General features: G+C 33.9%; 1 protein-coding gene and 1 long non-coding RNA gene across 5 annotated transcripts; both read right to left on the bottom strand.

Annotated features, from left to right (window-relative positions):
* Positions 1–25,970: 25,970 nt before the first annotated feature.
* Positions 25,971–30,458, bottom strand: LOC145284819 (uncharacterized). The gene is made up of 2 exons (XR_013868895.1): positions 29,821–30,458; positions 25,971–29,779 (listed from the first exon to the last, which is right to left on the bottom strand). It is a non-coding gene; the product is annotated as an uncharacterized LOC145284819 (long non-coding RNA).
* A 1,332-nt stretch (positions 30,459–31,790) lies between these two features.
* Positions 31,791–132,973, bottom strand: LOC145284817 (organic cation transporter protein-like). 4 transcript variants are annotated; one of them, XM_080133780.1, is made up of 11 exons: positions 132,836–132,973; positions 81,284–81,356; positions 76,067–76,378; positions 70,705–70,935; positions 64,125–64,321; positions 57,722–58,228; positions 49,878–50,012; positions 46,527–46,609; positions 45,363–45,480; positions 37,932–38,004; positions 31,791–35,457 (listed from the first exon to the last, which is right to left on the bottom strand). In XM_080133780.1, exons 1-11 carry the CDS (start codon positions 132,850–132,852, stop codon positions 35,323–35,325), a joined length of 1,881 nt encoding a protein of 626 aa, XP_079989906.1. In that variant the 5' UTR covers positions 132,853–132,973; the 3' UTR covers positions 31,791–35,322. The 4 variants fall into 4 exon arrangements, with proteins under 4 accessions (XP_079989906.1, XP_079989907.1, XP_079989908.1 ...); XM_080133781.1 differs by lacking the exon at positions 132,836–132,973 and adding an exon at positions 103,303–103,542; XM_080133782.1 differs by lacking the exon at positions 132,836–132,973 and adding an exon at positions 103,053–103,231.
* Between the last annotated feature and the right edge of the window lie 11,206 nt (positions 132,974–144,179).

Below are 144,179 nucleotides of genomic sequence, written 5' to 3'. Positions count from 1 at the left end.
TTTAAGTCAACAAGTAAACTGATTGAGCTTGGTTGTCAGACTTGGAGATGCACGTTGTGAGGGGCTTTTTATAGATAATGCCAGTTTGTCCCTGTTGACATTCCTCGTCTATTACAATTTTGGAAGCACGGATACAAACAACCTTGCTTAACGTGTAAATCATACAATTTCCTTTCATTTTATGAATGGCTTGACAGTATTTTATGGCTATTTTTAATTATACAAACATCTTTCGAATTTCTCTCTCTCTCTCTCTCTCTCTCTCTCTCTCTCTCTCTCTCTCTCTCTCCTACCCCCCCCCCCCAACAAAAAAGAAAAATGTTGGTAACCCTTTTCTTTTTTTGCTGTGAGCATTGCTAATTAAATAGTTCCATAAATCAAAGGCTACATGTTTATAAATATTTTGGTTAGATTGTATCTCTATTAACATTTTTAAATATCTTTTTCTTTTATTTAAGAAAAAAAAAAAAGCTGTGATAAATCTGGTTGGTTTGTGACCAATTAATTATGCAATACCATTTTTTTTTTTTTTTTTTTTTTTTTTTTTTTTTTTTAACTCATTTACATTCGATCTTAGAAGTTAAATTCTTTATGCAACTCTTAGATTTTTGCATCGAAACTAAATTTTAGAAATTCAAAGAACAAACTTTAAAAATCAGAAGAGAAAATAGTTATTTTAATTTGTTTCTTCTTTTTTCCTCTCTTAATAGAAAAAATGTGTGGTGTATACTGAATGCAGCCCGAATGTTGTCTTTTAAAAGTTTCTTAATAGTAAGTAATTTAATAAAAGACAAATATGTAGCAAAAAAGGAAAACGAGCTTTCAAGGATGGAAGTTTACGATCCTGAACTGCTCCAATTCGAGGTATGCTCTCTTGAAAGATTCTACAAACTTTATTTGTTCATTAATACATTTTTCTTTTTAACAGTCAAGGGAAATAGTTGTGTTTGTCTTAAAAATAAATTAATCCTTCCCATTATACAATAATTTTTTTGGTACTTGTACAGTTTAATCAAGACATTAAAAATGAAAATATCGAAAAAAAAAAAAAAAATTTATATTGTACATATCTGTTATGGAATGAAGTTCTCCATAAAAAAATTCACTTAATTTCATTAAGTAGGTTTTTTTTTTTTTTTTACAGCAAAAAAAAATACAATTTGTTATGATATTGAGCAAAAGGTTTGATTTTTAGGAAGAAAAGCTAGTATTAAAGATGGGGAGGGAGTGTCGACGCTTTAAATTGAGTTATCTCCCCGTGGCGTGTTCTAAAAATCCAAACAAAAATGAAAACATTCAAAAATGTCTACCTTCAATGTACTGTCATAAAAACGTGTTTTTCCGTTCTAAAAAAAAAAAAAAAAAATTTTAAACTACTCAATCAAATTAAATGAAAGTTGTTTTTCAGAGATCTTCAGTTCAAAACATGTACAATATAACCTTTTTTCAATATTTTCATTTTTTAGTGTCTTGATTAAACTGTGCAAGTACTTTTTTTTTTTTTTTTTTTTTTTTTTCGTAAAAAAATATTGTAAAGATTTTTTTATAAAAAGACAAATATCAGTAATAAGTTACACTTCAGGCTTATAAGATACATCTCATTTTTTTTTTTTTTTTTTAATTTTATAGCATAATCTAATCATAGATCATAATTTGTGGTATATCTTATATATTTATACATGACTCCTTTTCGTAAAAATTTCTCCAAATTTAAAACATAGGGATTTTTAAGACTCCACAACCACTTACTGTGTTTTATCACTAAAACTAAAATGGAAGAGCCCTTGGTTAGTCTTTCACTAATAACTAAATAATTTTAATATATTTTTTTAATTAGTTTCTTTTTCATATCTAATTTGTATACTGTAAATTAATATTAGAGTGCTTTTAAAACTTACCGTTTATCTCAAGATATCAAAAGAAATGTAGGTTTATTTCTCTCTAAATTTGTAAGACTATAAGAAGGTTATTGCAATGTAGGGAACAAGGATGCAGAAGTGATGTAACATGTGGACAAAAATAAACAAACAAATGAAGGTCTTGTAGGTATTTTTTCTTTTCCTTTTTTTTTTTAAATCTTCATATATCTATTTATTTTCCAAAACAGATATACGAAGATATAAAAAAAAAAAAAAAAAAAAATACCTACAGGGTCTTCATTCATTTATAGATTATTTTTTTTCATGTGTCACCTCACTCCAGCACCCGACAGTTCCCTGCATTACTATAACCTTCTTGTCCTTCAAGCAAACTATCTTTCCCTTTACCAGTATTCACCGAACCTTTCTAGTTTGCTATTTGTATGTCACAATACTACTTTGCAGACATTCATTTAGATAGCCGTCCCTGAAGATTTTAGTTTCACCTCACCTGTCTACTTAAAATCAGAAATAATGTTTGTAGAAATCAATATATTGGTATGGAGAGATCGATTTCTGATTGAAAAAGAAAAAAAAAAAATTTTTTATAGCTATGGTAACAATTTAATATTGTAAAGAAAAATGTAGTTCTAAATCTTGTTTCCATCCATTAAGAATTATTTTATGTACAGATCTGATTCTCATACATGTTTTTTTTTTTGGGGGGGGGGTTTAACTCAGGAAGATTTTCGTTTTTGTTATTTGAAAACTAATCACTGACAAGATTCTTATAATTAAATCTTAAGAAATTAATAATTCAAGTTAACCATATTTTTTTTTTTTTTAAACGTTTTCTTAGAAGGCTAGTTGTCTCATGTCTTTGACCTGAACATTTACAATCGGTTTAAATAGGTCTAGTACAAATCTAGAATTTAACCTAAATAAAAATACAGAAAAATCTTCGTATGTACTTGTTGTGGAACGAAAACATTATATTCCAAAAAACCACATAAATTGATCAATATTTTCTTAGTAATACTAAGAAAATCCAATTTTATGGGTAAGCAAAAAGTGACTTCCTTGCATTGCTATCTTGAAATAAACAAGAGCACAATAATTCAAACTTGTCAGCTCAGCCTTGTAATGCTCACAGTTTTGCAATTTAAAAGTGATTTTTTGATTATATTTTTGTTTCCTGACAAAGATTTTTCTGTATTTTAAAAAAAAAAAAAAAAATGTTTTAATTATGGAGAAGAACCATACTCATTACTTAAATCTTTATTCCTTGATAACTAAAATATATATTTATATATTTTTTTTTTTTTTTTATAAACTTTTTTCTAAAGTTTGAAGAAATATTTTTAAGGCCGATCGGCAAATACATAATTGCCTTGTCATGTGATCGGCATTTTATCTATTAGTAAAGTTTTATTAGTACTATAGATTTCTAGTGTACAAATGTTTAGTGATCTATTTTTTATAGTTATTCACAACAGTTTAAGATCCCCTAGCTGTCATATTTGGTATAATGATTAGTGTTTGCTAGCAGACTAGGGTTCAATTCTTGGTAGAGTCATATGAAAGACTTTTTAAAAAAAATAGTTGTACTTGATGCCCTCTTGCTAAACATTCATTGTTATAAGCTGAGAATCAAGGTCAAGTGAAGCAATCATGAGAAAGGGGTGGTGCTCTCTCCTAGATTTTAGTATAGTAGCCAATGAAAAGAGTCTTTTCGGTCAACCTCTATTATGGCCGGCTTTTTTTTTTTTTTTTTCTTTTTTTTTTTTTTTAAGATCTCCTATGCAATATTACATTATAATCTTATACTTTAAAATTTAACTTGTATAATATTTTATTGTAATCTTTTTTTTTTTTTAATCTTTACAACTTAATTAGTTAAAAAAAAAAAAAATTAATATGATTAGAAAACTCATTTGTTTATGCTTTTTTTGTCATTGCTAAAGTGTGAAAGGGCATGCCAGAAATCGAGTTGTCATAAAAGTCAACAAATTGCTTTCTCTCATGCTATTTTATGGACTTGAAAAAAAAAAATTTTCCCGAGACATTGTGCCTATTTCCCTGTAAGCCTTCTAGTTAACATCTGGATTTTTTTTTTTTTTTTTTTTTTTCCCCCCTCAAAAAAGTTGTGCATGGTCTTCGAGCAGTGTCAAGTAGTGCTAAATATACACATCTATTTCCAGATGCTATTTGTTAGCCAGCATTTATAAAGTTTCATGATGCTTGGATTCTTCAAACTACTGTTATTTTTCCCAATGTTTCTGTCAATGTATCCCTCAGACCTTCAAATGTATCTTGTCAAACTCTAAAATCTGCACGGAATTTTGAATGGAACTGTTTATTTAATCTATGGGGGTACCTTGCTCTCGTTCTCTATGCCATGACTGGGTGAGAAGTCCAAAGTAATTCGCAGTTGTATTTTTGAGTGTCGCCCGCACTGAGAATTGAACCTTCAACCTCCAGAAGTGTAATTTACAACTGAATTTACCAAGTATTTTATCCACTACACCATTCGTCCTTGCAACTGGAGCGAGAACATGCTACTCCCATGGATTAAAAAAAAAGTTTAGTGCAGATTCCAGAGTTTGACGAGATACACCTGAAAGTCTGAGATTACATTGACTGAAACATAACACTCAACATGAGAACAGTAGTCCAAAGAAAACAAATAATCAATCTTCATCTCAAAAGTTCAGAAATATTTATAAATTTATTTCAGTGATTATTATGCAAATTAGACACTTAGAAAAGCATCAGTGTAGGGCACAAATAATTCGAAAGTGTGTTTGGGGGGGGGGGTCTAATTTATAAATTCTCTTCATTGATAAGAACAGTTCCCAATTTTGACTGACAAAAACCTGCCTCTAAACCATGTGTTGCTGCTGCTGGCTGATATAACAGCAATGCTACATGTGTATGATGCTATATATCACCCAAAGTAAAAATAACCCTATTCGTAAAAAAGGGTCTTAAACTTTAGTTAATGACTAGTTTCTATTAATTTAAGCTAGAAAACCCATCACTCAACCCAAATGAATTGAAAACTTAAACCAATAGGCTTTTTTTTTTCTTTTTTTTTTTTTAACTTATCTAGATTTTGTACATAGGATTTTTATATCCATGCAAAGTATTTGCTATAAATACTCTGTTTTACAACAAGCAGTCGATAGACTTTTAAGCTTTGTATATATTGTGTATAAATTAAATTTTAAAAAAAAAAAAGAAATGGCTGGGGCCAAGGGTGGGATGGTAGGGACATGAAAAGTTTTTTTACTTTATAAAAAATGAAAACTATTTCTCATGTTTTAATGAGTTGCGTCTTTTAAAAAAAGGATTTTTTTTTTTTTTTTTTTTAATTTAACCGTTTACAGTTTTCAACTGTGGCGTGTTTTTTCTTTTTGTTTTTTTGTTTTTTTTTTTAAGAAAATTTTGCTTTGTGGATCCACTCCAACTCCCACCCACACACCCTTTTTCTTTCTTTTTTTTTTTTTTTTTGCTTTTCTTTTTATCTTATCTTTTTTCTTTATCATTTTCTTTTTTCTTTATCATTTTATCTTTTTTCTTTATCATTTTATCTTTTTCTTTATCATTTTCTTTATCATTTTATCTTTTTCTTTATTGTTTTATCTTTTTCTTTATTTTCTTTTTTCTTTATCATTTTATCTTTTTTCTTTATCATTTTCTTTTTTCTTTATTTTATCTTTTTCTTTATCATTTTATCTTTTTCTTTATCATTTTCTTTTTTCTTTATCATTTTCTTTTTTCTTTATCATTTTATCTTTTTCTTTATCATTTTCTTTTTTCTTTATCGTTTTCTTTTTTCTTTATTGTTTTATCTTTTTCTTTATTTTCTTTTTTCTTTATCATTTTATCTTTTTCTTTATCATTTTATCTTTTTCTTTATCGTTTTATCTTTTTCTTTATCATTTTATCTTTTTCTTTATCATTTTATCTTTTTCTTTATCATTTTGTCTTTTTTCATTTTTTTGTCTTTTTCATTTTTTTCTTTCTTTTTTCTTAAACCTCAAATCTGACTTGTGTATAAAATGTGGATGCTCATACATATCACTTACCATCTGGCTATCTGCAGTTTTTTTTCTCTACCTAGAGACAAAATTGACCCTTACCACATTCCTTTTTTTTTTTTTTTTTTTTTTTTTAAAGAATGACCTCCAAGAGGTATTTATCAGATTTAAGCCAGAGATTGTTTTTTAGCTTCCACAAACCACCTTGTACAAACCTACAGTAGTGGTAATTAATGGACATATGACATCTACTACCAACACAACTAGTCATGGCAAGTGAATGCAGTTAGCTTTCTCTCTATTTTTTTTTTTTTTTTTTTTTTTTTTAATCTCTCCCTAATCCTGACCCCTGTTTCATGCAGTGTCTTGCTTGTATTCTAATTCATCTGCGCTGATTACTGCGTAAGATTAAAAAGAAAATTTTCTTGTAGGTTTAAAGGAATTAAAGTTTGCTAACTTGCACCATCTCTGAATATGGTAAAAAAAAAATCTCTTTTCAACCAAAAGCCTTTATTATTGTACTTAAAGTGTAGTTGACAAAAAAGAGGTACATTTTTAATTATTAAATGACTTGCTGTACACTAGTGTGTATAATATTACATGGTTAGACATAAACCAGATATCTCTACTTTTAATTAGTTTATCCTCCTACTTGTCTTCTTTTATACTGCTGCTGATATTATTCCCACCATTCAACATACAATTAAACAAAAGCAGGCAGAAGTCCGACCAGAATCTTCAAAAGAAGTTGGACTGTTAAATAAAGTTTAATTTCAAATCTTTTGATTTCATTTTTCTTTGTTTGTAATAAAAATAAAATAAAATAAAATAAAAAAAAAAAAAAATGTAAAATAATCATCCTACCTTGGGATGGCATTTCATAACTTTACTCATCATTAAAATAACCTTTAGCCCAAACTGAAAATTCAAACACCAACAGTATCTCAAACTTTATTGAAAAAAAGTGAACTGTTCCAGAAAATTTCCTTACAAAAAAAAAAGTATATCAACAAATTTTTTTTTTTTTTTTTTTTTAATAATAATTGTCCCACCTATACAAATCCATCTTGTAACTCGTCAGCATTAAATGACCTGTTGATGTTGATATGCCATAAACCAAACTTGATGAATTGAAATATTTTGGAAGGCAATTTTATTATTTAAAAAAAAAAAAAAAAAAGTGAACCTACTTTTTATTGACTATTTTAGAAATGTTTTACTTTAAAAAAAAATACTTTGCTGATGCCATGTCCCCCCCCCCCGGTCTCCTCAACCTTAAGTGCCTCATGATTTGCTTCTTCTATTGAGATCTATTTGCTGAGAGCACTTCCAATTTATCATGCAGTCTTAGGGTTTTTGTTTTTTGCCATTCTACCAGATAGACATTTTGACTTCTAGATTGACGATTGAATCCTAAGTAATTCGCTAAAATGATAACTTTCTTCCTACATGACTAAAGTTGACGATGATTGAATTGTATAAGAGATGGTATACGCCCCCTTTTTTTTTCTTTTTTTCCCCCCTCTTCTCTCTCTCTTTCTCTCTCTTTCTCAGCCCCCTCCCTCTCACTTCCCTCTTCCTACCCCAAAAGAAAATTGAAGAGAAATGTTTTTGCTTTGATACTTAAGATAATTTTCATTTCATCATCTCTTCAATTTATTTTCACTCAGGCTCTCCATCCCCCCCTCCTCCTCCTCCAACGATGTTTGGTTTCCCCATTGGTTGGATTGTTTCCTCAGCAATCAGGATAATTTTTCTTGGTGAATGCCAAGTTAGATTTAGTGTGTGCATAAGAAAATTGCCCAAGTTTGTCTCTCTCTCTCTCTCTCTCTCTCTCTCTCGCTAAATATCTTTCTCCCCCCCCCCCCAGATAAACTTTTTTTTTTTTTTTTGATTGATTGTAAGAATGTCAATACATGAACAATAAAAGTTTACCAAAGAACACCCTCTACTCTCCCTCTCCCCACCCCCAGTACCTCTGTTGGTTTGGCTGCCACCTGCCTGTGTAATGGTAGTCAGATGTAAGCATGTTACAAAAAGGGAAGAAAGCAAAAAAAAATATTTTTGTATTAACTAAAAAAAAAAAACAAAAAAAAACTTGTATATGAAATACTTTAAAGTATTGTCTTTGTACTTTTTACATACTCAATAAAACTAAAAAAAAAAAAATTGCTTTGCTTCGTTTTTGTTTTTTTTAGTAAATACTTTTGTTTTATATTAAAAGTTTTTAACTTTTTCAAAATATGCACAGGTGGCTGAAGTCGTCTACTATATCTGTCCACAAGAAACTGTATGCTTCGTCATTCACATTTTCAAAATTATCCCTGTAAAAAGGATTGAAGGCGGTGATTATTAATTTAACATCTACCTATCTCAGGCACTAGGAGGCATTGTAAACTGAAGAAGACTTTGCTTGAGTGTATAAGAAACAATAGGATTGCATGAAACATGAATGATAACAATTTGATAGATCGGACTGTATGAATAGAAAGAGATGTTGCTTGCCATGGAGCCCGCAACTCATAGCGCACTAAATATCAAAATCAGATGTATTCTCAGGGTTCACACAGGCTTGAAAAGGGCATTGAATTTCAAGTTTTGTTTTGAAAACTTGAATTTTATCTGGAGAAGACCTTGAAAGTCGAAATTGAAGATCTGAACTCTTGAGTCTGTTTTGATGACTGCTTTTGGATCACTTTTTTTTTTTTTTTTTCACACAGTCTCTATTCACGATCTGTGAGAAGAGAGATGAAAAAAATGTGAAAGACATTGGTTTGTGTGGATGTGCCGTGCAGATAATGCTATGAGCTCCATTCAATTCTTATCACAGCAGTATTGGAGAAAGAAAATATCCTTTGAATTAAACAGATACATTTTTTTTTTCCCCTCAAAAAAAAAAAGGTGCAGTCCATTAAAACTGATCTAGTGATTTTAGACAATACAAAATATTACATTTTAGTGAAGACCAATCTATAGATAGAAAAATAACTATAAACTGATCATACCAAATTTTTACCTCTGCTAAGGAAGCTGTTTTTGGTTAAAGTTTGTTAGTCTGTCACTGTATGCAACCTAGTGTCCATATTTGCTTGACCGATTGTAACCAAACTGTATTAAATGCAAAAAAATTGGAAAAGAAACTAATTGTCTCAGTCTCGAAGGATTTCTGTTTCATGCAGTACTGATTATAATTTTTTTTTTTTTTAAGTTAACAATATCAGCGCCACTTGTAATATCAACAAATGAATAAATATTATTTGTTTATAAATTTGGCTTGTTTTTATTTTTGAGGGAAAATTCCTTTGCTGCAGGGTTGACTTGATCAGACAACTTTGGATTGGCACAGCGGGTGAGACGATCACGGCCAGTGAACACTCAGAGGCATGTTCGTAAGCAATCCTATCACAACATGAACGAAATTAGTTCGCTGAACAATTTTGCTCCACTTTTATGTGTGTCACTTACGTGTACTACTAATATGTACGACTATTGCCACTGCCGCTGATTAAAGCGACTTCGATGCAAGCAATCAACGAGGTCTTTCAGCGTAAAATATAAAACAATAAAACAAATTTACTCAGAAATTTCGAGACGTTATTTTTGGCAAATATTTTTTTAAGTTCATTCCTAAGAATGGATTTACTACAAAGAACTTGGTTTTTATTAAATATTCCTTCTTACATGGGCGATCTACTAAATCCGTTAGTGCAAAATATGTTAGTAAAATAAACAATGACACTTTAGTTATAGTTGCGATTATTTTTGGCAATTCTTAAAGACTGAGACTTTTTATTCAACTTAGTGTGCCACTTTATTTTATTTTATTTTTTTTTTTTTTGTAAAATAAATAAGTGTACAAGTTTATTTCTTTATTATTGAAATAAAAACAAAACGAATTTAGTTGGTTACAACTTTCAGCAAATTTTTTTTTTTTTTTTTTTTGTGAATGTTGTGACATAATAACGTAACACTAGAAAATCTTTGTAAAAAGTAGAATCCGTTTAGTCTTCATCCAAAATAAACAAATTTTATTTTCATTTTATTTTTTACTAGCATTTTAGTCCGGCGTTGCCCAGGTGTTTGGAGGTGTATGTTGGGGGAAAAAAAAAAAAAAGCGGTCAATTTTTTAAAAACTTTGACCCGTATTATGACCCCTTAAAATTTATTGTTTTAGGCTTAAATCAAGTTATTAAGTTAGATCCATGTCCAAGGAACCTATATCTAAAATTTCACGTGTTTAGACCCAAAATTGTCGGAGGAGTTTGGTATAGTTCTCAAAGGTCAAATCGTTGAACTTTGACCCCTTAACAGCCAAATTTCTGGCCAAAAACCGATCACATCGATTTTCCCAAATCTCAGTACCCTGTATATCAAATTTCGAGTCTGTAGACTTAAAAATGACAGTGTTATTATGTAGGGAAATGTACACAGACACACACATTCACTTTTATAGATATACTAGCATTTCAGCCGAATGTTGCCCGGGTGTTTGGATGTGTATGTTGAGCAAAAAAAAAAAAAAAAGATGGTAGTAGGAAGGCAGGCTCGAACCCGTACTGCGAAGGGGGGAAAAAAACTGACTTCTTTGCGGTTACGATCACCGCCAAACTTGAAGTGACTCCTGTTTAAATCAGGGCTAGACAATCGAAAGGAGAGGATAGCTTTCAAAAATATTGGCGAAAAAAGCGACCCCCGAAGGTGAAGATATTAATGTTTTTAGCCAATTTTTCGATATTTGTCGTATGAAAGGTCGAACTTTAAAACGATACTGATCTTGGTAAAATCCGTCGCCTTTGTCGGAAGTCTTAGGCACACATGCAAACATACATTTATATATTGGTAACTGAAAATTTTCGACTCAAACCGATGAAAAGGCTTGCCCTATCTCTGAATACCTTTTATGTAAAATTTCAAATGTTTAGACCAGAAATTGTCTGAGTAATTTGGTACAGACCGCAGACAACAAATTTTTTTTTAACTTTGACCCCTATTATGACCCCTTAAAATTTATTGTTTTGGGCTCAAATTAAGTTATTAAGTTAGATCCATGTCCAAGGAACCTATATCTAAAATTTCAAGTGTTTAGACCCAAAATTGTCAAAGTTTGGTAGAGTTCTCAAAAGTCAAACCGTTAAACTTTGACCCCTTAACAGCCAACTTTCTGTCCGAAAACCGATCACAAAGATTTTCCCAAATCTCAGTACCCTGTATATCAAATTTTGAATCTTTAGACTTAAAATTGACAAAGTTATTACGTAGGGAAATGTACAGACACACACAGATACAGACACGTTCACTTTTATAGATTTTTTTTTTTTTTTTATACAGTGGTCACCACTTATCAAGGCCCGGAAGCCACTCAAGGATAAGGGTTATTGCAAGTACATTACGTTAGTGTGGAGATTTGATGAAGTGTTTTACTTAAGGGGGCGGTTCATTAGGAATTTGTTAACATTGGACTTGAACACATCCAAGTTGTAGTCAGGTGGGAAGCAGGCAGACGGAACAGATATATAGATAGATTACTAGCTTGGATGCCCGGGTGTTTGTAGTTGTGTGTTAAGCAAAAAAAAAATGTTGTAGTTGGCAGGAAGGCTCGAACTCATAGCACAAAGGAGGAAAAGAAAGTGAAAAAAAAAAATGATGCGTTAGCTGTTATGCCTATCGCCAAACCGGAAGTGACGTAGGTTTAAGTTAAGGCTAGACAAGCAAAAAGAGGAGATGACTTTTGAAAAAAGAGACCCCTCCCTGTAGAAAAATGTCTAGTTGAGAGTGAAGGAATTAATGCTTTTGGCCAATTTTTCGATATTTGTCGTCTGAAGGATTTATTTCAAAATGATACCGATCTTGTGAAAATCTGTTGCCTCTGTTGAAAGTTTTAGACAGACATACATTTAAACAGACAGGTGGGATTCATATTATAGCTTAGGGGAATTTTTTTTTTTTTTTAAGTTCCTTTAAGTTAAAAGAAAAAATACTTGATTACTTTTTTAAATAATAAATGTTATTTTTTATAACAAGTATTATTTTTGTGTTTTTCTTTCAGGTTTATAAAATTCAAGTGTTTATTTTTGACATATCTTTTGGAAGTTTTGCCAAAATAAAGCTCAATTTCGTATAATTTTAATGGTTAAATATTGCCAAACATCATTAATAAAATGAATAGTTATTTTACTAACAGAACAGAGTTAAACACAAAGTCCGTTTTAGATGTGTGGAAAATCAAGTTCTCCCATAAATGGCACACTGGATTGGGAAAAAATGTTTGTCTTTAAGAATTTCAATCTATCTATCTATAAAAGTGAACGTGTGTGTCTGTATATTTCCCTACACAATAAATCTGTCAATTTTCAGTCTAAAGACTCGAAATTTGATATACAGGGTACTGAGATTTGGGAAAATCTTTGTAATCTGTTTTCGGCCAAAAATTCGGCTGTTAAGGGGTCAAAGTTCAACGATTTGACCTTTGAGAACTCTACCAAACTCCTCCGACAATTTTGGGTCTAAACACTTGAATTTTAGATATAAGTTCCTTGGACATGGATTTAACTTAATAACTTGATTTGAGCCCAAAACAATAAATTTTAAGGGGTCGAAGTTTAAAAAAATTAACCTTTTTTTTTTTTTTTTTTTTTTTTTTTTTTTTTTTGCTCAACATACACCTCCAAACCCCCGGGCAACGCTGGGCTGATTTCTATTTATTTTGTTTGGTATTTTTTTGCATTAGATCGACATGTACAGGTTTTTGACTATGTTGAATAAGAAAATCTCATTTAAATTTTGCAGAGTCAAAAAAAAGAAAAATGATTTTTCGAGATATAAAGACCTGTATTATGCACTGAAATATACTGCCGGCCGTTTGTACATGTGTATGATAAACAAATCTACTTCTCTGCGACCGACACTGCCACCTAGTGGAAACAAAACCAAGAAATGAGTAATGTGCATGCGTCTAAAACAAAACAATTATGACTTTTTTCACTTCCTTGAGTAATTTCATGTTAAGAACGGCTTTCAGAATAACCCTCCCCCCCCCAACCTCCCCATGTTACGAACAGCTTTCGGAATAAATACCCCATGGAGAGGGAGGGGGGTATTTGTCCCAAATTTAACTGTGATATTCGTTGTTAGCATACCTGAAAACCTATAAAAGTTGACATTTCGAAGGTGAACAGTGAGTTGGCATACACTTACAAACATGGCAACCAGGGAATTATAGTGCATAATACAAGCCATTATATCTTGAAAACTACTTATCTCTGCAAAATTTTCTTATTCAGCATAGTCAAAAACTTATAAAAGTCGTCATTTTAAAAAGATTTGTGGAAGTGGACCTTATGTAAAAAAAAAAAAAAATATATATCTTTTGTTTACTTTCTAGCTTAAGAGAGGATATTAAAAAAAAAAAAAAAAAAATTATTTTTTGCAAATATCTTTCGGTATAAAGCTAAAAAGATATTTGCCAAAAATAATCTTGACTGAAACTTGAGTAAATTCGTTTTATTGTTTATTTTTATAATACAAGATTTTTTTCGCGCTCACGAAAATCACCCGTATTGAAGTTGCTTTGACTAATTAAACCCTTAACGACTGATGAAATTATTTTATTTTCCAATACAGTGTGCCAAATAATTGTTTCAGGCTTTAATTAGACATCCATAAAATCGTGTTTAATTTTTAGTCGTGCATAATTAGTAAAATCAAGGCACAACTAATCAAAAAAAAATAAACGTGTTTATTTTTTTTTTTTACAAAGGTTTTTAAAAGAAAAGAGAAAAAAAAAACAGAAAAAAGTGCCACATCGAATTGGAAAAAATAATATTGAAAAAAAAAAATTTTGTAAATAATTTTTATATTAATTTAAAAAATGCCAACAATAACCACGATTGAAATTTGTGAGTAAATTCATTTTATTGTTTATTTTAATAATTCCACAACAGATTTTTACGATATTTTGCACAGTAACTTATATGTGTAAAAGTTGCTTTAATAGCAAATCAGCAGCAGGAGCAAATAATCGTACATTATTTAAACCGTATAATTTTTAGTAAACAGTCTTATCTACGTCAAAATCCGGCACGACTAAATGCCTGATTCGGCTCCTGCTGATTCAAGCAACTTTACACATTGCCTCTATAGGACAAACAGCAGGAGCAGTCAGTTGTACATATTTAGTAAAGTCGTGTTCTTTACAAAGATTAATATTAAAATATGATTCTAAACCTTATGTCTAAAATCCTTATTCAAATTTTGATCAAGATCTATCACATGATTTTAATTTTAGAAAATTTCTAAAATCTGAGCTTAAAGGCTTTCACAAACTTTTGCTGAATTATTATCTAATGACTACGGATCAAATTTAATGTAAATCTGAAATATTCAATTAAATTATTCATACCTCCTAAAATCATTTTAATATACTCCAAAGAAACTGAAATTCGGGGAATATTCATTTATTGATTTGTGAGGAGACCCGGTGTTGTCTGGAATTGAATGAGGATCAACAAATCTCCCATTTTTCAATCAAATCGATTGATTGCCTGTTCTGGTCAGAGACCCATCGCAATGTACAGGGAGGATGCTTCCTTTTACTGAATTTCTCCACAATACATTGTAGTCTACATTGCACTGTAGAGAACCTAATGTCGATTTTATAAAATTTTTATACAATAGCTTGAATTAAAGTTTAAAATGAAAAAGACAGAAGACAGGTATCATGGTTCATTTGTGCTCTCTAAACAGAAACATTCATTTCAAACGCACTCCTGTTTTTTAAAGAACCTACTGCTGATTGTATACATTGGGTCTTTCTGCTTGTGCAATGATAACACTTCTCTAATGCAATTGTGAGGTTAGCCTGTATAAGGTGTTAACTTAGGTCAAAATCAGATTTTTTAGATTTTCGATACTTATCGGAGGCATTCTAATACAAAACCTATGTAAGAACACTTCCAGACACATCAAGTACATTTGTGTGAAATTTCAAAAAAATCATTCCAGTCATTTCGTAGTGCATAGGGAACGAACTCACACACAGAAGAAATGCCTTTGATATATAAGTAGATATAGATGTCTAATATGTATCGTTTAAAATTAAGAAAAATCAAAGGCATCTGAATTTTCAAAGAACTTCAACCTATGACGCTATGGTGTCATGAATGCATGCAGTGAGGTGCATATTGCGGTGAGAGGGGGTGTTTGATCAGACAGGATAGGGTGGAGGAGTACAGAGAAATGCAAAACCTTAACTAGGAAAATAGGACCAACCGCCAATATATCATTATGGGCCTGTTACAGGCAAAGCAGATGGTATATTGTCTAAAAAATGGCAACAGATTTGGAGTTATCTCCGATATGTCAACGGAGATGGTTGTATTAGAAGTGACATTAGATAAGGACCACACACACTGCTGGGTGAAAGAAACCCATGGAGCTGCCAATAGATATCAGCGCGAGCAACCCCCCTCTCAGGAAAGGGAGAGAGAGAGAGGTGTTGAGTGGATGAGACAAGGAGAGGAAGAGAGAAAGAATGTTTTTAACCATTCTCCGAAGGAGAGATGGGGAAAAAGGGTTGGATTCAGAAAAAGGAATTCTAAAATGACTAGAGTCGTAGCCAGCAAACTGAATGGCTGGGCTAGTCAAGCGCTCCTGATTTGGGGGCTCTTGGGGCCTGATATTATGATGTTAACTAGCTTGTGTTAATGGGAAACCTGTGACTTTCCTTATCTGGTCGTACATCGTTCACTACTATAGTCAGTCACCTCATTTTAGACAGTAGCTGTTATGAAGTAATGAAATTAATAAATAGTTTGTTATTGTTATAAACCAGAGTTCTGTTTGTTTGTGGTGAGGACTCTCTTTCATTTTGCAGTGAACTGCAAGGATCAGCGAAGTGATTGATGTACCCGGAGATTCGGTCAAGAGGCAAAGCGCCCCACCATGAAAACACAGCATGTGAAGACGATCAACGGGCCAACTTGTGACGGGATAACGTACGATTGAAAGAACACCTGTCATATCGGGTGCAGTCCGGCGAGGTTAGAGACACCCGGTGTGGTTGGTGCAGTGTCGGTCCTGTTATAAACCTGTGTTTTACCCCATTTGCATAAATATTTATTTGCATAAAGCTAAATTAAATTAAAATACAACCCACATTTGGACCCTTTACTGGATTCTAATTGTCGCATTGCATAAATGTTCCCATTTGCGACACATTAACCATTTTTTTTGGAGGGGGGGGGGTTATAAAAATGAAACACAATGCACCTTTTGTATTCTGCTCTTGGCCGTGTCCTCACATGGTTGATGTCCTGCTGTTTGTTGCATCTGGAACAAAAGTTCTTGCAATGCATAGCAACAGATGCAAGTCTCATTTCTTTCTAGACAAATGAGTTTTATTCAGTCACAATGGTTTTCTAAGATCAAAGTTGCATCACTGTTTCTCATTCTTAGGAGAGTGGGGGTCTCTATTTTGCTATGATTTTAGCCGCCATTTATTTTTATTTGGTCACCTACATGTGGTATCTGCTATCAATTCTCTTAAGCAATCAAAGACAAGCTTTTTCCCATCTGCTCTCCTTCTTTGACTCCTCAAAACACTCCCACAAAGTTGCGTTCCACAAATCATTCCATGTCAACAACCGTTCTGCCCATTCAACTCATCTCTCTAATTTTGTTATGACACTTTTTTTTATAAACAAATGACTTGACTGTGCTAATAACTTCTAATCTAAACTTCCTTTGCTAGGAACAAAGTGTAGTATCTGCTCTGATACTACACTTCACCTTTTCTTTCTCAGCCAGTGGAAGAGAAATCCTTCATGACTGAGACAATTTTTTTTATTTTTGTCCCTATCCAGAGTGCCCTTTTTTGGGAAGCTGAATTTTCCCCACATTAAAAATCGACCTTGTGTCTAACTCTGCCCTTGTGGAGAGGCAAGTAAATAGGAACTTCTAATCTAAAATAATGAACTCCAATGTGTAGTTCTATATATTGCACTGACCGCAACTGCCAGTTCCTCTACAGTTGGCTTATTGTACAACACAATATTCATAATGATCGGTTAATTAGTTTAGGAGTACATAAGAATGAGGAGTTTGAATGAAAAATGGCAACAATTGCAATTTTCAAAATTCGATAAGGCTCAATTTATTAAAACGTGTTGCATTTCAAAGCTCAATTTATTAAAACGTGTTGCATTTCAAAGCTCAATTTATTAAAACGTGTTGCATTTCAAAGCTCAATTTATTAAAACGTGTTGCATTTCAAAGCTCAATTTATTAAAACGTGTTGCATTTCAACACTCTACCAAACCTGAAAACCATTGTTTACATAATATCATATCTGCATAATTTTTCTTTCTTTTCTAATAAGCTTTTAATCAAAGTCTACAAATAATATGTTCACCCTTTTTTCTTTTGTTTATTTTAATCTACAGTGGATTAAATTATATGGTTTCTATTCAAAATTTCATGCATATTCCCAAGTTTGACAAGGTACACTTGAAGAAGGCCGGAGGTTACATTGGCTGAAATGTAGGAACAGTATTCTCAAGATGAGAACAGTATTCTGAATAACACAATTATTGATGATCTAAAAATCCCATCTTCTTATGTCTGCAATATCATAAAAAACTTCTATGATGTGACCATTCCCCACTATTGGGAGGCCAAGACTCCCGAAGTACTGGAGAAAGCAGGGCAGATATGATTTTTTTTATTCTTTAATTATTATCGGTGTGCCCAGGCGACAGCGAAAAACCCTGCTGAGAGAAAAGATTAGGTTTGTGATTTTCATTGTTATAAAAATCGACAACAATGTCAATTTTTTAAAATTGTACTCCAAAACTGGAATGACTCAGGATTCTAGACTAAGGATGTTTATAATTTAAGTGCAGTGCGCCAACCCAGAGGGTCACGGGGATGACCTCACAGGGCCATGGAAACGTTTGCAGATCCACAGGTGCACTCGTGGGAGGGAGAACCTCCCCCTGGGGTGACATAATTGGGTATGATTGGTCCAGGGAACAACCCCGGTTTCACTCCTCCCCTGAGTATATAAACGGAGCACACAGTCGAAACCGTCAGTTGGAGTTAGTCAGTTAATGAGACAGAACAACTTGTAGAGAATTGCCACACGCTCTTCCCTCTTCCCACATCAACCTCACCGCTATATTGAAGAGAGAAGTGAAATCTACTCATAGACTCAGTGGAGTCTGACAGTCGAACCCTGAACTGTAAGACAATTGTACCTAATTATATATTGTATACCATTTTTCTGGAATTTAATCAGTAGAATAAAGCACTGCGTTATTTTTACTTTGTGTGCATGAAATTGCTTTCCTTCTAGAGCAACAGAACACTGAGGCGACAGCATATGAACCAAATTCATTCAACAGGGTTTTGTCGCACGAAGAAGTTACATTTAGTCACTGACGACCGGGAAACAACTCTTACGTGACCAGGGATCCCTTGGCAAGGGATCCTATCACACCTTCCATGCATGTAGGCCTAATCTCATCCCTGCTATACTAATTAAGAAATGCTCAGTTGAGCTAGCCCCTGTATTTTCCAAACTCTATAAAACAAGCCTTGCTGAATCTTGCTTCCATAATAGCTGGAAAACTGCCTCTGTGGTATCGGTGTACAAGAATTCTGGTGAAAGAACTGTCCTATTAGTCCCCCCCCCCCGCCTTCTTTTGCTAAAGTTTTTGAGTCATTCAATCAAGCACGAGCCCACTACCTCACAAAAGCTAATCTTCACTCTGACCTACAGTATAGATTTAAGCAATACTATTCTACTGTAGATATTTTAACAATTATCTCTGACCGCATTTAGCATGCACTGGATAAGGCAGAGGAAACCAGTGCTGTAGCGTTTGATAAAGTCAGGCATGAAGGGCTCCTAATGAAAATTAAATCATACGGTATCATTGGACAAATCCATATAAATAAAACAGTAGATGCATGCGTCTGTTTGTGTATAAATATTTAACCGCTAAACTCTTAAACTACTGGTCACATGACATTGAAATTAACAGAAAATGCTAATCATACATCAAGGATGGTTTATAATGAATAAAATCGTTATTTGGATTGATGAATAATGCATATAAACATATTAGCCTGGGTGCCCGGTATTGCCCGGGTGTTTGTAGTGTGTGTTGAGCAAAAAAAAAAAAAAAAAAGTTGTAGTAGGCAGGCAGGCTCGAAAGGCAGAAAAGAAAGTGTGTGTGTGTGGGGGGGGTGTAAGGGTGTTGGTTGAGAAAAAAAAAAAAGTAAAATTGCGAGCGCAAAAAAAAAAAAAAAAAAAAAAAAAAAAAAGTGGTAGTATGCAGGCAGGCTCGAACCCGTACCACGAAGGAGGAAAAGAAAGTGAGAAAAAACAAAAAAACAAAACGTGACGCGTTAGCTGTTACGTCCATCGCCAAACCGGAAGTGATGTAGGTTTAAATTAAGGCTAGACAATCGAAAAGAGGTGATGATTTTCGAAAATATCGGCGAAGAAAGCAACCCTTCCTTGTAGAAAAAGTGCCCAGTTGAGGGTGAAGGAATTAATGTTTTTGGCCAATTTTTCAATATTTGTCATTCGAAGAGTCGAGCTTCAAAAATCATACCGATCTCATGGAAATCCGTCGCCTCTATCGAGTTTTTGCAAGATATACAAACATACATACATACATACATACATTTAAACAGACAGGTGAGATTTATATTATAGATAACGACAAGTTGAAATGCAAACTGTTCATTTCAATTTTCCAACATATTTTTACCTCTTTTTGCGCATGCCCAGATTGAATTCATTTCTTCAAGTCGTTTTATATTGAGTCTTACTTACCTATCTCTTGATAGCTGGTAGAGGATGTGGCTGGAGCGCTGAATGTTTTAGTTTTGATTCTAGCCGATGACACTCAAGTCATTGTTTTTGTTTTAACTTTTGAAATCAGTACTATATATTAGGTACAATATAATATTCAATAGAGAATTAGCTCTGTAATGATAAATACAAAATCTGCATGAATATATTTAAGTATATTTTACAACCTTGCAAAACCGGGTGCTCCCCCCTCCGCCAGTAGTGCTAAATATAATTAGATCCTTCTTAGACAAGAGGAGAATCCAGGTTGTCCTTGATGGATGTATATCCAAACAGCATAATATTAATGTAGGGGTGCTTCATGGGTCAATCCTTTGACCTCTATAATTTCTGATATTCATAAACGACCTCCCTGATAACATTGTGTCTAAGATGGGTATATTTGCCAATGATACAACGCTCTATAATAGACATGAGGGATAAATGGATGTACACATATCTAAGGCAATGATAGAATCCCCCCCCCCATTTTGTAATCGAATGGAGCCATAAATGGCTGTTAACCTTTAATGCTACTAAGACTAAGCTTCTTTCCTCTAACAATTATAAGAAGCCCTTTCAACCACTGGTTGCCATGACTAATAATGCTTTACCTGAGAGCTCTTCCTTCAAACTCCTCGGCTTAACATTCATAGGCAACATGAACTGGAACAAATACATTGAGGACATTGCAAAAACTGCTGCAAAGAAGGTGGGTTCCCTTTACCGTATTAGAAAATTACTGACACCTGAGAGTATCCTGTATCTCTACAAAGCCATCATTCGCCCATGCATGGAGTATGGTTGCCACATCTGGGCTGATTCATCTACTACTAGTCTCTCCCTTTCGGACAGGGTCCAAAGAAGAGTACCCAATCTAATAGGTCCCGTATTGTCAACTACACTGCGTGCCAGAATTCTATGCAAATCGATTTTTTTGTTTTAACTCCAATAGTTTTTAATAAAAAGCTGTTAGTGTTGCCATATAACGTGCCAAGTTGATTAATTTTTATTAAACAAAGAACAAAAAATTCGATTTGCATAGAATTCTGACATGCAGTGTAAGCTCCAACCTCTGTCCCATCTCTGTGCTTGTTTTACAAGTACATTAATGGAATGTGCCCGCATGAACTCATCACACTTGTGCCCCCTTGACGTGTATACCCTGACAAACCCGTTTAGCAACAAAGTCACACCCCTTCACTGTTGATATCTATAGATGCCGGAAAGTCTTCTACTCTAACGGCTTTTTTTTCTCCAACTGCTAGACTTTGGAATTCTCTCCCAGTCACACGCTTCTCTGGCTGTACTAACATGCAGAAGTCTAAATGTAATGTAAACTAACATCTTGCTCCTCTAAACATGATCCCAAATAGTAACCACTTAAATCTAAGTGGCAATATGTGAACGTGATTAAAAAACAAACAAACAAATAATACAAATAAAACAAAAAATAAAAAAAACTTTCTTTTTTTTTACACAGTGATCACCACTTATCAAGGCCCGGAAGCCACTCAGGGATAAGGGTTATTGCAAGTACATTACGTTAGTGTGGAGATTTGATGAAGTGTTTACTTAAGGGGGCGGTTCATTAGGAATTTGTTAACATTGGACTTGAAGACATCCAAGTTGTAATCCGGTGGGAAGCAGGCAGACGGAACAGAGTTCCACAGGCGTGCAGTTCTAAGAAAGAAGCTTTGTTCATGGAATCCGCGTTTTGATTTAGGCACAGATATAGAGTGGGGGAAATTTTTCACAGTGGATTCAGCTAGACGGGTGTTTTTCGTGCAAGATTGGCGAGGGGGGGACCAGAGATTGGAGTTCAGACGAGCACCTGCCATGGAAATAACGATAAAACAAGGATAGGCTCTTCTGTGGGAGAGAGGTTGCAGGGTAGAGAAAAGGGCATCCCCCACTAAGCCACGAAGTCTATTTTGTACTCTGTCAAGGCAGGATAGGCTGTTTTTAGCAGCTCCTGCCCAGATATGGCAACAGTATTCCATCCTTGGACGTACTTGGCTTTTTTATTTTTAATAATACAAATAAAACAAAAAAAAATTTATTTTTAATATAAATAAATTTTATTTTTAATAATACAAATAAAACAAAAAAAAAAACAAATAATACAAATAAAAACAAATACAAATAAAAAAAACAAATAATACAAACAAAAAAAAACAAATAATACAAACAAAAAAAAACAAATAATACAAATAAAAAAACAAATAATACAAATTAAAAAAAAATAATACAAACAAAAAACAACAAATAATACAAACAAAAAAAAATAATACAGACAAAAAAAAATAATACAAACAAAAAAAAACAAATAATACAAACAAAAAAACAAATAATACAAACAAAAAACAACAAATAATACAAACAAAAAAAAAACAAATAATACAAACAAAAAAAATAATACAAACAAAAAAAACAAATAATACAAACAAAAAAACAAATAATACAAACAAAAAAAAACAAATAATACAAACAAAAAAAACAAATAATACAAACAAAAAAAAAAAAATAATACAAATAAAAAAAATACAAATCCCAGATAATATTTTAACAGATTAACAACAAAATTAAGAATTTCAATTCAACCACTGAAAAAAATAAAATCTATTCTCAATAGATACAAGTTTTTTTGTTTTTTTTTACAAAGGATCCACCACTTATCCAGGCCCGGAAGCCACTTGAGGATAAAGGTTAAATGGGTATACATAAGTAGTGGAAATTTTGTAAATTGGGTTACTTAGGAGGGGGGTCATCAAGAACTTGTTTATGTTGGACTTGAAGACAATCAAATTGTAATCAGCTGGAAAGCAAGCAATCGGAAGAGAGTTCCACAGTCGTGCAGTTCTAAAAAAGAAGCTTTGTTCATGGAATCTACGTTTAGGTTTAGGCACAGATAAAGAGTGGGAGAAATTATTGATAGTGGTTTCAGAGAGACGGTTGTTTTTAATGAAAGTTTGACGAAGGGGGAACCATAGATTGAAGCTCAGATGAGCACTTGCCATAAAAATAATGATAAAGTAGAGACAGGCTCACAACGTCTCTCCTGTGGGAAAGAGGTTGCAGAGAAGAGAAAGGGCATCCCCAACTAAGCTCTGTGAAGGCAGTATAAGCGGTCAAGGGGAACATGTCAGTCATTGTTAGTAGTAGAAATTTAGTAGATTTGATTACTTGGATTACTTCAAGAATTTGTTCACATTGGACTTGAAGACAACCATATTGTAGTCAGTTGGAAAGCAGGAAAACGGAACAGAGTTCCACAGGCGTGCAGCTCTAAGAAAGAAGCTTTGGTTGATTTAAAGAAAGACAATTTTGCATTTATTTTTGAAAAAAATAAATGCAAAAAAAAAGAGAAAAAAAAAGACAAAAAAAAAAAAAGAAAAAGAAAAAGACAAGCAAATGTTATAACCCATCAACTTAGTGCTTCATACCAAATTGATAATTGAATATTCTTCAACTTGTGCTCATTCTTATTAATCCCTAACTTCACATGGAATGGATACCATAATACTTAGTTCTCAATACCTTATCAAAATAAAGCTATTTCAGCCAAAATGACTCAGTAGTTTCCAATAAAAAGTAGAGTGTACAGACAGACAAACAATAAGAGAAATCTATCTATAAATTCGTTTTTCCTTTGTGTGTATCGATATTCATATTAAAGACCCTCTTTTCTATTTATTGTATTTATTTGCTTCCCCACCAAAGCAAATCAGGCACAAGGCCGTTTTTAATGTGGGGTAAAAACCAGTTCCCTTAAAAGTAAGCAAAAAAGGGGGCACTCTGGTTACCAAAAATAATAATTGTCCCAGTATAGAGGGTTTCCCCTCCATTGACTGGGACAAATTATCTTAAGTGCAGCATCTGCAGAATAGATACTACACTTTGATCCCGGTCCGAAGGCCAAGAACAACAGAAAAAAAGGCAAGGTATTTATTTGCTCCCCCACTGAGCAAATTAGGCACAAGGCCGATTTTTAAAGTGAGGAGTGAAGGGGAAATGGGGATCAACTCCCCGGGGAGTAGGGGAGCTGGATAGTGACAATTGGTATGAAGGGTTGCCCCTACATTGACCAAGGTCTTATATGTGGGGTTTCCCCCACATATGGTCTTTGCTTGCAGTATCTGTTCCGGCAGATACTACACTTTGAGATATTAAATCTTTTATTCAGGCAAAAAAAAAAGAACATGAACAAAAAACTTAGGGACAAGGCCAACTCAAAAGGGGGGGAGCAGATGGGGGTTGTTGGTCATCCTTGTCACTCTAGAACTAAACAAAAGTTTCTCTTAGCTAGAATCTTCTTTCACCATAATACCGCATTCGCCCTTGGGGACGTCCTACTTGGCACCCAATTGTTTAAAACATTTTTTATTTTCATGTAAAGACAAAAAAGATAACAATGATGATACGATAATTCATTTGTGCCGAGGGCGGGGGGGGGGGGGGGAAGGGTGGTTAGTAGGACCCTCCCAACCTCGTCTAGTTAATAGACCGTCTGTTTCACATGGTTTGTAAAGGAACCTGAGCTCCTGCAGGCCGGTCTCTAAGCGGGGATGCTCTATAGATGGGACGAAATGGAGAAAAGAAAATTTTGTGGGTGAGGGATGGGGAGTTAGTGACTGATTTCTTTCTCTCCAAGATGGGTGAAATTTAGAGTGAGGGGTAAGAAGAAAAAAAATTGCAGATAGGAGGGGATGGGGATCTTGGAGGCTTCCTACTTGAGGATGGATAAAGCATTTACTCGGCTAGCTAAGAGGCTGAAAATGGATTATGCTTGACGGAACTGCGCGTTCCACACCTAGGCAGGGAACACCTATTCAAACTTGGCTCCTTTTCGTACACACAAACTTTCTCATGTATCCATCTTCTGTCAAATGCCGCACGATGTAGCCTTCTTCTATCACATCTGATCTTCACCTGTAGTTGGTGTTTAAAGAAAGCGATCAGGTCCTGATCAGAAAAAGGCAACACACCCCGGCCACCCTGCAGACGCGACGTCCAAATCACCATTCTCGCCACGGCCAGGATTGTAATGTAGACCATTTGTCTTTCCCGGTCCCACGACGGTCTCACATTGTCAACGACATTGGATACGGTAATTGGGCGAGGATGCTCGGGATCGATGCGAGCCGTCACCTCGCTGACATACGACCAGTACTGGCGGAGTTCACGGCAATCGAAGAAAGCGTGATCACTCGTTTCTACGGCCGTTGTCCCGCAACGGGGACAAGCAGGTGACTCCAAAAACCCAGAACTGCATTGTATGTTGTTAAGTGGAAGTGCATTTCAGGCCAATCGCCAGGTCAGAGAGAACTCCGAATTGTTCAGATGACTCGAATCTGGCGCCCAACTCCACGTGGAGCGGATCTTACTCTGCTGTCAACCCAAATGCGCACATAGCGGGTCGGCGGCGGCCCTCCTTACTAGATCCCTGTGGAGTTCCCTATGGATAGCAGTCACAAGGTCGCTGGACCTCGGTAGTCGTTTTAGCACGGCTCAGCACTCTTTCAGGAAGGCTGAGTCTCCTCGCGGCCTGCGACGACTCTCGATAGCGGGGTCGAGAATAAGGTCGGGGAAGGTGGCAGTAATCGCGGGGTGCCATAGTTGATCTTCTTGAAGGTGGTTGCTCAGGAAGGCCAGCCTCTCGGTGCCTCAATGACACTTCAAGTCTGGCATTCCCAAACCTCCCTCACACCAACATTAGAAGCAGACCTGTCTGCTCACCCAGTGTCTTCCTCTGTCCCAAAGGAGGGAGGACAAGAGTTCTTAGGTGTTGTGCAGGCAGGGGAAGTACGGCCAGTCGGTAAAGGATGAGAGGGAAGACGTATGTAGCGCACGCCTCAGCTCTAACCTTTAAGGAAAGTTTCCTAGGAAGCCACGCATTTCTTCACCCTCAACTGGGCATTTTTCAAAAGGGGGTGGAGTCGCTTTTTTTACCAATATTTTCGAAAGTCATCCCCTATTTTCGATTGTCTAGCCTTAATTTAAACCTATGTCACTTCCGGTTTGACGGTGGTTGTAACAGCAATGACGTCACGTTTTTTTTTTGTTCTTTTCCGCGGTACAGGTTCAAGCTTGCCTTCCTACTACCACATTTTTTATTTTTTTGCTTAACACACAGCTCCAAACACCCGGGCAACGCTAGCCACCCATGCTAGTATATATAAGTTTTAAAATAAAAACAAAGGTCATAAATGTTGTTTTTAACAAGATTCGATTTATTACATCAAATGAAATGTACATTTATGCTAAAAAAATAAAATATTTTATTTTGAAAACGAGTTTGGTCATCAAATTAATTAAAAATTGATTATTCCAATAAAAATTGATTTTATTAATGACTTTTTAGAATGGCATTTCTCAACTGGTGTTCCTTGGAACCTTGAAGCTGTGCATAGTTTTGTAGGTACAGATATGGCAGCAGTTAACACAACTAAGAAAAAGCTCATTTTCTTTAACAATTGTAAGAAACATTTTCAACCTTAATTAAAAAAACAAAAACAAAAAAAAAAAAACTCACATCTCATTGCTTTGGTTATAAGCACCTTACCTGAGAGTCCATCATTCAAAACTTCTCAGCCTAACATTCATAGATAACATGAATTGGAACAAATATACAGAAGACATTGACAAGGCTGCTGCAAAGAAGATGCACTCCCCCTACTAAGCTAGAAAATGTGCCAGTATCCTATATTTCTACGAATCCACTGTTCGCCTATGCATGGAGTATTCAAGGCCTGGAGGCAACTCGAGGATGAGATTTAATGAGTGTACAGTAGTCAATGAGACAATATCTTAGTAATCATTAGTAGTAGAAGTTTGGTAAATTGGATTATTTAAGGGAATGGCTCATCAAGAACTTGTTTACATTGGACTTGAAGATGACCATATTGTAATCAGCTGGAAAGCAGGGAAATGGAACAGTTCCACAGGCACGCAGTTCTAAAAAAGAAGCTTTGTTCATGGAATCTATGTTTAGGTTTAGGCACAGATGAAAAGTGGGAGAAATTAATGATAATGGTTTCAGATTGATGAGTGTTTTTCATGAAAGTTTGGCAAGGCAGGACGATAGATTGGAACTCAGATGAGCATTTGCTATGAAAATAACCATAGAGCAGACACAGGCTTGTGACATCTCTTCTGTGGAAAGAGGTTGCAGAGAAAAGAAAAGGGTATTTCCTACTAGGTTACGAAGTCTAATTTGAACTCTGTCAAGGCAGGATAAGATGCTCTGAGCAGCTCCTGCCCAAATGTGGCAACAGTACTCCATCCTAGGATGTACTTGGCTCTTATACAGGTAAAGAATTGCATCAGCAGTGAGATATCTACTCAAGCAGTAGAATGATCCCACCATTTTTCCAGCGATGTTGGCAACGAATTTGATGTACATGTTCCATTTCAGATGAAGAATAAAGGTCAAACACAGAAGCTTCTTAAAACATGGAGTCTCCCCAAGACGAGATTATTTTTGTTTACTAACCAAATAGAAAAGTTACTAGCCAAACCCACATGATTCTTGGAATATGACACATTTGGGCTGGTGCACCAGCCACTAGCTTTTCCCTTTTGAACAGGGTGCAGAAGGAGTCTCTAATCTAATATGTCAGTAATAGTCAGCTAATGTACTTCCTAACTTCCGGTGTGGCTGCTACCGAAAGCAGTTATTGTGCTTCAGTATTTCTATTGTGAAGTGATTTATTGAAATAAAATATAAGAAAAGGACATTATTGAAAAATACAACATAAAAATGAACAAAATTATAAAAAGATAAAAATAACTCAATTAGCCTATTCGTACTTTTAATAACAAAATTTAAAAAAGTAAGTTTATATTTTGTTTGAAATTTCATAAGAAATATATGTTTATCTAATATATAAAAGGCTATATGTCATTCTGTCTGTCTCCATATTTTCAAACTATCTCCTCCGAAACTAAAAGTCACAGAGTGGTGCTAGGGATGTCAAATGATTGGAATTTTTATGGACCGTTCTTTTATGGATCTTTAGATGGTTAAAAATAGATTTTAAGGGGGTCAAAAATGGCTTATAATTGAAAAAAATCGTTATAGATTTTGTACATTTATCTTAGTTTATTTTTAATCAGTTCATATGCTTGTTACGTTGATACATGGTAACGTGGTAACATCACCAGCTTTGAATGCTCCAGTTTTGGTTTCGATTCTAGCTGATGACACCTAAATATCTTTTTTGTTTTTAAATTTTGAAATCACGACTATAATAATATATACGAAATCTGAACAAATTGAAATTTATTTAAGCATATTTTATAACCATCGGGTTATATGCCGGAGGGGTGGGGGGGTGGGGGACTACTAGTTCATGATAAAAATAGAAGATTTGTATTTCTTTAGAAAAATTATTTCATTTGTCTAGCATTGATATTTTTTGCCATAAAATTTGAAAATTAATTTAACAGATGTGAAAGAATATTGCATATAACACATCTGATTAAAAATATTACGCAGAATCCTAAATGCAATTTGAAACCACCATTATTGACTTTAGATAATGTTATGAATTGTTAATATGCAGTTACTTGCCCTTGGATTTTTCACAACATTTAAACACGCAGAATTTTTTACGTGTACAATTATAACAAACTGAAAATTCTCACTGAAAAAATGTACATTTACTTTAAAAACCAGATTTTATTGAACTATTTTTAAAAATAAAATTTTATCTATTTTTAAATAAAATTAACAATAAAAAATGAATAGATTGATCGTAGTTAAGGGTAGGCTGAAGACTCCCTTTTTCATTGGCTATTAAACCAAGATGTAGGGAGGATGCTACTACAGAGTGGCCCACTTAAAAGTAGCCCAGAAAATGTAGTAAAGAGGAGAAACATTCTTTTATTGCTTAAATTACCCGCAATGTTATAAAAGATGCTGCAAGTGCTCCCCGTTGACATCTATTCATTTCTGGGCACGTTTGACAACGTTTACAGATACTGTATGTAGACCTCTGATGGATCATTCTCCTGACAGCGTTGGTAATGTTCTCCTTTAGTTGGTCTTGATTGTGAGGATTATTTGCACAAACTTTTTGTTTTAAAGTCCCCCAAAGATAAAAATCGCATGTCTGGGGAACGTGGTGGCCATAACTCTTTGCTTATTGTTCTCTCATCTGCAAATATAACAAACTCGTGTCAGTGATCTGTGAGACATGTGGCGCCATCTTGTGGGAAAAAGAATTTCATTTTGTCTTGTGGTGTCAGTTGGCCATTAAACTGTTCCAAGATGCATAGATAAACGTCAGTGTTCACAGTTGATAAAAAAAAAAAAAAAAAAAAAAAAAAAAAAAAAATTGGGCCGACTATCTTACAAATTCATTAGAGAAAGATTAGAGAGATTGGGCTACTTTTAAGTGGGTCACCCTGTACTTTTCGTGGGTTGGATCACTTACCAATGTATTCTCAGCTTATAATGCTGAATGTTTACCAAGAAATCATTAAATGTGATTTTATTTTATTTTTTTTTTTCTTAAGTCATTGATATGATTTGACCTAAGATTGAACCTCAGTCTTCCAGCCCATTAGTGGACACTAATATGCCATTTAAACTGGTAAAATTAAAAGCTTCAATATTTTGGATCATCTATAATAAAAATACCACCTGTCTGTTTAAATGCATGTATGTATGTTTGCCTAAAACTTTCAACAGAGGCAACGAATTTTCACAAGATCAGTATTGTTTTGAAGCTTGGCACTTCAGATCACAAATATCGAAAAATTGACCAAAAACATTAATTCCTTCACCCTGAACTGGGCACTTTTCTACAGGGAGCGGTCGCTTTTTTTTTTTTTTTTTTTTTTTTTTCGATATTTTCGATTGTCTAGCCTTAATTTAAACCTATGTCACTTCCGGTTTGACGATGGACTCAACAGCAAGCACGTCATGTTTTTTTTCACATTCTTTTCCGCCTTCGGTGTATGGGTTCGAGCCTCCCTGCCTACTAACACTTGATTTTTTTTGCTCAACACACCTCCAAACATGGGGGGGGGGGCAACACACACACACACACACCTCCAAACATAGGGGGGGGGCAACACACACACACCCCTCCAAACATAGGGGGGCAACACACACACACCCCTCCAAACATAGGGGGGCAACACCCCCCCCCTCCAAACATAGGGGGGCAACACACACACACCCCTCCAAACATAGGGGGGCAACACACACACACACACACACACACACACACACACACACCCCTCCAAACATAAGGGGGCAACACACACACCTCCAAACATAGGGGGGCAACGCCGAGCACTCAGACTAGTATGAAATAAGCAATGATTAGATTGACATTTTTCAGTAACAGCCAATTTTTAAAAACTTACTTTCAGTCGATTTGAATACACACTTGTTTTTCAGATTTTTACATATTTGAATTTTTTAGATGACAGATTATTGTTTATGTTATTTGAATTAATCAGACTAACATTCTCATCTTGAGTGTTATTTGCACAACGTTTCAGTCTATGTAATCTCCGACCTTCTTCAGGTCGATAAACATGGCGACTTGCACACCTGAAGAAAATCAGAGATTACATCGACTGAAATGTTGAACAAAGAGGAGAACATTAATTCGATTGATCCAAATAATAAAAACAGATTTTTATTAAGAAAAAAATGTTTTATTTAAAAAAAAAAAAAAAAAAAAAAAAAAAAAAAAAGGGCGTTTATTTACAAAAGTTCTGTCAAAAATGACAAATGTGTGAATTAAAAAAAACAACAAAAAAAAAAAGTTTTAAGCACATTTTATCATGCACATATTTTTAATTAAAAAACAAACTTTTTATGAATAAAACTTTAAATAACTCAACTTAATCAGAAGTTCAAAAATCGAGTATTACTGATAAAAAAAAGAAAAGAAAAAAAGTGATAAATATATTTGTAAAAATTCTATTGGTGTAAATACATATATATATATATATATATATATATATATATATATTTATCACATTTTGTTTCACAATTTTTGAAATGAGGATTGATAATTTGTAATATTCAGACTACTATTCTCATCTTGAGTGTTATTTTCACAACATTTCAAGCGACCTTCAGGTACATTATTTTGAACTCGGAAATCTTTGTACCAAACTCCAGAATCTTTATGGAATTTTGAATATAACCCTTTATTTAATCCACAAGGGGTATTTTCCTCTTGTCCATCAGCTATGATCATATAGAAGTCTTACGAACCTCTGGTCTAACGGATATATAAGTGCTAAGTAATAATCAGTTCTAAGTTCTGGAGGTTGGCGGTTTGAGCTTCAGTGTGAGCAATACAATTACAAATTACTACACTCTTATACTTTGTCACCGCTGATGGAATGAGAGCAAGTTATTCTTGTAGATTCAATAAAGAGTTCCATTTAAAATTCTGTAAAAATTCTTGAGTTCAACAGAAAGATCGTCAAGTCTGACACGAAGCATCTAAAGAAAGTCAGAGGTGATAACGGCTGAAACATTAAAATAATATTATAGATAAGAACAGTAGTCTGAATAATCCAAACAATACAATTAGTATATATTAATATAGTACACGTTATAATATCAGATTTTACATCTGTATGGAGACTTCCTTTCCTTAGTTGGCAACTATATCATTAAGATATTGACTGTGTTTATAATACATCAATTTGTATTATGAAAGTCACTGTGCGTGTGTGTGTGTGTAAGTTCCTTCCTCATAAGTTCCAAAATGGCTGAGTTCATCTTTTGCAAATTTTACACAAAGTTAATTTATATGTCTGGCAGTGTTCTTAGATATGTTTTGTACAGAAATCCACCCGATAAGTATCAAAAATCGAAAAAAGAAATCGAATCTTGAAAATAGTCTTTCTCTTATAGATAAAAAAGAATTTTTACAGAGGGAATATTCTTTTTATCTATAACAGAAGAAAAGACTATTTTTAAGATCGTCAAGTTCAAATATCAGCTGACATGATATTGTAAACAAACACAGACAGAATTTGATAAACGACATTATTTTATTTATTTTTTTTTTTTTTTGTGAATTAGTCCACCGGGCAAATTATTCCTTGTAATATATAATAATCACTACAGGATTGCTTCTATAATAATTCATATGTAATCTGCATAAATTAAAATGTCAGGTGTGAGCGTATTGTATGACCGGGTAAGGAGCTAGATTATATATATATGACGATGATGATGACAGCAAATTCGTTTTTGAATATTGCCATTACTTGATATAGTACACATAAAAAAAATATATATACAGAAACATGAAAACAAATCAGTGGTGGGCTGCACAAAAGGTGGCTTTTAAGCCCTGCCAAACTGGCATTCTTTGGCACACATTGTGCAGACATGTGCGCCACTAGCAGCACGTTCTTGATGGTCACTACTATGTATATTCAAATGCCGCTTTAGACCACCTGCTGTTTTTCACGTCCGCCCGCAGTTGACACAGGTTATCTGGCAACATGAGACTGTTTTGTGGCCCACTGCGCTGATGTATATCGTATGTGATTATATATATATATATATATATACACACACACATCCATATGCTTATAATTAATAAATTGTTTAATAAAATAATTCACTTCGTATAGATACCATTATGCATTTGTGAAGACTTTAAAACTTCAAGCAACTTACATCAGTCGAAAAATACACTGAAGATAAATTTGTCAATGTTTAATTTTTTTTTTTTCATAAAATTCAACTCAAATCAAGAATAAAGTTTCCATAAAATACATTTTATTTTTAATGCAAAATTTAAAATGTTTATTTTATTTATACATTTTTCAAAAGATCTTGTATAATTAAAGAAAAAAAAAAAAAAACTAACATGCATATTTTACATAACTAAAAAATATGGTCTGGTACAATAAACTAAATGAATGCCCAAAACGAGTTTAAAAAAATAAAATAATCCAAATTCAAAGCAAATAACAAATTTTTGGTCAACATTTCTTTTTTTTTTCATTTCCTCATCAATCTATTATATTAATAAAATGAAGTCGTTTTTCCCTCTTTACATTCACTCATTATTCGACTATAAACACAATTGCAGCAGATAACTCACCGGTACTTTTCTTTTATTGGATAAATTTTTCATCTCAGTCTGTCATTAATTTTTGGTGCTTCTGCATTTACTGACCCACAATTTCCACAAAATTGGTTCAGGTTTGCTCGGCAGTGGCCGAAAATAACTGGGAAATGCCGGCCAAATGTTCCTCAATTTTTAACGAACGCATCATCTGTTTTTAACTAATACGAATCTATGAAGGCTGTTTTTTTTTTATAAATTAAAAGAAATAAAAAATTTATTTTAATCACGTGGGTTAGGATTAATCACGTGGGTTAGGATTACATGTTTGTAATTTTGGGTTAGGATTAATCACGTGGGTTAGGATTAATCACGTGGGTTAGGATTACATGTTTGTAATTTTGGGTTAGGATTAATCACGTGGGTTAGGATTAATCACGTGGGTTAGGATTACATGTTTGTAATTTTATTCATCGTATTTCCATGTTTTTCCTTTTTATCATTATAGCTTTTTCATAGCAGTCTAATGTTTTGTGATCGACCGCTTCCAGATTTTTCTTTATTTTTGTTTTTTAATATAGAGAGAATTCTGGTTGATTGGTTGTTTTTGTTTTACGGCATATCAACCCTTTTCGGGTTATTTAATGCCGAATCCAAAGATTTTGAAGAAAAATTTTTTAGTAGAATATATTTGTTGTTTTCAAGTCGGTTTCTATTTAACCCATAGTTGGAACCCTAACAGGTACTACCACTCCGGGTCAGAGTGGACCTGGGAGCAATGGTAATTAAAGGGTGGCTCCACACTCCCCAAAGCCCACAAGCTGGGGCCTCACCACTGGATATAGTTTAAGGTCATATCCAGGACCCCCATTGAGGGACTTTTACCCTCTGCAGGGAGGCAGTCGGTGTATTCTAATGCCCCACCGACAGGGACAGAGAATTCTGGATAAGCACCAAACATTCTAATCTAAGTATTCTGGTTAATGTAATTTCATAAATTATTTGATTATGGAGATTTATCTCCAAAACAATTGTAGGAATTTGTGACATGAACACTTGGCGTGAGTGGAGACCCCACATTATTATTATATGTTTGGACAGAAGAAAAATTACACTACAATTCTATCCCCAAGGCAAGTCCATTTTAGTTAAGGTTTTCATGTCCGAAATGATAATGACATCATAATGAAATCTAAAAAATTACCTTTTTTTTTTGTATTGTATCTTGTGTTGAAACAATTAATCAGAATCGGGAATTAGAAAAATTAAAACTTTTTGGGTATCGGAATCTGTATTGAAACAATTTGTGCCTATTTTCTGATGCCATAAACGATTCCTAGATCTTTCACTGCTTGGAGTAATAATGCAACAAGAAATATTTATTGATTTTAAACTACCAGTAAAACTAAAATCAATAGATCACCCCCCCCCTCTCCACAAGTGTAGTTTTACATTTGAGAAAATATCTGCACATTTAACTTTGTTTTTTTTACGGTAATCGGGAAGCGGCGGTGTGGGGGGGGGGGGGCATAGCCCTATAGTTAAATATTTAGAGATTTATAAGAATCAAAATCGGTAGTTGTATCTGAATCTAAAAAAAAAATGTTGGAATCATCCCATCATTAATTGCATCTTCAGCGATTAGGGGATTCCATTTAAAAAAAAAAAAAAAAAAAAAAAAAAAAAAAAAAAATGAAGGGCGATAACGAATGTCATCATATTTGGATTAGCATCCGTTTTACTTGCTGGCATGTGTTGGATGGTGAACATGGAATTACCATAATGTGTTATATATTTATTTTTTTGTACTTGAGAAGGGGGGGGGTACTACTTACTAAGGCCTAGAAGCCACTTGAGGATAAGGATTAATGAGTGCTAGGTAGATGGTGAGACAACACCATGATGGTAATGGTGAAAAATGGGTAGAGTTTAATTGTTTAAGATGATGGCTCAGAATTTATTTACATTAGATTTGTTATAGTCAGCTGGGAAGCAGTCCCACAGCATTGTGTTGCGCAGACAGACCAGTTCCAGAAAAGAAAACTTTGTTGATGGAATTTTTGTTGACTTTTAGGCACAGATAGAAAGGAAACTTGTTGACAATTGTCATGATTAGACGAGTATTTTCTGCAAATGTTTTAGGGGGTGGGGGAGATTGAAATTCAGTTGATCACCTGCCATAAAAATAATGATAAAACATAAAAACTCTTAATATCTCGTCTGCAAGAATGATTCTACCTTTTAAAAAAGAATTTTTCATTATTATATTCAGTTTAATGTTGGACGGTAATTCCTTTTAATATTGTGAAATAAATTTATAAGATCCAAATTTTATGTAGAAAAATATAAACTTTAAAACTCCGCACTTATTAAATTTTAATAATAAAATCCAAATTCAGTGAAAATTTTCATAGTTTGTAATAATTCCTTGGGACTCTAACTAGTGAATTATGGGGAAAAAAAATGCAAGGGCAAGAATGGAGCATGCTGGTCCGTTACCAACTTTCCACTTGTTTCACGCTGCTTGGTAATGGCTTTAAATGAGTCTCTGGCAGCACCAAAACTAATAAAGCTCCAATCAACGTTAATACCCCAAATATGATAAGAGGAACCATGGTATCATTTTTGGCCTGAAAAAAAGAAAAAAAGGGGAAAAATATTTTTGAAATTCATCCCGAATAACAAAAAAAAAATATATAATAAAAATAAAAAATAAGAAAGAATAGTTTAAAAACGGTTACACAGAGGTTCTTATTTAATTGTTGGATGCTAATTTCAGATATGATATTCATTTTCAATTATCATGCAATACATATATAATTCAATATTTCTACATTAAAGAGAAAATGTTAATGAAAATGTAAGAAATCATTTAGAACTAAATACAATGCTAACAATTTTTTTTATTTGTTCAGTAAATGCAAACAATATTAGTAATTAGTTTGTTGAAGCCCCTTTGTGGTGGTCTCCATTTGTTGGGGAGACTGACTCCATATCAGAATAAAGATAGAATTTATCGAATACATTTAAGCAAGAACATTTAAAAGGATAGTGTAAGAGTCGAGTTACATCTATAATATAAATCTCACCTGTCTGTATGAATGTATGTATGTTTGTAGGTCTCGCAAAAATGTTTGACAAAGGTGACGGATTTTCACAAGATCGGTATCATTTTGAAGCTCGCCCCCTTCAGACAACAAATATCAAAAAATTGGCCAAAAACATTAATTCCTTCACCCTCAACCGGGCACTTTTCTACAGGGAGGGGCTGCTTTTTTCGTCGATATTTTGGAAGACATTGCCTCTTTTCGATTGTCTAGCCTTAATTTAAATCTACGTCACTTCTGGTTTTGCGATGGGCGCAACAGTTAACATGTCACTTTTTTTTCATTTTCTTTTCCTCCTTCACAGTACGGGTTCGTGCCTGCCTGCCTACTACAACTATTTCGGTCACATCAAACCTATTTCAATGATATTTTCTTCATTCTCAAAATATAACATGGTTGCATTTTGTAGTTAACAGATTCAATATTTCTACATTAGAAACCATCGGTTAATGAAAACAAATCATTTAGGAACCAAATCTAATGCTACATTTTTTTTTTCAATAAATAAATCAGATATTTTGGCCAGATCTAGCCTTTTCCAAGGATATATAAACATCTTTCATTGTCAACATATGACATTGTGCCAAAGATATCCAACTTTGCCTGGCGTTTTTTGGAAATGTTTTAAATGTCCTGAAGTTTTGTTAAAAAAAAAAAAAAAAAAATTTTTTTTTACACCACACTCAAAGAAAAAAATGCACCCTACATAAAAATCTATTCCCTCCATTTTTCTTTAAATAAATCTTAATATTTAAAATCAACGAATAAAACAAACATCTCAAATTACATAGGTTTGTTAACAAATGACATGTATTTTCGCAGTCAACTGGTGTCGATTGAAATGTGTCCTGGTTGAATCTCTCGGTTTCTGGGGTTTTTATTCCATAATTGTTATGTGTTTTTAACTGTCCTGATTTGTGTAGAGAAATGCTGGATACATGTTGTACAGTTAATGAATTCAATATTTCTTTATTAGAAATTAGTTAATGAAAATGTAAGAAATCATTTGAGAAACCAAATACGATGCTTGAACTTTTCTTCAATAAATAAAAATATAAAAGAATTTCAGCCATATTAAGCCTTTTTTTAATGATATACAGAGATTTTTTTATTTTTTTTTTGCTTTCTTTTTCATCGCGCCTTTTCCCTACATATGATATCCTGCCGGTATTTGGAGATGACTGGAAAAATCTAGCATCGAATTTGGTTCCTAAATGATTTCTTACAGTTTTATTAACCATTTTTGATGTAAAAATATTGAATCTATTAACTTTACAAAATGCGACCAGCATTTCTCAACACAAATCAGAACATTTAAAAACAGGGAACAATTATGGAATAAGGATCCCAGAAGCTGAGAAACTCGCCCGAGACACATTTCAATCGAAACCGGTTGACTGCCAACGGTACGTGTCATACGTAAACAAACATACACAACCCGAGTTGTTTTATTCGTTGATTTTTAATATGAAGGAAAGATTTATTTAAAGGAAAATGGAGGAAATATGTTTGTTTTTTTAAATGTAAGGGTGTATTTTTTCTTTGGGTGGGTGAAGGAGTTGGATGTAAATTTTTTTTAACAAAAACTTTTAATAAACTTTAACAAACGAACGTAGAGATTGTGATTTAAAAAAAAAAAATGAAATGAGAATTTTGGATGCTCACATTTCCTGTCTTCAGTGAGTGAAGGAGAAACCTTTCTAGATGTAGATGGGCAAACAAAAACGGCATCGATAAACAGGCATCCTTATTCTCCGTTCACCAGCTCCAAAAAGAGAAAGACATTGCTATCCTCTTCTCCATGGTTTACTTTGAACTTCCCGACATGTAGCCATAATTCTAATTTTCAACTTCTAGCAAAATTTTCCACTTCTCTGCTTCATTTTAACCTTATACAGAAAATACCGTATTTAACATTTTTACACACTCAAGTCTAATATTGCTACAGATGGACAGATTAGTAACCCTAATTCTGCACTAGAGTTGCTTATACTCACTAATAATATTACAAGTGGCGCCAAAATGCTTCCAAGATTTTCAAAGAGAGATGCAGAGCCCATTGCTTGGTTTCTGGAAGGAAAAAAAAAGAGAATCAATATATTAATACAAGTATGCTTTGATTTTTGTTATGCCTTAGTATAAGTAAGTGGAAGGCAGAAAGTAAAAAAAAAAAAAAAAAAAAAAAAAAAAATGGAAAAGAAGGATGAATGTTTATAATGTGGCCATTACACTCGAACCATGTCATTATATTTCTGATCTGCACATTGTCTTATACTGTCACAAAGAAACATGCAAAAAACAAGAAAGAAAGAAAAATCTGACTCAGTAACATTTATTTGTGGTTCTTCCAAATTAACGCATTTCATTATCTTTCAAAAATCTTTTTTTACAACACTGCCATGTAACATGCTTTATTTTTTTTTTTTGTTTAAAGTCTCTCTCCACTGCCACTTTACACCGGCCTTAGTCAGTGCTTTCTCTCCCTCATTTCACATGTTCATCTTCCAACATGCAACTTGCTTTTCTCCTTGACCAGGTGGTGTATTTTTTTCTGCCTTTTATTTTTCTCCTCCTTTCCGTGATGTCAGCGTGTGCACACTTGCTTAATTTACATATGTGCTAAGACGACTGCTGCGAATATTTCTGCTAGTCAGCTATCCTATGGCTGCTGCTGATTTTCTCACATGCATACCATACATGCTATATGTTACATATTGTAAAAAAAAAAAAAATTGTTCATTTAAAAATATCAACAGTTTATAAACAAAAAATGGTTTCCCTTCATTAAAATAAATTTAAAAAAAGAAAAACTGAAATGTTATCGCATCAACATTTTTTTAAAGAATTAAAACATTTTAAAAATAAAATTTTTTTATAACAACTGACATTTTTTTTTTCTAAATTTTTAAGATGAAAATTGATAATTTGTATTATTCAAACTACTGTTCTCATCTTGATTGTTATTCGCACAATGTTTCTGTTATTATAATCTCCAACCTTCTTCAGATGTATCTAGTCGAATTTGGGAATCTGCACAGAATTTTGAATAGGACCCTTTATTTAATTCAAGGCAGTAGCATGCTCTCGTTCCATCAGCCATGATTGGGTAGAAGTTCTAAGTAATTTGCAAGCGTGTATTTTTTTTTTTAGTGTCGCCCGCACTGAAGATTGAGCCTTTAAAAAAAGGCCTGACTTACAACTCAGTTTTACTAAGTACTGTATCCAATTTATCATGGATCCTTGCAGACAAATCTAGGATGAATTTTAGAAACCTTAAACCTATTTTGTTTCTAGATGAACCTTTAAAAACAGAAATAATTTTAAAATCCCGGTAGTCTGAATAATCCAAATAATGATTTATGACTGACATCTCTTTTACAGAAGATGTTAGATATTCAAATAGAGGAGTTCGCTAGTTCATATATAAATGGTGAGATTATGTGACGGGAAACAGAGTAAAGAAGAGGGCAACAAATGCTTACGATGATTAGGAAACCAGAATCGTGAGAACAAAAATTGTAAATGCAACAAGACATGTAACATGGGCTAACAAGCTTGTAAACTAAAAAAAAAGCTTATGCTTAATAAACTTTCAGACGTTTGGTGTTGCTGTCATGTCTATCTCCTACCCATTTTTTTAATATTATTTTATCTGTTATTTTTGTAAAATATTATATCCTTTTTGTACATTTTGTATTGCATTTACGTCAATTTGTTTCTTTATTTTCATTAGTTTTTTTTTCACAGTCGCATATGTACGTGAATAAAATTATTCTAAGCATAATTCAAGCAGTTGTTAGTTCTTTCATGCATATCAAGAGGCTAAAGGAATCGCAGCGGGTGATGCTGAATAATGCTGCCCTGGAAATCTTTAATGATGTAGCAATTTCTTTAATGTGTCAGGTTTATGAAGAAGCCTCATTGAAGGAAGATTAAATTAGAGTATTTTCAAAACTGGATTCACTTTTCTGCGGACTGTTATCCTCATCTTTATAGCTGTTTTTTCACCAGGTTTTTGCCAACTAATCCTCTGGCCTTATTCAGGTGGTTAGCCGTGACAGGATAGGAATGTTGAGTTTTCTAACTGTATCCCCAGTAATTACTGCCTTCCATAGTTGTCTCACCATGTTTTGGCAAACTAATTCTCTGGTCTGCTTTGAGTAGGATTGAAACCAATATCTTCAGACAATATTCACCTGGAACCATAGAGACTCAACGCCTCTATCCACTGCACCCCACTAGTAATTACTGGAGATACAGCTACAACACTAAGCATTCCTATCCTGTCGCCGTTAACCACCTGAAGAAGACCAGAGGATTAGTCGGCCAAAACATAGTGAAACAGCAACTATGAAGATCAGAATAATAATTAAAAAAAAAAAAAAATATATACACAATTATGAAGTCTCATAAGAGACGTTGCAAACCTGTCTTTGTTTTATCGTTACTTCCATGGCAAGTGCTCGTCAGAGCTCCAATCTCTGCCCCCCCCCCCTCCATGCCAATCTTTCACGAAAAACACCCGTCTAGCTGAAACCACCGTCAGTAATTTTTCCCATTCTTTATCAGTGTCTCAATCAAAACGTAAATTCCATGAACAAAGTTTCTTTCTTAGAAGTGCACACCTGTAGAACTCTCTTCCGTTTGCCAGTTTCCCACCTGACTACAATTTGGATGTCTTCAATTCCAACATAAACAAATTCCTGATAAACTGCCCCCTAAAGTAAGACACTTTATCAAATCTCCATTACTAACGATTACAATATTATCCCATGGATTACTGTACATGCAATAACCCTTATCCCCGAGTGGCTTCCGGGCCTTGATAAGTGGTGACTACCATGTAAAAAAAAAAAAAAATAAAAAATTCTCAAAGGATTCCAAAAAAAATAAAATATATAATACCTTTCAAAACTGTTTTTGGTAGATAAAAACAAAAATAAATGGTTACTGTACAAACTTACTTAAAACGAAAAATTTGATGTCAGTTATATATACACAAAAAAAAAAACTTGTGTACTAGTTCACAAATTCAGGATCTATGAAAGAATTTTAAACTTGAACACTAAGAGCAACCAAAATACTCATTCAGAACCAAGAGAGGAGGGTGTTAAGAGTTATTGACAATTTTTCAAATCATGTTCAAGTGTACTTGTTATGCAGAGGTGCACATTTAGAGCATATCACTGAACAGAGATAAAGCAAAAAAATGTTAGATGTTTGACTAAAACTTAGAAGACAAGTCAGGTACGGACTTAAACTTATTTATAATAAATATGATTATACCACAGCCACCGAGATATAGAAGGCCTGTTAACTGAAAAATGCCTGCAGGCAATGTAGGTAAGATTTGTTAAACTGTTACTGTCGATACTATATGATGGCATTTTTAAAAAGAGCGTTAAAACATGTTAAAGAAAAAGAAAAGAAAGGAACCCAATTCGATTAATAATGAAACTGAACTTTACTCAATATAAAATATAAATATTATCTATGTAAAATTACTTAATTTTAAAGCAATATACAATCTAATACTGATAAAACTGAATTATGAATTTAGGGAACAAACAATTAAAGGAGAAACAATTCTTGGCCTTCGGGACAAGATCACAGTGTAGTAGTATCTGTTCTGATGCTACAATTCACCTTTTCTGTCCTTGGCAGGTGGAGGAGAAATCCTTCATGACTGAGAATTTTTATTTTTGTTCTTATCCAGAATGCCCCTTATTGAGGAGCTGGATTTTCCCCACAAGATTATATGTTGAAATATTTAAATAACTATTACTTTTAATACAGAAATTATATTTAAAGTTTTTGTTTTCTGTTCTATGATCATTTTTTCCATAAAAATGTGTAGCATATTTTCATCAGTTACATGGTTAGGAATCCTATACTCCGCTATAGTCTTTATTTTCGTATCAGTGCAGAATACATGAATACGGAAGTGAAGTTCACATAACCACTAAAAGACAATCATACCATAATGTGAGCATTGGTTAAAAACTAAGAAAATATAGTAAACATCTACAATATTAAATCAGGGTGGTGGTGAATTTCGGAAGGGATAGTATTATTATTTCACTCACTAGGAGTTGTCTCACAGGCTATCATCATTGATTGCTCACTGGCAGTAACCTGTGGTATTCGCTGGAGATCGAGTGACAACAAATCTTCCCAGATTTCCAATGTTCTCCACCTCTTGACCACTTGTGTAGATGATTGCACGTTATCGCAACAGCCGTTAACTATTGATTTATCGTTAGCATCGGTCATTGGCTTTTGGGGTTTGGGTGACAAAATGCCTCCCCAAGGTACGAGATTTGAACTGTACACTTCCAGTGGAGATCTGGTTAGTACTCTCCCACCTTGGACTTTCCATCCTCTCTTACCCTTCACAACTAGTTGGTGTGGCGCCAGTCGATGTCATCTACAATTTTTTTTGCCATTTCATGGAGAACGTGAACACTGCATAAACGAGTTTTAATTTAATAGCTGCTCCCTGAGGTTTTCTTTCACTTTCTTCGTATATATCCCATACACTTTTTGTAATCGAACGTGTATTTTATTTTTTGAATTGTTTTTTTATTTCTTTAAATTAGATTCATACTTTTATTTTGTGTTTGTTTAAAAACAAGCATGAAATTTTTATTTTAATTTATTTTTATTTTTTCCACACTAAATATTTTTATTTTTTTGTTACATTTATTTTTTTCATACATATTCAAATGATGTTTTTGACCTTTTTTTTTTTTTGCCTCAAATAGTACCTTCTGAAAAGTTTTTGTGATTAAATAAACCAATGAAAACCTTTTGCATTTGCGCTTTTTAGGGAGCAACCATTAAATTAAACCCCGTTCATGCAGGGTCCATGTTCCCCATGAAGTACCTTGTTTTTATTATTGTTGTTGTTATAATAATAATGATGGTGCTTGTGCAGTGTACGCACCGTGCTATATTTTAGATAGGATTTTCAAGTTAAATTAAATTTTATGGTATCTTTTTTTTTTCCATTAAATTGTTAGGTGAAAGTGCACAATTAAAAAGCCCCCCCCCCACCTGTTAAGAATGGCTTTCTAAATAACATTATTTCAGCACGGTACGTACACAGCACAAATACCAAACAATATTTATTTATAAGATAAATACAAGAAAATATGTTCACTAAAATTTTAGTGTACTCTTTATTTTTAGTTCATATCAAAACTTTAATTAAAACGGATTAGTTAATGAATTTTTAAGATGAATTTGTGTTCATATGTCTTGGGATAGAATAGAGAATTTACTATTTTATTTCCCATTTCAGTTATGTAAATTATTTACAGATAAAATGTTATAAAACAAACAAACAAAAACTTAAGTTTTAAATATATTTCAAAGAAATAAATTACGCCCGGTGCTAAAATATTGAATTCATTGATCGTTTTAGTTAAAAAACAAAAATAAAACAAAAACACTGTTGTGAAAAATGTTTCTAACTTTAAAATATTTAGAAATACTCAATGGAAAGTTTTATTTATTATTAAAAGAACGGACTGAAAAATATTCTCATAAAAATTTTGTTTTGCAGTTTAAAAAATAAAATGAAATATTCGACTTTCCTCGATAGAAATAAAAGTTCAAAAACGAGTTCACTTACTGTTATATTTTGTTAAATTAAAATTATCCCAATGTGCAATTATATAATTATCCAAATGGAGAATTGTTTTTTCTCTTTAGGAGAATAAAAAACATGCACGTTTGGACTACCTTCATAAAATTACCACAGCCACAATCTAAGGCAACGAAAAATATTTTTTCTCGCCACGTGGTTGAACACTGGAAACTTTAGGCACCTTTACCTACATGTTGATCTGGTAATGACGTCACGCTGTCATGTTCAGTGGCCTGTTCTGTTGGTAGCCATGGTTATACACGATAAAAGACCAATTTTTATTAACGATCTCATGAGTGGCATTTTGAGTGGGTGGTTGTAGCTTCATTGTCGAATACCATTATATTAATATACAATCATTGTCATAATATGCAAGTGACCTCCCTTGGATGTAGCTTCATTGTCGAATACCATTAGATTAATATACAATTATTGTTATAATAGGCAAGTGACCTCCCTTGGATGTAGCTTCATTGTCGAATACCATTAGATTAATATACAATTATTGTTATAATATGCAAGTTACCTCCATTGGATGTAGCTTTGTTGTCAGATACCATAAGATTAATATACAATCATTGTCATATGGAAGTGACCTCCCTTGGATCTAGCTTTATTGTTGAATTTCATAAGAATAATATACATATAATATGCGAGTGACCTCCCTTGGATGTAGCTTCATTGTCGAATTTCATTAGAATAATATACAATCATTGTTATAATATGCAAGTGACCTCCCTTGGGTGTAGCTTGCTTGTTTTATAATATAAATCTCACCTGTCTGTTTAAATGTATGTATGTATGACTAAAACTTTTGACATAGGAGACAGATTTTCATGAGATCGGTATTGTTTTGAAGCTCGACCTTTTGGGCAACAAATATTGAAAAATTGGCTAAAAACATTAATTCCTTCACCCTCAACTGGGCACTTTTCTACAGGGAGTGGCCACTGTTTTCTCAAATATTTTCGAAAGTCATCTCTTTTCACTTGACTAGCCTTAATTTAAACATTTGTCACTTCTGGTTTGGCGATGGACGCAACAACAAAGACGTTACGTTTTGTTTTTTTTCACATTCTTTTCCTCCTTCGTGATATGGGTTCGAGCCTGCCTGCCTACTAAAAATTTTTTTTTTTTTTGCTCCAAACACCCTGGCAAGGCCAGGCACCCAGGCTAGTCTATTATTATATAAAGAGCAAATGTCTGCTGACATCTCTAGCTAAAATGTGAAAAATATACAACGAACAATCACTTTTTTTTTTTTTTTTGTATCAGTATAATGCCAAGTTTATAATATCTCTTTAAATGTCAAGATTCATCATTATTTTTTTTATTTTATTGGGGGGGGGGGGGAAGGGAGGTGGGTTTGTCAAATGGGCATTTATATCATTTAATCCAATCACAAGACATATGCACATCTTTTAATGTTATGTAGTTTCTTTTCCAGTCATTAATTAAAGGGAATTAACTTTGAGGTTTTTTATTTCACAGAGTTAGTTCCCTTATGCCAACTTGTATGCATGTCCAAGGAGAGGAATGGGAATGAGCTGGGCAAATAAGAAAGAGGGGACAAGTTAGAGGTAAGTGAAAGTGGAGTCAGAGAAGAGAGAGAGGGGGGGGAAGACTGATTGTTATACTTTTGCCCCAAGTAATGCTGGGTAGCCCTGCTAATGTAATTCAAAGAGTTCAGAAACAATTTTAAATGAATAAATTTCACATGATTTCAACAAAAATGATTGTTCATAAGATGACTCTTTATATCCCAACACTTACTCACCTAACTGTGGTTGGAAATATCTCCGCTAAAAGTAAATAAAGCATATTATAAGATCCCGTAATGCCAAATCTTCCTATCATGGTCCAAACCAACATTAAAATGTATCTGCTTTTTATTCCTGAAAAAAAAAAAAAAAAAGAAAAAGAAAAATATTACATGTATCCTGCAAATGAACAACCAAAAAACCACTATCAATATTCTTCCCCCCTACTCTCTCCCTTTGCCTAAATCTAAACGTAAATTTCATGAGCAAAGCTTCTTTCCTAGAACTGCTCGCCTTATTACAACAGTCATTCTCAAGTTCAATGTAAACAAATAATATTGTGACTGCTGCATTTACACTAGACATTTATAAAAAGGAAATACATTTTACTTTTAATTCATCCATATTAACGATATTGCGAGGTCTGTTTAAGTCTGGAGAGTCTAGCCTATATAATAAAAAGTGAATGTACATGTCCAACCCGATTTACAACATGAAGGAAAGGAAGTGCAAAGAGAGAAGGAAATAGGGTGAAATAAGAGTAGCGGGCAGAGTAATGATGACTGCAGCTGCCGCTTTCAGTTTGGTTTAGTTGCTTTGTTTTATGGCAAATCACCGCTTTTCGGGTTATTTAATGCCAAATCCAGTAATTTTGGAAAAATTTATGTTTCAAGTTGTTTATATCTTCAAATATTTATTCATGTGTTTGGTTTGGTTGTATTGTCAAGAGAAAGGGGGAGGACTTGTTTTTGTTTTTAGTTTTGCAGAACATAATTTAGTTTTGCAAACGGGAATAGAAAAAATTTAAAAAAAAACATGCATTTTATCTCAGAAAGTCAATATCTTCACAAAGCCTGATCTGGAAGCACCAGACTGCTTTTTTCAAAGCTCTAAAATTGATCAAAAATTCAAAATTCAATTTTTGAACTATCAACATTTACTACTGCTGCTTCAAATAATCAATAAATACAAAAATTTTTAATGCTTGATTGATTTCTTTATAAAACAAAACATGTCATTTGATAGTAACCAGTAATGATTAAATTTAAATAATGAATTGCGATTTCTTTTTTTTTAGCTTTTAAAAAAAAAAAAAAAAAAAAAAAAAAAAATTGGAAATAAAAAGATTCCTGTGCAAGATTCCAAGAAATCTAAACATAAATGAAGTAGATTTTACTCACCAGGATAAAAAACTTCCAATGCCAACAGATTTGAAATTCCAGAAATCATCAACAAGCAACAGATTGGTTTGCGGCGACCCATTCTTTGAACAAAAAGAGAAACAAAATCAGATTCTGTGGATTTTAAGGAGGTCTGTAACGGGAAGACAATGTTATGGTGGACACCTCTTATTTATAGCAATCTCATTTTATTAATTGACTCATTAGTTTAGTTAATCAATTTGAATTCTACTACAAAATAATTATACACACTGCCTGTCCCAATTTTGTAGTAGAATTTTCGATTATGGTCAGCTAACATACTTCCTAACTTCTGGTGTAGCGCTATCGAAAGCGGCAAAATAAGGCAAATCAGTTCCGTAACTTTTATTGTGCTTCAGTATTTCTATTGTGAAACTATTGAAATAAAATATAAGAAAAGGACATTGTCGAAAAGTATACAATAAAAATTAATAATTATACACAGAAAAATAACACAATTAGTACTTATTAAATAGTTCATTACTTAAAAAGATTTCAAAAAGTGTTTTCAATAATTAAAAAAAAAAAAAAAAAAAAAAAAAAAAATGCAAAAAGTGATTTCAATAATTAAAATAAAAAAATAAATTCCAATAATTCTTAATTAAAATAAGACTGAAAAAAAAAAGAAAAAAAAGTGATTTTAAAATAAAAAGATCAATTCCAATAATTCTTTAAAAAAAACAAAAAAACAAAAAAACTTTTAAATGATTATTAAATTAAAAAAAAAAATGATTGGAAAAACGTAATAGAGTACATGAACAGGGGAGATATAGACATGAGAAAAAAAACAAAAAGAACTGATTTGCCTTGTCACTGCTTTCAGTGAAGCTATGCCAGAAGTTAGAAAGTATCTATCTACCTGACTATCACCAAATTTTAAACCTAATCCTTCTAAGACCTATAGATCTACCAGATCTAAATATTCTTATGCTAAGTCTACACACATACCAATACCAGCACTATGGATTCACAAATTTTTCCAATTTTCATAGGATCTTATTTAACTACATCTCCATACTTGGTCATCAATTCAAATGCCATTTTTCGCAACTTTATACTTTCTCAAACATTACTCTCTTGAATATTGCAGTTTTCAATTTTTTGTCTGAACGAGCAATGTTAGAGTAAGTAACTATTTTGATAATATTTTCCTTTGAAGAAAAAGACAAATTTTTTAAACTCCATAGAATAAGCAAATAATCCACTCCATCTAGTGTTTCTTTTTCACAAACATTAAATTTTATAATTGTTAATTTGCATAATTTCATTCCCCTCATATATATATATATATATATATATATATATATATATATATAAAGCTTAACGTCGGTGTGTGTGTCTGGTCACGAATAGGCTCCTATATGGTTGACTATTATAGAAAACTGATTACATATAATGATAGAAGATGGATCGAGACACAGGAATGGATATGTTTGATCTGGCATAATGACGATTCATTAAAATTGTGGGGTCTGCATATGCGCCTGGTCAACAAAGTATGGAAATAAAAAATTTAAAAATGAAAAAAAAAAAACCGTTTACAAGTGTTTTTGATATAGATGTACATAATACTTTGATAAGTATGTTTTAACTTAAATAGGGATGGTATAATAAAATTGTGGGGTCTGTGTTCGCACCTGGCCTCCATAGAATGGAAATAGGCACAAACTTTAATAAAGACTACATATCTATCTGCGTAAGTATTTTTTGATAATTATGTTTCAGTTTGAAGAAATATGGTATAATAAAATTATGGAGTGTTTGTTCGCGCCTGACCTCCATATAATGGAAATATGTCAAACAGTTTAACAAGGTTTTTTAATATAGATCCACAGAATATTGTGATAAGTGTTTCAGTGTGAACAGGTACGTTATAATAAATTATGGGGTTTATCTATTTTATTTTTACTTTCACTATAATTCGCTTTGGTTTTGATACCCCCAAATTCAAAACTATCTCTTTACAACCCTTCCTTTTCATAACCTATCATACTTTCATAAATCAGAGTCCGTTTTCTGTAGGCTGTTTTTGAACCCAGTCAACGACGGGTACTTTTGCTAATATATATATATATATATATATATATGACTACTTCCTTTAATCACATAAATTAATATACAAAGATAATTTTATGTGTAAACTTTTAGCATTTACTTCAACAGTGCTCTATACATAGGTAAACATAGGTAGTAAATTATGAAAATATATATGACAATTAAGTTACAAAAATGAAATGCTGAATATTCTGTAGCTCAATTGCCATATATATTTTCATAACATATATATATATATATATATATATATATATATATATATATATAATAGTATTTAGTAGAAATGGTAATTAATAAAAACTGAAGAAAGTGCTCAATACTGTTGTAGAGCAAATATGCGTTTTATTTTTATTACCGTATCTTCCTGTTAAGTTACATTATTGTTTCAGCTACCCGCCCGTTTTTTTGGCCGTCTGTAGCTTCCTCAGACTTTTACAGAAATATTCGTTATAATAGGATGAAAGAGTGAATGATATCAGGGGAGGGGTGCGATCAGATTATAAGTATTTAAGAGTGATAACTAATTAATTTAACAAGTTTATTAAAAGTGCTCAATAAGATATATTTTTATTAATATAAACAAATTTATATAGTTGTGACACTGGACATCCTAATGTTTTGGAAAAATGGTCAAAACCAGAAATCATCGTCAGGCGACTTAATAAATGATTGCTTTACACAGAAGAAACCTGTCCTCAAAACCACGTGTGTGCTAAATAATCATATCAACAAGCAAAAGACTATATTCTCAACGACCATTTCATACAATCAAACAAGGTTTGAATATTACAGACAAAATATCTTCAGAGAAAAGAAAAAAAAACAAAAAACAGAACAATTTCACATAATTTACAGTACACAAGCTGAATAATTATCTTCATTTTGTTTGCAAAGTGCCATATACATATATGACATGCCTACTTCATTTAATCACAAATTAATATACGGAAGTATAATTTTATGTGTAAACTTTAAGTACTTCAACAGTGCTCAATACATAGAGTTAGGTAGTAAGTTATAAAAATATATATGGCAATTAAGCTACACAAAATATTCTGCGTTTCATCCATGCTAGGATTCATCAGGCTTACGAATCCCAGCGTGGATGAAACATGGAATAATCTGTGTAGCTTAATTGCCATATATATATAAATATATTTCAAAATATTTGCTACGTTTGTAACGCTCTTTTTCTTATATATATATATATATATATATATATACACACACACAATATATGTACATGTGTTTTACTGAAAGCAAAAGACCTCTTACCTGTTGACTACACACATGACAACAACATTAGCTACTGTTTCAACAGCAGAAGTGAAAAATAGGTTCATATAAATGTTCCCTGGTAACGCCGGTGTATTCAATAAAATCCCAAAATAACTAAGGCTGACAACCATTCTGGAAAACAAAAATAAATATTTAAAAAATATTTTTTATTAAGCAGACAAATCAAAATGTTCGATTTCACTAGATTTGTTACATGATAAGGGCTGTCCCTTTTTCATGTAAGTATAAAAATAGAGAGATTACTTAAAATGAAAATAAAATGAGAGAAAGCAGAAATCGAAGCTTGGATAGAAGTTTTAAAGAACAATAGGTTTAAATGGAATGTCCAGTAAATTGTTAATTCTGATGAAATAAATAATAAATAAACTATTCAATTGTTAGAAAGAATGTGGATAATAAAATATGGGTTAAATAAATTAGATATGTAGGTTGAATTCCTTTGTAAAAACATCAAAGAAAAAATAGGTTATTGGAAAATCATAATGTCGGAAATGTGCAAAGTCGCGCATGTTGAAACACGTGAATTTTGCTCACATGGCCGGACATGCATGGATTTATCCATATAGGAAGTGAGAGTTAGTTAGTTAGTCAGTGAGAAACTCAGAGAGAGTCTGGAGTTTGAAATTCGAACGTCTAGAAGCGAGACGATCACTTTAAAACTTAATATATGAAGCTTTGAATTCTTGATGAGAAAACCACGGCCGGTTGTGAAGAAATAAACCCATCATGTGTTTGATAAAGCTCATCTTTGTGTTTGTGATTCTTACAAAAAGGTAACGTGAATTGTTATTATATGTCTGTTATAAAATGTCTTAACATACACATCTCATATCCACAATGTGAATCTACATCTCATATCTACACTAAGACTGTCTGAACACTATCTCCTCACTCTAAGAGCTTCACATAGCAACACATCTATTAACCTAAGAATGAACATATTTTTAATATATATGAATCGTCATAACACGAACACGGAACGAACAATTTCTCTTTCAACATATCTCTCTAAGTCTCTCACTAAGATACAACATCACTTCTAATAAGACTCTAAGACTGCGCTTATAATAAGACTCTTTTAAAGAAACCTAAAATATAACAGATTTATCTCATCTTTTTTTAGTCAATTTTTACTAGCCTGGGTGCCCGGCGAAAAAAAAAAAAAAAAAAAAAAAAAAAAGTGGTAATAGGAAGCCAGGCTCAAACCCATGACGCGAAGGTGGAAAAGAAAATCTGGCGTTTTACCGCTACTCCATGACGCGACCGGAAATGTAAAGTGTTCAAATTTAACAGTCAATCAAAACCAAAAGATGGCATTGCTTTTAAACCTGCCACGAAAGCAAATTAGACACAAGGTTGTTTTAATGTGTGTGTGTGGGGGTGGGGGGGGGGAACCAGCTCCCCCAAAAGGGGACACTATGGCAGTATCCAAATAAATAGTAATTGTCTCAGTATGAAGGGTTTTCCCTATACTGACCAAGAACCAATTACAGAACAGATACATACACAAACGCTTGCACTCATTTTGCCCTTTATATAATAGACTAGCGAGGGGTACCTGGCGTTGCCCGGGTGTTTGGAGGTGGGGGGGAAAAAAAAAAAAAAAAAAGTATGAGGATCGAACCTGAACCGTTGAGGCAAAGTTGTAAATTAAAGTGTTAAAAAAAAAAAAAAAAAAAAAAAACGTGTGACGTTAACCATTGCCCCACCGCGAGATGCTAACGGAAACACGTTTGAATTTATTTAATTACTTGGATTTAGCAGGTGCCCGTTTTAATGAGTTAATGAGGTCAAGTTTGACTGCGGGATAGTATTCATTTACTGCTGAACACCCCCTCCCCCCAGATGTTATAGAAAAAAAGACTAACCCACATGTGGCGAGCGACAAATATTGAATATTTATCTTCCCGAAATTGAGCAAATTAAATAGACAGGCGAGCTTCATTGTTAACTGTGAGATATTACGATTTATATGTGATATAAAAAGTTTTAAAAAGTTGTGAAGCGAGCAACCGCTTCTCTGAAAAAAGCCTTTTGTTGACATACAGAAAAAGCGAACACACATACATACATTTTCGCTTTTATATTTATAGACTAGCGGAGGTACCCAGCGTTGCCCGGATGTTTGTAGGTGTGTGTGTTGGGGGGGAGGGTGGTAATGCAGAACAAAAAGGAAACTTAACCCTGTTTAAATATAAAAAAACAATGTTAAACTTCTTAAAAAGAATAAAACAAAAAAACAGCGATTTTAAAAATGGAAAAAAAAAAAAAAAAAAAAAAAGAGGGGTTGGGTTAGGGTTAGGCTCGAACCCGAGGCCTATAGGCTGACGACATACACCTGTGCTACGGCGACAGAAGCAATGTAAGACGTTAAATTTAGCGATTAAAAAGTGAATGAGTTCAAATTGAGGTCAAACATCACGCTATTCTGCAGTTAACAAGTTTTTAAGTGAGTGTTTAATGAGGTCAAATATGCACTTAATTTTACTGTGAGATAGTTCTTTTGAGTTTTTTTTTTTTTTACCCAACTTTGTCTGGTTTTGTTTCCCCAACGTGTTGGGGAAAACCAGTTCCCCTGTTTATTAGAGGAGTGTCCAAATGAAAGCAATTGTCGTATATGATGGTGAAAACCGACATTGACCAAACGACTACTGCTTACTGGACGCTACCGGCCTGTAGACCAAGAGCCGCTCATTAGTTTCACATCAGTTTCGCTTTTATACAAAGAAGCCGAATCAACACAAGAGGGGTTGAAATAGCAAGAATTGTGTAAAACTTGATGTAAATAAATCTAGCTGTGACGCACGTTCACAATTCGTACATATTATGATCTACAGGGTATATAAGAAGTTCCAAGTGATAGTACCCCCCCCCCCCGAAAAAAAAGCCTTTCTTGGACATGCAAAAACTCTCGCACGCGTTTTGCCTTTTATATATAGAGATGAAAATTTATTTGATAATCTTGTAGGGTACATATAAAAACAAATGCCAAGCTTTAACTCTCACACACTATTTCAGCCTTTCCAGAAAAGAACTCTCACAAACTATTTCAGCCTTTATGGGAAAGAACTCGCACAAACTATTTCAGCCTTTCTGGGAAAGAACTCTCACAAACTATTTCAACCTTTCTGGGAAAGAACTCTCACAAACTATTATAACAGTTTTTGAGAGTTTTCCTTTTGTAAAAGTGTAAAAAAAAATCTAAATGTAACATTTAGATCATTCTAGTCGATCTCTGACAGACTAAAATGATCTCGATGTGGAATACTTTAGAGGACATCAAAATCTGATTTTGTTAAAATGAGGAATGACAAGCTGAGTGACAGATCTGAATTAATCCTAGCATTCTTTTTTTTTTTTTTTAAACTTTTTCACTCAAACAAGGCGTAGTTTAAAAGACTATGAGGAATTGAGCAGTGAGATGTCTGTTCACAGTACATTTAAATTTCTGTATGTTAGTACAGTCAAGGTAGTAGGAAACAGATAGGTAATTTCAAAGTCTAACATAGGGAAGAAACTATTAGAGTAGAAAGCTTTCTGTTGTCTCAGTGACCACCATTTTGCTACGCTACATAACAGTACCAAATACACAACACACCAAGAACTTAACTGATTTACATAAAGTACTCATTGAAAGATTGTCTACAATCGTTTTTCATAATCATTGTCCAAAGATGACCTCAACTAAGGCTATGAAAAGAGGATGGCTACTTCTTTTTTCCTTACTTAATGTATGTTTAGGAAAATATATAGAGTCATTTTTAACTGTAACATTAAAAAAAACCCAGAAAAAACAGCGCAACTGCATTAGAATTCAAAGGAAAAACAAAAGATTTAAAAACAATGGTGTCTGACTTTTTGTGTCAATTTCAACTAATAGCAATGATATCTACTTAATTGGCATGTCAGAAGTACTTAAATATTACATTATTTTTAAAAAATAACACAAGATTTTGATTTTTATTGTAAAAGAAAATGTTGACATTTCTTTGAAAAGATGTGACATAACAAGGGAAGTAACTCGGTTATGTTAAAAACCAGGCAAAACCCAGTTTATTTTTGGAACTCTCCAGGCAAGTATGTTATTTTCTTAGGCAAGTATGTTATTTTCACAAATTTTCATCAAAAAACGTTTTCTTTATTTTTTGCAAACTGTTATCGTCATGTTTATAGTTGTTTCACGACTATAAAGATAAGGATAACAGTCTGCAAATCAATAAATAAAATATACAAATTACTAATCTAAAAAAATTCCAATAATTAAATAAAAATGTTTTCTTCAATAATTTTTTTTCTCTACTTTATCGTTTTTCCTAATTTTTGGATATATCCATTACTGTAACATGACAAGTTGAGTTGAGACCATTGGTTTGCCTTGAAATTCAATTTTTAAAATTTTGAATTTTGCTATTATAATGTAGTTGCACAAAAAAAAAAAAAAAAAAAAAAAACCCCAAACTATAATACACATATTCTGTCAAAATACCACACCCTTGAAAAGCACCATTAATAAAAAAAAAAAAAATCCATGGGATTTTATAAGGTATTAACCTTAAAGAAAAATTGTTGGAGGTACATATTTAGAACACTTTAATTTGAAACGGTACAACATATTGATAGTTAGCTTCTATGTGAAGTTACTAACAAGCAGACAAACATTGATATATATAACCTGGGTCTTTTCTATAAGAACACTGTCACTAATGAAAAATGAGTTTTATAAAAAGAAAAAAAAAGCACTGGGTTAGAGTTAGGCTACATAAAATGCAGAACGGAGAGAAATAGTTAACACGTGAAACAGATTGCTATTCTCTTAATTACTTTATTAAAGATAAATAGGTAGACACATTAAACAGAGGTCTTAGAGAGTCATTTCGCTCTTTGTGATTATCAAAGTTTTCTTTTCAGTTATTACAGCATTTTTGGCAAACCGATCTGAAATAATTTCTTCCCAACCCTGAGATCTATGACATCATGCATCGATGGACATCTACTTGCTTTTCTCTACTTTTAACCTATTTAACTAAGGATTTTTAATAACTAATCAATCAAAGGGAAAGCTTATGCATTTACCTTGGGCGAGAGGTTTCTCTTATAAAAAATTCAGACTTGCTTGCTAGCTAGCTGGAACTGAATTCATACCAGCAATTTATTGATATTGATATCAAATTATCCCCAAGATAAGTAAAGGCACCTCTAATATCTCTATATTGGCCGAAGGACTGTTTCCTATTTCCTGTTATATATACACGGCATAATATTTACTCTTAAATAATACGTCTCCTAATCACCTCTCATGAGTCTTTTCTACATTGTATATCCTCCACTAGACATGTTTCGTGTTTATCAGTTTCCTCCCGACACTTTTCTTAGCTAATGACATCACTGTTGCCTAGAACGACAAAAACAATTGTATGGATCAAACAATGGAATAGATTACACATTTGTTATCTAGATGATGTTTTAGGTCATAACAGGTTGAGGTAGGATAGACATGTAAAAACACATACTTAAATCATTCGTTGACATCTATGCTGATGACACGACCATCTATGGCAACACATCAAAGGTCGTAAATGACAAAGTTCTCTAATTCTCTCTCCTCTGATCTTGAGCGCGTGGTACAATGGGGGAGAGGTGGCTGGTTACTTTTAATGCATCCAAAATCAAGCTTCTATCTTTACATCATCAACGCTCTGATCCCCATCTGGCATCAATTGAAATGGATGGCTCTCGTCTTGGGGAGGCTCCATGTTTTGACAAGCTTCTGGGTTTGACCTTTACTTCTGATCTGAAATGGAACACATACATCAAATCTGTTGCCAAGGACGCTGGGAAAATGGTGGGATCCTTCTACCGGTCCAGAAGATATCTCACTACTGATGCAATTCTCTATCTATAGAAAAGCCAAGTACGTCCAAGGATGGAGTACTGCTGCCACATCTGGGCAGGAGCTGCTAAAAACAGCCTATCCTGCCTTGACAGAGTACAAAATAGACTTTGTGGCTTAGTGGGGGATGCCCTTTTCTCTTCCCTGCAGCCTCTCTCCCACAGAAGAGACGTTGCGAGCCTGTCTTTGTTTTATCGTTATTTCGATGGCAAGTGCTCGTCTGAGCTCCAATCTCGTCTCCCCCTCGCCAATCTTTCACGAGAAACACCCGTCTGGCTGAAACTACTGTCAATAATTTTCTCCACTCTTTATCTGTGCCTAAGTCCAAACGTAGATTCCATGAGCAAAGCTTCTTTCTCAGAAATGCACGATTGTGTAACTCTCTTCTGTTCGCCTCTTTCCCACCTGACTACAACTTGGATGTCTTCAAATCCAACATAAACAAATTCCTGACAAACCGCCCCCTTAAGTAAGACACTATCAAATCTCCAATACTAATGATTACTACAATACTATCTCATTGATTACTGTAAACGCAATAAACCTTATCCCTGAGTTGCCTCCGGGCCTTGATAAGTGGTGACTCCCATGTAAAAAAAAAAAAAAAAAAAAAAAAAAGATGGATAATGCAAAGTCATCAGATGTAGGCTTATTTAGGTTGATGGATTTAGAGGGACGGATCGACCATGTAAGACGTGGATGACCTTAAAAAGTTGAGATTAAGCTAGGCCTTGCACAAGACCAAGAGACCTGAAGAAGAGCTATCTGGTAGAACCGTCCAACCCATGTTAGCATGGAAACAGATGTTAAACGATGATAATGAAGATGAAAAATATAAAATACCTTTCGTCACAAAGACAGTTGAACTTGAGAATCTGTTCAGAAATTGGAATGGAATATTTTTTTTTTTTTTTTTTTAAATCCACGCAAGTAGCCTGTTTAAATTAAAAATATAATTAGGAATTACTTAAAACTTCTAGCTAATGGAACGAGAACAAACTATCCCCGTGGATTAAATAAAGCGTTCTCTTTGAGATTTCAGATTCCAGAGTTCACGAAGATGCACAGAAAGGTGATTGGAGATTAGCTGAAATGAAATGCTGTGATGATAACACCCAAAATGAGAACGGTAATCTGAAATAGTACAAATCATCAACCCTCGTCTCAAAATGTCTCAAACATACAACGCATTTTACATTTCTCAATTTTTGAGAGGAGGATTAGTTTTCCGTATTATTTGAATTCTTCAGACTACTGTTCTCATCTTAATTGTCTCACAACGTTTCAGTCAATGAATTCTCCAATCTTCTTCGGTGTAGCTTGTCAAATTCTGGAATCTTTCTGTCAAACTGAAATCTGCACAGAATTTCAAATAGAACTCTGTATTTACTTTACGGGGGTAACATTCTCTTGTTTCGTCAGCCATGACTAGGTCCTAAGTAAGTCACACTTGTATTTTTCCATCGCCCACACTAAAGATTGAAACTTTAACCTTCAGGAAGAGGTCATTTTACAATTGAAGTTTTCCAAATACTCCAACCACTACTACTCCATGAAGTAAAAGGGTTCTGTTCAAAATTCTGTGCAAATTCCCAGAGTTCCACAAGATACATTTGAAGGTCAGAGTTTACATCAACTGAAACGTTGTGAAAATGACACTCTAGATTAGAACAGTAGGGTTAGGTGGATGGCAGGGTTGGGATAAGAATTAGGGTTAGGTGGATGACAGAGTTAGGGTCAGAATTAGGGTTGTGTAGATGGTAGAATTAGGGTTAGGTGGATGGTAGAATTAGGGTTAGGTGGATGGCAAGATTAGGTCAATGATTTAAGTATTTTGTTTCTCTAAAAGACTTATTTTCTCTAAAAAAAAACTTATTTTCAAATGCGATTAATGTTGAACTTTTAAGCTTTTGAATAAATTATGACTTACAAGAGGTAATATGTGATGAGTGTATACATTAACATCCTAGGTGTGGCAAACAGTGATTTTATGGAGACGACCACATCTGTCGACAAAGGTTTTCCGTCATCATTTGAACTCGTTTCACAATTTGCAAGGCAATTGTTTATTTGGAATGTTTCGCCATTGGAAATATCAGAAACACCATTTGCTGTCGACAGAGGAGATCTTTCACCATCAACCGCTAACAAGCTGCCCTTTTTGGTTTCAGTAGGTAATAAGGTTGCGCTACCAGGCATTGCGTGATGCTGATGCTTGGCCGGATCTGTGGTCATAAAAGCTTGCAAATCTTCTTTGGGGCAATGTGAATCAGGTGCCCTCTGATTGAGAGCTTCAGAAGGGTCACTGCAGAGGCTTTCATAAAAAAGGTCTGACGGCAGAGGTTTTTTATTCCATTTTGCTGCAGATTTGATAATTTTGATAGTTTCCTTGTAATTCTCTTTTAAGAAGAGCCAGGTAACAGATTCAGGAAGAAACCTGCAATACAGGAAAAAAAAAAAAAATAAAATAAAATAAACAGTGGGCAAGAGTTATTAGAAATAGTTACACTTGTACAACTTCAACATTCAAAATATGAAAAAAAATAAAAAACTGTGACAATAAAATGAAAATAAAAATAAAGAATTTTATTTTAGTAAATGCTTTCCGTGTATTCGTTGCTTTTAGGACACCTCTTACCCTTCCCCCGTTTTCTCCAACTGTACCAACGTGCAAAAAATTTGGATGCAGCCAAATATCTTGCTACCCCTCCCCCCCTCCCCGATATATATCTGGCTCCTATTATATTAGTCCCTTTTGTAATATCTGGAGCCAACATATTGTAGCCACAGTCACAAAGTAGACAAAAAGTTCTCATTACTCATTACAGCTGTGATGGCTCATGATCATACTCTTGAACATCATCCACGTCTCTAATGTGATTGTCTTGTCTCCTTTTTATAACCTTTTTCCTTACCATGATGCCACTTCGATCATAGCTCGGTACTGCCATATAGCCGTTTGTGCTATACTACACTTTTTCATCAGTGTCGATATGCATGTTTGTCATGGATAAAAAAAAAAAAAGATCATAAATTAAATAATTACATGTAATTGTTAACCAATAAAATTTCTCATAGGACATTTTTTTCCAGCTTTGCATTCTCTGAAATCGTTTCATTAAAACTGTAACATTACGGTGAACACTGTTGCAACAACATGGAGTTGGGAATGAAGAAAGAATACCACAAAGTGAAAATTGAGATTATACAAGATTTGAATCTGCGTCTTCAAAAGAGAGACCACCACATTAAAAAAAAAAAAAAAAAAAAAAAAAATCTAAAGCCTGCCAAAACAGGTTCAAATGTCATTTAGTTGAATCTACTTAATGCCTATGGATTGGTGCCCAATGAAATCATACAATTATCACAACAAATATATTATCTGTATTATTCAGACTACTCTTCTCATCTCAATTTTATTCTCACAATGTTTCAGCCGATGTAATCTCCAACTCCAATCGGCATCTTGTCGCATTAGGCTTGTCAAAAGAGAGGCTTCCTAATGTGAGAGTTATCTTTAACTATTTGACTAATAAGCTGTACTGTTCCTATTTACAAGGCCTCCCCACGGGACAGAGTAAGACACCAGGGTCGTTTTTTAATGTGGAGAAAAGGAACAAAAATAAAAATTGTCTCAGTTGTGAAGGATTTCTCCTCCACTGACAGAACAAGAAATTGAAGTGTAGATCTGAAGAACAGATACTACACTTTGTTTATTTATTTGCTTCCCCACTGAGCAAATTAGGCAGGAGGCCGTTTTTAATGTGGAGATACGGGGAAGGGGGAGGGAAAGAGGGGATCCAGCTCCCGAGAGGAGGGAAGTGGGAGCTGGATTAGAAACTGTTGGTATGAAGGGTTGCCCCTTCAGTGATCAAGGTCAGATATGTGGGGGTAACCCCACATATGGTCTTTGCTAGTCATAGCTGGTCTTTGCTAGTCATAGCTTTGCAGTATCTGCCGGAACAGATACTACACTTTGATCTTTACCCGAAGGCCAAGATGTACTAGTAATTCTGGTTCTTATTTTGTAGGCAAATGTATGTATGAATCTTGTATTTCATTTCTTGCTAAAACTAATTATTCAAATATCAATACACATGCTTAAATAATTAACTTATTAAAAAAAAAAAAAAAAAAAAACATACACATATCTATCTATACTCCTATAAATTCGGTTTTCCTTTGTGTGTATCGATATTCATATTAAAAACCCTCTTTTCTATTTATTTACTGTATTTATTTGCTTCCCCACCAAAGCAAATTAGGCACAAGGCCGTTTTTAATGTGGGGTAAAAACCAGCTCCCCTAAAAGTAGGCAAAAAGGGGGCACTCTGGTTACCAAAAATAATAATTGTCCCAGTGTAGAGGGTTTCCCCTCCATTGACTGGTACAAATTATCTTAAGTGCAGCATCTGCAGAACAGATACTACACTTGGATCCCGGCCCGAAGGCCAAAGAACAACAGAAAAAAGGCAAGCCTCTTTTCTATTTATTTAAAAAGAAAATACAATTTTCTTATATCTTGGTTGTGGAATTGCATTCACTAGCAAACGATCAAGCTAATTTGCATATTCTTTTAAACATTAAATTAATTTAATTAATTCCCTATTAGTTGCTTCGGTTTTTTAATGGGATAACCATCTTTAGTTAACTACTAGCATGGGTGCCCGGCGTTGCCCGGGTGTTTTGAGGTGTACGCTGAGCAAAAAAAACAAAAATAAAAAAAACTGTCAATTTTTTAAGGTTTTACCCCAATTTGACTCCTTAACATTTATTGTTTTGGGTTCAAATCAAGTTATTAAGTTAGATCCATGTCCAAGGAACCTATATCTAAAATTTCAAGTGTTAAGACCTAAAATTGTTGGAGGAGTTGGTAGCGTTCTCAAAGATCAAATCATTGAATTTTGACCCTTTAACAGCCAAATTTCTGGCCGAAAACGGATCACATCAATTTTCCCAAAGCTCAGTGCCCTGTATATCAAATTTCGAGTCTGTAGACTAAAAATTGACAGAGTTATTCCGTAGGAAAATGTAGACAGACACATTCACTTTTATAGATAAATAGATTACCTGTAATTATATTCATGCAGATATTCTACATGATTTATACTTGCATAATATTTGCGAAAAAAGTTTACAGTAAACACAAAATTGTTTCCATATATATATTTATGTATACGTATATATTTTTGTTAAACAAAAATATCTATATATCTATAAAAGTGAACGTGTGTGTCTGTCTGTGTACATTTCCCTATGTAATAATGCTGTCAATTTTTAGTCTTCAGACTCGAAATTTGATATACAGGTTACTGAGATTTGGGAAAGTCTATGTGATCGGTTTTCAGCCAGAAATTTGGCTGTTAAGGGGTCAAAGTTCAATGATTTGACCTTTGAGAACTCTACCAAACTCCTTCGACAATTTTGGGTATAAACAATTGAAATTTTAGATATAGGTTCCTTGGACATGGATCTAACTTAACTTGATTTGAGCAAAAAAAAAAAAAAAAAAAAAAAAAAATGTTAAGGGGTCAAAGTTTAAAATTTTACTTCTGCGATCTCTACCAAATTACTCATACAATTTCTGGTCTAAACATTTGAAATTTTACATAAAGGGTATTCAAAGATTAAAATCGGTTTGGGTCGAAAATTTAAGGTTCCAAGAGATCAAAGTTCAAAAGATTTAATCTTTGCGGTGTCTAGCAAACTACTCACCAAATTTTGGGTCTAATCATTTAAAATTTACACATAACAGGTATTCAGACAGGTGGCAAGCATTTTCATCAGTTTTAGGGTGAAAATTTGGCTGACAAAATGTCAAAGTTGAAAGAGTTGACCTTTGCCGATTCTACAAAATTTCTCCGCCAATTTTGAGTGTAAAGACTTGAAAATTTTAGATGTAGGTAACTTGGACATGGGTAAAACTTTATATTTTGATTCGAGACCCAAATAATTAATGTTAAGGGGTCAAAATTGGCATCCAATTTATAAAAAATTTACCTCCGCGGTCGCTACGAAATTACTCAGACAATTTTGGGTCTAAATAGTTGAAATCTTACATAAAGTGTATTCACACGTAGGGAAAGTTATGAACAGTACATAGGGCCCGAGTAAAGCCGGGCTGAATTGCTAGTATATATATATATATATATATATTACACACACATACTCCTATAAATTCGTTTTTCTTTTGTGTGTATTGATATTCATATTAAAACCCCTTTTTCTATTTATTTAAGAAAATACAATTTTCTTATATATGGGTTTTGGAAATGCATTCACTAGCAAAAGATCTAGCTAATTTGCATATTCTTTTAAACATTCATTTTAATTAATTCGCTATTAGTTCTTTCGGTTTTCTTATAGGATGATCATCTAGAGTTAACCGTTATGTGTAATTATATTCATGCAGATATTCTACATGATTTATACTTGCATAATATTTGCGTAAAATCTTTACAGTAAAAAAAAAAAAAATAATTGTTTCATTATATATTTATATATATGCATATATTTTTGTTTAATCTATTAGTCTATCTATCTGTATATCTATAAAAGTGAACGTGTCTGTACATTTTCCTACGCAATAACTCTGGCAATTTTTAGTCTACAGACTTGAAATTTGATATACTACCAAACTCCTTTTTAGGTCTAAACACTTGAAATTTTAGATATAGGTTCCTTGGACATGGACCTAACTTAACTTGATTTGAGCCCAAAACAAGTGTTAAGAAGTCATAATAGGGGTCAAATTTAAAAAAATTGACCGTTTTTTTGTTTTGTTTTTTTTGCTCAGCATACACCTCCAAACACACGGGCAATCCCGGGCACCCATGCTAATATATCTATAAAAGTGAATGTGTGTGTGTACATTTCCCTACACAATAACTTTGTCAATTTTAAGTCAAAGACTCGAAATTTGATTTACAGGGTACTGAGATTTGGGAAAATCTGTAATTTGTTTTCAGCCAGAAATTTGGCTGTTAAGGGGTCACAATTCAACAATTTGACCTTTGAGAACTCTCCCACACTCCTTCGACAATTTTGGGTCTAAACACTTGAAATTTTAGATATAGGTTCCTTGGACATGGATCTAACTTAATAACTTGATTTGAGCCCCAAACAATAAATGTTAAGGGGTCAAATTTTAAAAAAGTTTGACATCTGCGGTTTCTACCAAATTACTCAGACACTTTCTGGTCTAAACATTTGAAATTTTACATAAAGGGTATGTATCGAAAATTTTTAGTTACCAATATATAAATGCATGTATGTATATTTGCATGTGTCTAAAAATTTTGACAGAGGCAACGGATTTTTACAAGATCAGTATCGTTTTGAAGTTCGACCTTTCAGACAACAAATATCGAAAAATTGGCTAAAAACATGAATATCTTCACCTTCAACTGGCCACTTTTCTACAGGGGAGGGGGGGGGTCGCTTTTTTTCGCCTATATCATCCTCTTTTTTCTATTGTCTAACCTTAATTAAAACCTACGTCACTTCCGGTTTGGCGGTGGTCGTAATGACAGACGTTTTTTTTTTCTTCGTTCTTTTCATCTTTCGCGGTACGGGTTCGAGCCTGCCTTTCTACCACTTTTTTTTTTTGCTTAACACACATCCAAACACCCGGACAACGCCGGGCTGAAATGCTAGTGTATATATATATATATTTCTTTTTCAAATTACAAACTCAATAAAGTTATGCCTAAACAAAAGTCTTGATTATTCAGATTACTATCAAACTCAGGAATCTGTACGGAATTTTGATTGTTGGTTGTTTTTGTTTTACGGCATATCAACCCCTTTCATGTTATTTAATGCGGAAGCCAGTGATTTTGAAGAAAAAATTTTTTCATAGAATATATTTGTTTTTTTTTTTTTTTTAGTCAGTTTCTATTTAACCCATAGTTGAGACCTTAACAAGTACTACCATTTTGGGCCAGAGTGGACCTGGGAGCAATGGCAATTAAAGGGTGACTCCACACTCCCCAAAGCCCGCAAGCTGGGGCCTTACCATCAGATATAGTTTAAGGTCATATCCAGGACCACAGAATTTTGAATGGAGCTATTTATTTACTCCACAAGGGTAACATGCTTTCGTACCGTCAGCCATGACTAGGTAGAAGCCCTAAGTAATTTGACAGAAAGATTCCCAGAGTTTGGCAAGATAGACCTGAAGAAGGTTGAAAGTTTCATTAATTGAAATGTTGCGCAAATATCGCTTAAGATGAGAACAGTAATCCAAGTAATATGAATTATCAATCCTCAAGAATTCAGAAACGCAAAAGAAATTAACATGAAAAGAAAAAAGAAAAAAAAAAGCTTCTTACCACCAAAGAAGAATAACAATCAAGTTTGGTAATGAGATAACAATTTGTAAAATCTTCCAGTCTTTGATTAAATATCCTGCAAGCGCAAGGATCATGATGCCTAAAGACCAAATCAAAGAGGCGCCGATGACAGGCAAGGTGCGATGTGTAGATGGCAATAATTCGCTTATCATGCAGTATGAGATCAAACTAATAGCCTGAAAAAGATAGAAAATGAACGACTGTTAGTCACATGTTATGTTTAGTGTTACAGCTTTGATGGATCGATAATAATAAAGGAACGTACTTACAGAAGTAAAGAATAGTATTTTACATAAAGACTGCTACTCATTCGGCAAAAGCATCTATCTCTCTCTCTCTCTCTCTATATATATATATATATATATATATATATATATCATTCAAATATGGTAGTGTTTGAATACATGGTTAAGTGGCAGTTTTAGTCATTTAGAACTGCTTTAAAGCCTCACTGCTCACTCATATTTTGACCAAATTTCAAACAATTATTACAGTTTATAGATCACTTTCTCAGCTTTATTGTGAAAAAATAAAATTCAGTTTTCATTCAGTAAAACAAAAGTTATGAATTTACTGATGTTCAAAATTGTAAAAAAAAAAAAAACCTAAGGAGGGGGAGCAACGTTTTTTATGACTGGTTTCCATAGCAACCATGTTGCTACCATAAAGAGAAGTAACAAGTGAGAATGAAAGGTAGATAATTGATGGGGGGGGGGTATCGAAAGCAGACAAATGTCGTACATTGTTACTACATATGTTTATTTCATGTTTATGGAGGAAAAAAAAAAATAAATAAAAAATAAGACTGAAATTAAACAAAAAAAAAAAAACAAGTGAATGTACTAGAAGCCTGGAAAAATCACGGATTAGATATGAATATCTATGAGCATGGAAAGTAATATGGTTAAGCTTAAACATGGAAAAATAAAGGACTAGTTGTTAAAACTGGAAAAGAAAAGGACAAGATATTCTAGTAAAAAATATAAATTTATAACTTAAAATATTGCAGCATTAAGAATTTTTTTTAAAATTCAATTTATAACATTATATAATCAATTCTTAATGCTGCAATATTTTAAGTTATAAATTTATATTTTTTACTAGAATATCTTGTTTTCTTTTCCAGTTTTAACAACTAGTCTTTTCCTTTTCCATGTTTAAGGTTAGCCATATTACTTTTCTTGCTCGCATTTTTCTATTGTAATTTATATATATATATATATATATATGAGTCTAAAGAAACTTTGAATAAAAAAATGCAAAAATAAAGAATGCAGTTTAGATTTCCGGAAGGAAAAAAAATATTGATTTGAACCTATCGCAGACTTAGCACCTACATAATTCGATTTCTAAAAAGAAAATTGACCAAAGAAAATTCATTTATATATGGATGGAAAAAAAAAAAAAAAAAAAAAAAAGCCTTAACTAAAATTGTTAAATAGAAATAGACTTAGCACTTGCATAAGCCGATTTTGCAAAAGTCTTCAATTTTAAAACAGAATTTAACTACATAAGGATGAAAAGAGAAAACCTTAACTAAAATTTTGTAAATAGAAAATGGGAATCATCACACACACACACACACACATTAGAGAGAGAGCGACAGATGGGTCTAGAAGCATCCATATAATCACAAAATATGGTAGACTCCTGACAATAGAAGAAAATAATTCATTAGCAAAAGTATAGGAAGTGAGATGAGCAAAAGGATGATGGGGGTGTGCACCAAGATATTTTATTTATTTTTTTTTTTTTAACTCAAGACAGGAAGATGCCTCATGATCAGTGGTCAGTTTCTTAATAGTCATTTGAGAGTGGCTGATAGGGCAAGCATGGAAATAGTCAGTCTCTATTAATCAAGTGTGGTGGTAACAAAGACAAAAGACCGAATATAGGAGTTTCAAGTTTTAATCAATAAATTTAGGAGTCGGAGTTAGTTTAGAATAGTTTCTAGTTTGGGACAGTTGACGATAGCCGGCAGCTTGAAAGTCCCCCAGAGAGAGGGAGATTGGAGTCAAAGTTGGGCTAGAACAGATAGAGCTTTGGTAAATGAGGAGATAAACTGAGCAACCGACCAACAAACATGCCTCGACAGACAGCTATCAACAGACAATGTTTGGAAGTCTGATTTATATACAACTAGCAGGGGTACTTGGCGTTGCCCGGGTGTTTGAGGGTGTGTATGTAGGGGAGGGTGACCCTGTTTTAATATTATTAAAAAAAAAAAATTTAAAAAAAATAAAAAAAAAGATGTTAAGAAAAATTAGAAAAACCAATACAAAGCAAAACAGCGATCAAACGTTAAAGAAAGGTGTAAAAGAGGAAAAAAAGTTTAGGTAGGAAGACAGGCTCGAACCCGAGACATCGAGGCTAAGGTGGAAAAAAAATGCCCGACACGTTACCCCTACTTAACGGATAAAATTAAACCTTTAAAAACACTTGCAGGTGGTTGAAACTAATGCGAACGTTTTATAGGTCAAACATGACGTCATTGTCATAGTAGCAGGAGCAGAGAAAATGAAGGAACAATTTTTTTCAGCACCCCTCCCTGTACAAAACTGATAATTTTAGGGTGAAGGAATTAATGTTTTTGGCCAATATTTTGATATTTGTCGGGCGAAGGTTGAAATTTTAAAATGATACCTATCTGGCAAAATCTGTGACCTATGTCGAAAGTTTTTGTGAGACATACAAACACACATACAAACATACACACATTTTCGCTTTTATATATATATAGACTAGCGGGAGGGGGGGGTACCCGGCGTTGCCCGGGTGTTTGAAGGTGTGTGCTTGGGCGGAGGTGAGGGGGAAGATGTTAATCAAAGCATAAGAATAAGCAAAGTAAAAAAAACTAACGTAAGGCAAACGAATGATAAAGAAAACGCGAAACAGAAATCCCACCCCCCCAAAAAAAACACGTGAAAAATGGCTTAAATAACCTTGCTTCAGGGGGTACCCGGTGTTGCCCAGGTGTTTTTGGGTATGTGTGGTCAGGCAGGGTTGGGGGGGGGGTTAATGAAACCTAAAAATAAGCAAAGTAAAAAAAACAGAAAAACGAACGTTAAAAAATCTGAAAAATACGTGAAAAAGGGGTTAAATAACCCTGCTTCAATACTAAAATTTAAAAAAGACATCTTACACCACGATTCGAACCCAAAACCTTTAGATAATGAGACCGCGCTCTAAGAGCTAAGACGACGTCCACGAAATTCTGTCGCTTTTTTAAATCTTTAAACGAAATCAGGTTACGACGTCATTTGCACATGCGTAGAACCGAACTCGTCATGAGAGGAGGAACAGATGAATTGATAAGTGTGTTAAGTTGACGTTTATAAACCGAAATTAGCAGGTGCGACAAGTTCAAGTTGCGGAAGCCAGTTTCTATTTTCCCCGCTATGCCGCAATCAAACAATAAAAAAAAAAAACTAACATAAGGCAAACGAACACATGAAAAATGGCTTAAATAAGCCTGTTTCGATATTAAAAAATCGGTGGGTACCCAGGTGTTTTTGGGTGTCGCTAAGAATAACCGAAGTAAAAAATAAAAAAAATAAAAAAAAAAAAAAAAAAAGCTGAAAAACGAATGTTACATGAAAAATAGCTTAAATAACACTGGTTCAATATTTAAATTAAAAAAAAAAAAAAAAATCTCACCACACAATTTGAACCCAAAACATTTAGATAATGAACCAAAGCCTTAACCAACTGAGCTAATGCGATGTACATGAAATTTGTTCAGTTTTTCAACTATTTAAAGTAAATCAGGTCACGACATTATCTGACGCATGCGTAGAATCGGTCATTGTCAGGAGAGGACCGTTTTTGTTGACCCTCCTCCCTGTCGAAAATTGTCGATTTCGGGGTGTAAAAGTTAACGTATTTGGCCAATTTTTCGAGCAAAGGATGGAGCTTCGATGTAATACCGAGTTTGTGAATTTTTGTCGCGTCTGTCGAAAGTTTTTAGCAGACATCCAAACATTTTCGCTTTTATATATATATAGATAAATACACAGAATTTTTCTTGTATTTTTCTGACTGCAACCTTTAAGATTTACTGACAATCAAACTATTTTAGATCTAAAATATATAAAGAAACGAATACAAAACAAAAAATTATTAAAATATATTAGTGAACATTTATCAAATGTTTTTTTTATCCATTATTTATTAATAATAATAAAAGAGAATGAATCTTTTCTCTTCAAAGTTAACAACTCAAATACATATAGTCGTTTTAATTTGAAAAGCTGAAACAATTTATTTTAAGTATATTGTTCGGTCAGCAAAAAGGAAACATTAAAAATGTCAGAACATTTTTAATCACTTTTAATTTTAATGAGTTTTTAAAATGATTCAAGAACTTCTGACATCAATAAGGACATTAAATGGAAGGTGTTAATAGGAGTCCAAATCTATAGGTTAGTTTGGTTCTTAGATCAACCATTTAACTGTGATGCCATGACAGACGACTTTACTAAATATATATATATATATATTAGATAGATAGATAGATAGATAGATAGGATGGAGGGAAACTGATATATATATAGATAGATATAAATTTTGCTTTATATATATATATATATATATATATATATATATATATAGAGAGAGAGAGAGAGAGAGAGAGAGAGAGAAAATTAACTCCACCTTCCTATAATTATTGCGTTATTTATCTGCAATTAAAATAATCTGTGTTTACATTATCTTTTAATATATAAACATTTGATATTTTTTTGTAATTAGACAATTTATCATGAAACAAAGTTTTATTGCTCGTTCCAATGTCCTTCACCCAAAAGAATAAAAAAAAAAAAAAAAAAAAAAAAAAAAAATTATATATATATATATATATATATATATATATATATTTAATAATTACGTAGAAGATACTGCCAAAATGAATCTCAAGCTCAAGAAATGCCACATTATCTAACTAAGCTGCAGTCCCCGTTTCAAAATTACCTCACTATGCTATTTTCCAGGTACTTCCATAGAATTTGCTCCGATGAACTTACTGAACTTGTATCTCTTAGTATAAATACTCTTGACCAACTTGACTAGCAGCTAAATCCTAACTCCTTCACGATAGAGATACCCATACTAATTTAATAGCTTCTTTTTCTTGCACTGCTTCCAACGTGCTGAAATTTATATCTAATGGGAACAAACATCTTGCTACATATTTTCCCACTTAGAATGCTTCCTATAAATCTGGCTCCTAATCACAGTATCTTGTCATGCATCAGTGACAACATCTTGTTTCAGGTGAAGAAAGAAAAACAAAGAAAAAAGAAAATAGAAAAAAATGAATAAAAATAACTAAAAATAAGTAAAAATTAAATATAAGTAAAAATAAAAAAATAAACAAAAACTAAAAACAAATAAAAACTAAAAAGAAAGAAAAAATTAAAGAAAAAAAAATTCAAAATAAAAATAAAGATAAAAAGATAAAAATAAATAAAAGATGAAAAAGTTCAAATAAAAATAAATAAGAAAGAAAAGATGAGCATGCGTATTTACTGATCTAAGCGATTTCTGGTTTTGTAACTTGGTAGAAGTCAACAGCGTTATCTTATCTGAAGACCCTGACAAAAATGTAGTCCAACACATCAGAATACCCGGAAAATAATTCTTTTCATTGAAATTGGTTTATTTACAGAATTATATTTTTAATAAATATATTTATTTACAGAAATAATTAATAATGAAAGTAAAATATTTTTTTTTTTTATTTAAAAAAATAGTTTAAATAAATGGAAAAGAAAATGAATAAATATTTAACACATTCCAAAAATATGAATTAGTTTGTTTTTTAATATAATAAATTAAAATTAAATAAATAGAAAAATATAGCAGACCTGACATGCTACAACATCTATCACCAAATTCCCTTACTCTCTATTTGTGCCTAAATCTAAGTGAAAATTCCATGAGCAGAGTTTTTTTCCCCCTAGAACTGCTTGTCAGTGGAGCACAATACCATGTATTTTCTTCCCAGCTGCCTATGACATGGTTATTTTCAAGTCCAACATGAACAGGTTCTCGAAAAGCTATCATTTAAAATAAATTATCGAATTTCCATCATGGTATCTATTAACCTTTATCCGATAAGTGGTGACTATAAGATGAAAAAAAAGGGGGGGGGTCAGATTAAGTAACACTTAATTACTGTATATTTCGGCGTACAAGACGACTCTTAAAGTAAAAAAAAAAAAAAAAAATCATCTTTAAAAACCAATATTTCTTAAGATACCGGGTTGTTGCAATCTCTAACCTAGGATAAACAAACATGGTTTCGTGATTTAGCAGACGTCTTATACAACTGATATATGATAAATTTATTAAAATTTGCTCCAATTTAGTACCTCGTCTTGTCTGACGGTCACCTCATATGCCGAAATATACGGTACTTTCCAACGATTTTCAAAACAGAAAGTGTCGCTTGGATCCGTAGATATGCAAGATCACTAAAAAAAAAAGACTATAGATAATAGCCCAAAAGGTCTGATGTTAATTTCCCTATGCAATGCTTGTAAGTAACTGCTATACTTACCATGTTCAAAGCTCCGATGAAAAAACGCAAGGAGATAAAAAGCCAGATGAAATTGCTGAATGCTAGAGCAATACTAAGGATCGTTATACTGACAAGACAGATAAAGAGGACAGGACGTCGACCAAACTTGTCGCCCAGTGGCATCAGAAAAAGACATCCAAAAACACAGCCGATCATGTGGACAGTCGACGAGAGATCAACAAGATAACTACGATCACAGACCAAATCCCACTGAAAAAAAAAAAAAAAAAAAAAAAATGTATATATAATTATTCAAGGTTAATTTTTTTTCCAGAGGTGAAGCAATAAGTGAAGCCTGCTAAATACCAAAGTAAGGCAAGATATATTTTACATAAGCATTTATATGTTGCTACACATCCATGAACATGTTTCAGTCTCTAGTTACTTGTAACTGGCTAACAGCGTGCTCATGAATGTGTAGTGACATAAATGATAATATAAAACATAAGGCATGAATGAGGTATAGGTTGTTTAAACAGTTACATTAAATTTAGCTTAAATTTGCAGTTTTTGAAAAAATTACAAGTGCGGACTTTCTTTTTACCGGTTATATATATATATATATATATATATATTAGTGTTAGGAGGATTAATCGGAATCAGTAATCGGAAAAATCAAGACTTGTTAATATTGGAATCAGAAACATTTGAGTATTTTCCGAATGCAAAAAACAATTCATTTGTCTGTTTGTTTTAAAAGTTCAATTTCCTGTAATTGATAAAAAAAAAAAAAAAAAAAAAAAAAAATACTTGTTGATTTTAAACTAACAGTAAAACTAAAACCTATAGATCAATCACCATAAGTATATTTTTATGTTTTAATAAATACGAATTCTGTATGAATTGAAACATCGGGGCCTATAAAAAAAAATTTTTTTCAAGAAAAATCTTTATGATGTACGTACCTGTCACTGCACGAAGATGTCATTCTTAAAATCACGTAAATCGATCAAGTTTTTTTTTTTTTTTTTTTTATTTATTTAAGAAAAATCAAATTTTATGATGCATTTTATCGAAGGATTAATGCGCCATCTTAATTACAAATGGTCAGGAATGTAGGATTAACAAGGGCAGAAAAATCAACTTTGAAAAAAAATCTTTCCACCCTCAAAAAATCCTTTGAAATTACCACTTTTAGAGGTTTTCGAGGGGTGCTGAAAACGAAAATAACGTTTATGAACACAATTTAACGTAAGATGAGCACCCACACGTTGCCCCCCCCCCCCTCTCAAAAAAAATTCTGTTTATATTGGGAGGGGGTTGATTTTCTTAAAAAGAACAAAAAAAAAAAAAAAAAAAAAAGAAAACGCTAGATCAATTTACGTGATTTTTAGAATATGAAATCTTTTTACAGTGACAGGTACGTACATCATAAAGACTTCTTTAAAAAAATTTTTTTTATAGGCCCAAATGTTGACAAGCACCAAATATTATAGTGAAGCATATTTTATGACCGAGCAAAGTTGGGCTGCCTGCTAGTAGAACTCCAGTAGACTGCTTGATCACGAAAAATTACAAAAAATAAGAGCATAATATCTATTTATATAAGTCTTAAAGAAGATCAAAATAATATCAGTCTTCGTCAGCAGTTAATTCATTCACTTCAACATTTATTACTTTACAAGAAGCAACGATGATCAAATTTGGAGACATAAAATGGGGGGGGGAGGTCAACTACATTTACAAAAACCAGTTAAATTGATTCAGTTCAGTTTCATAATATTTTACTAACCCTTTTCGCCAAGTTAATTTGTACCTCGATGAAGGAGGTTATGTTTTTAAGTGCTGATGACATCACACTCTATAACAGGCATGACAGGAAAACAAATGAACACATAACTAAAGAAATGGCAAAAACATTAGAGGATGACCTCCAATCTGTAGTGAAATGGGGACATAAATGGATGGTCACATTCAATGCTGCCAAGACTAAACTGGTTTCCTTCAATAATTACAAGAAACCTTCTCTGCCACCAATAGCAATGGCCAGTGACCCCCTGTCTGAGAGTACATCTTTCAAACTGCTTGGCCTAACGTTCACAGGAAACGAGTTGGAACAATTATATTGAAAACATTGCCAGGCCGCTGTGAAAAAGGTAGGCTCTCTCTACCGTGTTAGAAAACTACTGACACCTGAAAGTATCCTGCACCTCTATAAGGCCACCATTCGCCCATGTATGGAGTATTGTTGTCACATTTGGGCTGGTGCATCTGCTGCTAGTCTCTCGCTCCTAGACAAGGTTCAAAAGAGTCGTCAATCTGATAGGCCCTTAACTGGTATCTAAGCTTCAGCCTCTGTCCCATCGACGAAATGTTGCATCCCTCTGCCTGTTCTACAAGTATTTTAATGGTGAATGCTCTGACGAACTGCAGACACTTGTGCCCCCACGACGTAGACACCCTCGACAAACCCGATAGGCAGCTAAATCCCACCCCCACACAGTAGAGATCTCTAGATGTAAAAGATCTTTCTACTCCAGTAGTTTCTTTCCCAGAACCGCTAGACTCTGGAATTCCATTCCAGGTCCCTGCTTCCCGAACTGTACTGACATGCAGATGTTCAAGTGTAACGTGAACCGACATCTTGCTGCCCAAATCCCAACATAGTGCCCCAGCGGTTGCTGCCCCTGATAGTAGCCTCCTACACCAAAGTGGCAATGTGCCTTGTTTGGGGTGAAAATGTAATAAAAAAAAAAGTTTGTTGGTTTCCCCACAATGTTTGAACGATTGCATATTGCCTAGTGTTCACATTGCTTGACCAATCATCACCAAACTTGGTCAAAATATCATGATCCAACTTATAACTTATGTTTTGGGATATTTAAGTCAAAGGTCAAGGTCAAAGAAAAGGTAAATGTCATACTTTTAGTAATAACCCTGGTTTTGTTCATTATAGAGATTCACTACTTGATGCATATTGTAGACAATGAAGTCCCACATTTCTTTTGATATTGATAATGAAAAGTTATGTCATAGACGAAATTCTGATTGAATGGAGAATTCTGATGCTCTTTGATAACAGACTATGCAAAATTTGATAATCCAAAATTTGATGCTCTTTAATAATAGACAATGCAAAATTTCAGCTTAATCAGAAAAGTTCTTGAGTTATCAATGTTTCCATAGCATAATTTTTTCACACAGTATGGAGAAGTAAAAACGAGATGAGACTTTGGCCCATTTTTATATTGTCAGATGAGGTATGTAATCTCTTATGCTCCTGTTTATTATTATTATTATCCTATTACATAATCAAAGGAAAGAGGAACACAGAAACTTCTACAACTATATCTTCACCATAATAACTAGCACTGCCATTACCCATAGAGCTGACTACCTACAATGTGTCAATGAGACTAGAGTTGTTTTCTGTCAAAAAGCAAAAATAGATCATCCAGTGTGTTAGAATTGCCCACAGAACATTAGTTTGTTAGTGTCACAGAACATTACAGTTTATTAGTGTCACATAACATTACAAATAGAACACTTCCTCTCACATATCACAATTGATATCAATTCAATCTATCCTTTTTTAAACATGGGTTTGTATTAAATATATACAAATATTATTCATCCTATCAACTTTCCCAACCAATCAGCTTCATCCTATCAACTTTCCCAACCAATCAGCTTCATCCTATCAACTTTCCCAACCAATCAGCTTCATTCTTATTAGCTAACAAACATGTCAAATGAATTCTCATGGTGATCTCCAGAATGTTGGCCTTGAGTCTCTTGAAGTAAAAAACTTCAAGTTTTTCTCCATACATTATGGCAATGGAAACAGGAACTTTAAACATCGCATTTTTTTTTTTTTTTTTTTTTTTACAATTGTAATGTTCATAATATCAAACTAGACAAACACAACATGGCTGATCATAACAATGTTAAGCAAGAACAAAGTCGATAGACTTTTATCTGGATAATTTATAACTTATGCTCTTCTCTTGACGGGTTACAGTTAGGGTTAGTCCCTTGATGGGTCGTTCAGAATAAAATAACGAGATGCACATTGTGGGATTCTTTAAGTGCAAAAGATCAATCAGTTGAAAATGCTACTATGCTAAGAAACTTTGGAAAAATATATTACACGACTTAAGTTATGAAATGTCTTCAATCTATGAAGTTTCCAATAGGGGAGGCATGTCAAACATATGGTTCATGTGCTACATATGGCCCTTTGCAAGTGCAGTTGTGGTCTGTAATTTTGTTATTTAATGGCTAATAGTGCAGTTTTTATAATTTAAACTGAACAAATGTGCGTCATTAATTAAAAACTGTGCTCTTTATTCAGAAAGTTTCTTTATACTTTGAATAATAATTTATTAAAAGGACTTTAATTAGTTGTGTGCGGCCCTAGTGACAATAAATTGACTCATATGACCCTCATGAGATATTATATAATATATGATATTATATATAGATATTATGAGATATTATATAATATATGATATTATATATAGATTATATATATGATATTATATATAGATATATATATATGATATTATATATAGATATTATATATATGATATTATATATAGATATATATATATATGATATTATATATAGATATATATATATATGATATTATATATAGATATATATATATATGATATTATATATAGATATATATATATATGATATTATATATAGATATTATATATATATGAGATATAAAATATATACATCTTTATGTCTTTAGTTAAAAAAATTTGTTAAATGTTTTAGAGTTTATAAATTGGAGGATCAAGTTTTTTCAGGAACCTCTTAAGAAAAAAAAAAAAATAATAATAAAAACATAAGAATGTTGTAGTTTGCTCAAATCATTGTCATAGTATGAAAGGTGTTGTGTTTAAAGGCTATATCAATGTGGTTCGTGGAAAACACCATAGATACAAGTTAGTATATTAAAATAATGACAATATTAGAATGAATTTTCAATAATTTTCAATTATATTATGTTTATTTACCAACAATGTTTTGTATAGGTTGGTAGATGTTGATATCCCTAATTTTCGAGAGTAATCACAGACGTTTTATTTTCTCTCTTGAGGAAGAGATTCTACTCTCTAAAATTAGGGACATCAATACCATCCTGTATGACACATTATGTTGGTAAATAAACATAATGTAATTGAAAATTATTAAAAATTCCTTCTAATAGTCATTATTCTTTTATACACTAACTCATGTCCATGGTCTTTCCCACAAATTACATTGACATAGTCTTCAAACAACTCCTTTCATAATAAATAAGTTTGTAACTCCCTTAGTAAAAAAAAATAAAAAAGTATTTTCTGAATAAAAAAAAATAAAATAAAATAAAAAAATGCATGCTTACTTCTGTGACAATGGAGGTAAACGATTTGTTATAATTCCATGGTCCTGGGCAGGGAACAGTTACATTTTTGCTATTGTGAATGCCATGCATGTAACACTGAGGATCTGTTTCCTGAACAAAAGTTGTTGTTGAGTTGTCATCGTGAAAAGTGGCATTACAAACATGGCCAGGGTCTCTGCCAATTAGTATAATGCCGAGGACCGGGAAGACACCTCGGAATATAACAAAACAAAGCAGGCAGTAGATGACTCTCTGATATTGGTCGAAAGTCCCAATCAAATTTAAGATTTCATCAATTTGAAGTTGGCTAATCTGTTGGGTAAAAGAAAAACATCATCATAATTTTAAGGTCCATTTTACATGCTAGCATATATTAGACAGCTTTAAGAAATTGACTTCTAAACTAACCTAACTTTAGCCAGGTCTTTATCCCTCTTTCTCTAAATTACATTTTTATTATCTCCTTCCACGTTTTCCTTTTCTAAACTAAGCCTGCTACCTTAACTGTTCCACATCATGGTTGTTTTTTTTTTTTGTTTTTTTTTAAGGGCATTTCAACCCTTTTCAGGTTATTTAATACCAAATCCAGTAATTTGGGAAAAAGATTTTATGCTTAAAGTTACTTATATTTTCAAATATTTATTCATTTAGTCAACATTTTCTGCAGCTTTTTGGCAAATATAACCAAACTAGCATGGCTATCCAGTGTTGCTTGGATGAAAAGATTAACATATTTCTATTAAACCTTCTAGCGCTATTCATCCTTCTGTCTTTCTCCCTTTCTCTTCCCTTGTTTTACACTAACTCTCCAATCTTCCCTTTCTTTTCCTCCCAGCCCATTCCTCACTAGCTGGACACACACACACACACAACTCCCCTATATTTAACATATATGAGTCTGCATCTTCTTTACAAATTAGTACATAAGACTAAAAAACCGATTCACCCTTATGGAAACTAGCTTAGTTAACCCCCAAAGAATGAATAATTTCTTAATTTTAGATATTATTTATCCAGGGCAATAACAACTTTGTCAGTTGTTGTTTTATCGTTTTTGACTTTTAGTCTGACATACAAACACATTTCATTTTTTTTTTTTTTTTTTTTTTTTTACAAAGGCATCACCACTTATCAAGGCAAAGAAACCACTCGAAGATAATGGTTAAAGAGTGTACAGTAGACAATTGGACAATAAAGTAATCATTAGTGATGGAAATTCAGTAAATTTGTTAACTTATATGGAACGGCTAATCAAAAACTTGTTTATGTTAGACCTGAAGACAACCATACTGAATGGAAGACAATTCCATAGGCGTGCAGTTCTAAGAAAGAAGCTTTGCTCATGGAATCTAGGTTTAGGCACAGATAAAGAGTGGGGGAAATTAGTGATAGTGTTTTCTGCTAGACGGGTGTTTCTTGTGAAAGTTTGGCAAGGGGGGACTACAGATTGGAGCTCAGTCAAGCACTTGCCATGAAAATAGCGATAAAGCAGAGACGAACTCCGCAACATCTCTTCTGGGAGAAAGATTACAGGGAAGAGAAAAGGACATCCCAACGAGGCTACAAAGTGTATTTTGAACTCTATCAAGGCAGGATAAATCCTTTCTAGCAGCTCCTGCCCAGATGTGGCAACAGTACTCCATCCTTGGACGTATCTGGCTCTTATATAGATAGCAGCAGTGAGATATCTACTGGATCGATAGAAGGATTCCACTATTTTTCCAGCAGCCTTGGCAACGGATTTAATGTATGTGTTCCATTTCAGATTAGGAGTAAAGGTCAATCCCAGAAGCTTGTCAAAACATGAGGCCTCCTCAAGACGAGAGCCATTCATTTCAATTGATGCCAGATGGGGATCAGAGCGTTGATGATGTAAAGATAAAAGCTTGGTTTTAGATGCATTAAAAGTAACAAGCCACCTCTTTCCCCATTGTACCACTTGCTCAAGATCAAAGGAGAGAGAATCGGAGAGAACTTGGTCATTTATGGTTTTAGATGTGCTACCATAGATAGTAGTGTCATCAGCATAAATGTCTACGAATGATGTAAGGTTGTGATTTGGAAGATCATTAATGTAGATCAGGGAGAGTGTTGGGCTCAAGATGGACCCTTGATGTACTTCAGCATTAATACTGTGAGCTCCTGATTTCTGCCCATCAACTACTAATCTTATAAACCTATTAGAGAGAAATAATTTAATAATTGAGAAGACATTTCCAGCTATACCGTAGCTGGAGATCTTGTGAAGTAAACCTTTATGCCATACTCTATCAAAGGCCTTTGATATGTCAAGAGCAATTGCCCTAGAAAGGTAGCCTCTGCCAAGAGATTCGCTAATCCTACGAGATATAACTGTAAGCATATCTGTTGTAGATCTAGCAGAACGGAAACCATATTGCGTGTCACTAAGAAGGTTATTTTTGCTGAGATGGTTGATTACTTCTCTATTTAACAGATTCCAGTAACTTACTCATGATGCACAGAAGACTTATTGGCCTGTACTGAGAGGGAGATGAGTGATCACCTGAATTCTTAAATACAGGGCATACTGATGAGATTTTCCAGGGTGATGGGAAGCAATTCTCCTTAAGACAACGTTTAAACAGTTTTGTAAGTATGGGCGCTAGTTCTGGTTGAAGTTTTTTTGAGTACTATAATTGGAATACCGTCAGGGTTAATAAGATAATTCACCTTAAGAATTAGTCGAGATCATGTTTCTGAATTTGAGAGGAGGGTTGATTATTCGCATTATTTGGATTCTTCGGACTACTTTTCTCATCTTAAGTGTTATTTTCACGACGTTTCATTCGATGTAACCTCTGATCTTCCCGAGGTGTATCTTGTCAAACTTGAGAATCTTTCTGTCAAACTCAGAAATCTATCGGCATGGAATTTTGAATGAAACCCTTTATATAATCCAAGGAGGTAGAATCAGTCATGACTGGGTAGATGTTCAAAGTAATTCATTATTTGTATTTTTGAGTGCCACCTGCACCGAAGATTGAACCTTCAACAGAGTAACTTTTACAATTGAATTTTGACCACTATGCCAAAGATCCTTGCACAATAACCCATGGTGTAGCGGTTAAAGGACTTCTGCCTAGTCATGGCTGATGGAACAAAATCATGCTTACTACGCAGTAGATTAAATAAAGGGTTCCATTCAAAATTCTATGCAGAATGCCCCGAGTTTGACAAGATACTCCTGAACGAACCAAAGGTTACATCGACAGAAACGTCATGAAAATAACACTCAAGATGAGAACAGTAGTCTGAAAAATTCAAATAATATGAATGAAATTATCATGTCTGAAAATTTGCAGTTTAGTGTAGCTGAAAAAGGAGAAAGAAAAAAACATGAGAAAACCTTCAGTGATTTGGGAGTCGCATTAATTTGATTGAGATGTTGGCTATTATTTCTGTGTAATTAAATAATAACAATCCCATTGGAGTCATAGTGTAAATGGTTTTCCAACAGTTTCAAACTAGTTTCATGATTCTAGCACTAGTGGTGGTTTGGTTTAGTGGGTTTTTTTTTTTGTTTTTTGTTTTTTTATTACTGCATATCAGCCATTTTCGGATTATTTAATGCTGAATCCAGTAATTTTGGTAAAAAATGTTATGCTTAAAGTTTTTTATATTCACGTACTTATTCGTTATTTAGATTGGTTATTTTGGTTTACTAGTTATATCAACTATTTTCAGGTTATTTAACCCTTTATAACCTGGTTGAACTAATTTGTTTAGTCTTAAATAAATTAATATAATGGCATAAAGAGGGAATGGATTCAAACACGCCTTGTACGTATTAGTTCCGTATCTGGGTAGATGCCAAATACCTTCAGATTGCAACTGTCTATTGCTTGCATTCAGTATACCGCAATCTAAAATTAACAATAAATATTTTCTTAATCATCTACATCATCATTCCGGTCATAAAGGGTTAATGCCGAATTCAGTAACTTTTTCAAAAGTTTTTATGCTTCAAGTTCTTTATATCTTCAAATATTTAATCATATTTGATTTGGTTGTTTTGTAGATGAAAATTTTTTTTTTTTTTACTTTGCAGAACATGATTGAGTTTTACAAAGAAAAAGGAAAATAAAAAAAAACATGTTTGGTGCATTTTAGGTCAGGAAGCCAGTATCTTCAGACAACTTGGTCTGGTAGCACTAGAAATACTTAAAGTGATACATCCAACTAGCAGGTAGTCTGTAAGCTGATTATGATAATTTCATATTAATTATTTGATCGGTATGGAGTTAGCTTTAAAGATCCCTAATCCTGCAGATCTCCTTTGTTCTTTAAAAGTTGCATCGATAGGCCACATAATATATACACTATATGCTTTCATAGGGGCCATCCAAATAGCTGTTAGCTTCAGTTTTTATTTATCCCTCTTCAAAGTTCACTTGAAAGATACTGCTTAAAAGAGAGTTAACTGTCGATCATTTAGGAAGCAAGTCACCATAAGATGGCCTTCATAAAGTGATTGTTACTAATACATCACTTTAATAATCTTGTCAATGTGTCATTGGCTTTAGAATGATTAAAACAAAATTTATTTACAATTTAAACTCTTATTTATATAGTACTAGCCTGGGTGCCTGCCGTTGTCCGGGTGTTTGGAGGTGTATGTTGAGCAGAAAAAAAAAAAAAAAGTTGTAGTAGGCAGGCAGGTTTGAACCCATGACGCAAAGATGGAAAAGAAAGTGGAGGTGTGCATAAGGGTATTGGTTGAGCAAAAAAGTGGTAGTAGGTAGGCAGGTTTGAACCTGTACCACAAAGGAGGAAAAGAAAGTGAAAAAAAAAAAAAAAAAAGTGACGCATTAGCTGCTGCAATCATCACCAAACCGGAAGTAACAAGTAAGGCTAGATAATCGAAAAGAGGCAATGACTTTTGAAAATATCGGCGAGAAAAGCGACCCCTCCCTGTAGAAAAATAGCCAGTTGAGGGTGAAGGAATTAATGTTTTGGGGCAAATTTTCGATATTTGTCATCCAAAGGGACGAGCTTCAAAATGATACCGATCATGAAAATCCATCGCCTCTGTAGAAAGTTTTGTGAGACATACAAACATACATTTAAAGAGACGTGGGAGATTTATATTTTAGATAAAGGTTACATAAGTTTAGACAAAAAATAAATTTAGGAGGAACAAATCTGAGTAAACTCAAAAAGATCAAGAAAACAAAACAAGGAAAAAGAAAAAATTACCTTTTTTATTGTCACATCCATGTTCTGATAAGAGTGATTTTCTTCTTCATAAGATTTATTTTGGTGCTCATGTCTGTTATTAAAAAAGAAAAAAAAAATTATATACATATATACACCCACAAATAAACCTTTCTCAACCATTGTTAAAAACGTGGTTTTATTATTTATGTACAGCGTGGAACGATAAAATTGTCGCCCTAAAGAAAACAACAATACAGCTTTATTTTAAAACTTTTATCGAAAAAAATCAATTCAGGTAAATTGATTATGTAGTAGAGCTGACATCTATTCAATGTAGCCACCTTCAGCCTCAATCACCACCTTGATACTGGTCCAGAATTGGAAGCATGCCTTTTCCACATGTGCTGGCAGGAGCTCAGCAAATACTTGGTGGATAGCAGCAATCAGGCTGGCTTTGTTGTTGTGGGAGGTCAAGTTGGTGATGTTCTCGACATATGACCAAACGAAATAGTGCAACGGGTTCAGGCCAGGGGAGGAGAGGGGCAGTGAGAGAAGGGTACAAAGTCGTAGCACTTCTTTTGAAGACTTGTGGGCCGGCACAGTCTTGCTGCTACACCCAGGGTTTGCCAGCAGCCACCAGATTGCACCAGGGGATCGCCACACTCTTTCAAGCCAACTTCAAAAGGTGTGAGGTTGCATGATATGACCCTCACTTGAAACCACACCAAAGACCATAACCATGGCCAAAAACTTTGTTTTCATCACCCTGGGCACGTCCCTGTTATTTGTGACAATTCAGTGATGCACTTTGAGTTTGCTGATTATGGTCCTGTTGTCATAACGTAGATTGGTAGAGAAGATGAGTTGTACAGCAGCTCATCTCCAATCTTGCTCGTTGAACATTGTGTCATTTTCAGACATGATAGAAGGCTCCTATCGCTCTTGGTGTTTGTACACAAGCAGATGGTTTGCAAAAATGGTTTTCATCAAAAGGAAATGGAATCATGTCTTTTCTAGGGCGATAATTTTATTGTTGCACCCTGTACGACAAATTTAAGGCACAAATAATGTACAAGATATGACAATGCTGATTCTCTATTCATGTGATATTAAGGCAAGACAAACTTGGGCAAGACAAACTTGGGCAAGACAAATTAAAGTGTGACAAATTAAAGTGTGACAAATTTAGGCACGACAAATTTAGGCACGACAATGACTCCTGCTTTTTTTTTTTTTTTCAACTAAAAATTTTTGCAAAAAATACGTTTTCTCTTGTTTTTTTTAAACTTACAGAAAACATTAAAAAAATGTCAAACATAAAATGAGAAAAACATGTTAATACTTGTTCCTTTTTAAAAAAAAAAAAGTAAATACATCAGCAAATTATTTAATTCGCCTAAATCCTTACCCGTCAGCGAGAGGGGAAAAAAAGGGCTTGTTTAACTTTTACTAATATTTTTAACAGTAGAAAAACAGCATGGAAGTCCATCTAAATTAAAATTGGTTGCTTTTTGTGATTCTTGACATACGAATCCCATGTTGCTCAAATGGTGTGCCTAAATATCATATGAATAGTGAATCAGTACAAACAGTTGTTGTGCCTTGCACACTTACATTTTTATGTTGGAAAATCTGCACTTGTCTTTCATAGGTATTGTCAGTGGAAGAGTGATGTAACAAATGAATTAACAATAAACCAAGAATCATTTTTATTAATAGTTATATATATATATATATATATATATATATATATATATATATACAGTGGGTGGGTGGGTGGGTGGTTGGGCGAGTGTAGATAGAAGGCAATAAAATCAATATTGCCTTCTTATTTCCATCCCACCTACCTTTTATATAGACATTTAATTTTACAACCAGACATGGAAAATTTAAATCAGAGAAGAAAGTTCAAATTCGACTAAACCTTCGAAAATGTCTAAAGTTTTCGTTTTTATTTTCAAACCTCTTGTAAGATTTGCTGATGCTGCCTGAATGACCGAGAGAAAAAAAAAAAAAAGAAAAAAAAAATCACAACAAAATAATAACTATAAATTAATAAAGGCCAACAGCACAATATAAAGGAATTTAAAAAAAAACAAAAAAAAAAAACACTATATTTGAATTTTAAGTTAATTATCAATCCTGTTTGACGGCAGTTTTTTCCAGTCAAAAGTGTTTTATTTTATTTTTGAACATTTTTTAGTTGGTTGGTTGGTTTGTTTATTTAACCAGCATATCGACCTTCATTGGGTCATTTAATGCTGACGATCGTTTTGGTTCATTTTTTTCCATATTGTTTATTTAGTACTTTTTTTGGGGGGGGGGGAGAATAAGTTTTATCTGCTTTAGTTGAAAGTTTTTTTTTTTTGTAAGGTCTTGATGTTATATTTTTTGGTATAGTTGTATCTCTCAGAAATGAGAGAATGTTGTCTGTGCAGGTGTTTTTAAAAATGTCTTTCATATTGTTGGTTTTTAGGTAACGATTTCTCGTGGTAGCGTAGGCTCCACATTCCACAAAGATATTTTTTATTGCGTAGGTCTTCCGGCATGTTAGGCATTGTGGTGGTTGCTCTTGCCTGAGTATGTAGGAGGAGTGAGTAAGGTTTGTGTGGCCAATGTGTGTTCTGGCTATAACCACTTGTTCTTTTCTTGATTTTTGTGGGGATGGTCCCCATTCTCCTAAGGTGGGTTTAATCGTGGCTACCGGTGGTCGTGGTTTAATCTGAAGAGCTTGCTATTTGTGTTATTATTCCAGCGCTGTTGCCATTTTGCATAGAACAGTTTATCGATTTTGTATTTTAAGTCTGTGTAAGGAATATTGAGGGGTTCAGGTTTTTTTTTTTTGGTTTTGTTTAACGGCATATCAACCCTTTGTGAGTTATTTAACGCCGAATCCAGTTATATTGGGAATAGTATTCGATGTTTTATCCAGTTATTTTAGCGTTCCATTTGTTGGATTGATGGGAGTAGCTTCTTTTTGGTTGAACAAGCATAGATTATTTTTATTTATTAGATTTTCAATTTTCTTTCCCTTTCTATCTGTTTCCTTGCATCCCCATAAGGTGTTGTGACTATTTAAGTCCTCTAGGAAAATAAAGGGTTTGGGTATTTGTGCTATTAAGTTCTCCAATTCATTTTCATCTATTTGTTCATGTGGAGGTATGTATAAAGAACAAATGCTTATCGGTTTGTGTAGAGTTGCTCTTATGGCAACCGCTTGCAAATTTGTTTTTTAATTCAATTTGGCTCTGGGGCATGTTATTTTTAATGAATACTGATACACCACCAGAGGCTCTAAGTCCTGTATTATGAATGTAGTTATATTGTTGATAGTGTTTTATATTCAAATTGTCCTCATTCTTAAGGAAGGTTTCTTGTAGACAAATAACCAAAGGATTAAATTTGGTTTGCAACAATAAAATTTCATTGTAATTTGCCTTCAATCCACAGCAATTCCATTGGATTATCTTGTAATTCATGAGGATTTTTTTTTCGTTTGAGGAATAACTTCAGTTTCCATATCTTCTAATTCAGTAAATCTATTTGTAGTAGTAGTGACTTCTGTTTGTGGTAATTTCTTTATATTATTTTGTTTTTTGGTAGATGTATCTTGTTTGTTTTTCAAGTGTTTTTTTTTTTCACCACAAGAAAGACGTATTGGTGACCTGTGTGGTCTTTCTTTAAACTGATTTTGTTTTTCCTTAGTTTCATCTTTTTCAGCATCTGCACGATGTACTGGTGATTTTTGTAGTCTTTCTTTTGATCGACTTTGTTTTCTTGGATGTTCTGATTTTGGCTGAGAATTTGCTTTATTGGTAACATGTGATTTAATGGGATGATTAATTTTTGATATGTTTGGTTTGATTTCATTTATAAATTTGGACCAGTCATTTGGTCCCAATTGTAACAATTTGTTTATTAGTATTTCGTATTTTGAGTCTTGGTTAGTGATGTTGATGATATGAGAGTACATCTTTTCCTTCATGTATCTATCTACTATTTTCCTGGCTTCGAGGAAGGAGATGTTTTTGGTATGTTTTATTGACACTACTTCCTTTTCTTTCTTCCAGATTCTGCATGCTCTAGCATAAGCAGGATGGTTTTCTCCACAATTTGCACATTTGCAATCAAGATTGCAGTCATTGGCAGTGTGGTCTGGACATTTCTTGCCACATCTGCTGCACACTGCTCGTCCCCTGCATGCATCCTCATGGTGCCCAAACTGGCATTTAAAGCACCGAAGTGGGTTTGGTATAACAGTTCAATTTTTTCAACGTTGAACCCAATTTTGATTTCTTTTGGGATAGTGGGTCTATCGAACTGCATAATGTAAGTGTTCATATGTATAGTCTGATTCTCTTTTTTATTGTAATTCTTTTAACGTTTATTACTCCTTGGTTTTTAAGTTCTTTTGTTATTTCTTCAGTAGTGCACATTGAGAGGTCTTTCGATTTTACTACACCTTTGGATGTATTCAGATTCTTGTGTGGATAAGTTTTGATATTTATGTTGTGGAAAGTTTTCATTCAGAGGAGAAAAGTTTTTGTCTTTCCACTCCCACCAGTTTTATTTTTAAAAGTTTTTACATTTTTGGGGGTAATATATGCCGATATAATTTTATGGATAATAAACGATGATAAGTCAGTTATTTTGCTTTCTTCGGTGGATTTCAATACAATAAATTTGGAGGATGTTTGATGTAGTTCATTATCTGAACTATCTGAGTCGACGTGTTGGCACTTGGAGTTTTTATACTTGGCCATATATATATATATATATATATATATATATATATATATATTTATTAATTTATTTTAATTCATTGTTTATGCTCCCCACCCACCTCGGAGTCCAATATTGGGGCATGTTAAAGGGGAAACCCATTCGCCTTGTCATACCAGGGCTACATAAACAATATACATGTCCCAAATGGGAGCCATGATCACCCATAATTCTTTAGTTACACAATCCAAGTCATTTGTGGTAACTTCGGGCACTATACAGCCATGTCATGACTTTAATCATTTGGCACATTTGATCCTAGCCACAGCCTTTTAACACATGGAAAAGAGGGGAAAATATGTATATAGTTTATAGTGGTACGGGGTAGAACTGTATTTGTTATGGTTTAGAGGAAATTGATAGAAAAGTAGATGTGTTAGGGCTTGACATAACTAGCCGATTGATCGGATCGGCCCCCTCCGATCGCCCATCTAGCCTTGTACAATGCTAAAGTGGAGTGTTGCAACTGATATTTTTAATTTCCCTAGATATCAGTTGCTCAGTCACCAGGATCCTTTTCCGAGTCATTACGGGTCGCCACCCATGGCCAACAGGTGGCCCCTTTGAGAGGCTTTTACTCTCTGCAGGGGGACAGTCAGTGTATTCTAATGCCCCACCGATGGGGTTGGAAAGTAGGGGGAAAAAAAAATAAAGAAAGAAAGGGAGGGGAAGAGGAAAGGGGAATGGAACTATTGTTTTTGTTTTTTCAGAACATAATTAAGTTTTACAAAAGAGAATAGAAAACAAAAACAGAAGTTTAATGTAGGTGCATTTCGTCTCAGGAAGCCACTAGACAGCCTGATCTCGTAGTACCAGAGGGTCTCGGTTTAAAGCTGATTTGGCTGCTAAGTCTGCTCTTTTGTTACTTTTCACTCCGATATGGCTTGGAATCCAGCACATGATTACCTCTTTGTGGGTAGTCATAGAGTTTAGTCTATTCAATAGTTTGGTGATTAGTGGTTTCTCGATCTTTATATTGTTCAATGATGATAGAACAGAGCGAATCCGAGAAAATTATAAACTTGTGTTTTTTGTTAGAATGTTGAGAGCAAGGTTGATAGCACAAACTTCTGCGGTGAAAATGGAGCTTTTAGTTGGTAGTACCTTCTGGTGAGTTGTTCCATTCAGAACAGCTGCGCATGCTGTCCTGTTGTGGTCCTTAGAGCCATCTGTGTAGATGTGCAGATGATCGGGGTTATCTAGAAGTATGTTGTTTTATTTTTCCTGGTACGTGTTAGGATGGGGTTTTGCTTTGGGGAGTTTACTTAGTTCAAAGATCATTTTGTTTTTTTTTGAGAATCCAAGGTGGGATTTCACACACAGTGTATGATGGTTTGTTATCTCTGATTCTTGTAATATCGTTTTCATTCATAAACTGAAGGGTTTTATAGCTTTTTCTTTTGCTTTGAATAGTTCACTGTGTCTTGGATGGAATGTGTCATTGTATGCAGGGTTGTTTGGACATGGTTTTAGTTTAGTATAGCATTGGGTAGCTAATTTATGGCTCCTTATATCTGCTGGTATCTCATTGGCCTCTACATGTAGACTTTCCACTGGGACGTTCTGAAGGCTCCCACTACCAGTCTCAGCCCTCCGTGGTACATCGGGTCTAGTGTCTTTAAGTTCTTCTGGTCGACCGATAAATGAAACATCCATAGTCAAGTTTTGACCTGATCAATGACCTGTATCATTTCAGAAGTGTTTTTTGATCTGCACCCTATTCTGTGTGGGCTATAACACGCAGCAGTTGCAGTCTTTTATTGCAGTTTGTTTTCAGGTTCCTCAGGTGGGGGATGAATGTCAGTTTTTTATCAAATGTCAAACCTAGGAATTTATATTCATCTACAATGGGAATTTCTGTATTTTCAAGTTTCAAACAAGGGTCGTTATGGAGTTTCCTCATTTGGCAGAAGTGTACATATTTGGTTTTTGTTTCAGAGAATTTAAATCCATTTTCTATTGACCACGTTTTTAATCTATTTAGGCATTGTTCGAGCTTGCGTTCTATGGTATATATTTTGACCTGCAATATATCAGGTCATCCACATATAAAGATCCGTCAACACTGGGAGTTAGGCACTTTGTTATGTTGTTTATTTTAATGCTAAACAAGGTTACAGATAGAATACTCCCTTTAGTACTCCCTCTTCTTGGATGTTGGTATCTGAATAGGTTGATCGAATGCATACTTGAAATTTGCGATCTGATAGAAAACCCTTTATAAATTGTGGTTGTCTGCCTTTAAGATTGAGGTTGTTAAGATCTCTCATTATTCCAAATTTCCAGATAGAGTCGTATGCTTTCTCCAAGTCAAAAAAGATTACCGAGAGGTGTTCGTTCCTTATAAATGCTTCTCTTACAGCTGTTTCTAGGCGAATCAGGTGATCGATTGTACTTCTTTTATTATGGCAGCTGCACTGTAGGTTAGAGATAATGTTGAATTCTAAGTACCACACTAGTCTGTCGTTGACTATTCTCTCCATTATTTCCCATATTACTCTTGGTTCAGTGGAGCAATTCAGTTTGCTGACGTAATTTTGGCAGCATTCTTTTTTTTTTTTTTCTGTTCTTATAACTATGGGCTTTAGCTCTGTTTTGCTTGTATTCTATAAGATTTGGAGTAGTAGGTTGTTTCTGGAATTTTTTTAGGGCAGCTTTCCGTAACTTGATAGCTTGTTGACATTTAGTGTTGAACCAGGGTTTGTTGTGTTTTTTGGTTGTTGTGTTTTTGGGATGCACTCATTTGCTATTTCTATCAGTGTTTTGGTAAAAGATTCTACTGTCATGGATAGTTTTGATGTGGTTCAATTTAGTTTTGCATTTTTTCCTTGAATATTTGCCAGTTGCCCTTGTTTAGGTTCGATTATGGATGTTTTTGACTACTGGGTTCGGGGGTTTCAATTAGAATTGGGAAGTGGTCGCTGCCACAGGTGTCATCATACACACTCCAACAGAAATCCAAATATATTTTGGGGTCACACATACTTATATCAATGGCGGAGTAATTTCCATTAGCTGGACTGATGTATGTGGGTGAACCGTTGTTAAGTAAGCATATATTGTTTTTGTTAATCATTTCTTCTATTGTTCTGCTTTTTTTTTTTTTGTTAATGTCCTTACATCCCCATAGTATATTGTGGCTATTAAAGTCATCTAACAGGATGAAGGGTTTGGGCAGTTGATCGATTAGTTTTTTTCAATTCGTCTTTGTCTATATCTTCGTTTGGTGGGATATATGTAGAGCATACTGTTATAGTTTTGTGCAGAGTGGCCTTGATGGCAATTGCTTGGATATTTGTAGTGATATTTACTTTACTGTGGGGTGTGTCGTTTTGGATCAGAATCAACACACCCCCTGAGGCACTGCCTCCAGAATTATGAGTAGTTGAAGGATTGGAGGTTCTTGATGTTGATGCTGTCGTGTTACAGAAAGGTTTCTTGAAGGCAGATTATTGTAGGTTGTTTCTGTGTTATTAATAGTTGTAGTTCATTCATATTTGCTTTCAAACCACGACAGTTCCATTGGATTATTTCCCCACCCCATGTAGGTGCATTTTTTGGAATATTGAAGATCACCTAAATTCTTTTAAAAGTTACCAAGCGAATTTGTGCAAAGTTTGTGCATGTGTGTGTCTAGAAGTGTAAGCCATGTTTAGTTTCAGAACAGTTTCAGATGGCTCGTTGTTCTAAACAAGTCTTGAGAGGTGACTTGTTTGCAGCAGACAGTTCCACAGAGCAAAATATTCTTACCATATCGAGATGGAAAAAAACATGTGAAATTGGTACAGAAAAGGTTTAATATTTATGGAGCAATTCTGGTTTCTGATTGGTTGGTAGTAGAATGCGAATTAATTCGATTTGTCAGTTCCTAGCAGCATCGTTTATAAATAGAATCGTCCGACTGTGGGATCATACCCCATTATACTTCCAAAATATAGCAACTGTGTGTGTGTGTGTGTTATATACAAGTAATAATAAATTTACATCGTATTTTAATGTTATTATAATCTATAGATTTTAGTTTTGATAGTTTAAAAACAATAAATTTTTATCATTAGTACCAGCAATGAAAAATTAAGTTTTAAAAATATTAAAAGAATCTCCTTTGAAATTGGAAATTAGACCCAAATTTTTCCAATTCTAATATTCTCAAAAGTTTTAATTTTTCCAGGTCTTGATATATTTCAGAACTGTGTATATATATATATATATATCACTCGCTTTATTGCAGATTAATAAAATATCAATTCAACACACACATATCAACTGATGAGACAAAATATTATGAAAGAAAAAAAAAAAAAAAGACTACTGATATATATACCCTGAAAGTGTTAAAGCATTTTTATTGAACTTATTCGTGACAATAATAAAAAAAAAAAAAAAAAAATTATATATACCATACTTTGGGGTAATTGTGTCAAGTCCAGGGTAATTGCACCAACTAGCTAAAACTCTTTTGATAACCATGCATATAAATAGCACTTTTATTTTTAGTTGCCGCAATTACTGCCGGATTTGGAGCAATTACCCCAAAGTATGGTATATATATATATATATATATATATATATATATATATAAATAAAATACAGGGTATGTTTTATATATATTTATATAAAATACAGGGTGTCCCAGCAGCTTTGCACTCTCCAAATTTTCATAAAAATAAACATATCCATTTTATTCATCATTAACTTAATAGATGAAGGATTTTAGAACACAACAGATTTGATATTCACCAAAATAAAAAAAAGTCAAGGGGATAGACCTGCTGATCAGGGTGGCTACTCACTGAAGATCAGTGTATTGTGCATGATAGTACTGTTGAAGCATTATGCATAATGTATAAGAAGTTTAATTTTATGTTTTTTTATGATGCTAATGCAATTTTGAAAACACCATTTGATACGAGGCAAAGGCAAGTAGATAAAATGATACTATTGAAGAATTAAACGGTAGTCAGAATCAACAAAACATACTTATTCATTTCACATTGAACAGAACTATTTCATTATTACAGAGTGGAGGCAGTCATAAAAGATAAAACTATCGAAACAATAACTCCTTTGCTGATTAATAAAATATTCCTAAGATATGGGTCATTATTAGAGTTTGTGAATGATAATTGACCTGAGAATGTTAATGTGGTAAAGAGTCATACTTTAGATGGCCTGAATGTAATAACTACCTCATCATACCATCCATAAAGTAATGCAAAGGTAGAAAGTTTTCACAGGTTCCTAGGAGATATACTAGCAAAACTCTCTGAAAAGGGAAAACGAAAATTGGGGTTTGTTTTGAATAAGGCTCTGGCTGCAGCAACAAGTTTTCAATCAATGAAAGCAGTAAGTTTTTTTCTTACATGTTTGGGCTGGATATAGTCCTACCAGGAGGAGACAACATTCCAAGGCCAAGCTGTAGCCATGGGGGAGAAGATCACCATAAAATATTAATGGAACAGCAATATAAGGTGTTCATACAGGCTCTAAGTAGAATACGCTGAAGAAAGATCAAAAGGTTAACAAAAGTAGTTAGATTAAGCATGGAAGATTCAGTATCGTATAGGAATCACCAGCGGCAGGGAAAATTCGCTCAAAGATGGAAACTGTATTATAGAAATTGAGATATAAGACAAAGCTCATGCAATGGACTTCAAATTAAGAGATAAGAGAATGAAACATGCTTAAAATAATCACAAGGGAAAGACCAGTTTGGCAGGTTGCATTAGCCAAACCAGAGGAGTGTAATAGTAGAACTAGAATGAAACACAGGTAACATATAGACACACCTGAAAATAGCGCCAGAGGGGAGTGAGCAAAAATGGAGATCAGCAGACGGAATCCCATTGATAGAGTTAAGTAGAAGGAATGGAGAAATAGAGTCAAAAGAAAAAGCATCTGAGAACGAAATCACTCCAGCAGAAACAAAAAGAGGAGAGAAGGAAATGAAGAAATGATTGAGGTTATCTTAGTGAAAGCAATGAGATGGAGATGCACATGAAAACTAGACCAGGGAAAACCAAAAATAGTTAAGTTTACAGTTAATGTGATTTTTTGGCATGAAAACTTTATTCCATAACAAGTATGTACAATATAATTTTTTTTTCAATATTTTCATTTTTCAACGTCTTGATTAAACTAAACAAGTACTGTTTTCTTTTATGTAAAACTAGCTTGGGTGCCCAGTGTTGCCTGGGTGTTTGGAGGTGTGTATTGAGCAAAAAAAAAAAAAAAAAAAAAAAAAAAAAAAAGAAAGTGTAGGCAGGTAGACTCGAACCCGTACTGCGAAGGAAGAAAAGAACGTGAAAAAAAAAAGAAAAAAAGTGACATCTTTGCCAAACCGAAGTAATGAAGATTTAAATTAAGGCTAGTCAATCGAAAAGAGGGGATGACTTTCGAAAATATCGGTGAATAAAAAGTGACTCCTCCTTGTAGAAAACTGTCCAGTTGAGGATGAAGGAATTAATATTTTTTAGCCAATTTTTCGATATTTGTCGTCCAAAGGGTCGAGCTTCAAAACGATACTAATCTTGTGAAAATCCATCGCTTCTGTAGAAAGTTTTAGGCAGACATACATACATGCATACATAACACATTTAAACAGACAAGTAAGATTTATATTATAGAAGGATTATTCTTCTCAGGATCAGCTTCCTGTTTGTAGTCCGAGTTAGAGATATCAAAAACATCAGAATTTATAATGAATTCTTTTGTCTTTTTTTCTTTCCATTTCTAGATTTTTTCTGATTTTTTTTTTTACATCCATTGCCAAGTTATAATTTTTTTTTTTTTTTTTTATTTTTTTTTTTTTTATTACATTTTCACCCCAAACAAGGCAAATTGCCACTTTGGTGTAGGGGGCTACTATCAGGGGCAACAACTACTGGGGTACTATGTAGGGATTTGGGCAGCAAGGTGTCGGTTCACGTTACACTTGAACTTCTGCACGTCAGTACTGTTGGGGAAGCAGGGACCTGGAATGGAATTCCAGAGTCTTGCGGTTCTGGGGAAGAAACTATTGGAGTAAAAAGATCTTTTACATCTAGGGACCTCTACAGTGTGGGGGTGGGATCTAGTAGCCTGTCGGGTTTGTCGAGGGTGCTCGCGTCGTGGGGGCACAAGTGATTGCAGTTAGTCAGAGCATTCACCACTAAAATACTTGTAGAAAAGGCAGAGGGATGCAACATTTCGTCGATGGGACAGAGGCTGAAGCTTAGATGCCAGTTCAGGGCCTATCAGGTTTGCGACTCTCTTTTGAACCTTGTCAAGGAGCGAGAGACTAGTAGCAGATGCACCAGCCCAGATGTGGCAGCAATACTCCATACATGGGCGAATGGTGGCCTTATAGAGGTACAGGATACTTTCGGGTGTTAGTAGTTTTCTAGCACGGTAGAGAGAGCCTACCTTTCTTGCAGCGGCCCTGGCAATGCCTTCAATGTAATTGTTCCAACTCATGTTTCCTGTGAACGTTAGGCCAAGGAGTTTGAAAGATGGACTCTCAGATAAAGAGTCGTTGGCCATTGCTATGGGTGGTAGAGAGGATTTCTTGTAATTATTGAATGAAACTAGTTTAGTCTTGGCAGCATTGAACGCGACCAACCACTTTTGTCCCCATTCTACTACAGATTGGAGGTCTTCCTCTAGTGTTTCTGCCATTTCTTTGGAAATGTGTTCATTCGTCTTCCTGTCGTGTCTGCCATAGAGTGTAGTGTCATCAGCATATATACCCATCTCAGAGGCAATGTTGTCGGGGAGGTCATTTATGAATATCAGGAACAATAGAGGTCCAAGGATAGAACCCTGGGGCACTCCCGCATTTATATCATATTGTTTAGATGTGCGACCGTCGAGGACTACCTGGATTTTTCTCTTATCTAAGAAGGATTTAATTATGTTAAGTATTCTACCAGTGATACCGTATGATCTGATTTTACTGAGGAGACCCTCATGCCATACCCTGTCAAAAGCCTTAGATATATCTAGAGCAACCGCTCTGCCTTCCCCCGCTTTGTCTAGTGAATGGTATATACGTTCAGAGATCACAGTGAGGATGTCTGCTGTGGAACGGGCTTGTCTAAATCCATATTGTTTGTCGGTCAGTAGTTTAGCATCTGTAAGATGATGGACTAGAGCATGGTTAATTATGGTCTCAAATATTTTTGCAAAAAGTGGGAGGAGGCTAATGGGGCGATAATTTAATGGGTCAGTCCTTTCGCCAGAATTCTTGAATACTGGTACAACAGAAGCAGTTTTCCAACAGCCCGGAAAGCAAGCTTCATTAAGACATTTGTTGTAGAGTTTGGAGAGAACTGGAGCTACTTCGGCTGAGCACTTTTTTAATAGCACAGCTGGGATAAGATCGGGTCCACATGCTTTTGAGGAGGTGTCAAGGTTTTTTATGATAGCATGCACCTGAGCAGGGGTGGTTTTCAGATCGTCTAGTGTGGCGTCTGTCCGCATAGGAAAGTCAGGTAGGGGGTGGTTGGAAGGGTCCAGTGTGGAGTTTGAGGCAAACCGACTGGCAAGCATGTTAGCCTTGTCGGTTGCTGAGGAGACAATCTCGTGATTGTTGGTTAGTGGGGGAATTGTTGATTGCCCATTATTTACTACACTGTTGTAGATTTTCCAGAAGTCTCGAGTTCCTAGTTTTTGTGCTTCGATGCGCTTTTTAGTGGTTTCCGTAAATTCTCTCTTAGCTGTCGCTATTTCTTTCTTAACGTTATTTCTAGCTTCTATATACTTCAGTCTGTTTGAAGTGGACTTATGTCGGTTAAACCTACGGTATGCATGCTGCTTTTGAGTAATGGCAGTTGCACAAGTCGACGTAAACCATTGGGGAGAGTGGGGCTTACTATAAAATTTCCGCATGGGAACATGCGCTTCGATTGCAGTTTTGAACCAGTCAGTGGTCTCGTTTGCACACTGTTCAGCAGGGAGAGAGAAAATATTTTTCCATGGAGCATCTCTAATTAGTTCCCTGATGGTAATATAGATGTAATTGGTTTCCCTATCCACCAATTCAAGCTAGAGCCCTACGGCCAACAGGTGGCCTTATTGAGACTTTTACTCTCTGCAGGAGGGTAGTCACCATATTCTACAGCCTTGCTGACAGGGCGGCTGCGGGCGGCAGTTATGCTTTGTTTTTCATAATTTTCTCCTTTCAATCAGGTAGAAAAACACTTGTTTTTGCATTTGGAACAATTAATTATTGCATATTTGTTGTTTTTTTTTATTTCAACCAAGACAAAAACCCATAAATCAAATTTCAATGACATGTCAGTAACGTCATAATAAAAATATAACTCTAAAAATCTTGTTCGATTTGAATGAAACATTAAACTGCAATAAAAGGCTTTGAAATACTTTAACATGCACAAAATTATCCAGGTAAGTAGAAAAGTAAGTTTTATTACCTTTGATAATAGTTATTTCTTAACTATTTGTTATTGTCATCCATTTTCTTTTTCTGTTAACTACACAATGCATTCGGCCAGTATTTATTTATGAGGTAAAAAAAAATTTAAAAAATTTATTAGTAATTTATAACTATCCAGCTATACTACCAGATATTGCCCAATTAAGCTGCAAATTTATTTGGCTTTCCTTTTTGTAAACTAGGACATTTTTTAAGGTTTCTAAACTTTGTTTTTCTGATGAAGTAATTGTGCAAACAAATACAAAGCTACGCCCCATTTTTTAAGATGATAACCATTAAAAAATATTTTTGACTCGGTAAATATTTTTCTTAACATGCTGCAATGATTTACAAGAAAAACTGGCTAACCAGATTCAAATATTGATTATGTAGAAAGAAAGTTATTAGTGACAAAAAAAAAAAAAAAAAAAAAAATTAAACTGATTTACTTTATTATATATAAAACATAATAGTTTTTGTTCCAATTACAGGGAAGTAACTCCATATCAACAAATACAGAGTTCATCACATTTTTAAAGATATGAAACATTTTATTATAATTTCGACTGACAAAACATTTTCTAGAAAATCGAATTACATTTTATTCTTCTAAACATGTTGCAAGGATTAACAAGAAAAACTGGCTAACCAGAATCAAATATAGTTATTTTAATATTTCTAAAAAATATTAATTTTTGTTGCAATCAAAATGAGCAACATGTTTAGATAAGTACAAAGTTATGCCCAATTTTTTTATTAAATGCTGTACATTTGAAAATAATTCCTACCTGAGCAAAGTAATTTTTAAAAGAATAACTCAAATTGCATTTTATCATTTTTAAAAACATGCAACAATTTACAATAAAAACTGATAAACCAGAATCAAATATTGATTCAACAGGAAGAAAGCTATTGATAAAAAGATAAAAAATATCTGATCTTTTTATTTTCCTTTTATTCCTCCCTGCCCCAAACAAGGCACAGTGCCACTTGGATGTAAGGGCTACTATTTGGGACCATATCTACAGGGGCACTATGTAGGGAGTTGAGCAGCGAGATGCCTGTTCACAGTACACTCTAACTTCTGCATGTCAATACAGTCAGGGAAGCAGTAAAAAGGGAGGAAATTCCAAAGCCTAGCAGTTTGAAGTAAGAAACTCTTACAGTAGGAGGCTTCCCTGCATTTAGGAAGCTCAACAGTGAATGAGGTGGGATTTTGCTGCTTGTTGGGTTTGTTAGGAGTATTTAAAATACTGAGATGCAACATATGTGACGATGGGACATAGGTTGAAGGTTGGTTGATAGTGCGAGACCTTTTAGATTGGAGACTTTTTTGGACCCTGTCTAATAGGGAGGGACTAGTAGTAGATGCATCAGATGTGGCAACAATACTTCATGCATAGGTGAATGGTGGCTTTGTATAGATATAGGAGACTGTCAAATGCGAGTAGTTTTCTAGCATGGTAGAGGGAGCCCACCTTCTTTACAGCAACCTTGGCAATGTTTTCAATGTATTTATTGCAATTCAAGTTGACTGAATGCTAAGCTGAGGAGAAGGCGTTTCTTCAGCTGAAACTGCGTGTACAAATTTAATGACAAATTACAAAATTAGCAAGCATTTAATTTTATTGCTTAATTATGTTAAACATGGAATGAAAAAAATGTTGAATAAAATTATAAGTCCATGTCATTTTTCACTGATGAGGAAAGTTTAATTTCAAGAGGAACAGCTTCACAGAATAATACCTAGAAACTAATCACCATCACATCAGCTTTAATGTTAGTTTTAAATGCCGACATGTGTGGGACAACTTTTAGAAATTGAATTCCACACTCATCTATCTCTGGCCCGGTCTTTACTTATACCTCTTCTCCAATTCTTTTTTTATTACTTCCCAGGTTTTTCTCGACCTTACACTGGACTTGCTACCTCAACTGTTCTACATCTAACCCAAGAACTCTTATCCATTCTTTCAGCATTGCCTTACTTACAAAATCTCCTACTCTACACACGTCTCCCTATATATCGTGTCTGGTGCTACTAGATCAGGCTGTCTGAAGATATTGGCTTCATGACCTAAAATACACCAAACGATGATGTTATCGGGAATTTTTCTTCTTTTCCTTTGTAAAACTCAATCATGTTCCACAAAGTCAAAAACAAAAGCCAAAGTTTTTCTCTACAAAGCAACACAACCGATCACTATGAATAAATATTTGAAGATATAAATAACTTGAAACATAAAAACTTCAAAAATGACTGGATTCAGCATTAAATAACCTGTAAAGGCTTGATAAGCCAGAAAAAAAACAAAAAACAACCAAACTAAACATCATACATCCATACACTATCTAAATTCAATAATTTTTCTTGGATCATCAAATCTAAACTAGTTATTTTAATGTTATTTGTGCAAGGTTTCGGTCAGATTGTCCTTTGACCATCCTCAGCCATGTTGGTTGTTGTTTGGAAAAGAAAAGAGAAAAGTTACTGGCTCCGTAGATAGTTTCGTATTCTTTGAGCCAGTCTACATTTTATGGTTATTGTTTCGCATTTGTGAAACTTTTTCTTTTCCAAAACAACAGTCAACATACCTGAGGACGGTTGAAGGCCAATCTAACCAAAATAGCATTCAAGATGAGAACAATAGTCGGATCAATACAAGTAATATAAACAATCAGCCTCACCTAAAAAATTCAGAAATTTAGTTATTTTATTATACATCCGTTGTATCATTCTCATATCATTTCTTTCCATGCAACACATGTCCTCAACCCTCAGTGGGCAAGTGTTACTTTGACACTTTGCTGGTCAGTAATGGCAACAAAAGCAAAAAAAAAAAAAAAATCACTACAAATTCCCATGAACTATTTAAAATGATTTTCTATTGCAACCACATTAGCATCTGCTCCACCATGAATCACAATTATAACAAAACCTTAACAACATCATTAGCTTCACTGTCTGAATGTACTTTCTCCACGTCAGAGTTCTCATCCATTTTTATTGTCTTGCATACAAACTGGTAATCCTCTCATCCTACTAGTAATTCCAGTGCCCTTCTGGTGTACCTAATGCTTAGAAGTACCGCCAAAAAATTGAGTTGCACCCGACTCTCCACAAACTGAGCAAAGAAACTACCCCACTTCCGGGGTACTTTTAAATAAGAAAATAAATTTTTTACGAGTATCCGAGAAGTGACTGAAAATTGCTCAAGAAACAACAAGAGATAACTCAACAATTCATACTAACTAAATTTATCTTGTAATGCCTACAAATTCCCATGAACTGCTTAAAATTATTTTCTTTATAAAACTACCGATTTTTTTAAAAATATATTTTCGTTTCATCATAGGTACGTACATTATAAAAATTTTTGTTTATTTTTGAAATAGGGGAAATTCTGGACAAAATCCCAATTTTTTATTTTAATTTTTGGAAAAAAATGCGCCTCAGTAAATTTTTACTTTAACTGCAACTGAACACTCACCTTTAAAATGACAACTTGTTTTTTTTTTTTTTTTTTTTTTTTTTGCAGGTCTGCTGAAAACGAATATCATATTCAAATTTGGGGTAGGCAAGTAGTTTTCTTGACATTAAGACATTTTTCCAATGTATTAATGAATTTCATTAGCCATCGCTATTCTTAACATGAGGAGGGGGGTGATTTATAACATGCATGCACATTAGTACTAGCTCAGTTAGGGGGGGGAAACATGGCCGCCAGTGAAAACAAGGGATTACATTGGATAATAAAGTCTTAATATTCAGAAAACTCCTAGTCTGCCCCAAACTTGAATGTGATATTCGTTTTCAGCACACCCAAAAACCTGAAAGTCATCAATTTAATGGTGAATAGCGAGTTGCAATTTAAGTAAAAAAAAAAAAAATACTGGTGCTTTTTCAAAATAACCAAAATCGAAAAATTGTATTTCAACGAAAAGCAATGTTATTTAATTTTCATGCTGAATGATGTTGAAATTAGTAACATTACTACATGAAACATTTACTTTAACGATCCAGCGATCCACCATTGTTATTTTGAAATCCTCTAAATTCAGGCAGTTACAAATATATTAAGACGAAAAATAAAATACATATTTACAACGGTGCAGTTGTACTGCAGTTGGAAGATTGTCCGGCAGAGGGCGTGTTAAAATCTTGCATGGAGAAACCGGCACATGCGTCTTGCCTATCCGGCATTCGAACACAGCTCCCTGGGTCTTGCTGACTTGATACCTTTATATCTTGTTCACCCACGTATGCTAATTAGTGGGCGTCTCCACAACAATCACTCATGTCTAAGTCTCATTTTAACATTTAATAAACAACTTTATTTGTTATCTTTGTTAGTAGCTTTGGTACAAGAGAGAAACGGGTTAGTAGGTTGAAGTGTTCTTGTATGAAGATAGAATTAATATCATGCCAGCTAGTTGAGGAAGAGAGCAGTTCGGTTCCGTTTACACGTTTATAGCTAGTAGCCGTCGGTACGAAGGAAGACGGATAAAAGAGAAAGATAAGGCAAAGATTCAGTGTGTTTAAGTATGTAGAAGTATGCGTCTGATAGTAGAGACAGAGCAAAGGGTTAATGTCTCATGGTAAGAAAGAGTTGGTGTGTGTGTTGTTTTGATACCGCACGTAGAAATAAATGTGAGTTTGAAGAGAGCCATAGCTAGCTTGTAGTACTCACGTTCAGCCTGGGGCTTTCGCCTCAGGCTAATGTCCGCTGTCCGACAGGGTCAGGATCAAAGGTTCATGATTTCGCCTTTTATATACTCGATCACGTGATAAGAGATCTGGCTTGTGATTGGACAAGCCAGGCAGAAAATGGATTTCAAATCTCGAATCGAGAGAAGTAGCTCCTGCATGTGATGTAGTTTTTGTACGGTTTTTACAGTGAACTCCATGATGACTACCAGACTAAGTATTCATCCTTGGAAAGGCATCACTTCCACATCGACTTGCTGCAACTATTCTTTGAACAATATCTGTTCCTAAAACTAATGGAGACTTGAATCCTGCAAACGCAAAGCTAAACATGAACTACTATCCTTACAGGTGTTACCAGCTCTGTTCCGGAGAAAGCTAAAGATGGCACATCTTTTGCAATTGGATCTTTTACTTTAATAAAATTTACGTTGAAGTTTAAAGGTGAGCCAGTTCTGATTTCTGATTGCTTTCATTCTGCCAAGGGTAAAATCGAGGTGGGAAAAATATCTCACAGTATAAAATAAGTGAAAAAAAAAAACTAAAATAGTTATCTAGGTATTTTTTTTCTGCCTATGTTTCAAAATAACCTCGTCAAATTTTGACAAACTTTAAGCGATGATTGGAGTTATCTCCCATGGCGCCCCCCCCCCTCATCCGCGAAATAAACATGCTGCCCGCGACCCGACCGATCTCATTTAAAGTTTGATTTTCCTCTGTAAACACACACACACACACACACACACACACACACTACTTGATCAAATAAAGTGATTTTTTTTTGTATGAAAACTTTATCCCATGATTACGTATAATATGTATTTTTTCAGTATTTTCATTTTTTTAAATTCTTGATTAAACTAAGTACCAGATAATTCTATAAGATATTTCGATACCGATACTTCTAATAATTTTTTTTTTAATTTTTTTTTTTAACTTTCTTTCCACCTCATTCACTGTTAAATTGACGACTTTTTGCATGTTTTCAGGTATGCTGAAAACGAACATCACATTTAAATTTAGGGCAGGCAAGTAGTTTTCTGGATATTAAGACCTTTATCATCTAATGCAATCCGTTATTTTTTCCCAAATAAAAAGCACTAATGCGTAATACACATTACAAAACACTCCCTTCTCGGGTTCATTGTTCATGATTGCGAAGGCCACTGAAATCCATTGCCATTACGTAATACATTAAGGGAAAAAATGTCTTAATATCCTGAAAACTATTTGTCTGCCCTAATTTTTAATGTGATATTCGTTTTCAGGACACCCGAAAATCTCTTTATGTCGTTATTTTAAAGGTGAGTGTTAAGGTGGAAAGAAAGTAAAAATTTGCCAAAAATTCTAGATGCCAGCAATAGCAGCATTCCTCGTAATTGTGACTCAGGAGACCGGTAGTAAACCAATCCTCAATTCCGAAAGAGGAGATAATGCCTGGGAAGATAGCTTAGAATCGCCCGCCATGTTATCTTACATCGAACGCAATATCTTTAATCTGTTTAAAAAAAAAAAAAGAAAAAAAAAAGGACAATGGAAAACGTAAAAACGCTGAAATAAAAGCCACGTGGTTTGTTTGCATTATTTTTTTCAGACCTATACGGAAAAATACAAGAGGTGAACAATAGTTCTGGAAACGTGACTTGTTTAGATTTTTTTAATTTTTTTTTTTTTTTTTTTTTTAAGCAGACAAGTTATTGAATCAATTTCCGAATGCAGAATACGGACCGTGCTGAAATAAGAACGTTATTTAGAAACTCGTTCTCCACATGAGGGGGGGGGGCATTTTGTAATAGAATAAGTACAAAACACCCTCCCCATGTTAAGAACGGCTTTTTAAATAACGTTATTTTAGCACGGATCAATAAGTACACTAGTACTCTACAAATACTAACACGGTTCGTATTCTACACAAATACCTAATTTTCTTTTTTTAAATTCGGTTATCACCAAGTCCAGCCAGCACTGCTGGACTCCAGCAGTCCAGCAGCAGCGTGCTTTTCTGACCGTTCTGTTTCAGTGTTTCACGATGAACTCCCTGAAAAGAGTCCCGGCGGAGTTGTACAACGATCACCCCCACTCGTAATTTCTATACTGATATAACTAAATAAGTTAAAAAAAAAAAAAAAAAACTCGAAACTTTATTTTCATAAAAAAAAACAATTAAAAAAAAGTCACGTTCATTCTATCTTTTTTTCTTTGAGAAACAAAAATATTTCTGACTTACAAATGTGGTAGAGGCTCATCTTATGTCATGTTTACTTTCTATGGTTTTGATATACCCGCGTTTTTATTGGTTACAAAAAGAGTGACTGATTTACCAGAACGCTGTAACTAAAAAGTGAGCACCCCTTTCACATGTTGAAATAATGATTTTTTTTTTTTTTCAATTTTTTTTTTTCATAATCTGGTTAATTAGTGTCCAATCAATAGTAATCCAGTGAAAAAAAAAAAAAAAAATCAGTATAGAAATTACGCATGGGGGTGATGGTTGTACAACTCCGCCAAAGTCTCTTCTGATTACTTACCAGTTATAAAATAAGCAAACGAACGTGGCTGTTTTTCAGAATAATGGTGTATTTTAAAACCGATAAACATTAATCACGGATCAAGATCAAAGTGTAGCTGCACTTCAATTTCTTGTTCTGTCCGTGGAGGAGAAATCCTTCACGACTGAGACAATTTTTTATTTTTGTTCCTTTTCTCCACATTAAAAAAAAAAAAAAAAAAAAAAAAAAAACGACCCTGGTCTCTAACTGTCCCGTGGGGATGTATTGTAAATATGAACATAATGGACTTTTCCATAGAATTCATCGTAAAGCAGAACAGTCAGCAAGTAAAAATGACAAAAACACGCGAAACTTAAGGATAACCATAATCGGGGGGGAAAAAAAAGTTCTTACCTTTCAGAAAAAAAAAAAAGTTTTCAATTTGAGTATGCGAGCAGTTAGCAATGTCTGTGTCGCATATTATATATATATATATTACATAAATGCGTAAATCGAACAAAGTCGGTGTTTAATTTTATCGGAAAATACCCACCGAATAAGTTGTACCGCTGTATTTTTCGTACGGAACTTTCTTCTGCGTACAACAACAACCATTCATTAAGTTAATAAAAATAAATATATAAATAAATAAAAGCAACGTTACCTAATATTTCACATATACTAATCCTTTACAAAAGAGTGATTTATATATGCTTATATTTTTTTTTTAAATAAGTAATTTTTACAAAGATATCCATGTCTTTCTTTTCGGGTATAAATCCGGTGCTTGTGATTAAAAAAAATAAAACTAAGAGAAAATGCGTCTGCTGAGTGAGAACTGACTTAGTGTTGGTTGCCCTCATTTCAAGGACAAACACGAGAAAGTAACTCACAGCTTAAAACGACATCAGTACATTATTATCTCCCTTGCATTTCTTTATTATTATTTGCACCAAGATTTTCCTATCCTATTTACTCCCCTTTTTACGCGGGCTGAGTTAGACAGAAATCCGATTTTTAACACGAGGAAAATCCAGCCCACTTAAAAGGCGAACTTTGAGAGAAAAAAAAAAAGATACTAGATTTTGTTCCTAGAATGCAAAAGAAAGAACATTATTTTTTTTTTTCATTAATTAGTCTTTTTCAACCAAAACAATGCACATCATTGCCACTTACAACCTAAGAGTATACTATTTGAGATTATGTTGTTGAACTCGAAACATGACTTTTGTTTAGATTAACAACGAGAGGAGATGTTTTTTCACATTACATTTAATCTTTTGTAGTTTAGTACAGTCAGGGAAGTAGGAAACAAGGAATGAATGCCAAAGTTTAACAGTGAGAGAAGAAACTATTAAAATAGAAGGCAGTGAAGGAGTGGGATTTTGCTGATTGTCATGTTAGTTGGGGGTATTTACGTTGAAGGGGCATAAATGCTATGAATTCATCAGAACACATCCCATTAAAGTACTTGTAAAACAGACACAGGGATGCAACATTGTTGCGATGGGACAGAGGTTGGAACTTGGCCAACACAAATAAACTCGGAATTCCATCTTCCAGCGTAAACCCCCACTACCATGTCTCCTTCTTCAACATCAGGGGTCTATGTTCCCATCTTCCAGAGGTTGAAACCCAATTGCAGGAGACTGAACCGGACCTATTATTCCTAAACGAAACTGGACCGACCATTTCTCTAGATGATTTCGTAGTTAAAGGATACTCTAACTTAACATCTAAACCTGACCCTCAAGATCGCCATGGGCATGCAATATGTGCCTACATTAAAGATAGCTTTCTATGTGGTAGGGATTTCTCCAGAGAAGACCCTAATTGGCCCTATATGTGCTTACGGGTTGCACAGGCTTACACCACTGCGTTTATATTTGCCCTCTATCGCCCCCCCCCCCCACAATAGCGGAGTTACAATCTTTAAGAGCATATCTGAGAAAATTGACCACATCATGTTTGCTTATCCTTCAGCTAACATTCACATCTGTGCAGACTTCAATGTCCACAGTGTGGAATGGTTAACCCACCAAACAAGACCGATGATGAGGGGAGGTTCTGCCACAATTTCTCCATTGCTTATGACCTCCCTCATATTGTTCATGAACCCACCCATGTGCCCGACACTGGCAGTCAATTTGAAAGTCTTTTAGACCTTTTTCTCACAACTTGCCCTGAGCTATGTTCATCTTCGGTTCTGTCTCCACTGGGATCCTCTGATCATTCGGTTGTATCAGTGAAGATAAAAATGAAATGTAATAAGTCCTCAGACATATCTCTCCATCGTACAGTATATCAATACTCTATGACTAACTGGGATAGCTTCCGTACATTTATATCTGATCTACCTCTGTGCTCTATGATTAAAAAGAATGTGCCCCCTATAGTGTCAGACCTGACGGAATGGTTACTTGTAGGTATAGACAGCTTCATACTCTCGAAAAAATTCCAGCAAAAACCTAACAGCCAGCCGTGGTTCTCCCCAGAATGTGCTGCTGCCATAGCGCACAGAAATCACTTTTTCCATTGCTTCCAACATAATAGATGTACTGAGACTAAAGCCACCTTCAGGACTGCCAGCAACCACTGTAAAAGAGTAATAAAGAATGCAAGAGAGTTGTATGCTCAGTCTGTTAAATCCAAAGTAGCTGAGCAGCGGCTTGGTTCCCACCAGTTTTGGCAAATAGCAAACAGGATCCTGAACAGAAGTGTGTGCTCTATCCCAACCATTATCAATGGACCTAAGGTAATCTCTTCAGCATTAGACAAAGCCAAACTTTTTGACAAGAACTTTGCAGGTAATTCTACCCTATACGACCAAGGTCATACCCCCCCCCATTTCCTCCTGTAACAGAAAACATGCTATGCGGCATACAAATATCTGTGCATGATGTTGATAAGCTAATCAAGAACCTTGATTCCAGTAAAGTAACTGACCCTGACAGTATTCCAATTATAGTGTTGAAAGAGCTTCAACCTGAACTAGCTTCCATACTTACAAAGCTGTTTAAGCGTTGTTTTAAGGAGAATTGCTTCCCAACACCCTGGAAAACCTCATCAGTGTGCCCTATATTTAAGAATTTAGGTGATCAGTCATCGCCCTCTCAGTACAGACCAATACGTCTCCTGTGCATTATAAATAAGTTGCTTGAATCCGTGTTAAATAAAGTAGTCAACCACCTCAGCAGAAATAACTTTCTTTGTGGCACGCAATATGGTTTCTGTTTTGCTAGATTTACAGCAGATGTGCTAACGGTTATATATCATAGGATTAGCAAATCTCGACAAACGTTTCCTTTCTAGGGTAGTTGCTCTTGACATATCAAAGGCCTTTGATAGGGTATGGTATAAAGGCCTACTTTGCAAAATTTCAAGCTACTGTATGGCTGGAAATCTCTTCTCAATTATTAAATCATTTCTCTCTGATAGGTTCATAAGCTTAGTGGTTGATGGGCAGAAATTGAAGCTCTCAGTATTTATGCTGGAGTTCCTCAGGGGGTCCATCCTTTGCCCAACGCTCTTTTTGATCTACATCAATAATCTCCCAAAACACATACTTAGATCATTCATAGATTTATACTGACGACACTACCATCTATGGTAGAACATCAAAGGCAATAAATGACCAAATTCTCTCTGGTCCTCTCTCTTCTGATCTTGAGCACGTAGTACAATGGGGAAAGAGGTGGCTGGTTACTTTTAATGCATCTAAAACCAAACTTCTATCTTTACATCATCAATGCTCTGATCCCTATCTGGCATCAAGTGAAATGAATGGCTCTCATCTTGGGGGAGGCTCCATGTTTTGACAAACTTCTGGGCTTGACCTTTACTCCTGATCTGAAATGGAACACGTACATCAAATCTGTTGCCAAGGTTGCTGGAAAAATGATGGGATCCTTCTACCGCTCCAATAGATATCTCACTCCTGATGCAATTCTCCATCTGTATAAGAGCCAAGTACGTCCAATGATGGAGTACTATTGCCACATCTGGGCAGGAGCTGCTAGAAAAGACTCATCCTGCCTTGATAGAGTTCAAAATAGACTTCATAGCTTAGTGGGGGATGTTCTTTTCTCTTCCCTGCAACCTCTTTCCTGCAGAAGAGACGTTGCGAGCCTGTCTCTGCTTTATCGTTATTTCCATGGCTCATCTGAGCTCCAATCTATGGTCCCTCCTCGCCAATCTTTCACGAAAAACACCCGTCTAGCTGAAACCACTCTCAATAATTTTCCCCACTCTTTATCTGTGCCTAAACTGAAACAGATTCCATGAACAAAGTTTCTTTCTCAGAACTGCACATCTGTAGAACTCTTCCGTCAGTCCGTTTTCCAGCCGACTACAATTTGGTTGTCTTCAAGTCCAGCATAAACAAATTCTTGATGAACCGTCCCATTAAATAATCCAATTTATCAAATTTCTACTACTAAGAAATCATCCCATTGACTACTGTACGCTCAATAACCCTTATACTCAAGTGGCCTCTGGGTCTTGATAAGTGGTGACCTCTTTGTAAAAAAAAAAAAAATAAATAAATAAAAAAAAGACCTAATAGATTTGAGATACATTTTTAGACCCTGCCTTATTAGACAGGGTCTAAAAATGTATCTTAAATCTATTAGGTCTAGAGAGGATTGGAGAATATTGGTAGATGCACTAGTGAAGATGTGGCAACAATACTCCATGCATGGGCGAATTGTGGCTTTGTAAAGATATAGGATGTTCTCTGATGGGAGTAATTTTCTAGCATAAAAAGGAGCCCACCTTCTTTGCAGCAGGTTTGGTAATGTCCTCAGTGTATTTGAACATATTCTCACAACATTTCAGCCAATGTAATCTTTAACCATCTTCAGGTGCTTGGTGAATCTGTACAGAATTTTGAACAGCTTTATTAAGAGGTAGATTGTTCTTGTTGCGTCAGCCATTTTTTTTGTTTACATAGGAGTCACTACTTATCAAGGCCCGGAAGTCACTCGAGGATAAGGATTAATGAGTGTATAGTAGTCAATGGGACAATATCATAGTGATTGTTAGTAGTGGAAATTTGGCAAATTGGATTGCTTAAGGGGAACGGCTCATCAAGAACTTGTTTATGTTGGGCTTGAAGATGACCAAATTGTAGTTAGCTGGAAAGCAGGCAAATCTATGTTTCGATTTAGGCATAGATAAAGAGTGGGGGAAATTATTGAGAGTGGTTTCAGTTAGACAAGTGTTTTTCATGAAAGATTCGCGAGGAGGGACCATAGATTGGAGCTCAGACGAGCACTTGCCAGCCATGAAAATAATGATAAAGCAGAGACAGGCTCGCAGTGTCTCTTCTTTGGGAAAGAGATTGCAGAGAAGAGAAAAGGGCATCCCCCCCCCACTAAAATACGAAGTCTATTTTGAACTCTGTCAAGGCAGGATAAGAGCATTCTAGCAGCTCCTGCCCAGATATGGCAACAGTACTCCATCCTTTGACATACCTGGCTCTTATACAGGTAGAGAATTGCATCAGCAGGTAGATATCTACTGGAGTGGTAGAAGGATCCCACTATTTTTCTAGTGACAGTAGCAATGAATTTGATGTGCGTGTTCCATTTCAGATCAGGAGTAAAGGTCAGACTTTGAAGCTTGTCAAAACATCGAGCCTTCCCAAGACAAGAGCCATTCATTTCAATTGATGCCAGACAAGGATCCAAGCATTGGTAATGTAAAGATAGAAGCTTGGTTTTAGATGCATTAAAAGTAACCAGCCACCTCTTTCCCCATTCTACCAGGTGCTCAAGAATCAAAGGAGAGAGAATCAGAGAACTTGATCATTTATGGCCTTTGATGTGTTATCATAGATGGTAGTGTCGTCAGCATAAATGTCTATGAATGATCGGATAGAAGTCTTAAGTAATTCTTAATTATATTCTGATTAGCGTGTGTGTGTGGGGAGGGGGTGAGGGAGAGCACCCAGCTTTATCCAAGCGTAAAATACACTTAAATATGTCCAGATTTCATATATATTATCATAGTCGTGATTTCAAAAGTAAAAAAGAAAAGAAAAAAGTATTTAGGTACCATCAGCTAGAATTGAAACCGAAACTGTAGCACTTAAAGCTGGTGACATTACCACTATGACACGCATATAAGGTTCCTATTTACAATGCCTCCCCACGGGACAGAGTTAGACACCAGGGTCGTTTTTTTAACGTGTAGAAAAGGAACAAAAATAAAAATTGTCTCAGTCGTGAAGGATTTCTCCTCCACTGACAGAACAAGAAATTGAAGTGCAGCATCGGAAGAACAGATACTACACTTTGATCTTGTCTCGAAGGCAAAGTTAAATCAACTAAAATGAATGTACAAAATGTTTAACGATTTTTTCAATTTTGATCCATTTTTGATCCCTTAGAAACAATTTTAATCGGATAAAGACCCATAAAAGAATGGCCCGTTAAAAATCCAATCATTTGAGGCAACTAACTTTGCTCTGCGACTTTTAGTTTCAGAGGGGATAGAGTTTGAAAATATAAAGACAGACAGACATATAGCCTTTTATACATTAGACTTATTTAGTTCTTTCAACAATTGCACAGAATAATATTCCAGTTTTTTTTTTTTTTCATGGATAAGATGCACCGAAAGATGATAAGAGGTTATAGTGGACGATACGTTGTGAGAATAACATTAAAAATGAGAACAAAGTTGTATTTTCTTTTTAAATAAATATAAAAAAGGGTTTTTAATATGAATATCAATACACAAATAAACCCAAATTTATATGACATATATATATATATATATATATATATATATATATATTAGTGATGGGACGATTTGAATAATTTTCCTGGTTCTGATACAATTACCGATTTGGATTCTGATTCTTTATAAATTTAACTATAAAATGATTATTTTGTCTGGATTACTGTAAAAACCTGCCTTAAATGTGCATATATTTTATGAAACAAAAACACATGTAAACCGGTGACCTTCAGATTTCAGATTTACTGGAAGTTTAAATCAATAAACCTTTATTTTATTATCTATGGATTGTCTTCCGTTTTCCTGCTTTCCAGCTGACTACAATATGGTTGCCTTCAAGTCTAACATAAACAAGTTTTTGATGAGCCGTTCCGTATAAGTTAACAAATTTACTGAATTTCCATTACAGACGATTACTATATTGTCCAATTTCTACTGTACACTCTTTAACCCGTATCCTCGAGTGGCCTCTTGGCCTTGATAAGTGGGGATGCCTACGTATAAAAAAAAAAAAAAAAAAAAATTATCACTTCCAGCAGTGGAAGATTTTTTAAACAAAATTAAATAAAAAAGCTAATTACAAAAATCGTTTTAGGCATTAGAAAATAGGCACAAATTTTTCCTATTCTGATTCCGATTCCAATACCCCAAAAAGTTCTGATTTTTCTTCTCTGATTGATTCTCTGATTAATTGTCCCAACACTAATATATATATATGAGCAAACAGTTAATAAAATATGTTAAAACACTGAAATGAGTTAAAAACATATTTAATCTGAAAAGGAAACACTAGATAAATCTGGAGTTTCAAAGAAATACTCTCCTTCTCATCAGAGGGTAGGAATTAGCAAAATGCGGGATCGGATTTTGCATGCAGAAGTATTGGATGAAACAACAAGTAAGTCAAAGATCTTACTTGAAAACAAAATAAGTTAAGCAGAGGGAATATGGTAAAGAAAAAGGTGATTACACATGAATGGATAGTCTGGTGGAAGATAAAAAATCCAGTGACGGTAAAATCCAAATGTAAAACTTCAAGGAAGTTAAAAGAATTTTCATTTGTACAAGTAAAATAAAGCAGAATGTGTGTGTGTGTGTGTGTGTGTGTGTGTGTGTGTGTGTGTGCGTGTGTGTGCGTGTGTGTGTGTGTCTGATCACAAATAGGCTCCTATATGGTTGACTATTTTAAAGAACTGATTACATATAATGATAGATGTATCGAGACACAGGAATGGGTATGTTTGATCTGGCAGAACAGTGGTTCATTAAAATTGTGGGGTCTGCGTTTGCGCCTGGCACACAAAGTATGAAAATAAAAAATTTAAAAAAGCGTTTACAAGTGTTTTTGATATAGATGTACATAAGAATACTTTTGATAAGTATGTTTTAACTTAAATAGGGATGGTATAATAAAATTGTGGGGTCTGCGTTCACGCCTGGCGTCCATAGAATGGAAATAGGCACAAACTTTAATAAAGACTTTTCATATCTATCTGCGTAAGTATACTTTGATAATTATGTTTTTATTTGACGAAATATGGTATAATAAAATTATGGGGTGTTCGTTTGCACCTGACCTCCATAGAATGGAAATATGTCACAAAGTTTAACAAGGTTTTTTTAATATAGATCCACAGTAATAAGTGTTTAAGTGTGAACAGGTATGGTATAATAAATTATGAGGTTCATATATTTTATTTTTACTTTAATCATATTTTGTTTTGGTTTTACCCCCAAATTCGAAGCTATCTCTTTACAACCCTTCCTTTTCATAACCTATCATACTTTCATAAATCAGAGTCCATTTTCTGTAGGCTGTTTTTGAACCTAGTCTAGTATTATAATAAAGCCCTTTACTCAAAGATTCACCAAAAATCAAGAAATTAACCAATTTTAATGAAATTTTCAGTATTTATCAAATAATGACCACGGAATATATTGAACTCATTATTTTTATTTAAATCTTAGTGGAAATGTATTATTTTGTTTAAACAAAAAAATGCCTTTACTAAAATTATGGTTTTCTGCAGTAAAAAAAAAAAAAAAATAAATGAATTTATTTTTCCTTTTTCTGAAAATAAAGCATCATAAATTGTAAAAATTAAAAAAAAAAAATTTAATTTTTTCAGGAACATTACGAAAAATGCCCCAAAGTCCGTATTAACGAATTCGATATAACTCAAAGAAAAATTAATTTCTCAAACTACCAATATTATCATTGAATTAAACATTGTTTATTTAATATTTTCACACAAAAAATTCTAATAGCAAAAATTTTTTTTTTTTTTTTTTTTTTTTTTAAAATCACAGGTTTCGCATAATTTTTATATGTCAGATTTTCACATTTTCCTTGCTTGCATGAATATGAAACTTTTGGCATAACATTTTTTATATAATCTTAAACAATAATTAAAAATTCATTTAAAAGCAGGAACATAGAAAAATAATTAAATTAAAAAATGGTAAAAATGATACAAACATTCAGGATAAGAATGTACAGATGCACGTCTGGGGGGGGGAAGAAAACTAGCATCCCCTTCCTCCCTTTTAATTAGAGTACATCATTTTCACAGTCTTTCGACTGGCTGAAATTTTGGGCTTCCGTATATTCGGTGTTTACAAACTTCCATTTGCTGTGATTTTGCGAAAAGCAAAATAGCTCACTTTTTGGACTAATTAAGCTATTTTTTGTACAAACAAGGTGTTTGTTTTTTTTGTTTTTTTTTATTTAATTCAATATCTTAGGACTTTACTTTACTTTTTTGAAATAGATCCAGAAAACTAATATTTATCTTTTAAAGGATTTTTACAATGAATTTATTTAACTTCAAAATTTAGCTGAATTCTTTAGCTCGCCATGAAAACATTTTTCATAACTTTTTTTTTCACGTATACAAATATTTTTTTTTGTCCTTTAGGAAATTAACTTTAGTCTTTCAAATACAATCAAAAAGTAGTCGGACACCTACAAAAAAATTATGATAAATTGGCTTTAAAAACTAGGTCCCCCTATCTTTATTCGCCCATTTTTGCCATATGTGACATTTGTGTGCAGTATATATGATATATGATGTAAGCAGATGACGTCATATAAGATGACGTCATATATGATGTCATCATATGTAACGTCATAGCCAAAAAGTTTGAAAGCATAAAAATGAAAATGATTTTCAGGCAACGACGAATATCTATATCTATCTTTCTCTCTCTCTCTCTCTATATATATATATATATATATATATATATATTTACATAGGCTGCACCATTTATCAAGGCCGATAAGCTACTTAAGGATAAGGGTTAAAGAGTGTACAGTAGTCACAGTAGGACAATATAGTAATCGATAGTAATGAAAGTTCGGTAAATTTGTTAACTTAAGTGGAATGGCTCATCAGAAACTTGTTCACATTGAACTTGAAGACAACTATATTATAGACGGCTGGAAAGCAGGAAAACGGAAGACAATTCCACAGGCGTGCAGTTCTAAGAAAGAAGCTTTGATCATGGAATCTATGTTTAGGTTTAGGCACAGATAAGGAGTGGGGGGAATTATTGATAGTGTTTTCAGCTAGACGAGTGTTTCTTGTGAAAGTTTGGCGAGGGGGAACCATAGATTGAAGCTCAGTCGAACACTTTCATGTTCTTTTACAATTCTTTTCTCTTGGCCGAGATCATCGTGGTTTTTACATTGGCGAGTGTTAGGGGAGGTGCATGCGGGTTCACAAGTGTAAAACAAAATCAAAATGAGAGAAAGAAATAACACAACATCATCGTTTAACATGTATTAAAAGTCGGCTGGATTTGGTGCGTGACGCAATTTACTCTATCTGTCGAAGCTAGCTTTCTGTTCGTTATCAATTCATTTCGCATTTCGTCTGGTTCAATCTCTCTCAGAAGCATACAATCTGCAACTTCGTGCGTCCAACACTAGACAGACTAACTCTGATTGTCCTAAAGACTGTTTTGCCAGTAATAACAGTGGCGTTTATATAAAGAATTCTGCCGAATTTTGTAGACTCAAGTATCAAAGTGTTATTTATGCGGTATGATTGTGACTATTGAAATCAGGGCGAGAGATTCCGTCTAGTAATCTTTTTATTCAATTAATAATTCTACTACTCGCTCGTCTACTCGACAAGCGGAAAATGCACAGCTTTTATAGCTTGGATTATCAAAGAGGAGATAATCCATATTCACAATATTCACCCCCACCAAATTTCTCACTTTTGGGGAGGAAAGTTCCTTAAATGTCCAGGCTCCCTAAGAGCTTGCAGTGGTCACCTTCGCAGTCCATGATTCAAGGTCGGAGTACTCAAACAGGAAGGCTCTTCAGTGCAAGCCTGTCTGTGGGCTCTAAAATACCTCGCTCCGAAATATTTCCTTCTCAGAGAAGCAGGCTGTTCTGCGTCAAAGTCAGTCTTAGGATGAACACATTTTTTCGGTGCTAGTCCTTCATCTGTCAGGGATTCAGGTGTTAGTCCATCCAAAGTGTCTGAAAGAGCCCGAAAGAAGACAGTGTCATTAGACGACATGTCAGGAGCAATTTCAGTGTCTTGATCTTCTGGAGGGGCTTCAGTATCAGGGGGAATTAGTCTGTCCTTAGGGGTTGTCCGCGGTCCTGGTACATTTCCAGACTACCTTCTGCATGTCATACTAGAGCGTACTGGAGGTTCATCTCTATGAGCTCTACCTCATCCACGAAGGGATCGTTCTCTTGGTGTAATGTGCATGTAGTCTCAGAAACAGTCCCGGATCTGAAGAGCCAAGATGGAAGCGATACTCCCGCCAAACTCCATTGCTGTAAAGGTAAAAACCTTTTGTGTGGGGTGGCATTCGTGGTGGTACACAATAGAGATCATATGGTGTATAATGCAACAGGAACTGTCTTCCAAATAATGCCGCTATATTTTTGGCATTGGCCATTACCTTTAGGGTTATAGGGAGCTGTCCGGCTTATAGTTACTCGTTCCTGTAGAAATTGTTGAAGCTGCTCTGACATGAAGGAAGCCCCTCGGTCTGAATGTATATAGGCAGGAACTATAAAGATAGTGAATAATGAACAGAGGCATTGTATAATCACAGTAGCCGATATGTCTGAGCAAGGGAAGGCAAAAGGAAACCATGAATATTCATCGACAATAGTTAATATATATCGGTTTCTTATTTTGCTTGGTAGCAGTCCTTTTAAAAAATCAAGATTTAGTCTTTCAAACGGTTGTGTTGCTTTTATTAAAACGACAGTTCTAGGTTTATAAAACCAAGGCTTCATTTCAGCACACGTTCAGCTGGAATTTGTAATTCTTTTTACCTCCCCCACCAAGAAAGGCATGTTTCTACACCTCACAGCATGAACCATTTGAGTAATATCCGGGTGACAGAGATTGTTATGTAGCGTTTGGAGTTCACCTCCGCTTGATGCTGTACAGCATACTCTTGACAGTCGGTAGCTGACATCAGAAAAGAAACAAAATAGTTCAATTCTCCACCTCATTATTTTCTCATTTTTTATCTTGCTTGTAGTCTTAGAGTTGAACATAAATGCAACTGATATTTGGTCAGTAATAAGTTTAAAGTGACATCCGATCAGGCAGTGTCGCCATTTCTTAATGCCTCAACTATGGCATAGGCTTCCTGTTCAATTGTGAGATGTCATCGTTCAATCCGTGAGAGGGTCATTGAAAAAAAAGGCTACAGAACGATCAGCTTGTCCCAAAGAAGCAGCAATAGCACAGTCGGACTCATCCGTTTCAACAACCAAAGGAATATTTTGGTCTATTGTAATAATTGCTGATTTTGCAATATCCTTTTTCAGTCCCTCGATGGGACAGAGGAAACGTCTCTACTTGTGTTAATGGATGTATCTTTTCTGAGAATGATGCAATCCATTGGGAGTAGTGAACAAACATACCCATAGCATGTCGAAGGGAATGCTGATTTTGAGGAACAGGCATCTGGAGTAAAGGTTTCAATCAATCTACGCCCACTGTTATAAAACCTTTGCTTATGGTATACCCCAGTAGGTTTATTTTATCCAATCCAAATGAGTATTTGTTGTCATTTAGAGTAAGATTATATTTGTCGATGGCGGACATGAACCGTCTGAGATTTTTGTTGTGTTGCTTTTTATTATGGCCACATACTGTGACGTTGCCAATGTACGCAAATGTGCTTTCCAGTTTCTCATCGATTATGATTTGGTTGACTATCTATGGAAGCTGGCTACCCCATTCGTAACGCTAAAAGGAATCCTGCGAAATTGATACAGTCGACCATTCACCTCAAAAGCTGTGTATAGCTTGTCTTTAGGTCTAATGGCTATCTGATGGTATGCGCGTTTAAAGTCCAGAGTGCTAAACTTAGAATATTTGGCTATTTCGTCTATCATTTCATCTATCCTGGGTAGTGGGAAGGCGTCCAAAAGAGTAAATCTATTTATGGTTTGGGAGTAATCTATAACCATTCTCTTTTTATGGTTTTCATTGGTTATAACTACTTGAGCCCTCCAGGGTGATTTGCTAGGCAAGTAGTCTTTTTATCCCAAAGTCAATAAATTTTTTATTATAAGAAAAACGTCTGCTTCTCACTGCTATGTGTTTGCAGTTTTTAGTTGGGTTTTCGAAAAGTGACGGGTACTGGATTTTTGCTGTCGCCAATCCACAAATTTTCAATGCAGGCATTGAACCGCCAAACGGAATTTCAATCTGCGAGTGTTGCTGCAAAAAAAAAAAATCGTGTCCCAATATTATTTCACAATAAAGGTTTTTCATTACGGATAATTTAGTGGTTTTATAGAAAACATCAGTAAATATTAAGTCCAAACATTAACCACTTACTTGTGCAGACAATAACGCATTTGCCATTGTTACTCTGCTGGGGGCAGGAACAAAATACAATTTGTTTTTTTACCAAGCTTTCTTTGATAAATTTTCTGAGCTGCTGGTATTGAGCAAAGCATTCATAGATTTCCTGTTAATTTTCACTTTTACAATAGTTTTTGAAAGGCATTCTGGAGCGGTGGCTAAAGTTGCAGATGTATTTTGATGAGTGGCTTTGTATAGGATTTTAGAAGATTTGCATACCTTTGAAAAATAACCAAGTTTTCCACATTTATGACAACGAGTATCTCTGGAAAGGCATGAAACTCGTAGGTGTTTAGAGAAGCCACAAAAATAGCAGGTGCCCCTTTTTAAAGTGGCAGTGACCGATTGTTCATGAAGCTTCATTGGACTATCGTCATGACAGGGGGGGGGCAGTAGGAACAGGTGGGTTTAGCCACGGCCACCGAGAGTAAGAGGAAGGGCTGTTAACTGAAAAATGTCTGCAGGCAATGTAAGATTTGTCAGTACTATATGAGGGCCATTTGAAAGAGCAATAAAACATTTTTAAAAAGAAAAAGGAACACAGTTTGATTACTTAAACTGAACTTTATTCAATATAAAATATAAACATTATCTATGTAAAATTAAGTAATTTTAAAGCAATATACAATTTAATACTGATAAAACTGAATTATGAATTTAGGGAACAAAATTAAAGAAACATTAAACATTTTTTGGCCTTCGGAACCAGATCAGTGTAGTATCTGTTTTGATGGTACACTTTACCTTTTCTGTCTTCGGTCGGTGGAGGAGAAATCTTTCATGACTGAAATTATTTTCGTTCCTATCCAGAGTGCCCCTTATTGAGAAGCTGGATTTTGCCCACAAGATTATATGTTGAAATATTTAAATAACTATTACTTTAAATACAGAAATTATATTTAGAGTTTTGGTTTTCTGTTCCTCTATGTCCATTTTTTCATGTTTTTCATCAAAATGTGTAGCGTATTAGTTGTCTCACAAGCCATCATCAGTGATTGCTCACTGCCAATAACCTGTGGTGTTCCCTGGAGACCAAGTGACAAGTCTCCCCAGATTTCCAATGTTCTCCACCTTTTGACCACTTGTGCAGATGATTGCATGTTATCGCAACAGCTGTTGTCACTGATTTCTTGTTGGCATCGGCCATTGGTGTTTCCTGAGGTTTGGGTGACAAAATGCCTCCCCAAGGTACCAGATTTAAACTGCACACTTCCAGTGGAGATTTGGTGTGTGATCTCTCACCTCGGTCTTTCCATCCTCCCTGACCCTTCACAACTAGTTGATGTGGTGTGGCGCCAGTCGATGTCATCTACACCATTTTTTTTTTAATTATTATTATTACTATTATTATAATAAGGGTGATTGGGCAGCGGACGCACGTGTATTTTAAATATTATTTTAAAGTTAAATTAAATTTTAGGTTTGTATTACTGTACACAGATTCGAAAAAGTTGTCAAAAACAAATATCACAAATAAATGTTAAAGGCAAGATAAGTTACTCTTCTACCTATCTGGGAAGGTTTTTAGTGGTTTTACTAACTTTAAAATGTGTAATCGATTCGAAAATCATACAATGTTTATCAATATGTTTTAAAAAGAAAAATGTCGGCATGTTTGTAACTTATCTTGCCTTTGATAACATTTATTTTTGTTATATATTTGTTTTGTTTTTTTGACAACTTTTTCGAATCTGTGTACAGTAAAACAAACTCGTTATGTAAAATATTTACAGTTAAAATGTTATAAAAAACAAAACATTGAAGTTAATATATTTCAAAGAACTGAATTACGCCCCGTGCTAAAATAATTCACCACCAATCGGGATTAAAAAACAAAAACAAAAAAAAAACACTGCCGTGAAAAATGCTTACTTTAAAATATTTGAAAATACTCAGTGAAAAGTTTTATTAAAAGAACGGACTGAAAAATATAAAAATTGGGGTTTGTATTACTGTACACAGATTCGAAAAAGTTGTCAAAAAAAAAAAAAAAACAAACAAACAAACAACAAATAAATGTTATCAAAGGCAAGAGAAGTTACAAACATGCCGACATTTTAGTTTCTACATAACTGGATATGTTTTCAGTGTTTTTATTTAATGTAACATGTTTATTCAGCTCGAAAAACATACTGTTTACCGATGTATTAGAAAATTCAAAATGGCGCACGACTAACACGGTAAGTTTGGGAAAAGGTGCTATAAATATAAAACTAGGCAAAATACTGTTAGAAACTCGCTCAATATATATTACCGTGACATAGGTTGACATATATTCGGTGGGTTTTTAATAGTACTTTGTCTAGTTTATTATTTATAACACCTTTTCCCGAACTTACCGTGTTAAGAGAGAGAGAGTTGGGCGCCATTTTGAATTTTCCAATACATCGGTAAACATGTTTTTCGAGCTGAATATACATGTTACATTGAATAAAAACACGAAAAATATATCCAGTTTGGTAGAAAAGTAACTTATCTTGCTTTTGATAACATTTGTTATATATTTGTTTTGTTTTTTGACAACTTTTTCGAATCTATGTGTACAGTAATACAAACCCCAAAATTGTTTGTTTTGCAGTAAAAAAATAAGTAAATTAAATGAAATATTCTACTTTCTCCAATAAAAAAAGTTCAAACACGAATTCACTTACAATATTTTGATTAAAATTATCCCAAATGTGCAATTATAATTATTTTCCGAATGGAGAATTGTTCTTTTTCTTTAGAACATATGGAGTACACTTCCAAAATAAACTATTAAAGGTGTTTTAAAAGTAATAGAAATATTTATTTAAAAAAAAAAAAAAAAAAAAAGTAATAAATTTTACGAACTCAATATTTTTCAATTTTTAAACTTTAAAAATCTATCAAGTTTTTTTATTGATTCTATTTTTACGATATTTTCAGGGTCAATGTGAAATTTTATGCTCTTTCCAATAAACCGAATATAATAGTTTAGACAAACTTTTTTTTTTATAATTCACCCCCCCCCCAATTTTCAAGTGTCTATTAAAAAGTAAATAATTTACTCAAAGTGTTATACATCACAAATTGAAAAGGTCAATAAATATTATATTCAAATTAAAAAAAAAAAGTAGTTTTTTTTAGAAATTTACCTGTAAAGTTCGAAGTTTAAAACCTTTTTTTTTTTAAACCACGTTATTTGTTTTTACTTTTTTTTTTTAATGAAACCTTGGTCCTTGCTCCTTTAATTGAAAAAAAAAAAATTAGGGCTTGAATTACATTTTTCGAGTAGTTATAAGCTTGGAAAGACAGGGGGTCGAATAATTCACGCCTCCCATTTTGAAATGTCTATTAAAAAGGAAATAATTTACTCACCAAAGTGTTATATATCACAAATTGAAGAGAAAAGGTCAATAAATATATTCAAATTTAAAACAAAAAATAGTGTTTAGAAATTTACCTGTAAAGTCCGAAGTTTAAAATTTAAAAAAAAAAAAACAAAAACACGTTGTTTGTTTTTTAATGAAACCTTGGTCCTTGCTCCTTTAATTGAAAAAAAAAAAAAAAAAAAATTAGGGCTTGAATTTCATTTGTCGAGGAGTTATAAACTTGGAAAGACGGGGTGGAATTATTCACTATTTTTCACGAAATTTCTGACACACCTAGAGCATTACATAAGGTGTTAATGAAGGCGTCCAAAATGTGTTACTCTTGGGCTTCTAATACCGTCATTGGGCAGAAGTTGCAATCCTTGCCTAGTGTCCGAAGGCGCTTAAGGAAATGGTCCAATGTTTTGCCTGATTCTTGTCGGCGAGTCGCAAGTAGGTGTCTAGAAAATATCTCATTTTTGGGCTTTATGTATGTAGCGTTCAGTACATCGATTGATTCTTTGTAGGTAACGCAATCAGAGATAATTTCGTTGACTGTGTGAGACAGGTAGTTGGTTAGGAGCGCACGCTTATTGATGGGATGTCCCAGTCTTTCTTAATGTAGAACCCCGATAAAATTTGTAAATGTCTTCCGCCAATGTTTCCAACATTTGTCGGCTAAATCGCTTTCTGGATCTGTGGTAAATCGATCCGGTCACAAATTGTTCCATTCTTAATTGAATAAACTGTAATGAAAACAGGACGAGAGATTCTGTCTAGAAATCTTTTTATTCAATTAATAATTCTACTACACGTCTATTCGACAAGAGAAAATGCACAGCTTTTATAACTTGGATTATCAAAGAGGAGGTAATCCATATTCACAACAGTGACCTTTGAATCGCATAAACAATTCTGACATACAACTCACATAAATTGGCTTTTAATTATCTCTGTGTAAACATTTCCACTGTGTGAAAAGAATCTATTTTTAGAACAGACATTAATTTTAAACTTTCTGTATTTTGTCCTTTGATAAATATCTACTCTGTAACCGATTTATAGTATCACAAAAGTATCCTTCATTGCTGCGTAAGAAGTTAAACTACCACAGGTTGTCCTCGTTCAGTTTTCGTTTTCTTCCGATACATTCGCTGCATTTGAAACAAAAAAAAAAAAAAAAAAAAAAAAAATGCTTGAACTCCTGGCAAAGAAATTCCGTATTTACATAATATTTGGTACAAGAATTTATAAAGCACCAAAAAGTCGTTTATGTTTATTCCAGCGGCTCTTTTGTAATAATAAAATTCCTTGAATGACATGTATGCCATTGTGTTTTCGTCCCTTAAGTAAATCTTTCCAACTTGTTTATAATTATTTTGAATCCGTCAGTTCGGTCGATATCTAATGTTTCATTTCATTTTCATGTTTTACAGCAATGACAAAAAACACAGCTGGCCCCTGTTTTACCTTAGGTAAATCCGTAAAGATAGACCCCATATGCATGTCTTGTTTCCACTTGCTGCACATTTCTTCGCTCTGCAAAATAGGTGGCTCTTTCGTAAATGACACCATCTTTGTTTTAATTGCGTTTCAACGTAGGTTGAACAGATGTAATATCTGTCACACGAAAGAATTTGCTCTGTTACCAATGTTACTTACTTAGTACTTCCCACGACGTAGGATAAGCCCATGTTACTGTTGGTGGACGCCATATTTAATATCCATTGGAGATAGGAGACATAACTAAATAAATAGAAGAAGGACATCAAGTTCGATAACGCCAACTTTAACAGAAGGTATTTTTGGTCTGAATACTCCCCCTCCCCCGAAAGATGTTACCAGTTCCTTTGTTAAAAAGAACTGTCTTTGTGCATTAATGTCTGGCTTGGTGAACTATTTATTAGTTGTGTTAACCCATACACATATTGACAAGTATACACTCAACACCTTAGAAAAGATACGAATAGTAATACAAGCAAAAATACAAATGAAAAAGAAAATAATATATAAAGACGACTCTATTATACACACACATATATATATGTATATATATATATATTGCAGGTGATTGAATGACTTACTGACTAAATAGTTTTCTAATGAATGATAATATTTTTTGTGTAGTTTTAAAGGTTAAAAACTTCCAAGACTATATATATATATATATATATATATATATATATATATATATATATTAGTGTATTTAGGCAGTATTCCTTCATTCAGGCAAACATTATTAAAAACAACAGATACCTTGCTTAAGGATTCGTTTTTTCATTTTTTCGATCTTTCGTAAGATTTTTTTAACTTCAAGATGGAAGGTATTTACAAATGTTCCATGGTTCACACGAGCGCTTTCGATTCTTTCTTGAATCATCATCAGGTGGAGATAAAATATTAAAAATAGAAGTGAAATATATAGTTACGAATGATGAAGAGAGTCAATGAAAAGTCGATTAAAATATACATTTACGAGTGATAAAAAACTCGATTAAAAATTAGGATGATAAAAGGCAATGTTAGTAAAACCAGTCGTATACTGGTTATGCTAAACATTTCAGCACATTATTGCTACTTTCAAAATGAATGCTATTTATAGATGGGTGCTGGGTTTTTATATATAGTGCTTCAAGTATTTTTAATTTTTTACAATTACTTTCTCGTTGCAAAATCCTTGTGTTGTCCACGAGGACCTTTCTAAGATTAGAGGGGGGACAGCTATGTTGATTTGTTAAATGCTGGTATATTGAGCTAGTACTGTTCAAATGCATCGTTAATCGACGGGACGATGTTGTTTTTGTATGTCCAATATATGCGTTTTTATTTTCGGAGTTACACTCTCCTAAGGGGCATTGAAATTTGTACACAATATTGGTTTTTGCTCCAACATTTTTGTCGCCGGCACGGAAATACCTTTTTATGATCCTAATGGCAACATATATAATCAAATAGATCGCGTCGCAATGAGATCAGTCCTCGGACCTACCCTGAGTGAATTTTATATGGCAGATTTAGAAAATAAAACATTTAAAAATAATATAAAGCCCCCTATTTATGTACGTTATGTTGACGACATACTCCTCTTAGCTGATAATGACGAACAGATATATAAACTTCAAGATCTTTTTAAAAAAAAACTCCGTCCTTAAGTTTATAATAGAATTAAATGATAACAAACAAATTCACTTTCTGGACGTCCTTATAGACTCATCTAACAATACTTTCGATACAGCTGTATACAAAAAACAACTAGTACAAAATTCAGCCTCTTGAACTTTAAGAGTGAGTGCCCTCAGTGTAATAAAATTGTCATAATCAAAAAAATTTTAAACCGTGCTAAGATGATTTCTTCTACGAAAAAAGCACTACTAATAGAAATTAAAAATATCAAACAGGTTCTTATAAATAATTACTTTCCGAATTATATTGTTGATCAACAAATTAAACTATTGTTACAGTCCCTTAAAAACCTTAACAGCAATACTAGTCAATCTTCTAACACTAACCTTATAGACATATTTTATAAAAACCAAATGACACCAAATTTTAGAGTGGAAGAAAAAAATAATTAAAAGCATCATACATAGATATACAGCACCTCTAGAGAACAATTCTAAGATTAGATTTATTATATACTATAAGAAGTATCGAACCCAGAACCTCATCGTTAAAAATAACTCCTCGCCGACGACAAAAATGTTGGAGCAAACTAATATTGTGTACAAATTTCAATGCCCCTTGGGAGAGTGTAACTCCGAAAATAAAAACGCATATATTGGACATACAAAAACAACATTGTCCCGTCGATTAACGATGCATTTGAACAGTACTAGCTCAATATACCAGCATTTAACAAATCAACATAGCTGTCCCCCCTCTAATCTTAGAAAGGTCCTCGTGGACAACACAAGGATTTTGCAACGAGAAAGTAATTGTAAAAAATTAAAAATACTTGAAGCACTATATATAAAAACCCAGCACCCATCTATAAATAGCATTCATTTTGAAAGTAGCAATAATGTGCTGAAATGTTTAGCATAACCAGTATACGACTGGTTTTACTAACATTGCCTTTTATCATCCTAATTTTTAATCGAGTTTTTTATCACTCGTAAATGTATATTTTAATCGACTTTTCATTGACTCTCTTTATCATTCGTAACTATATATTTCACTTCTATTTTTAATATTTTATCTCCACCTGATGATGATTCAAGAAAGAATCGAAAGCGCTCGTGTGAACCATGGAACATTTGTAAATACCTTCCATCTTGAAGTTAAAAAAATCTTACGAAAGATCGAAAAAATGAAAAAAAGAATCATTAAGCAAGCTATCTCTGTTGTTTTTAATGGTTGCCTGAATATATATATATATATATATATATATATATATATATATATATATTCATGTGTATAACATATCATTTTTTTAAAAATAAATCATATAAATAGACAACTTATTTGGATTATATAAAGCGCCCCATAACAACATCTCTGCTCGCATAGTTACTATAAGAACTTGATTAAAAAAAAAATGGAACAAAAATAAATAACAATTCACAAAATAAAATAAATTAAAAGAAAAATTAATGAAATAAGAAAACTTATCTACAATTATATAAATGCAACTTTGTCTGTGTGTGCGAGTTCGTTCCTCATAGATTCCGAAACGGCTGAACAGATTTTCTTTAAAATTTACAGAACTTTAGTGTATAAGTCTGGGGGTGATCTTAGTTAAGTTTTGTCTCAAAATACCCCCCCCCCGATAATTACCGATAATCGAAACCTTTATTTTAATTTATTTATCATCGGTAAAGCCATTTTTTCCATGTCGTCGACTAGCAACACTGATAGAACAACGGGCCGTGAAAATTCTACTGCGGATAAGTTGATAACGTGTTTTTTTCCGACATGGTCTGTAGGTTCAAACTCCGCACGTAAATTTCTTTTCTTTTTTTTTCATTAACTGCAAAGAATTTTTAAGCCTTGAAAATTTACGTTTTTTTGGGGGGGTTTGTTTTTTCTTTACATGACGTGGTCTGTAGGTTCAAACCCCACATGTAAATTTCTTAATGTTTTTTTTCTTTTTCGTTAACTGGAAAGAAGTTTATACAAAATAATTTTATCAAAGAAACAGTAGGTTCTCTACAGTGCAATGTAGAATAACATATATTTTGGACTAAGTTATTGCATGGAGTCATGTGAAGCTTCCTCCCGGGCGATTTCACAGATTTCGATGACAATAAAAATATAGGTGTGTGAAATATTCGTTGATCATCATTCAATCCCGGGCAACGTCGGGTCTCCCTGCTAGTATATAATATATAACATCAGCAGATTTATAGCGACACACAGACGAAAACTAGAAATCCTTATAGCTATATCCGAATTAAATTTCAATATTAAACTGTATTGCCATGACTATACATGGAGTATTTCATGAGCGCCATTAACGCTTTCATTTCTGGCCTAGATTAAAACACTAACTGATTTTTAATTAATTAAAATTAAACCAGATAATAAATTAACAAATAAAATAAAAAAATAGATAAAAATAAGAGTGAATATAATGGTAATGATGATGGATAAAATAAAATTGCACATTAGTATGCACAGATAACACAGTGATTAGAATACCGAACTAATCTAAAATAAGTCCTATTTCTGATTGACAGCTCAACCACTCATTCCCGGTTCCGTTTTTACGACATTCACCATTTTAACGACATTTTTTTTGTCCCTTCCTTTTTTTGAAAAAGAGATTATATTCTAGAAACATCGTAGGCTTCTATCACCCCGTTTACCTAAAACAGTAAGTGAATTTTACTGATTTGTATTTGAAGATATACACACTCTACTATACCCTCTTTCGTTTGTCAATTTTTGTCCATACATCACATCATTTTAAAACCTGGTTCCCAGCATGGCTATAACTTTCATATACCGCTTCACATTTATTTACCAGCAATGCTTTAAGAAAACTGCCGGTATCGATGCACAGTCGAACTAATGTACGATATTATTGAGATATAACATATTTCGTAAGCACAAGAATGTTAGAAGATAAACCTTTGAAACAGTAACAGACTGTGAATTTACGATTGAACAAATGTTTCAAAACCAATTAAACTATTCATAACAAATAAAGTCGATTGTAACAAAAAGGAAACGTTTAAAACAATAACAGTTTGGCATTTAGTTCAGTAAAATAATGTCAGAATAATATTTAATATTAACAATAACAAAAGGATTGACCTTTTGACGTAAGGGTGGCGTAAACAGAAACAACGGTTTTGTTATATCTAGATTTTTACAGATAGGAACAAGGGAGTTAGAGTCAGAGAGACAGAGAGTTGTGTTCGAACTACCAGAGATATTAGCTCGAAAGAAATTAGTCTCTTGCGTTCCAGGAGCTTGAAGAAACACGTTTATAGAGAGATGTAGGAACCAAGGGGAACGTTGTAAACTCCAAAACTTGGAACATAAAAGAAAATACAGTATAAAATATAACCAGAGTGTTACGATGTTCATATCGGAAGGAAGTATTCCTTTTACAGCGTTTTGAGCCAAGTACCAACCGCCGAAGAATAGAAACAGAAGAAGGTATGTTTCCCTTTATCTGTTCGCCACACAGACAAGGACAGGATTTGTGAACTATGTGTGAATATCTGTAAATATACACACACACGCACCCACACAGAAGATGAACAGAAACATATATTTTATACATACAGCTAAGAGACATTTCCAGCTATACCATAGCTAGAGGTCTTATGAAGTAAACCTTTATGCCATACCCTATCAAAGGCCTTAGATATGCCAAGAACAATTTCCCTAGAAAGGTTGCCTCCGTCGAGAGATTTGCTAATCCTATGAGATATAACTGTAAGCACATCTGCTGTAGATCTAGCAAAACGGAAACCATATTGTGTGTCACTAAGAAGGTTATTTTTGCTGAGATGGTTGATTACTTCTGTATTTAACACAGATTCCAGCAACTTACTCATGACGCACAGGCGACTTATTGGCCTTAGTTCTTTTGAAAGATATTTTTTTCGAAGTTCTTTATTTTCAAAAACGCTGGTAATAGCGACACCTTTTCAAAGTACTGTCTTTGCTTTAGAAAGAATTTTGTTGACTTTTCTTGTTGAAAGATTTTTTTTTTAGATTGACTAAAAACAACGTCTGCTTAATTAATACAGCAGAAAAGACAGTATTTTAATTTTAACCAATAAAAACGTCCTTTGAATTATTCATAAAAATTAACACAAGCGCAAATTTTTGTTATTTTATTTTATTTATTTACTTATATTTTATAATCAATATTTTACTTATCAAATTATAATGAAGAAATATATTTCTTAGACATGAAACAAATTTGAAAAGGCTAAAAATACTTGAAGGCATCTACAGAAAATCCTCAAAACCTCGAATAAACCACATTGTTTTTCGAACAATTCCTAATATTCTAAAATGTCTATCGTAATACCCCACCCCGTATCCTTTTTTTTTTTTTTTTTTTGTGATCCAACTACTGTTTAAGTAATTACTGTCTTCCATAGTTGTTGTTTCACAACAATTTTGGCCAACTAATCCCCTGGCCTGCTTTGGGTAGGATTGAAACCGCTATCTTCAGACAATGCTCACCTGGAACCGCAGAGACTGAACGCATCTATCCACTGCACCCCACTAGTAATTACTAGCGCTATGACAAAAGCATATTCTTTTAATTGTTTTTACTCTCGAGTATATATCCAACACAGTTAATCAACCGAGGACCACGTTACTCTGTATAAAAGCATATAAGATATCAACGGGTACACACTCGAGAGTCAAAACAATTTAAAGAATATGCTGTTGTCCTAGCCCTAGTAATTACTGGGGGTACAGTATCAGGACTCAGATTCCTATTCTGTCGCGGTTAACCACATGAAGAAGGAACAACTATGAAAATGAGAATAACAGTTCGCAAAGAAAAAAAAATGGATACACTAATTATAAAGTCTCATCATCTCCAAGGATTAAAAAAAAGAAAAGAAAAGAAAAGAAAAATAATATATAACACCTTTCAAAACTGTCTTCAATAGATAAATAGATGGGTAGAATTGAAACCGCTATCTTCAGCCAATGGAACCATAGAGACTCAACGTCTCTATAAACTGCGTCATGGACCCGAATGCCAGAGGATTGATTTATTTATGACGAATATGTGTATATAAGTAATATGCGTACGTGAGTGTTTGTCAGTGTGGTATTGTGTATGTGCGTGTATTGTCTTGTTAGTGAGACAGGTCTCCTGTTTCTTTAAAAAACTTAGCTATTCTATAATTTGCTCGTCAAACTAACTTTATCTTGAAAAAAAAATGTTGATTATTAATCAAAATAAATTATTTTAATTAATTAGTTTCATGAAGCCAGATAGTTTGACTGTTAATTAAATTCGTTTTTGTCTGTGATTTGTGCTCGGTGTCATTTTATAGATTAGACATTTCTGAAGAATCGTTCTTTCTAAGGTGGATAATTTGTACTTTATATCAGAGATAGTCTATTATATACTATGTATATGGGACCAGATGATCACCTTCGCGATCATGCTACCCAAAACAACAAAAGACGAATGTAATAACGGTGGAGTCACAGCAATAAGCAGTCCACGGTTGGCATGTGCCCTCTACAGAGAAACACTGGCACTTGAAACTGGAACCCATCCGATACAAAACATAATACGAAAATTGGAAGATTATTATGAAGACTTAGGCGCTATCGAGGTTCGAGCTTGCAGGATAAAAAGATTTTTTTTTTTACGTGGCAAGAACATTATCTTATGCACGTGAAGTCATTGTCAGTTGGGAAGAGGACGAAAAGAAAAAATACGACGGTTAATCAGCGAAGAAGCCATCGAATGGTGGAAGAGAATAAGCCAACGCTTCGTTGCGGAAAAAAAAAAAAAAAAAAAAGACGCAAACACAACTTCGACGTCGTTTGTTCTCAACTCGTAATAATTTATGTGACTAAACTAGGGATTACTTCCGAGGTAAAATATCGCTCGATCACAGAAAAAAAAAAAAAAAAAAACAACAAAAAAAATCTATACACAATCGTTCAACGAGTACTTTATGTAAATCAGTTAAGCTTTGGGTATATATATATATATATATATATATGTGTGTGTGTGTGTGTGTGTGTGTGTGTGTGTGTGTGTGTGTGTGTGTGTGTGTGGTACTGTCATGTAGCGTAGAAAAAGAACTCCAAATGTCGTCTATCGCTAGCTGTCTGGTCGCGTGGGTCCCCAGCGATTTTCTTCTTTGTTTCGACTTCAGTCGCTCCGATCTCTCCCGAGGGACCTCCAAGCGGCCAACTATCCCAAACTGGAAGCTATCCTCAACTGTTGCAAACTGAAAATTGTCCCTAAACAGTAATTAACTGCCATAAACTGTCAGAAAACCCACTGCTACTCCTAAAACTGTTCGTAAACAAACCCTAAATATATCAATATGTATGTTCGATCTTTTGTTCCAATCACCTGCCACACCTTGAGTAACAATCCTATTTCAGCTTTCTTTTGTGTGCCTTTGTGAACAACTTCCTCTCCATTTTCTTTCTACTACTTACATGTATACAACCTTTGTTCTGCTGATCAACTCATTTTCTTTTTTTTTCTTTGTAACATTTGGTGGGGGACGTTGATAGTATCACACACACCGTTGTCCTCGGCTCCCACTTGTGTCCAAATATCGAATTGTGTCATTTGTCTGCTATCTTATTTTTTTTTTACAAGGGAGTCACTACTTATCTAGGCCAAAAGGCCACTTGAGGATAAGGGTTAATGAGTGTAAGGTGGTCACAACGTAGTGATCCTTAGTGGTGGAAATTGGATAAAATTTAATTATTTAAGAGGACAACTTCACAAAAACTTGTGACCTTGAAGCTGGAAAACAGACCAGTAGAACAGAGTCCCACAGACTGACAGTTCTAGGAAAGAAGCTTTGTTCATTGAATTTGCGTTTAGATTTTATAACTGTTTATGAATAATATGAGTTCGAAGACCGAATCTATGGTGGAAGAGCCGCAGACAGTGTTCACAGCAAAGGGTAAGGGGAAGGGGAAGAGGAAGTTGCTCATGTAGCCCTCTTCCTCTCCTTCGACTATACACATATGTGTTGTTCTTCTTCGTGTATTCTAGTCCCTGGCAGTTTGTTCACACGAAGATGTTGGTTAAGGCCAGAGTGCGATTAAGCTGGTCTTTATGCCGCATTTTCGAGACTATTCATAGTCTCTCGCTCCTGGACAGGGTTCAAAAGAGAGTCGCCAACCTGATAGGTCGTGAACTGTCATCTAGGCTTCAACCTCTGTCCCATCGACGAGATGCTGCATCCCTCTGCCTGTTCTACAAATATTTTAATGGTGAATGCTCTGACGAACTGCAAACACTTGTACCTCCCCGACGTAACTACCCCCGACAAACCCGACAAGCTACTAAGTCTCATCCCTTTACAGTAGAGATCCCTAGATGCAAGAAAGCCTTTTACTCCAATAGTTTCTTCCCCAGAACTGCGGGTCTTTGGAACTTTGGATTCTGCTTTCCCAACTGCAATGATATGCAGAAGTTCAAGTTTAATGTTAACAAATATCTTTCTACTCTTCTCCCTTCATAATGACCCCGCTAATTAAGTCCCTAATAGTAGCCCCCTGCTTCAAAGTGGCACTGTGCCTTGTTTGGGGTGAAAATTGAATTGAATAAAAAAAAAAAAAAAAAAAAAGTCTGGTCCTGTTGACAAATTCACCGTGGAGCATTTTTTTTTTTTTTTAATCGGAATGAGGAGCCTAGATGAATCCGTTCTGTGGAAGTGGCCTGCCTAGCCGAGACAACCGGTATATATATATATATATATATATATATATATATATATATATATATATATATATATATATATATACTAGCAAAAGTACCCGTCGTTGACTGGGTTCAAAAACAGCCTACAGAAAATGGACTCTGATTTATGAAAGTATGATAGCTTATGAAAAGGAAGGGTTGTAATGAGATAGCTTCGAATTTGGGGGTATCAAAACCAAAGCAAAATATGATGAAAGTAAAAATAAAATAGATAAACCACATAATTTATTATACCATACCTGTTCACACTGAAACACTTATCACAATATTCTGTGGCTTTATATTAAAAAATCTTGTTAAACTTTGTGACATATTTCCATTCTATGGAGGTCAGGTGCGAATGAATTTTATTATACCATATTTCTTTAAACTGAAACATAATTATCAAAGTATAATTACGCATATTGATATGAAACGTCTTTATTAAAGTTTGTGCCTATTTCCATTCTATGGAGGCCAGGCGCGAACGCAACCCCCACAATTTTATTATACCATCCCTATTTAAGTTAAAACATATTTATCAAAGTATTATTATATACATCGATATCAAAAACACTTGTAAACGTTTTTTTTTTTAATTTTTTAATTTTTTATTTCCATACTTTGTGGACCAGGCGCGAACGCAGACCCCACAATTTTAATGAACCACTGTTCTGCCAGATCAAACATACCCATTCCTGTGTCTCGATACATCTTCTATCATTATACGTAATCAGTTTTTTTAAAATAACCATACAGGAGCCTATTCGTGACCACACACACACACACTCACACACACACACACATTTAGCTTTATACGTACACACACACACACACACACACACACACACACACACACACACACACACACACATATATATGCCATATTTTATTAAATAAAATAGACGTTTTTTGTCTATTAATTCCTTTTCCGATCCTTCTTAACTTCTGAATAACAGTCTTCAATTATGGCGGGAACTGGCTGATGTAATCACCATATTTATCAATTTTAACCGATGGAAAAAAGGATAAATAAAATAATTAACCAACGAATAGAGAAAAAACAAACTTTATAAATTGTTCAAAACCAATTAGATTAAGTTATCCCTGACGATGGATCCTGAAGAATTAGAAAGTACTCGGAATTTATAATAAATATGGTGATTACATCAGCCAGTTCCCACCAGAAGTAAAGACTGTTATTCGGAAGTTGGAAAGGATTGAAAATAGAATTAATAGACAAAAAACGTCTATTTTATTAAATAAAATACCTTAGTAGTTAAAAAACACTTTGAAAAAGAGTTAAAAACATACTTAATTTTAAAAAGGAAGCACAAAATAAGTGGATAGTCCTTAATCCGCGGAGTTTCAAAGAAATACTTTCCTTCTCACCAGAGGGTAGGATTTAGCAAAATGCGAGATCGGATTTTACTTGCAAAAGTATTTGATGAAACTACAAGTAAGTCAAAGATCTTACTTAGTAACAAATAGTGAAGCAGAGGGAATATGGTGAAGAAAAAGGCGATTTTCCATGAATGGATAGTCTAGTGAAGGTTAAAATATCCAATAACGGTAAAATCCAAAATTCAAAAAAGTTGGTTAAATTTCCATTCCCACAAGTAAAATCCAAGAGAATCGCGTAATTGGAAGATGGTTCTAAGTAATCCAAAAAGGCAGAAATCCGTGGAATAATTCACAAATGGGTACAAGGAAAAGGGAATGAGTTCAAATAATATTATGAAAAGGAAGATAAGATGTGCGTAGAAAAAAGAATTGCAAACAACAGTCAAGACTGGGCCCAGCCTTGACAGTCGTTTTAAATTCATCTAGTACAATCAAAAACTCCGACTGACTAAAAGTAGGTAAACACCAAACTGCGTAGGCATTGCAAGTAGTAAAAAAAAAAAATTGAATTCTTACGTTACGAAATCTGATTGGCAGTCATCCAGTGGTACCTGTCTATTTACATTATATTTACATGAAAATATGTGACTGTTACAAGGTATAATATCCTACCATTCCTTTTGTGTGTTAGATTTATATCGTACATCTATGCTAGTTATTTTTTATTTAAGTACTTGCTGTTCCGACCTGACTTTTTTAAAAAGTTATTTAAACTAAACCAGTATTTAGTAACACATTTATTTTAATACGAATTGAAAGTTGTGTTTATGTTTTACTAATTAATAAAATGTTACCTCATCACTGGTTTCATTTAAATAGCTTCGGGAAAAGACAGGTCGGAACAGCTAGTACTAAAATTGATTAAGTAACATAGACGTACAACAAACAGGCAACGAAGAAGAAGATTTGTATTGAGATAAATAAATGTGTATTTTGATGTGAGATGAATACTGGGGTTTTATGCGTATTTAAATATCTTACCTGTAAAGTGTGTGCATATTAATTTAGTTCCGAGAAGTTCCACATCCAGAAAAGATTTCGTTTTGTCTTTTCGTGAACCTTTTTGGGGAGAACATGATGATTACGTGTGTTCTCGTCAATTCTCAAGTTATTACTGACTTGCTTGTTTTCGTATTTCGAGTGCGAAAAAGATAGACCAAGGTAGAAGATTACTGACTTGCTTGTTTTCGTATTTGGAGTGCGAAAAAGATAGACCAAGGTAGAAGATTGGCGTAAAATAAAGTAAAAATGTTATTAATTATATATATATATATATATATATATATATATATATATATATATATATATATATATATATACTAGCATTTCAGCCCTGTTTTGCCCGGGTGTTTGGAGGTGTATGTTGAGAAAAAAAAAAAAAAAAGCGATCAATTTTTTTTAACTTTGACCCCTACCATGACCCCTTATATTATAATATTAATTGTTTGGGCCTCAAATCAAGTTATTAAGTTAGATCCATGTCCAAGGAACCTATTTTTAAAATTTCAAGTGTTTAAACCCAAAATTGTTGGAGGAGTTTGGTAGAGTTCTCAAAGGTCAAATCGTTGAACTTTGACCCCTTAACAGCCAAATTTCTGTCCGAAAACGGATTGCAAAGATTTTTCCAAACCTCAGTACCTTGTATATCAAATTTCGAGTTTGTAGACTTAAAATTGACAGAGTTATTGCGAAGGGAAATGTACACAGACACACACAGAGACACAGATACACACACAGACACGTTCACTTTTATAGATATATAGATAGATCATATATTAATTATATATAGTGCTTAAGTTTTTTTTTTCGTCTTTACTTTAATTCCAGTTTGAGTTATGTGGAACGGCATATCATCCTTTCATCGTTACAATTATATCTCAAATATATTTTCAAACATATTTAGGTTGCTTATTATATAAAGTGCAGCTGTGTATTTCTATGTGTAGGTGTATTTGCGTGCGTTTGTTTATTCGTTTGTGTGTGTGTGTGTGTGTGTGTGTGTGTGTGTGTGTGTGTGTGTGTGTGTGTGTACATAAAAGTCAGAGAGTACAAAAGACACACCCATTTTCTTTTTAATATTCATTCTTTTAAACATGCGCAAAATTAATCAGGATTTTTCCAGTTGTTAGAGAAATAGAAAGAGAAAGAGAGAGAGAGAGAGAGAGAGAGAGAGAGAGAGAGAGAGAGAGAGAGGTTGAGATAGAAGAGAAAGAGGTTATATAGAGAGGAGGAGGAGGAAAGAGAGACGTTATATAGTAATTGAGTAGTATAAAAGCTAGATAGAGAGAGACTGAAAGAGAAGAGAAAGAGAGGATCATATAACGAGAACGCGGAAGTGGGCTTATATAAAGACTGACTAGTAAGTGAGGTAGACTGAGAGATTGAGCAAGAAGAGAGAGAGAGAGAGAGAGAGAGAGAGAGAGAGAGAGAGAGAGGTTTATATAGAGAGGAGAGAGACAGAGGAGTTATATGTAGGCTATGTAGTATATAAAGCGATATATATATTTATATGAATATCTATAATATAAAAGCTGAACGTCTGTGCGTGTGTCTGGTCACGAATAGGCTCCTATATGGTTGACTATTATAGAAAACTGATCACATATAATGATAGAAGATGTATTGAGACACAGAAATGGGTATGTTTGATCTGGCATAATGATGATTCATTAAAAGTGTGGGGTCTGCGTTCGCGCCTGGTCCACAAAGTATGGAAATAAAAATTTAAAAAAACCTTTACAAGTGTTTTTGATATAGATGTACATAAGAATACTTTGATAAGTATGTTTTAACTTAAATAGGGATAGTATAATAAAATTGTGGGGTCTGCGTTCGCGCCTGGCCTCCATAGAATGGAAATAGGCACAAACTTTAATAAAGACTTTTCATATCTATCTGCGTAAATATACTTTGATAATTATGTTTCAGTTTGAAGAAATATGGTATAATAAAATTATGAGGTTTTCGTTCGCGTTGACCTCCATAGAATGGAAATATGTCACAAACTTTAACAAGGGTTTTTTAATATAGATCCACAGAATATTGTGATAAGTGTTTCAGTGTGAACAGGTATGGTATAATAAATTATGGGGTTTATCAATTTTATTTTTACTTTCATCATATTTTGCTTTGGTTTTGATACCGCCAAATTCAAAACTATCTCTTTACAACTCTTCCTTTTCATAAGCTATCATACTTTCATAAATCAGAGTCCATTTTCTGTAGGCTGTTTTTGAACCCAGTCAACGACGGGTACTTTTGCTAGTATATATATATATATATATATATATATATATATATATATATATATATATATATATATATATATATATATATATATATATATATATATATGTATGTATGTGTGTGTATTCAGACAGAGAGAAAGAGGATTATAGACAAAGAACGAAAGAAAGAGAGAGAGAGAGAGAGAGAGAGAGCTTATATAGACACTGAATAGTATATAAAATTATATATATATATATATATATATATATATGTAGAGAGAGAGAGAGAGAGAGAGAGAGAGACGGTAGAACGATAGGTTTATTTAGATAGGAGAAAAAGAGATGAGTTATATAGGGACTGAGTAGTATATAAAACAAGATTAAGAGAGAGAGAGAGAGAGAGAGGGAGAGGGAGAGAGAGGAAGGGGGGAGGGGGGGGGGGTAGAAAGAAACATGTTAAGCTTTTTGACTTTTCTATTTTGTTGTGGATGTGCCGGGTAACATTATCAGTTTAACTCACATAATATTTTCTTAACCTTAATTAAAATACAGTAAAACAAGAAACAAAATCAGAGAAGTCTTGCGTTTACTTGTGTGTCATCCTCTTTGACCTCTTCCTATTTAGCATGGCGGTGGGTCTGGGCGGCCTTGGTGGAAAGGGACTCTTAACAGTCTCCCTACAAGAACCAAAAGTGAAAGAAAAGGATGAGGGATGAGAGAGAGAGAGAGAGAGAGAGAGAGAGGGGGGGGGAAAGAAGGTGTTTGAGGAAGGAATTTGATTCCATTTTAACCAGCAGATCTCGAATTATCACCGGAGAGACGGTTAGTTTTTTCCAGTCTCTGTCCGAATTTCTTTTCAAACGTTAAGAGTATTAAAGCAAGAAAACCTAATACATTTTGTGTTAACTTGATTAAGTTGACTATTGCATCATATACTCCAGAGCAGAAGAGAATCAGCAAGTTAACTATTTGTCCCAAAGATTCTCCTTAGAGAAAGGACTTTGATCTAGCGGCTAGCGTTTTTTTTTCTAGAAAATCTAGAGATATTTGACGCTCATATATATCTGCAATTTTAGCCTAGCTCCTTTAGTTGAAAATACGATCTAAACACTCCCTTTAATTTCAAATTATTTATTCACTTGGTAAAACTGTAGAAAAGTTAACAGCAGAAAATTGTAAAAAAAAAAAAAAAAACAACAACAACAGCAAAAAAAAAAAAAAAAAAAGCAACAACAGAAAAAAAACTTATATCAAACGCAGTAGAATTAAATTACCTGTATACTTTCAACGTGCTAAAACTAAGTTTTTTGTATTAGGGCACTTATTGATTCTTGCCAAAATAATAAGGTTATTATTTAGAAATTCATTTTAACATGGGGAGGGGAGGGTGTTTTGTACTCATTCTGTACTTTAGCCTAACAATTTAATAAAAACAGATATCATAAAACTTTAATTAAACTTGAAAATACTATTTAGAAAATAGGCGGATCATTAAAGAAAACGTGCACTAGCACCGAGTCTTTATTTTTTTCTAATTTCAAAATATGTTGTTCAAAGTGTTTTTTACCACACCACTGAGAGGGCAGGCAAGTGAACATGACAGCATAACATCACTTCCTGATTAACTTGTAGGTATAGATGTGACGTAATCAATCATTGGGGAGCTTTAGATTCCCCCAAAGGCCTGGGAGGGGCCGAGTAGCTATGCTAGATAGCTAATCGTTTCCGGGTGACGACAGATAACTCGAGGATTTAAAATAGAGAATATAAATATATATTTTTTATTTCATGTAAAATTATTTGTACATAAGTTTGTGAAATTAATTCTGTAGAATAGAATTTCACCAGTCTGTTTTTCTTCCTGCCTGCGGCTTCGATATTCTCTTTCAGCATACAAGATTCAATGTAACAACCCTCAGAGAAGGACCAGACGATACGAGCCGAGAGTTTCAGATAAACAGGGGTCCTAGCCGAGCTTCATCAGTGTGGGGTTACATAGAAAGTTTCCAGTATTCAACCACGTGGTCACGCTAACAGGCATAGAAAAATATGGCTACCGATTGTGTTACCGATTGTCCATGGTTACCAATATGTGTTACCGATTGTTCATCTATGTTTTAAAGAGAAAGAACAATTCTCCATTTGGATAATAATTATGATTACACATTGGGATAATTTTAATCTAACAAACTATAGTAAGTGAACTCGTTTTTGAACTTTGTTTTCTATTGGAGAAAGTCGAATATTTCATTTTATTTTTTTTTTACTGCAAAACAAACAATTTTTATATAATATTTTTCAGTCTGTTCTTTTAATGATAAATAAAACTTTTAACTGAGTATTTCCAAATATTTTAAAGTTAGCATTTTTTATGACAGTTTTTTTTTTTTTTTTTTTAACGATCGGTGAATTTTCAATATTTTAGCACAGGGCGTAATTAATTTCTTTTCAATATATTTAAAACTTCAAGTTTTTGTTTTTTATAACATTTTAACTGTAAATAATTTACATGACGGGTTTGTTTTACTATACACATAGATTCGAAAAAGTTGTCAAAAAAAAACAAATATATAACAAATAAATGTTATCAAAGGCAAGATAAGTTACTTTTCTACCAAACTGGATAAATTTTTAGTGTTTTTATTTAATGTAAAGTGTTTATTCAGCTCGAAAAAACATACAGTGTTTACCGATGTATTTGAAAAATGCAAATGGTGGCATGCTTGATGTTGTACAAGGTAACTTTGAGAAAACGAGTTTAAACAAAAAATTATACAAAATACTGTTAGAAACTCGCTCAATATATGTTACCGTGACATAGGCGGACATATATTCGGTGGGTTTCTAACAGTATTTTGTATAATTTGTTTGTTTGAACTCATTTTCCCAAACACTGAGTTCAATAGCGAGCATGCCGACATTTTTCTTTTTAAAATCATACAATGTTTATCAATATATAAACATTGTATGATTTTCGAAGCGGTTACACGTTTTAAAGTTAGTAAAACCACTAAAAACCTTTCCAGATAGGTAGAAGAGTAACTTATCTTGGCTTTGATAACATTTATTTATTATATATTTGTTTTTTGACAACTTTTTCGAATCTATGTGTACAGTAATACAAACCCAAAATTCAATTTAACTTAAAGATACTATTTAAAATACATGTGCATACACTGCACAAGCACTCTTATTATTATCATAATAATAATAGTAATAATAATAAAAAAAACTGGTGTAGATGACATTGACTAGCACCACACCAACTAGTTGTGAAGGGTCAGGGAGGATGGAAAGACCGAGGTGGGAGAGTACTAACCAAATCTCCACTGGAAGTGTGCAGTTCAAATCTGGTACCTTGCGGAGGCATTTTGTCACCCAAACCCCAGGAAACACCAATGCCGATGGCAATGAGAAATCAGTGACAACGGCTGTTGCGATAACATGCAATCATCTGCACAAGTGGTCAAGAGATGGAGAACACTGGAAATCTGGGGAGACTTGTTGTCACTTGGTCTCCAGGAAACACCACAGGTTACTGCCTGTGAGCGATCACTGATGATGGCCTGTGAGACAACTAATAAGCTATACATTTTGATGAAAAGCGTGAGGAAAAAAATGGACATAGAAGAACAGAAAATCAAAACTTTAAATATAATTTCTGTATTTAAAGTAATAGTTATTTAAATATTTCAACATATAATCTTGTGGGCAAAATCCAGCTTCCCAATAAGGGGCACTCTGGATAGGAACAAAAATAATCTCAGTCATGAAAGATTTCTCCTCCACCAACCAAGGACAAAAAAGGTAAAGTGTAACATTAAAACAGATACTACACTGTGATCTTGTTCCGAAGGCCAAAAAATATTTGTGTTTCTTTAATTGTTTGTTCCCTAAATTCATAATTCAGTTTTATCAGTATTAAATTGTATATTGCTTTAAAATTACTTAATTTTACATAAATAATATTTATATTTTATATTGAATAAAGTTCAGTTTAAGTTTTAATCGAACTGTGTTCTTTTTCTTTTTAAAAATGTTTTATTGCTCTTTTTCAAATGGCCCTCATAAAGTACTGACAGTCCGACAGTCTGACAAATCTTACCTACATTGCTTGCAGACATTTTTCAGTTAACAGGCCTTCTTCTTACTTTCGGTGACCGTGAAATAAAAACCATGTATAAAAGATACTTGAATTTTACTGCGTTTGGTATAAAGTATTTGTTGATTTTTGTTATTGTCTACAATTTCTGAACTTTAACAAACAAATGTGTTGCTCCTATGTACTTGTCTCACCCAAAGAGCCAACATTCATATTTTTATCTATTTTTACTAATAATTTTTGCAACGTTTACATTTAATTTTCAGCCTGAATCACCTTTTCTATCAGGTTGACAAAAAAGTTCTTGCGGTTTTTAACTTTCAAATTCAGATGAACATATCTCGGTTCAAACAAAAATTTATTGATCAAAATAAGCACCATCAGAATCAACATACTTTTGCCAACACAAAACAGGTGTATTTATGCCATTAACGTAAAAATCTTGCGTTTTGATGAAGTCACTGAAGGAGTTTTTGATATCGCTTAGGTGTTTGAAGACTTTTCTCATGCAGAAAGTTATTGAGATGCTTGAAAAAATGGTAGTCTGTAGGTGAGAAGTCTGGAGAGTATGGCGGATGAGGCAGAGTTTCATAGTTCAATTTATTCAACATCCGCAGGGTCAGTTAACAATGTCCGGTCAGGCAGTGCCGCGGAGGAGAATTGGGCCTTTTCTGCTGACTAATGCTGGGTGTTGTTGTCAAAGTTTCTGATGCATTTCAATTGTTTCGCCTCCATTAAAAAATCTAATGGATGAGACTAGTCGCAGACCACCAAACAGTCAGTATGACCTTCTTTTGGTGCAGCTCTGGCTTCAGGAAGTGTCGCGGAGCTTCGTCGGTATCTAACAAGTGAGCTGAACATCACCAGTTGTCGTAAAGAACCCATTTTTCATCGCAAGTCACAACCCGGTCGATAAACTGGTCGTTCTTGTTGCGTAAAAAAAAGGGAAGATGACAATTCATAACAGCGTTTCTTTTGGTTGTCATTCAATTCGTGAGGCACTCATTTATCAAGTTTTTCTGTCTTTCCAATCTCTCTCAAGTGGTTAGAAATCGTTGTATAAGTTATGTCAAATTCAAAAGCAAGTTCTCGAACAGTTGTGCATGGATTGGCTTTGACTAAGGCTCAATAGATCGTTGTCAACATCCGATGGCCAACCACTTTGCTCATCATCTCCAAGACTCTTGCTGGCATCACAAAATTTCTTAAACCACGATTGTGCTGTGCATTCAGTGGTGGTTTCTCGGCCAAACGCTTCGTTGATATTGCAAGCTGTTTCAGAAGCTTTTTGGCCTAGCTTGAATTGAAATAAGAAAATTGTGTGATTTTTTCATCTTGTATGCAATTGCTTTAAAACGATTCTAATTTAAATGGTGAGATAGAGCGAAAAACGCTCTTCAAAATGATATATAAAGTAAAAGTCCATTCTACAGCAGATATCCTAACTGTAATCTCTGATCGTATATACCATACACTGGACATAGCAGGGGAGGGTAGGACAGTAGCCCTAGATATATCTAAGCCTTTTGACAGGGTATGAAACAATAGTCTTTTCAGGAAAATTAGATCATACGCTATCACTGGACGAATACTTAACATAATTAAATCCTTCTCAAATAAGAGAAGTCTACAAGTGTAAGCCATATTTAGTTTCAGAACAGTTTCCGATGGTTCGTTGTTCTAAACAAGTCTTGAGAGGTGACTGGTTTGCAGTAGACAGAACATGAATTAATTTGATTCGTCAGTTCCTAGCAGCATCGTTTATAAATAGAATCGCCCGACTGTGTGGGATCATACCCCATTATGAGTAAAAAATATTGCAACATCCCCACTATTTTTTTTTATATAATGGGGAAGTCCCTTGTGTTTGTTTTGCTCAAAAATAAATAAATAAATATTTTTATATTCAATTATACATAACTAAAATTTAGAAATCATTTCGATTTAAAAATTTTAGCATGTAAAAAGACGCCATTTTTAATTGTGTTCAAATGTCAAAACAGATATATATGTGTACAGAGAAGAGAAATAAAAGAAATGGAAGGTATTTTTACCTAAAAAAGGGGTGGGTATGTGAAAAAGAAGTAATTTCTTAAATTTGATTATGCAGTTTTGTAAAAAAAAAAAAAAAAGAAAGAACAAAAAAAAAACGCATACATATATAAATATAAATGCATAAAAATAAACATACATGCAATATGTACCCGTTTAAAGAGTTATTTTTTGTTTTGTTTCTTTTTTTTTTTGTTTTTTGCTAATTAAAACAATGCAAAAATAAAAAATAAAACTAATGCGCACAAAAAAAAAATAAAAGTCAATTGTAATTTTTGCGCACCTTAAAATAAGTATTTGTCGAAAAGGAAAATTACAAAGAAGAGGTTTTAAAAAAGTGACTTTTTTTTCTTTTTTTTTTTCAGTAAAAGTATTAGTTACGCATTAGTAGATTAAAGTGTTAATACAAACAAAATGGATACAGTTTAACGTCTTGTCCAGGATTATTATTTTTTTATATATATAGAAATTTATATACAGACAGGGCCGTGAAAAAAAATTATTCAGTCGAATCCCCCAACAAGTTTTGAGAAAAAACGCTTTAACTTTATTCTTGTTGCGGGTTTCGTGAATACATCAGCGATATTTTGTTCTGATGATATGTAATTCAAAATAATGGATTCCTTTTTCACCGCGTTTTTTATGAAATGGTATTTTATATCTATATGCTTAGATCTTTGGTTGATTATCGTGTTCTGTGCTAAGACTATACTGGCTTGATTATCACAATTAATTACTACGGGGCTTTTAGTTAATTCTGGCTCTAAAATAGTCTTTAGGATATTTTTAAGGTAGAGTGCTTCCTGGGGCGTGTGTGTGATCGCGATAAATTCTGCTTCACACGTAGATAGAGATACAATCTGTTGCTTTTTAGATTTCCATGAAATAATAGGCCCATTTTCTGAGAGTCTGAAACAATATCCAGATATACTTTTTCGATCTTCGTCATTTCCCCAATCTGAATCCGAAAATTCTTCTAATTTTAGGGGATTTTTTGATTTTCTAAATACTAACTTCTGTTCTTTAGTTCCTATTAAATAACGCAGGACTTGTTTAGCTCTGTTTAAATCCTTCATTGTCGGTTGTGATAATTTTTGTGACAGTTTTGTTACTGTATAGCATATGTCGGGTCTGGTCGCAGTCATTAAATATACAAGACTACCTATAATTTCGCGGTATTGTTTATTATTTATTATTTCAGATTCTGTGTGTATATTTTTATTAATATCATTTTCGACTGGTGTAGAGCGTTTCTTGCACTCTCCCATTCCAAATTTTAATGTATCTCGATTGATTCATCGTAACAAGTCCTTTGCTTTGAGTAAATTCTATCCCCCAAAACCAGGATATTTTGCCAAGATCGGTCATTTTGAATCTTTTACTTAATTTGTTCTTAACGTCGGTTAACATTATGTCACAATTTGATGCGATTAAAATATCATCGACCCACATAACCAAAATCAGTAGTTTATCGTCTTTGTGTTAGGTATATAAATAGGGGTCTACAGCGCATTGTCTGAATTGTTGTTTAATAATATAATCATGAAATACTGTATTCCAACACTGAGCACTCTGCTTTAGACCATATAATGACTTGTTAAGTCGCCACACGCTATTTTTATTTTTCATTATAAATCCCTCTGGAGGGGTAATATAAATTTCACAGTCTATTAGGGCATTCAAATAAGCATTTTTACGTCCATTTGATGGATGTTTAGGTCATATTGTGATGCGATTTGCAGTAAAATTCTTATTGTCGTTAGGTTTGTGGTCGGTAAAAACGTAGAAAAATATTCTATACTGTAAATCTGAGAGTACCCTTTGGCAACAAATCTAGCTTTGTACGGTTCTACACCTGATGCTGTAGTCTTTTTTGTAAAGACCCATATTGTAGAAATAACATGTTTATCTTTTGGGAGAGGCACTACCGTATAGGTATCATTTTCGGTTAAGGCATCTATTTCTTTTTTCATGGCAATTTTCCATTCATCACAATATTCTTAATTAATTGCTTTTTGGCGCATTTTCCATTGAATAGCAATAGTCGATTTGATAATCTTTTATATTGTCGACCACAAAAAAATCGGGTCGCCTTCTATTTCTTTTGGGATATCTTTCGCCTTTATCATCATCATCATCATCATCATCATCATCATGGATGCTCTTGTCTCCGTCATTTTTATTGTCTTCGTTTGTTTTAATTATTTGAGGAAATATAATTTCATCTTCTTCATATGACGGGATTTCGTCTGTAAAATTAAACGTGTCTGTGAATTTAATACATCGGATTCTTTTTATTTTATTTTTCTCTGAAAAAAATACTAAATTGGCTGGACTGTTTTTATCGTATCCAAGAAATATACCTCTGTCGGCTTTAATATTCAATTTACTCTTTTTCTCTATATATGCAAAGCAAGTTGAACCAAATATATGCATTCTGCTTAAACTTGTTTTTTTACCACAGAAAGATTCATACGGAGTTTTAGATAGTGTTTTGTTAAAACACCTGTTGCGTATATAGGCTGCCGCCATAAGTGCGTACGCCCAGAGGTTTTTGGGGAGTTTTGACTCAATGAGTAGGCATCTTGCCATTTCAAAAAGTGTCCGCCATGCTCTTTCAGCAGTCCCGTTTTGGTGTGGCGATCTAGGAGCTGATTTTTCATGCCTGATATGATGGTTAATTAGTAAAAGTTCAAAGTATTTATTGGTGAATTCCATACCGTTGTCAGAGCGAATACATTTGACTTTAGCGTAGGGAGACATGTCGGCTAAATATTTTTTTAGTTGTTAGCAGGGTATCAGATTTGTTCTTTAAAAAGTAAACCATTATTAAACCTGAATGGTCATCTACGAAATTCAACACATATCTATAATGTTCTCTGGCCATCGGTTCCACGGGACCATTCAAGTCACAATGCACCATTGATAGGATTTTTTGGGCCTT

Source organism: Euprymna scolopes, chromosome 9 (assembly GCF_053919585.1).
Source record: "Euprymna scolopes isolate OS-2025 chromosome 9, ASM5391958v1, whole genome shotgun sequence".
Taxonomy (NCBI): Eukaryota; Metazoa; Mollusca; class Cephalopoda; order Sepiida; family Sepiolidae; genus Euprymna; species Euprymna scolopes.
Note: the sequence above shows the minus strand (reverse complement) of the source record. Positions and strands in the feature narration are given on the sequence as shown.

Bases quoted from the DNA above. Each gene is read 5' to 3' on its own strand.
- LOC145284817 (XM_080133779.1), bottom strand. From the start codon at position 82,893: ATGAAAGACAAGTGCAGATTTTCCAACATAAAAAT. The intron at 76,379-81,283 runs GTAATTTTTTCT...TTTACCCAACAG, and splicing joins TGGATGTGACAATAAAAAAG to ATTAGCCAACTTCAAATTGA. The intron at 58,229-64,124 runs GTAAGAAGCTTT...CCTGTATTGCAG, and splicing joins ATTGTTATTCTTCTTTGGTG to GTTTCTTCCTGAATCTGTTA.